Genomic DNA, 118,453 nt, shown 5'->3' on the forward strand with positions numbered 1-118,453 from the left:
GATTAAGGTTCAAATGGCAGCTGCAACCACTGGCCAACAACACAGCCACAGCCAAAGCCACAGCCACAGCCACAGCCACAAGGGATCTGAGCCGTGTCTGCAAATTATGCCAGAACTCACAGCCATGCCGGATCATTCCCCCACTGAGCAAGGCCAGGGATCGAACCCATATCCTTGTGCATACTAGTCAGATTCATTTCCACTGAGCCACACGGGAACTCGGTGGCAGCCTTTTTAAAAGAGAAATCTGTCCGCACTCTCTACTGCCTAAGACCTTCCCATTGCTTTAAAGAGAAAATCCAAAATACTTACATGGTGCTCAAGACCCTGCGTGACCCAGGGCCTGACTGCGATCCCTCCTGAGAACCACTCAAGACCTGTCTGGTCCAGGTGACGCCACCACCACCAGGACCGCCCAGAGCACAGAGCACAGCCCACCCCCCACCCACCCCCCCGCACCCCCGCATCCAGCCACCAGGAGGAGCCTTCCCAACCCGCACCCAGGCTTCATGACACTCACCTGGTCATGACGCTCAGGGTCTTGCTTTCCTGTTTTTTCCCCACCTTGGAACCGTCTCCTAAGACTACACCGAATTGTTGCCACAGAAGCAGTGGTGATGCCTGGCTTCATTCATCTCAGCCCCGCGAGTCCAGAGGAAGCCCAGTGTCTGCCATCCTGACCAAACGTGCTCATTGCTCAACAGACACCGACCAAAAGGACGCGCTGATGAAAGGCAGGAACAAGGCGTGCATTTGCAGAAGCACAGGAAAGGGAAGTTCTTGCCGCAGACCCCACAGCCCAAGTCAGAGGCAGAGGGAGAACCGGACAGCTCGGGGCAGCCCTGGGCCCTGCCACTGCCTCCGGCCCCCGGGTCTGGGACAACGGCGCCCTCTGGATGGGGATTTGGCAGGAGGTGGAGGCCGGAGGGCAGACCCTGGGAGGGGATGTGGGGAGGCTCAGAGGTGGCTTCAGAGGTGCTCAGAGACGGCCACGCCCTCGGCCGCATCCTCTAGGGAGAGCAGAGTCCAGCTGAGGAGGAACCCCCGCTGAGCAACTCGGAGCCTGGGCCTCGGTCACACACTCTGCATCTCTCTGTCCCGCTGCCTCTGAGGACTGGGCGAGTCACCTCAACGGCTGGGGACCATGGGAGGCGGCAGCACGACCCCGATCCTCATGGCCCTTCTCTGCCTCGGTGAGCCATGGGGAAGGAGGGATTGGGCTCCTCTCCCCCCAGGGCTGGGCCCCGAGAGACCCGGGGACACAGGAGCCTCAGTCGGGGAAGAACTTCTGGGGCGGGGGATGGGCTCAGCCCCAGATCTGACCCCAGCACCCAGGGGCCAGACCAGACCTGGAGCATCTGTGTGGAGAGGGGTGGGGCTCACGGGGACTCTCTTCCAGGGCTGTGCTGGCGCCCATGGGACCAGGTCCAGGCAGGTGAGTCCCCCCAACACCCCCTGCTTCCACCCAACCAGCCTCTGTCCTGGGGGAGGGGGGCACAACGGGTGGGGCTGATGGTGACCAGGCTGGGCGGGCCCAGGGGTGAATCCTGGGGAGACAGGCCGAGGGAGAAGGGCACCCTGACACTCCAGGTCTGATTCCTTTCCAGGGGTCCTTCCCAAACCCTCCATCCGGGCTGACCCAGGACCCATTGTCCCCAAGGGGAGCCCTGTGACCCTCTGGTGTCAGGGGTCCCCACAGGCTGAGGTCTACCGTCTGTATAAAGTGGGGGACTCTGGACTCTGGGAGGATGAAGCCACACAGGACTCCAGAAACACAGCCCGGTTCCACTTTGAATCCTTGAGCTCCCGCCATGCAGGGCGGTACCAGTGTATTTATCGCAGCAGGAAGGGCTGGTCACGGCAGAGTGACCCCCTGGCCCTCGTGGTGACAGGTAAGAAGGAGGACCCGGGTCCCTCCCACCCTGGGCTCCTCCTCACAGGCAGGGCGAGCAGACTGTGGGCTCAGGGGGAGTGGGGTGAAGGCCCCCCTTTAACACCGTCCTCCTGCTCCCTCAGGACTGTACAGAGCACCCTCCCTCTCAGCCCACCCGAACCCCGTGGTGGCGTCAGGAGGGAACGTGTCCCTCTCCTGTAGCTCACAGTTCTGGTCGGGCACACTATACCTGCTGAAGGAGGGAGGTGCTGAACCACCCCGACGCAGCACGTGGAGGAAATTTGGGAACTCGGGAAGGAGGGAGGCCCTCTTCCCTTTGGGCCCCGTGAACGCCTCCCACGGGGGCACCTACAGATGCTATGATTCTCCCAGCTCTGATCCCTACCTGTGGTCTCAGCCCAGTGACCCTCTGCATCTCCAGGTCACAGGTGAGGGCCCCCAGCCCCATCTATTTCCTGGACCCTTGACCTAAGCTCAGCGCCCAGTGGAGCCCTGCAGCTAAGTGGGCATCAGGGAGGGGACTGACACGGGCCTCCCAGGGGGAACTACAGGCAGGAAGCTTGAGGGGGACCAGAGAGAACTCTCCCTGCAGCCCCAGGGAGCAATGTGGGGGGCACGTCCCTCAGGGCCACCATCCCCACCTCCCCAGGTGTGTACAGGGAGCCCTCCCTCTCGGCCCAGCCGGGCTCCCTCGTGCTCCTCGGAGACAGACTGACCCTCCAGTGTCGCTCAGACGCCGGCTTTGGCAGATTCGCTCTGACCAAGGACGAGGGAAGCACACCTCCCCTCCGGCTTGACGGCCAGCACAGCCCCGACTTCCCCCTGGGTCGTGTGAGCCACACCCGAGGGGGCCGGTACAGGTGCTACGCTGCACACAACCTCTCCGATGCATGGTCAGCCCCCAGTGCCCCCCTGGACGTCCTGATCGCGGGTGAGGAGCCCGTCCTGCCCATGGTCTGACTCCGTGCCCAGGAGACAGACAGTGGTGATGGGGTCCCGAGAGAGGGGCCTGGAACAGAGGCTGAGAAGGGGCAGTGGTCTAAGGGAAAGGGGGTGGGAGTGTGGAGATAAGAGACCCACACAGAGGGCCTGAGAAGGGGTCCCAGACAGGGTCCCTAGAGAGAGGACAGTGTCCCTCAGCTCAGGGTCAAGGCTGTGTGGCAGGAGGCAGCTCTCTATACATCCCCCCTCCTCTCCTCCAGGAATGTACCGGAAACCCTCCCTCTCAGCCCATCCAGGGACCTCAGTGTCCTGGGGAGAGAACGTGACCCTGCAGTGTCTCTCTGAGATCGTGTTGGACACCTTCCACTTGTTCAAGGAGGGGTCGCTGGCTCCTGCCCAGAACCTGCGTCTGCAGGACATGGTTGCACCCCTTCAGGCCAACTTCACCTTGAGTCCTATGACCTCAGCCCACAATGAGACCTACAGGTGCTACACCTCACAGAGCACCTCCCCCTACGTGCTGTCAAACCCCAGTGACCCCCTGCAGCTCTTGATCTCAGGTAAGGAACCCCAGACCTGGTCCTCTGGGTCCTGGTCAGTTCAGGGTGCTGACCTCAGGACAGCTCTGGGCTGGGGTGGGCGTGAGGGGGTCACAGAAGGAGGGGGAGCAACTCTCAGAGGAATGGAAAACGCCGTAGCAATTCCCATTCCCCCACCATCCTCATCCTCATTCCTGGGGTCCAGCCATGCTGCTGGAATGTAGAAGAAGGCTAGAGAGGACGCAGGGCTGACCAAAAGGGGGAGACGGCAGAGCCACCCCTCTCGATCCCCTAGTCTGCTGTCCTTGTAGCCCCTCACTTGGGGAGATCAACACAAGGCGGGTGGTGCGCAGAGGCCTCCATTCCCAAGGGACCAAGATCACAGGCTCCGGCATGGCTGGTCTCTCAGGAGGGCTGGGATTTGGGCCGAGATACAGGGAGACCACAGGACTCCAGGGGCTCAAGGGTGGGTAGGTGATGGGATGGGGGTCACGGTGAGGGAGTTTAAGGGGCTCAGCCAGGTGGAAGCATCCCCCCTCATCTCCCCTGTCCTGACCCCCAGGAGGCTCCGAGGACGGGCTCATGGAGTCAGGCCTGCAGAGGGGTAAGTGTCTGTCTCTGAGGAGGTGGTTGTGGGAGTAGCTGAGACCAGTAGTAGCTCAGCCACCTGCTGAGCTAACAGCCTAAGGAAAGTCTCTTCTCACTGGCACCAACCTCTCTGACTGCAAAGCACAAGAAGGCTGCTCCAACACTGTGTGGGGGACAGGCCACGTCTGCGCCCTCCTCCATAAACTCAGCGGCACTCAGCCTCCCAAGGAGCAGCTGTGGGTTTGGGAAAGAACAGGGCTTGGAAGTCACACTGTCCTGCTATTTCCCAACCTTGGAGTCGTGGACAGGATGGGTTCCTCGAAGAGTCTGAGGTTACCCTCCACAGAGGAGGCCTCCCCTACCTCGCTCAACAGGAAAGCCCGCAGCACAGAGTCCGGCCCTGCTTAGAGCTAGGGAAGGCCAGAGCCCTCCCTTCTGCCCCTCCCAGATAGACACACTCCATTTCCACACAAACCCCATGGGAGGTGCCAGGTCTCTGCAGAGGAGATCTGGGCTGGGCTAGGAGAGGAGCAGGGATTGGGTCTGACGCACAGGTCTCTGCACTGGTTTCAGCCTGGAGGCCAAGGCACCAAAAAAAATAATTTAGAAAAATACGAGAGAAGTTCCCTTGTGATGCAGCAGGTTAACGATCCAGCACTGTCACTGTCGTGGCTGGGGTCGCTGCTATGGCACGGTTTCCCTCCCTAGCCCGGGAACTTCCACGTGCTGAGGGGACAGCAGGGAAAAAAAAAAAAATACATCCCTGGGTTCCAAATCCAGCTCTGCCATCCAGCCTGGGTGACCTGGGGCTGGTGACTTTCTCTCTGTGCCTTGGTTTCCTGGTCTGTAAAATGGGTATGTGGGTAGGGGAGATGAATGCACAGAGCCCAGCAGGAGTCTGGCACACAGTAGGTGCTCAATTAAATGGTTCATGATGTCACTGGTGCCCCAGGCCTCCCATGGTACCTGAGCCTTCTGATCGGGGTCTCGGTGGCCTTTGTCCTGCTGTTGCTCCTCCTCCTCTTCCTCCTCATCCGACAGCGACAGCGACAGCGGGGTCAGGACACACACAGGAAGTCAGGTGAGTAGGGAACAAGGGGACCCAGGCCCCTGGAGGCGGTGGGCTTAGGGCAGCAGCCAAAGGGAACCGAAGAGATGGGTGAGGTCAGCTTAGAAAACTTCATCCTCTCCCAGTAAAAAACCTAAGAAAGACATTAAATACAAGTGCAAATGTAAGTATTTTAGAGTATCGTCTTGGCTTTTCCAAACTTCTACAACTTTTGAAAACATATGCAAGTTTTGTATTTTATGGTTTCGATCTTTAATTCTATAGGATGGTCTTTTTAGTTCGCAGACCCCCACAGATCTTAATCTTTGGAAGGGTTCTAGGGCGGGTTGGAGACTGATTTCTAACTCCCCGCAGCAGCTGCACCATCAGTGGCCAAGGACCGAGGCCAGCAGAAGAGGTAAGACCTCTCCCAAAGACCCGCACCCCACCCGCCTGCAGCCCCCTCACTGCCCCCTAACACTCCGCCTCTGTCCTCCCCCCAGCTCCAGCCCAGCTGCTGACGTCCAGGAGGAGAAGTTGTGTAAGGGGAGGAGAGGCTGTCCCGGGGGGGAGAGACGGGGATTGGCTGGAGACGGTTCTGGGCTTCTGGGTGAGAGCGGGAATGTGGGATACAGTGTGGCGTCAGCCATATCACTCCCCTTCTCTGGGCCTCTGCTGGGTGAGGTCTCAGGAAATCTTGGCAAGAGATGGGACCCCCTCATTTTGTCCCCACTAGATGCTGTTGTGAAACACACATGGCTGAAGGACGGCAACCCGCGCGACAGTCAGGTGAGTTCCCGTGGTCCTGACCAGCGCTCCCACACCTCCTCGTTCAGGCACTAAATCCAGGGGACACTGCACCCTCGGGCTACTCAACAGTTGCAGCCTCTCCCCTCTGGAAGCTGTTCTCTACGCCGCTGCAACCCCACGACCAGACTCCTATGCTGGCCTCCTCCCACTTCGTCGTTGAATGTGAGCTGGCAGGTCTAGTCTGTGCCCCGCACCAAGAGGCTCAATCCAAGTCCTGGACCTGGAGAGAGGCCCAAGGGGGCAGCTCCTAAAACCCACCAAGGGTCCGACAGGACCCTCGTGCAGCCCTCAGCTGTCCATTCCGTTTGCGTGAACCGCAGCAACGTACCTCAACCCTGCTTGGGTGAGGATCAGCTCCTGTACACACCCCGGTGAATGCACCTAACGCTCTCGTGGGTGCCCCATTCCTACCTCCAGACCCCATCCCCCACCCCCCGCAGCCAACTCAGAGATTTCAACCTCACAGCCTTCCTCTCTGACTAGAGAAGGGAACCCCTCACCCCTCTAGCCGAGCCCTGATGACTAAGAACTTCGGGGAGAACATCCTTTCATCCCAGACCCCCAGGCCCCTCCCCTCCCCAAGCCCATGTCTCTCTCCCCCACAGCAGGAAGCAGAGTCAGAAGGCCCCCAGGATGTGACCTATGCCCAGCTGAACCACGTGACCCTCAGACAGGGGACAATGGCGCCCCCTCCCTCCCAGGCAGGGGAGCCCCCAGCAGAGCCTAGCGTGTATGCTACTCTCGCCATCCACCAGCCCACGAAGGACCCAGAACCCAGGGACTGAACCTCAGGGGCCCCAAGAAGCACAGGAGCTGCCTGCCCCACGAATGCTGAGCTAGCCAACTCCATCCAGGCAGCCTGGAGTCCTGACGTGGGCCACCCAGGAACCCCATGGACCTAACACAGCTGACCGCCAGGGCCCTCGGAACTGCCATCACCACCTTGGGGTGAGGTAAGGGAGGGCCCACCACGCAGCCTAAAGCCGCAAGGACTTGGATTCTGCTGCGGGCTTCCAAGCCACTTAAGCAAAGGATCCTGCCTAGGCTCCCTCCATGAGGCTGGCCACTGAACGGATGCTAGAGCCCCAAGTGTGCAAGCCACAGCAGCCACCCAGAGGTTGCTCAACTCCAAGGGCTTCTCATTTTCCCAGAGACCCAGCCCCTTCCTTACCAGCAGGGTGGCCTCACAAAGCAGAGAAAAGGGAAGCCTGCCTTCCCAGTGACACTTAATGTTCTCAAACTTCAAATGCAAGTGAGGGAGACAAGGTTCCCCTCCTGCCCCGTCTCTGCCCAGATTCCTCCCACCCCTCAAGCAAAACTTGCTGCATTTCTTTCTGGCTATTTCAAAGGACTTTCCCCACAACAGGGGTGCAGACATGTGTTAGGACATAGCAGCCCAGCCCTAAGACGACAAGGACCAGCATCTAACAGGTGGGCCCCACTATCTGAACAAAGCTAAACAGGCCCCTCTACGCCTCCTGCAACCTGGCAATCAGCTGGGGACCCAGCTGGCACCTCTATTACGGAAGATCCCATGTTCAGAGCAAGGAGACACCAACACACATCAGTTCCACAGAGTTGACCGTGTTTTATTATCTGACTGGAAAGCACTCCACCATCCCGGAGCCGTGGGCTTAATCCTCCTCCTCGTCATCGCCAGCGCCAGCCCCACCCTGGCCCTTCTTGGCGTTCTTCCTCTTGACGCGGCCTGGGCGGCCACCCCCATACGGGGAGCGGAGGGAGAAGTCGATGTGCTTCTGGGAGTCCAGGCGGACAATGAAGGACGGGATGTTCACCACCTGCTTGCGGACCCTGGGGAGGGGGAGCAGGTGAGGGGCGGGAAGAGGCCGCGCGCTCCACCCGGGCTCTGCAGGGGCAGGGCTGGTGCTACAGCTGCACTGCCTCTGAAGCGATAAACAGCAAGTCCTGCTCCCAAGGCAGGCCGGGTGTTCTGGAGAGCTCTGGGGCCGCCAGATCACAAAGTGCCTGCCTTCACGCTCACATTTTAACAAAGGGAGAGAAACTCAGATGAATCCCTAAGACCAGAGGGTGAGGGAGGTGAGGTGGCAGCACACAAACACAAGGTGTGCTTTTCAAATAAACACTCTGACCCATGCCAGACGCTGAGTTGTCTGTATCAGGTGTGGTTTCACTGTCCTGATACAAGCACCCCAGGAGAACAGCTTCTATGAAATCATTTCAGATAAGAGATGAAGTGTAGGAGCTCCCGTTGTGGCTCAGCAGTTAACAAACCCAACTAGTATCCACAAGGATGCAGGTTCGATCCCCGGCCTTGCGCAGGGGGTTAAGGATCCAGCATTGCTGTGGCTGTGAGCTCACCACGAGGGTGCAGACTGACCCCCAGCTGATTCAACCCCTAGCCCAGGAACTTCCACATGCTGTGAATGCGGCTCTAATAAGGGGGAAAAAAAGAACAACAAAATGAGGCTCTAGGCCCTGGGTCTCAGGACTGATCAAAGGCTGAGGCAGAAATCACTACGTGTGTATCCTGCCCACATACCACACAGCTCCTGGTGAAGGGTGCCATTTCACAGAAAAATGGTAGATTGGAGTACCCCGATGACACCTGCCCTCTGAAATGCCCTTTGCATCACACCAGCACCACCATGGGCACAGACCTTGAATTGTGTGAACTCACAATCAGCTGTGGTGAGCAGGGCCCAGAATGGCTTCACAAGGGCCCACCAGACAGCAGAACCCACCCAGGCCAGGCGAGGCCTAATGACTTCTCTCAACCAGTGACACCAAGAGCTGTTACCTGTCCAGCTACCTGTAGGCCTGGTATAAGCCTTCGCAAGGTGTACGGCTCCAGCCGCAGTGACCCTTGCGCTGGGCCATGGGGGTGAGGCTGCCCCCAGCTCCCCCATGAGCAGTGTGTAGGGGTCAATCTGCACCCTCAAGGTGAGCTCACAGCTTCATCACCTCCGAGGGCTGCACAGGAGACAGGGACAGCAGGCTCAGCGAGGGCAACCATCAGAGGGGCTGGGGCGGGGAGGCCTGGAGCCAGAGGTGGTACCTGATATGGCGCTGGCGGATTAGCACTCGGGCGTGGTGGATGGACTTGGCCAAGCCCAGCTTGAAGACCTGGGTCTGCAGGCGTCTCTCCAAGAAATCCTCGATCTTCAGGCCCAGGATGTAATCCAGCTTCATTTTGCCCTCGTCCAGCACCCCGATGCGGACGAGTCGCCGCAGCAGAGCATTCCCTGAAAAGGGGGGAAGGAAGCACTGACCCAGCCTTCTTTCTGGTTGACCTCAGACTCCTCAGGTTCAAACCCTCCACCATCATGGAGGTGGGACAAGGTAGGAAGGGCTAATTCTTTTTTTTTTTTTTTTGGCTTTTTAGCTATTTCTTGGGCCGCTCCCGCGGCATATGGAGGTTCCCAGGCTAGGGGTCGAATTGGAGCCGTAGCCACCGGCCTACGCCAAAGCCACAGCAACAGCAACGCAGGATCCGAGCCGCATCTGCAACCTACACCACAGCTCATGACAACGCCAGATCGTTAACCCACTGAGCAAGGGCAGGGACCGAACCCGCAACCTCATGGTTCCTAGTCGGATTCGTTAACCACTGCGCCACGACGGGAACTCCATGGAAGGGCTAATTCTGATACAAGGTTCAGTGAACTAATGCATGAGCCACTGTAACTGAGGAAATCCTCACTCCCCTAAGACGAGTTACCCTGACTACACCCATCTAACCCAGCAGGTGTCAGCGTCTACCTTTCCCCAACTCCAGGGTCAGGAGGTCTTGCCACCTGCCCATGGACATCCAAAGCCCAAGGCCCTTGGAAGTTCCGAGTGTCAGAGTGGGTTAAGGATGCAGCACTGCTGCAGGTGCGGCACAGGGTGCAAATGGGGTGGGGGGTTGACACCTGGCCAGGGAACTTCCATATGCCATGGTTGCATGCCAAATACCACAAACAAAAACCAAAGAAAAGAGGCAACCTGTCTCCCAGGCTCCCAAGCGATCACTGGGGTGCTCATCACCACAAGAATCACTGCTCCCACCGTGACACTGGGGTAAAAGCAGTGTCCCTCACCCCCAGGCAAAGCTTGAGCAAAGCTGGCTGATTTTGCTATGTATTCATACTATCTTTCCCAAACCCCACATCATAACATGCGCTGAATAAATGCTGAATGTAACAACAGACATAAGGATATTCTTCCATATCCAACTGCATAAAAATATCCCAGAAATAAATCTGACCAAAGAGGTGAGAAGCCTGAAAACTTGAATACACTGATCGAAGAAATTGAAGACACAAATAATGGAAAGATAGTCTGTGCTCATCAACTAGAACAATTAAATAGTGAAACAGGACCCCTCCTCAGAATAGACTTAAATATAAGACCTGAAACAAGCAATAAGCTCCTTGACTTAAGTCTAGGGGATAATTTTTTTGGTTTGACACTAAAGCAAAGGCAACAGAAGCAAAAACGAACAAGCAGGAGTACAACAACTAAAAAGCTTCGCAAAGCAAAGGAAATCAACAAAATGAAGAGATAACCTACAGAACACATGAATTTGCAAATCATGTACCTAATGAAGAGTTAACAACCTAAAATACACAGAACTCCTACAACAGCAAAAGAAAGAAACAAAACAAAAAAAACACCCACAAAAAGCAGGCTCAATTTAAAAATGGGAGCCTGAGTAGACATACAGGTGGCCCACGGGCACATGACAAGTTGCTCAACATCACTCATCAGGGAAAAGCAAATGAGAAACCCTAAAAGTTCTCATCACAAGAAAGTCTTGTTTGTAATTATGTATTGGCTACATGTTTAGTAGGATTTACTGTAGAAGTCCTTTCACAATAAATACCAGATGATTCTGTTGCACATGAAACTAATATACTTTTTCAGTCAGTTATAAATTATACCTCAATTTTTAAAAAGGCATGATATTCAAAAAGTAATACAAGGAGTTCCCGCTGTGGTGCAGAATCTGGTGCTATCTCCGTAGAGCCATGAGGGTTTGATCTCTGGTCTGAGAACTTCCATATGCCACTGGTGCAGCAAAAAAAAAAAAAAAAAAAAAGGAATATAGAACATCCAGTGGTAAACAAGTGAATTCAGGATCATCTAACAATCTGGACACTTAATGCCTTTTTGTTCTTACTACTTACTTTTTTTTTTTTTTTTTTTTTTTTTTTTTGCTTTTTAGGACCATACTCAAGGCATAAAGAAGTTCGCAGGCTGGAGCAGAATCAGCTGCAGCTGCTGGCCTATGACAAAGCAACACCAGATCTTTAACCCTCTGATCTAGGCCAGGCATGGAACCTGCGTCCTCATGGTTACCAGTCAGGCTCGGTACCACTGAGCCAGAACAGGAACTCCCTGTCTTTACCGTTTGAAAATGGAAACTTCACCATAATTCAAAATCTTTTAGACACGTTTCCCATGTACTATTAAACCACCAACATCCTTAAAAAAGAACCATGGGGGAGTTACCAATGTGGCACAGGGGGTTAAGAAGTGACTGCAGAGGCTCTGGTCTAGGTGTAGACAGACACTCCAAGCCTTCCTCAACCTCTGATGTCGATGAACACTCACATTTAACAGTGAGGAGTGTAAACACACTTCCTTCCTTGCACATTAGGAGAAAATTCCGACTAGCAACCCCAGATGCCCAAGGAAGCCCAGTTGGATTCCCAGCCCCTCCTTCTTCTCATGAGAAGTCAAGATTTCCTAGGCTCAGGCCAAAAGCATTATCAGGATGACACCTATAAGGTAGCCAATTTTAGCGATAACTAAAAATAAACACTTTAAGTAAATCTCATCTCAGTAAAAGCTGTTACAAAAAAGCAAACAAGATACAACAAAACTATTTACAGCCAGACTCCCATCTGTTAAGATCAGGAACTGTACTGTGTTATCTCTTGCACATCCAGAATACAACGTACAAAGTAGGGCATAATAACCCAATTTACTGATTACTTGTGCTGACAATGTAAGAGAAACTACTAAAATTTGAATTATCATGTCAACTGCTGCTTTTGAAAGCACTCCATTAACCCTGTCTCATGGTAGAAATTTAAGTCCTTCAGAATCTAAGACAGTTCAGGAGTTCCTGTCGTGGCTCAGTGGTTAACGAATCCGACTAGGAACCATGAGGCTGCTGGTTCGATCCCTGGCCTTGCTCAGTGGGTTAGGGATCCAGCGTTGCTATGAGCTGTGGTGTAGGCTGCAGATGCAGCTCAGATCTGGCGTTGCTGTAGCTGTGGTGTAGGTCGGCAGCTGTAGTTTCAATTAGACTCCTAGCATGGGAATCTCCATATGCCGAGGGAGCGGCCCAAGAAATGGCAAAAAAAAAAGTTTATTTTGTTCCATATACTTTACCAAAATTTACTTATTTTTACCTTCAAGTTACAATGTGATCTCTATGTTTCCCCTCCAAAAACATTACCTAAAATGTTTTGGGAGTTTTTTGTTTTTTACTTTTTAAGGCTGAACCTGAGACATAAGGATGTAAATTCTCAGCTAGGAGTTGAATCCGGGCTACATTCACGACTCTGCCAGCCGCAGCAAGGCAGGATCCAAGCCGCATCTGCGACCTACACCAGAGCTCACGTCAATGCCAGATCCTTAACCCACTGAGCAGGCCAGGGATCAAATTCACATCTTCTTGGATACTAGGGCGGTTGGTTTTCATTGAGCCACAACGGGAACTCCTGCAAATTCTTCCCTGTGACATCCACAGGTCCTCTCCTGTCCAGGCCTTGGCTACATGTCCTTGATCAGTGTTAAAGCAGGCACATGAGATTCTTCCTGCTAAAGCATCCAACATTTGAGATACTCCACTGTCTATTCCCACCAGCAGCGAACAAGATACATACGGAAGAGTACTGTTTCACTACAGCCAAGTGCCCACACTTGCTTGGCACTGTAGGTTCCAATTAAGAGAAAACTGAAATTCAATGCAAGGATAAACCAGTCACACCTAAGGGCCTGAATTTGGATCCAAGCCCATCTTCCTAGCCCAGGACTCCAACTAAAGGCTGGCTCAATTGCTCCATATAACACCTCCGGTCGTTGAGCTAGCCTACAAGGAAGAGCAGAGCTCTGCACCTCATCCTACCCCTGCGGGATCACATACACACCTTCAAAAAGACGCCGCGGGTCTTTCTCATCCAGCGTCAGGAGTTCCCGGGCAGCCTTGCGGATCTTGGCCAGAGTAAATTTGACCCTCCAGACCTCACGTTTGTTCCGGAGCCCATATTCGCCTGCAAAAAAACGGGCAAATGGGCTCAGTCCCACGGACTGGTGAAAACGTTAAGCCTGGTGGCTTACAGGATCACAAGACTGGTCCGTCTGGGGAAGGGGACACACCACAGGACTTGAAAATAATGAACGAGTGGGTAGCCTCCCCCACGTGTTAGCCTTCTCAGGCCCGAAAAGCAGAAACCTTGCCTTACGTACTAACCGATCAGCTTCAGCTCTTGGTCGAGGCGAGACTTCTCGAAGGGTCTCCGAGGGGTCACATAAGTCTTGCGACAAACCCAACTCCGAGCAACCGGCATGCTGGCGCTGCTCGCCCGTCTGCGCCTGTGCGGGAAAGAGTGGCTCGTGAGGCCTCCGCGCAGCGCCTGCGCAGTCCCACAACCACGCTAAGATCTCATGGCGGCCACGGAAGATCTCGTGAGACTCTCCCCTGAAGCTTTTACAAGCAGCATCATCGCCACTACTTTCCAACCACCCTCTTTTCATCTCCAACTTCTTTAGCGTACTCATTAAAACTCGAATGGCCCACGAAACCTTACAACCCACACCTGGACTAAAGAGCACCCCAGCACGCCTCACCCACAGACTCCCGGACGGAAAAAGAGGCGCACGCGCCCGCCGGCCACGGTCTTATAGCAACGTTGCCGTCTGCTGACGTCAGCGCGCACAGCGTAAGCCTGCACCAATCAGAAAAGGCGTTGGCGAGCGGAAAAAAGCAGTCGAAACGAAAGGTTGTGCCAGAGCGGCACACTGAACTGGGAGGACCTTGTCTCCGACGGGAGGTGGGAGTACCGTCCCTTGAGAAATGAAAGCTCCTCTCCGCCCCTGGGGGGGTGATTTAAATCCTGTCAGCTAGCCAACGAGTCGCCGTATAAAGTTGGAGACGTTACCGCCACCACCATTAAACTACAGCCGGCTCTAACTCTGTGAAAAGATCCACAGAGAGCTGCGCGAAGCAAAAGCTCCTGCCAAGAAACGCTCTCACATCCATGAATGATGAAAACAGTCTTGTCAGAGTTCCCATCGTGGCTCAGCGGGTTAAGAACCCGACTATGCTTCGTGAGGATGCGGGTTCCACCCCGGGCCTCGATCAGGGGGTTAAGAATCGCGCGTTGCCGCAAGCCCCCGGGTAGGTGGCAGATGCGGCTGGAGGACTCAGTCTGGCTGAGGGGTAGGCCGGCACCCGCTGTTCTGATGGGACCTTTAGCCTGGGAACTTACACACGCCGCTAGTGCGCCGGTAAAAAGAAAAAAAAAAAAAAAAAAAAAAATCACTTCGTATCTGAATACTGTCAACCCGAAGCATAGCCAGAAACCAGCCTGCCCTTTTGAACTCTGGCTACAAACCTGTCTGAGGATTGAAGGCAGAAATTGAGGATTCAGGGAGTTCCTGTTGTGGCTCAGGTGAAATGAACCCAACTAGTATCCATGAGGATGCGGGTTCAATCCCTGGCCTCGCTCAGTGAGTTAAGGATCCTGAGTTGTAGTGAGCTGTGGTGTAGGTCGCAGACGCGGCTTGAATCCTCCATTGCTGTGGCTGTGGCGTAGCCAGCAGCTGCAGCTCCGACTGGGCCCCTAGCTTGGGAACTTCCATATGCTGCAAGGTGCAACCCTTAAAAAAGAAGCAAAAGAAAAAGAAATTGAGGATTCAGAGAAGTCGCAGTTGCCTAGGGATACGCAGTTCTGATAGGCAAAGGATACACTCTTACATCCTGATAGGATTCCGCTTTTGCCCTCTTTGCTTTTTAGGGACAATGGGGGAAACGATCTTGGTAGAAATTGGGCCATACCTGGAATATTTAGCAGCTAGTGTCTCTGGCTACATGCCTCCCTCAGCATGGGCCTCATTAATTCATTTCTGTAACAGATACTGATTAAGCAGTGTAAGGAACTGTTTCACATGATGGCGCATAGCCACCAATAAAATAACCCTTATGAAGCTTTGAGTCTTAGGGGAACAGGGGAAAAAATACAGTAGGTCATTTCAGAGTGGTGCTGTGAAGAAAGTAAATGACTGATAATGACTGAGGGAAGATGGTACTTTATTTTTTGTTTGTTTTGTTTAGATGTTGTGACCATCATTTAATTTTTTTTTTTTTTGTCTTTTTTTTGGTCTTTTTCCAGGGCCGCACCCAGGCTAGGGGTCTAATCAGAGCTGTAGCTGCCGCCTACGACAGAGCCACAAAAACTCAGGATCCAAGCATCGCCTGCGACCTACACCACAGCTCACGACAACGCTGGATCCCTAACCCACTGAGTGAGGCCAGGGATCGAACCTGCAACCTCATGGTTCCCAGTTGGACTCATTTCCACGGTGCCATGTCGGGAACGCCTCGTGTCTCTTTTTCAAAGGCAGCAGTTTATATCCCGATGTTTCTTTTGGGTTTCCAGAACACAGAAAATGTTGTGAACGTTCTCACTATATATTCTGCTCCCTGTATGTGCCTTTCATCACCTGGAGGAACTTAGCCACCGTTTCTTGATCTCCGTTGTCAATTTCTTCCTCTCAGACAACCCCTAGGAATATTTCCTCTACTCCTTTCTCTCTGGAATAATTCCATTCACACCAACGACTTTAGCATTGTTAGATAATGTTTAATGAGCACTTTACAGGTGCTAGGCTTTGGGAGTTCCCTGCTGGCTTAGTGGGTTACGGATCCAGAGTCATCACTGCTGCAGCTTGGGTCACTAACGTGGCGCAGTTTCAATCCCTGGCCCAGGAACTTCCACATGCCATGGGTACAGCCAAAAAAAAAAGTGCTAGACTTTGGGCTACACACTCTATGTGTTTGTTTTCTATGTGACCCATTTCTATCACTAAAAATAGTAACATGTCATTCTGTATCAGGCACTATTCTAAGAAATTAACCGATGTTAATTTGCTTATCAATACTTATTTAAGGAGAACTCTCAGAGAAGTTCCCTCCATCAGAATAACACTATTACCAATATCCAATTAAGGAGTACTAAATATTATTCTCAATCCTACTTTTTTTTTTTTTTTCATCTTGTCCATGCCCATAGCACATGGAGGTTCCCAGGCCAGGGATCAGCCCTGTGATCTTTTTCTTTCTTTTTTCTTTTTAGGGCTGCACTTGCTGCATATGGAAGTTCCAGGATAGGGGTCGAACGGAAGCTGCAACTGCCGGCTGGTGCCACAGGCACAGCAACACAGGATCCGAGACTCATCTGTCCTGTAGACTCAGTGCTCAGTTATTACCTCCTCAGAGCAGCAGTGCCACTCAAGCCATTCCCTTATCATGTCACCCTGCTCTATCCAGATGCCTGGGTTGAAATTCAGCAATTGGAGGTCCCATGGTGGCTCAGCGGAAAGGAAGCTCTAAAAAAAGTAATTCTGTAAACAACTGAATAAACACCACTCAGACCAAGGAAAAGAACACCCGATATTCCCCGCCCTACTCCAAACTCCTTTCCTAAAACTCCCAACACTCGCTTTCCTCTTTTCTTCAGGCGCTATTTTCATTTATGCCTTTGTTTGCATCTGAAAGGTCTCGCTCACAGGGGAGTTCCCTGGTGGCCGAGTGGTTAGGACCTTGGCACTTTCACCAGTGTGCCTTGGGTTCAAGGCAACTGAGATCCCACATCAAGCCACTACATGCCACGGCCAAATATGATACCTTGTACGTCTTTTTCAAAAGGAAGGTTAGTGCAGTGGGCTAAGTTCTTCGGAGTTCTTCGGAGTCTCAAAGGCCAGGTTTTAAATCCCCACCCTGGAGTTCCTGTTGTGGCTCAGTGGGTTAAGAACCCGATTAGTATCCTTGGGGATGCAGGATCAATCCCTGGCCTCACTCAGTGGGTAAAGGATCCAGCATTGCTGTGAGCTGTGGTGTAGGTCACAGAGGCGGCTTGGATCTGGCATCGCTGGGGCTGTGGTGTAGGCCGGCAGCTACAGCTCCAATTCAACCTCGAGCCTAGGAATTTCTATACGCTGCAAGTGGGGCCCTAAAAAGAAATATAAATCAATCAATAAATCCCAGCCCTGCTTCCTACTCCATGTGTGATATGGGGCAAGACATCTCCCCTCCTCCAGGCCTTTTCCTTATCTGTACAAACAGATGCAAACATCCAGGACTGTCGTAAGGATTCAAACCACACAACCTCCATTTTTATCCAACAAGTTTATTGAGACCTCTTGGGACCTAAGCCCCATAGAAAACAGATGACTCAAGAAGGTCACATTTGGAAATCGCTAACAACAAAAACAACACAGCCGCTAAGTGCTTTGAAACAGGGAGGGACATCCAAAGGCTATAGTGTTGATACATCTGGACTCAAACGCTAACCACCAAGAGAGGCAGGAGGGTGGTCTAGCCTCCCATGTGGAGATGAGCCAGGCACCATCCAGAAAGGCTCTTGCCAGGGACACGGCCGCGTGCCCATAGGTCTCTGGAGTTCACTGCAGGCTGGACCACTGCAGGGATGTGTAGACTACCTTACCATCGGGCTGCGGAGAGCAAAGGAGCAGCGTCTTTCTGACGCTGGTGCCGAGGCGGCCGGCAGAAACGAGGTCCTGGAGGGGGATGGGGTCCCCGGGAGCCCAGCACTGAGCGATGTAGTGGGCGTGGAAACGGAGCGGGTCGCCTGGGTGAAGGAGAGAGGCAGGTAGCAGTTTCCAATGGCAGAGAGCTGGAAGGGACGGGGACATCCTTACATAGGAGCTGGGGATGGTTCCAGCCATCACTGCCTATATTTTAAAAGATACCCCTTCGAGTTCCTGCTGTAGCTCATCGGGTTAAGAACCCAACATAGGGTCCGTGAGGATGTCGGTTTGATCCCTGGCCTCACTCAGTGCGTTAAGGATCTGGCGTTGCTACAAGCTGCAGTGTAGGTCAAAAACGTGGTTCCCAGAGTTCCCGTCGTGGCGCAGTAGAAATGAACCCAACTAGAAACCATGAGGTTGTGGGTTCGATTTCTGGCCTTGCTCAGTGGGTTAAGGATCCGGCATTGCTGTGAGTTGGGGTGTAGGTCACAGACGTGGCTCGGATCTGGTGTTGCCGTGGCTGTGGTGTAGGCTGGCAGCTGTAGCTCTGATTCGACCCCTAGCCTGGGAATCTCCATATGCTGCAGGTGCGGCCCTAAAAAGAAAGAAAAGAAAAATAAAAGATACCCCTGGGGGTGGGAGCAAATCATCACATATGTATAGCATAATCTTACCTAAAAAAAAAAAAAAACAAACAAATAACTGAACATATCATTGTCATGATCTAAAATCCAGGACCACAAAGTCAGTCAAAGCCACGAGGAACTCATAAAGGGTATCACATAAATATCCAGTAAGAAGGAACTCTAACAGACTAAAAGAAGAAAACAAATTTTCTTTTTTGGCTGCACCCACAGCACATGGGAGTTCCCAGGCCAGGGATGAACCCACGCCACAGGAGCGACCCAAGCCACAGCAGTGACATTGCTGGATCCTTGACCTGCTGAAACCCTGGTGAACTCCCCAAAACAATTTACAACAGGATGGCATAATAAATAGATGGAATAAGGAAGTCCACGAAATTTTTCTGAAAAGGGCCAGAGAGTAAACACTTTCAATTTGGGGGGGCCATGTCACAAATACTCAACTCTCTCAGCGTAGCACAACAGCAGCCACAGACCACATGTAAACAAATGGACAAGGCTGTGTTCCAATAAAACTTTATTTAAAAAAACAGCCAGTGGGCTGGATCTGACCTGGGGCTGTAGTTGGCCCCAAGACTAGGTGAACCTGATCAAGGAGAATCAGGCCCTGAGTAGGGAACTCTCAGGAAGATTAAGTAACCTGTAATATAAACCTAAAAGAGTAAGGCTTCCAAGAGTTCCCGTCATGGTGCAGTGGTTAATGAGTCTGACTAGGAACCATGAGGTTGCAGGTTCGATCCCTGGCCTTGCTGTGGCTCTGGCGTAGCCCGGCAGCTACAGCGCCGATGGGACCCCTAGCCTGGGAACCTCCATATGCCACGGGAGCAGCCCTAGAAAAGGCAAAAAGACCGAAAAAAAAGGAGAAAGAGTAAGGCTTCCAGCAATTCTACTCCTGGGTATTTATCTGAAGAAAATGAAAACACTAATTTGAAAAGATAAATACACCCCTGTATTCACCAAAGCATTATTTACAATAGCCAAGATGTGGAAGCAACCTAAATGCCCATCAATAGATCAATAGATGAATGAAGATGTGGCACACACACACACAATATTGCTTGGCCATAAAAAAGAATAAAATCTTGAAGTTCCCATCGTGGCACTATGGCTGTGGTGTAGGCCAGTAGCTGTAGTTCCGATTGGACCCCTAGCCTGAGAACCTCCATATGCCACGTGTGCGGCCCTAAAAAGCAAAATAAATAAATAAAATATAATTAAAAAAATAGAAATTAAAAAAAATCATTGCAATTCTCACTAAAAAAAAAAAAAGACAAATCTTGTTATGAACCTCTAGTAGCATAATACAGAGTATTATCTTAAGTGAAATAAGTTAGAAAGACAAATACTGTATGATTTCATTTATGTGTGACATCTAAAAAACAAAACAGGGGCTCCCTGTGGATCAGTGGGTTAAAGATCTAACACTGTCACCTCTGTGGTGCAGGTTCAGTCCCTGGCCTGGGAACTTCCACAGGCTGCAGGTATGGCCCTACAAAGACAAAAAGACAAAAAAAAGAAAAAAGAAAAAAAAAGAAACTTAGCATCTTTTAACCTCAGGAAAATTTATAATTAGAGTTAGAAACATATATTTAAGAGACTCAGTCCCTGAATATTCATCTTCAGGGGACAGAGATTCTGTGTCTATCTGATACATTGAGTATTTCTTTCTTTTTTTTTTTTTTTTTTTTGTCCTTTTGCCTTTTCTAGGGCCGCTCCCACGGCATATGGAGGTTCCCAGGCTAGGGGTCCAATCGGAGCTGCAGCTACCAGCCTACGCCAGAGACACAGCAGCGCAGGATCCGAGCTGCGTCTGTAACTTACACCACAGCTCACGGCAACACCGGATCCTTAACCCACTGAGCAAGGCCAGGGATTGAACCCGCAACCTCATGGTTCCTAGTCGGATTCGTTAACCGACGGGAACTCCCATGAGACACTGAGTATTTCTTGTTTTGAAATGTTGACCGATTAGAACCAACAGGTCAGCCTTGTGTTTGTTTCTAATGTGCAACTGAGTGATTTAAATTTGCCTTAATCTGAAGATTTAGTAAGTCTATTAACAGTGTAAGAATATAAACTTTATTTTATTTTTTTATTTTTTGGCCACCCCGAGACATATGGAGTTCTCGGGCCAGGGACTCGGGCCAGGGATAAGATTCAAACCATAGTTGCCACCCAAGCTGCAGCTGTGGCAAGGCTGGATCCTTAACCTACTCTGTTGGGACCAGAATTGAACCTGCATCCCAGCTCTCCTAAGACGCTGCCGATACCTTGGCGCCACTGTGGGAACTCCAACAATATAAATTTTAAGATCACCTCACTTATAACTTATTGATTTAATATTAGCAAGATCCATAACCAGAAAACTGCAGAACTTAGAAAGGAAAATAGGAGTTCCTTTGAGGCACAGCAGGTTAAGGATCCGGCATTGTCACTGCAGCAGCTCGGACTGCTGGCCCAGGACCAGGAACTTCCACATGCCACAGGCTCAGCCAAAAAAAAAGGGGAAAATACATTAATTTGTTTTGTTTTGTTCTGTTTTTTTGGGCCACACCTATGGCATATGGAAGTTCCCAGCTAAGGGTTGAGTTGGAGCTGAAGCAAGATTCTTAACCCATTGAGTGAGACAAGGGATCAGACCTGAATCCTCACAGATACTAGTCAGGTTGGTTTCCACTGAACCACAAAGGCAACTCCTACATTAAATTTTTTTGTTTTTATTATTATTATTATTATTTTGTCTCTTTAGGGCTGCACCCATGGCATATGGAAGTTTCCAGGATAGGGGATGAACTGGAGTTACAGGTGCTGGCCTGCACCACAGCCACAGCAACACGAGATCCAAGCTGTGTCTACAAACCTCACCATAGCTCACGGCAACGCCAGATCCTTAACGCACTGAGCAGGGCCAGGGATTGAACTGGTATCCTCATGGATACTAACTGGATTCGTTTCTGCTGAGCCACAAGGGGAACTCCCCTACATTAAATTTTTAAATGCAACTTAGAATGTTTGAAATTACTTAACTCCTCTTGTACATGGGATCAAATATGAATGAATGGTTCCCTTACAATCTGCTAGGTTGGAAAAACTTCAGTTTTGTAAATTAAGGTGAAAGTTTAGAAAAGAACTAGATATTAGCATCTGTATGTTTAGGAAGTTGAATATTCCCTTTGAAAACCAAAATAATCATTTTTACATGCAAGAGTCAGAGACACACACAAAAGACAACCCAGTAGCAAAGTAATTAAACCATGGTTATCTATGGAGAATGCGGTGGGGTAGAATGTTGTCACCTCCTAAGTCAGTCAGTTAAATTTTAGTCTGAGCAGAGACCAAGGCTCTCAGCTCACCTGCAGAAAAATTAATGGATAGTCTCCAATGAATGGCTAAGATCTGATTATTTATCAGGCAGTTCCGTTTCTGTGCTCTTAGGGGGAACAAAAAGGGTGATTATTCTGTACTTTTTTCTTTTTTTCAGCCGTGCCTACAGCATTTGGAAGTTCCTGGGCCAGGGATGGAATCTGAGCCACAGCAGTGACAATGCTGGATCCTTAACCTGCTGTGCCACCGGGGAACTCCTGTACTTTTTTTTTTTTTAACCTTTTAGTTACACAATCAAGGCAGTCTTACTATTTAACCATTAACTGACTCATCAAAAGTCTCCTTTACCTATTCCTGATGCAAATTCCCTCCCAGAACTCTTAATTACTGTCACTGGGCTCCAGTAAAACCTCGCATGTGGTCTTCCATTTGCTTGATGGGAGTCTCTCAAGCTACTTAGTACTCCACTTTAAGTTTTTCTCATATTCTTTCACTAGAGCCTCAATATTTTTTCTTTCAAAAAAATTTTTTTTTTTTTTTTTTTTTTTTTTGTCTTTTTGCTATTTCTTTGGGCCGCTCCCGCGGCATATGGAGGTTCCCAGGCTAGGGGTCGAATCGGAGCTGTAGTCCCCGGCCTACGCCAGAGCCACAGCAACGCGGGATCCAAGCCGCGTCTGCAACCTACACCACAGCTCACGGCAACGCCGGATCCTTAACCCACTGAGCAAGGGCAGGGACCGAACCCGCAACCTCATGGTTCCTAGTCGGATTCGTTAACCACTGCGCCACGACGGGAACTCCCAAAAAATTTATTTATTTATTTATTTTTTCTTTTTTTGGCAGTCCTGCAGCATACGGACTTCCCAGGCTAGGGATCACATCTGAGGCACAGTTGCAATCTACACCACAGGTTCTTTAATCCACTGTGCTGGGCTGGGGATCAAACCTGCATTCTGGTGTTGCAGAGACACCTCCTATTCCATTGCACTTCATTGGGAACTCCTTTTTTTTTTTTTTTTTGAATCTCAAAAATTTTATTGAAGTAGGAGTTCCCTTCGTGGCACAGCAGAAATGAATCTGACTAGGAACCATGAGGTTGCAGGTTCGATCCCTGGCATCGCTCAGTGGGTTAAGGATCCAATGTTGCCACAAGCTGTGGTGTAGGTAGCAGACTTGGCTCAGATCCTGCGTTGCTGTGGCTCTGGTGTAGGCCGGCGGCTACAACTCCCATTAGACCCCTAGCCTGGGACCCTCCATGTGCCGTGGGTGCGGCCCTCAAAAAGACAAAAGAACAACGACAAAAAAAAATTTGATTGAAGTATAGTTGACTTACTAGAGCCACGGGGCTTTTTTTTTTTTTTTTTGTCTTTTTGCTATTTCTCGGGCCACTCCCGCGGCATATGGAGGTTCCCAGGCTAGGGGTCTAATTGGAGCCGTAGCCACCAGCCTACGCCACAGCCACAGCAACGTAGGATCTGAGCTGCGTCTGCAACCTACACCACAGCTCACGGCAACGCCGGATCGTTAACCCACTGAGCAAGGGCAGGGACCGAACCTGCAACCTCATGGTTCCTCATTGGATTCCTTAACCACTGCGCCACAACGGGAACTCCAAGCCATGGGGTTTTTTTGGCCACACCCTCAGCATGCAGAATGCGAGTGACACTGCTGGATCCTTAATCTGTTGCACCACAAAAGAACTCCAAGAGCCACATTTTTTTTTTTAAGAGCCACAATTTTTAAGGCTACTTAAATAGCGCGTATAACTGTTTGACAGTATAAAATATGGTTTACTTCTTACTACCCATGATTTCTCCAAGCCATTCTTTGTCCCCCCACCTTTGCTCATGTACTAAACCGCCCGCCGAATGAGCTTGGGTTCCCAAGTGTTTCCTGTCCTTCCCTAGTTTCAGACGCTGAGAAAATAAGACCAAATAAAGGGAAAATGCAGAACATAGTGGGATTCGTGAAGAACAGAGTAGCAACCAGAGGGCCCAACACAAACTCACCAGGATACACCAGGAAGTCTCCCCCAAACTTGCCAGCAGCACTGAGGAAGAAGCCCCGCTCCCACAGGTCTCTGTAGATGCTGTAGCGAAGCTCGTGGGCAGGACGGCCAGCATGGGGCCAGTCTTTGGACTGGACACGCCAGTCCAGGGGCCTAGCCTTGATGGGCCGAGGTCTAGCAGTGGCCAGCTGGACGAGCAGGGCAGACCTGGGCAAAGGGGTGACCTCATTTGAAGGCCCCGGCTGGGGAGAGGAAGAGCCTGGTGGGGGGGTGAATCCAAGAGAGTTCAGTGAATCCAAGAGCCCCTGGGAGACCCAGCCCCAGACTCTAACCCCAATTCCCTCCTCCCCCTGGTCCCTGGACGCCAACTCCCACCTTCACCTGCTTCCTCCTGTTCTCCAGCAGTCTGGCTAGCACTGGCCTCCTCATTCTCTTCAGCAGCTGGGTGCCCAGGGGCATCCTGGCCTCCACTGGTCCCTGATTCCTGTTCCAGCTTCTGCTTCTTCGCAGCCTGGCCCTCTGCAATCTTCTCTAGGAGCTCCTGACGACGAGTCTCACGGGCCTCAGCTGCCAGAGCACTTTGCTCCTGGAAGCCCTGCTCTTGCTGGCGCTTGAAGGATGCCAAAGCCTGAGAAGTAAACTTAGCTATAAACTCAGGGATCCAGGCAGGCTCTCCCTTTGGTAGCTAGGAATCCTGACTCCCTGGCCCCTGTCAACCTCAGGGCAGGAACCCGGGGAACCTGGTGTCATAGGCTCACGGTATTCCAGAATCCAGGACTCCCAGACCCCTCCCAGCTCAAGGACTCGTGGTCCGAGTCTCCAGCCGCTTCTTCCTCAGGTCCCAGGGAGTTCGCGCTCCCAGCCTGCCTCCTTACCAGGCTGTGTTGGCGGGGATCCGGGCGCGGGGCGCTGACCAGGGTCACTGCGCCGATCTCAGCCAGGAGCCGCGCCTCTTCAGGCATCAGCAGCAGCGGGAGGCCCAGGCGCGAGTTTTGGCGGGGCCCGCGGGGCAGGGCGCCCACCGTGCGGCCCCCTACTCCTAGGCGTTCGCGTAGCGCCTGCACGGCCTCGGCCCCCCACACCAGGGAGCGGCCATTCGCCACCTCCACCACCAGCATCCTCCTGCGGGAGGCCAGGGGCACAGTAGTCACGCCAAGAGCTGCAAGCTCTCGACACCCAGCGCTCCCACCTCCCGGGGAGGGGGTGGTGGGTCTGGACAAAGCCCCTCCCTCGAGTTTCAGGGGGTGGAGCCTCGCTCGGGCCGCGTTCGCCACCTGCGGAGCGGGCCCCGCCCCCTGGGCACCAGGCTCCACCCCGGGCGAGCCCGCCAGGCCCCGGGCGTGACCGAGCCGCCGGGTCCGAGGGACCCAGCGGTCAGCCCTCGGGTCTGGGCTAGTACTGCTGTCCCGGCCTCCGCGCCTCGACGGAAAACCTGCCCTAGCGCAGACCACGCCCTCTTCGAAAGGTTCATCTCGGCAGCGCCCTTCGGGTGTTCCCGTCAGGTGCCGGGACCTCGGAGGCCAAAGCCCCGCCCTCCTCCGGTGGCTCGGGACCTGGCCCCTCCTCTTTCCGAACCAACTCCCGAGGTTCGGCCTCGGGTTCTTCCCGCTGAGTCGCGCTCTCCAAATACGAAGCCCCGCCCCTGCCCGAGTGTTCGGCCGTCCTCGGCTCAGCCGAACCTGCAGCCCCGCCCCTCCGAACCCAAGGGGTACTGCGTTCGAGTGTCTTCGGCTCCCGTCAATCCCACAGCCTGAGGCCCGGCCCCCTCTGGCCGCCAGCGCTCCCCTAGTTTAGGGAGTTCCCGCCGCGCGATCGAACCCCACAGCCGGCGGCCCAGTCCCCTGAGCACATGCTGTTCGTTCTCCGCTCGGGCGGGCTCACCCCACTGGCGAGCGCTCCCTTCAGAATGTGGCCCCGTCCTCTGATAAAACCAGCTAGTCACCTCGTAAACACCAGCTCGCTGTCCCGGCGGTGCCACCCCCTACGTCGCGCGCCACGCGCTGCTTCCTCCACCCCCCATGTCGACCCCCTGCGTCGATTTCGTCACGCCGCCACCTCAGCGGAGCGGGAAGTCTGGGACCCGCCCCACAGGGCCGTAGCCCCGTCTTGCCCTAAAGCGGAGCCTCACCTCCGGCCAGCCCCTCGAAGCCCACCTCCCTCCACCGATTCTGTTCCGCGACTTAGAAATGGGAGGCTCCGTGCGCTGGCCCCGCCCCCTTTGCCCGAGGCCCCGCCCCCTTTAGACCGAGGGGCGCTGTTTGCTCCACCCCCTCAGAGTTCTTCTGAGCCCTGCCTCTTTCCTGTTGGCCAAGTCCGTGGCTCGGCCTCCCTCCTACACAGGAGACTTTGCCTATCAGCAACCCGATTGGGGTGGGACTGTCACTTGCACACGACTACCTCCGAAGGAAACCGACGCGGTGGCTCCGCCTACATCCGGCGAAGCTTTTGGCCCCGCCCACATCCGGACAGAGACTTTCGGCTTGTGGCCCCGCCTCCAAGCCGCCTCCCATCTCTGCTCCGAGGAACCTGAAGTGGAGGCCCCGCCTCATTCCGAGCGCTGAGCTCCAGGCTCCGCCCTCCTTCTCACGTCTGGTCGCGTCCCTAAGAGGCGGAAGCTTCTGGCCCCTCCCCTTTCCGAGCCCGAAACCCCGCCCTTTTGCGTGCCAGTGACTCTTGACCAAGAGTCCTGGTCCAGCAGCTGACTCCTGCTGCCTGCTCTTAGTCCAGGCTTCTTCTCTGCGCAGCCGGGAACCTACCCGGCGCTGCGCACCCGGCCCGACACGGCGCAGCCGAACCGGCCCCCAAAGAGGCGGGGGTAGCGGAGGCGTGCTGGGCGGGGTAGGCGTGGCTGGCCCCGCCGGGCCCGCGCGCTGGGACTGCTTGGCCGCCTCCTCCCCTGCTGGCGGCGTGGAGTCGCGGGCCCAGGTGAGCTGGGGTGTAGAGGCGCCCCGGAGACCGGGAGGGGTCTGGACAGTGCGTGGGTTCGCTGCGGATCGGTGGGTCGATGGGCTGCGGGGGCGGTGCCTGGAGCGCGGAGGAGCTCTGGAGTGGCGTAACCGCCTGTGGCTTTGCCTGGGCCCATCTGACACGCGCTTGGTGCACGCAGCCGGCGCGGGGTTGGGGCTAGGGAGCGGGGCGCGCTCTCGGGGCTTTAGATGAGAGAAGGAACCCAACCTCCGAAAGAGGTGGAGGCTGGAGGCCTGCCTCGAAGAAGGAAGGGCTGGAGGTCTGGAGAGCTGGGTTCTCACTGGGGGAGGGGGAATAAGAGAGGGACTCTGTTCCTGGATCCTCGAAGCTGGAGAGGAATGGAAGATTTGAATTTGTGGGTTCTCAAAGGAGAAGAGGACTGGGACCCCGGGTTCTCAAAAGAGAACTTCTGGGAGTGGCTTCCTTTATCCTGGGAGGAAGGACCTGGAGGTCGGGATTCCTGTGTTCTCAGGGAAGAGGAGCTGAGGATAGGACTCCGTGATCCTCTACAACTGGGAACCAGGGGAGCGGATTCCTGAATCCTCCAAGGGGGAGGGGCTGGGGGCCCAGACTCCGGGGTTCTCACTGTGAACCTCCGCCCCTCCCCCAGAACATGTCACCCGAAGAATGGACATATCTAGTGGTTCTTCTTATCTCCATCCCCATCGGCTTCCTCTTTAAGAAAGCTGGTGAGTCAGTTTCCCTCCCCAGTGGAAAATAAGGGGGGGGGGGCGACCTGAGTTGGGGGGGACCCCTGGAATGTTCCATGCTTATGCTGTGCCTTCTCCCTGCAGGACCCGGGCTGAAGAGATGGGGGGCAGCAGCTGTGGGCCTGGGGCTCACCTTGTTCACCTGTGGCCCCCACACTCTGCATTCTCTGATCACCATCCTGGGGACCTGGGCACTCATTCAGGCGCAGCCCTGGTGAGGATTTGGGGGTGGGCAGGAGAGGGAGAACCGAGGGGGGCCGAAGAAGCAACCTGTTTCCTCTTTGGGTCTTTCTCTGTTTTTGCTTCCATCTCTGAATGTCTCTTGTTCATCTCTAGATGCTCTGTGTCGTTTGTCAGGTCTGGTTTTCTTCCGCTCCTGCTTTTTTCTGGGTCTTGTCCCGGTGTGTGTGTCCCGGTCCTTTGCATCCATGTCATGGATTCAGGCGAGAGGACGATATTCATAGTGTGCTGGCCCTGCCACCCATCAGATTGGTGTCCTCTCTCCCTCTTCCCTCTCTCTGTTTCTCTCTCTCTCTCCTCCCGCCCCCTTTCCCTCTCTCCCTCTCTCTCCCTCCCTCCCAAAAAAAGGATGGACTGCTTGAAAGGGCTTCACCCTGAAGCCTCTCTTAACCCCCCCCCTCAATTCTCTTCTCCGTGGCTGCACATGTCTGTGTGGCTATTTCAGTCCTGCTCATTCCACCTCCCCACCCCCCACCCCACCTTTTCTGTCTCTGAAGGTGGGGTGGTGGGGGAGGATCTGTAGCTGAAATCTAAGGGAGGCAGAAGCAAGATGCCCTAGCACCCAGCACAGCACGCCTCCTGCCTTTATCCAGCTCCTGCCACGCCCTGGCCCTGGCCTGGACCTTCTCCTATCTGCTGTTCTTCCGTGCCCTCAGCCTGCTGGGCCTGCCCACTCCCACGCCTTTCACCAATGCCGTGCAGCTGCTGCTGACACTGAAGGTCAGACTCCCCTTCACCCCTCCCTGTGTGCCAGGCGAACCACCCCAACTTTTACCTCCTTCTCCCAGCCACTCCAACGGGAGGCAGAGGAAGCGGGCGGGTGGCTCCCACACACTGCAGGGGTGGGGACGTCACCCCTCCGCCCTTCCTTGGGCTAAAGAAGTCCCCAAAGTTAGGTCCCGGTGGGTGCCATTTGGCGTGCGCCGTGTGCCAGAGGCTGAGCTGAGGGCACCTTTGTAGCCAGCCACATTGCAAAGGAGAAAAACCAGCTTTGGGGACATGGCACGTTGCTCGGGGCACCACATCTGGCTCCACATGACCCAGGAAGATGAGTGAAAACAGAGTCCTGGGCCCCCACCCCAGAACACAAGTCATGCGTCCCTCCTTTGCACTATGTATCAGTGACCCGAACAGTCCCTCTGACAGGTGTCGAGGCAGGTCCCCTGAGCATCAGCCCCTGTCCCCAGCGGGAGGGGTGCTGAGAAACAGGCAGAAGTTGGGTATCCCAGAGACAAGGTGGTGGAAGAGCCTTTCGGGTGCGGAAGGGAGCAGGCTGAGTCCCATCAGCCGCGTGCCACCCACGTGGGCTGTTCACCCCACAGGGAGAGGAGCACAGGCGGCTCTGGCCAAACCACGCAGAGCCTTGCTGGCCAAGATGTGGCGTGGGGACTTCTTCCTGCAGGAGCCCAGGATCCTCCGCAGGAGGTGTTTGGGGTTTGTGGCCAGAAGAGGTGATGGGATCAGATTTACATGCTCAAAAAGACATGCTCCAGATGTTGAGAGAGTTAAAACAGAAACGGCAAGACGGATGTCACCGGGTCCTTTGTCCAAGTCCAGCTGCTGAACAGCGGCGGCTCCATGCAGGCCTGTGGGCAGGTCCCTCGGGCCCCCATGGGAAGCACAGCCTTTAGGGGAAATTGAGGACTTAGTATTTACCATGAGAAAGGCAGGATGAGGAGGAGTCCTGGGCCCGAGGGGACAAGAGGAGGGGCAGGTCGTGGAAGCCAGAAGGGCTTGAGCCACCCAGTTTGAGAGCCGCTAAAGGTGACCTCACAAAGAAATAAAAACCTGGGCCTCCCTCCTGCCTTCCTCCCTCTCTGCCTGGGGCTCTTTGTCGATGGAACCCAAGAGAAAACTAGAAGACACAGACCTGCAGGTGTCGGGCCGGCCTCGGGTGTGCACGGAGAAGGCTAGAGAGCCGATCTGGAGGACAGGCCGAGCTTACTCAGCCCTGGGCTGGAGGTAAAGCCAAAGGGACAGAGTCCAGAGAATCCAGGGATCAGATCTGGGGAGCAAGGAAGGTTTCCCATCCTAAGCGATTGATTGGATGGGGCCATCGGCTGAGGGGAGAGACCAGAAGAGCCCCCCCCTATGGGGCATAGCTAATACCGTCTTCCACTTTGCCTATGTTAAATTCGAGGTGCCCGGTAGACAACCAAGTGTGAATGACAAGAGGCAGCTTGGGAGTTCCCGTCGTAGCTCATTGGTTAACGAATCCGACTAGGAACCATGAGGTTGCCAGTTCGATCCCTGGCCTCGCTCAGTGGGTTAAGGGTCCGGCGTTGCTGTGAGCTGTGGTGTAGGTTGCAGACAGCTCGGATCCCAAGTTGCTGTGGCTGTGGTGTAGACCAGCGGCTACAGCTCCCATTACCCCTAACCTGGGAACCTCCACATGCTGCAGGGTGCAGCCCTGAAAAGACAGAACGACCAAAAAAAAAAAAAAAAAAACAAAAGAAAAGAAAGAAAGAGGCAGCTTGCTGAATGGGCTTGGGGCTTGGAGAAGTCCTGCCCAGGGGAGGTTATCTAAGGCTGTGGACTGCAGAAGATCCCAGAGGAAAAAGATGGGGGCCCAGGAGTGTGCCCGGCCAAGGCCACCAAGAAGCCCTTATGACTAGAGTCTCAGAGCTGCCCGTGGAGTAGCACCTCTGCGCCCAGATCCCCAGAACTGCAGCCCCGAGCTGCCCAGAGGGATGGTGAAAGGGAGGCAGGTGTGAGGAGGCCCGGCTCTGACCTGTCCCCACCCCACGCCCCTTCCCCGCAGCTGGTGAGCCTGGCCAGTGAAGTCCAGGACCTGCACATGGCCCAGAGGAAGGAAATGGCCTCGGGCTTCGTCAAGGGGCCCAGCCTGGGGCTGCTGCCGGAAGTCCCCTCACTGATGGAGACCCTCAGCTACAGCTACTGCTACGTGGGGATCATGACCGGTGAGTGTGCCCGCCCCCAGGCCCGCGTCTCCCCATCGCCCAGCCCCTGTCTCCTTTCTCTGCCCCGAGTCTGGTGCCTGCTCCCTTCCAGCATCTGAGGGTGAGCCCTCTTCCGCTGGCCCCGGGGCTCCTGCGGAGTAGAGACAGACCCTTCCCAGCTTAAATGATTCCTTGTCACTTACTGGGAGCAAACATGAGATAGAGAAGAAAGATCTAGGTAACCCGAACGTTTCTGCTGCCTGGGCAATCAATTTTTTTTTTTTTTTTTTTTTTTTTTGTCTTTTTGTCTTTTGTTGTTGTTGTTGCTATTTCTTGGGCCGCTCCCGCGGCATATGGAGGTTCCCAGGCTAGGGGTTGAATCGGAGCTGTAGCTGCCAGCCTACGCCAGAGCCACAGCAACGCAGGATCCGAGCCGCGTCTGCAACCTACACCACAGCTCACGGCAACGCTGGATCATTAACGCACTGAGCAAGGGCAGGGACCGAACCTGCAACCTCATGGTTCCTAGTCGGATTCATTAACCACTGCGCCACGACGGGAACTCCTGGGCAATCAATATTTACAGTTTACAATCCCCCCCCCCTTTTTTTGGCTCCCCCTCCCCTTTGTCCAAGGCCTGCGGAAGTTCCTGGGCCAGGGACTGCACCTGCACCACAGCAGTGACAGCGCCAGATCCTTAACCGCTAGGCTACCAGGGAACTCCACAATCGCATTTTAGTTTCAGAAAATATTTTTCGTTATTCTTGACCTCATATAAAGCTTTCTTTTTTGTCTTTTTTTTGGGGGGAGTGCACCCACAGAATATGGGGGTTTGCAGGCTAGGGGTTGAATTAGCACTGTAGCTGCTGGCCTATGCCACAGCCCCAGCAGCCTCGTCTGCAACCTACACCACAGCTCATGGCAATGCAGGATCCTTAACCCACTGAGCAAGGCCAGGGATCAAACCCGCATCCTCGTGGATCCTAGTCAGGTTCCGTAATCGCTGAGCCACGACAGTAACTCCAAGCATTTCTTTTTTATAACTTTATTGAGCTATGACTGATGTACTCACCCACTCATAACCACATCCAGTTTGTTAGGTTTTATATATTCATAGAGTTGTGCCATCGTCACCACCATGTAACCCACTGAGCGAGGCCAGGGATCAAACCCCCAACCTCATGGTTCCTAGTCGGATTTGTTAACCACTGAGCCATGACAGGAACTCCCAAGTAATAGACGTTCTATACCTACAGATTTTCCCATCTTAAATATTTGTAAATGGAATCACACAGTGTGAGGTCTTTTGTGACGTGTAACACCTGCCACATCTGTTAATCTCCTCTGCTCCCTTCCTACGCCAGGGCAGAAATTTGATCTAAAGTGCTCCAGCAGGGAGTTCCCATCATATCTGAGCAGAAACAAATCCCGCTAGTGTCCATGAAGATACAGGTTCGATCCTTGGCCCCGAGTTAAGGACCTGGCATTGCCGTGAGCTGTGGTGTAGGTTGTAGACACGGCTTGGATCCTGAGTTGCTGGGGCTGTGGTGTAGGCCAGCAGCTGTAGCTCTGATTCAACCCCAAGCCTGGGAACTTCCATATGCCATGGGGCAGCCCTAAAAAAGCAAAAAAAATAAAGTGCTGCAGCAGTCTCCTTTTTTCCACCCCTGGCGCTCTGCAGCCCCTCTCTGCTCCACAGCCAGAGGGGTCTTGTGAAAAGTCAAATGATAGTTCAGCACTTCCCTGGTGGAAGACCTACAGTGGTTTCCTAGCACTTAGAACAAAACCTCCCCTCCAAAAAAATTTTTTTTATAAAAACCAACATTTATTTGGGAGTTTCTGTTGTGGCTCAGCCGTAATGAACCCAATACCCATGAGGACCCAGGTTCGATCCCTGGCTTTGCTCAGTGGGTTAAGTATCCAGCATTGCCATGAGCTGTGGTGCAGGCCAGCAGCTGGCACTCCCATTGGTACCCAGCCTGGGAAATTACATATGCCACAAGGGCGGCCCTAAAAAGACCAAAAAAACACAAAAAACGTTGGAATTCCCTTGTGGCCTAGCAGCTAAAGACCGGCATTGTCACTGCTGTGGCCCAGGTTCCATCCTGGCTGGGGACTTCCACATGCTGCAGATGTGGCCAAAAACAAAGCACCCCCACTCCAAAAAACCCAAAACCCAGAGGCCTCCTCAGATCCCCCAAGGTCCAGCCCTGCCGCCCTCTCATTTGTTCTCACACCGCTCTCGTCCTCTCCAGAGGCACTGCTCCACCTCCTGGGACCCCTTTAGGCCAGGTCACCCCATCCCTCCAGGTCTGGTCTGTGTCTCCGTTTGTCTCAGAGTCTTAATAACCCTCATTCTCGGGCTCTGCATTCTTCTCCATAAGTGTCTGTCCCTCTTTCTTTTTTCTTTTTGACCGTGGCCTCCAGCAGCTTGATATGGAATCTCAGTTCCCAGAACGGGGATTGAACCTGGGCCACAGCAGCAGTGAAAGCACTGAGTCCTCACCACTAGGCTACCAGAGAACTCCCTCTCCTACTTTCTTTTTCTTTTTCCCCTTCTTTTCTTTTTCTTTTTTTTTTTTGTCTTTTTGTCTTTTCTAGGGCCGCTTCCCGCAGCATATGGAGGTTCCCAGGCTAGGGGTCGAATCGGAGCTGCACCTGCTGGCCTCCACCACAGCCACACAGAATCTGAGCCGCATGTGCAACCTACACCACTGCTCACGGCAATGCGGGATCCTTAACCCACAGGGCAAGACCAGGGATCGAACCTGCAACCTCATGGTTTCTAGTCGGATTCGCTTCTGCAGCGCCATGATGGGAACTCCTTCTCTTTCTTTCTTGATGAGTCCTTTGTCCTCCCCTTTCTCTGGTTCCCTGTCCCCATCTCTCTAGGTCTCCTGTCCCCACCTCTCTCTGCTTCTCCCTCTCTCGTCTCTTCCTTCTCTCTCCTGGGTCCCCTCAGCTCCCGAATCTGGCCCGTGGCCCCCTCGCTCCCCCGTCTGGTCCCCCATTTCCCGCCCCCCCGGCCCCCGGACTCGAGCTCTGACCCGCCGCCCTCCCTCCCGCCACAGGCCCGTTCTTCCGCTACCGCACGTACCTGGACTGGCTGGAGCAGCCCTTCCCGGGGGCCGTGCCCAGCCTGCGGCCCCTGCTGCGCCGAGCCTGGCCGGCGCCGCTCTTCGGCCTGCTCTTCCTGCTGTCCTCCCACATCTTCCCGCTGGAGGCCGTGCGCGAGGACGCCTTCTACGCCCGCCCGCTGCCCGCCCGCCTCTTCTACATGATCCCGGTCTTCTTCGCCTTCCGCATGCGCTTCTACGTGGCCTGGATTGCGGCCGAGTGCGGCTGCATTGCCGCTGGCTTCGGGGCCTACCCCGTGGCCGCCAAAGCCCGGGCCGGGGGCGGCCCCACCCTCCAATGCCCACCCCCTAGCAGGTCAGGCGGCGGGAGGGAGGTCTCCCAAGACCCGGCAGGCCCCATCACCGCCACGGGCTGGCCCTGCCCCTAGCAGGAAGGATAGGGGGAGCGGGGGAGGCGGGGGGGGGGGACAGGCCCCCCACCTGCTGTCAGCAGAGTGCCATCCTCCGCCACCACGCCTTCCCCCCTCCTAGGGAAACAGTAGTCCTGATACCTAGGGTTTGCCCCATCTTTCTAGTGCTTGTCACCCCTGGGGATGGCGAATCGCTCTCTGTTGCTAGAAGGAAGGCTTATAGCAACCACCTGCTGTCCCTCTGGCGCCATGGAAGTGTCACCCCAGTAACCCAGTTGTTCTGGTTCCTCGGGATTCCCTCCTTGGGCAGTGATGAGTAGCCCTTTGTTGCTAGGGAAACCGTTCCCTGGCAACAGGGCTGCCCTTTCCTGCCAGCAGGCTGCTCTTTGTTGCCACCCAACCAGGCCCGCCTGAAGGGCCCCTTCCTTGCTCGAAGCCAGCATGGCTCTTCCCATGAAATGTCATCGCATAACCACCCGCTCTCGTCCTCTGTTTCTAAGGAAATGGCATCCTTGACAGTGCTGTCCTTTAGCAGAGGGGACCCCGTTCCTAGCAACCATAGGCTGCCTTCCTGCTGTTGCCCAGAAAACGTCCTGGTAACTGTGCATTGCCGTGTTGCCGGTGAAGCTCCCTACCCCGACCCCACCCACCCCCAGCTCCTTTATCGCTCGCTAAAACACACACGCTAGTACCGTGGTCTCCCTTGTTGCTAAGGGTATATTACTCCTGTGTTGCTAGGGAAATGGCGCCCCTAGCAACCAGGAATGGACTCTCCCTCTGTTCCCAGCAACCATGGCCTACTCTCTGACTGGGGCTAGGAAAGCAGCCCTTTGATGTAAATTATGAACTACTTCTTGCTAGGGTTGGCCCATCCCCTAGTAGTCTCGAACTGCCATTCCATTGTGGGGGACGTGGCACCCCCCTGTAAATTTCTTGCCACTGCCATAGTAACTGTAGACAACTGGAGAGTCTCTAGAGGGAGTCCCCCAGAAGACGTCAAGCAGGAATTGAAGGCACTTCTAAACCTTCTGGCCCCTCCCGTCCGTTATCAGAAGCTGTCAATGGTTCAGATGAGCCAAGGATATCCCCCACTGCTGGGAGTGTTGGCACCAGTGACCCAGGAACCACTGTCTTGCTGAAGATGACACTCGGAGGGCAATTACAGGGACCAAGAGCCAGGAGAGGCCTTTTCGGAAGCTTTTCTAAACATCCTGGGCCTTGTTGCTAAGGAATGCCCTCTCCCTAGCAACAGAGATCATCCCGGTGTCAGGGTGGCCCAGAACGTTTCCCTAGCAACCACGGGCCACCTCACTGTTACGGATGCTACTTCCCTAACAACCGAAGCTTCCAGCAACTTAGAAAGGACTCCTTGGAGGCTTCTCTGAATTTGCTGAGCACGGTTGCTAAGGAACCGCCATTCTGTAGCATCCGAGACCGAGACTGTTGGCGGGTCAGATTGCTAAGGACTCATAGCTTAGCAACTGTAGCCCTTCCACACTTTTCCTGGCTGTTGCTGGCCCCCTTACCAACAGAAGGAGAACTCTGTTGTGGAGGAACTGTGCACCTTCCTACCCCAAATGCTCCCTCTGGGCTACCTTCCCCTATTGCCCTAGCAAATGCGGCAGCCAGGAAGGCTGGTGACCAGCCAGGATCCTCTCCTTAGCATCCGGGGCTGGGACAGTAGCCAGCGTTGGGAGGGGGTCTGGCTGAGCTGCATGTCTGTCCCCCACCCTCATCCTCCACTCCCCCAGTCCGGAGAAGGCGGCTTCCCTGGAGTACGACTATGAGACCGTCCGCAACATCGATTGCTACGGCACAGACTTCTGCGTGCGCGTGCGGGATGGCATGCGGTACTGGAATATGACGGTGCAGTGGTGGCTGGCACAGTACATCTACAAGAGCGCGCCTACCCGCTCCTACGTCCTCAGGTGAGCCCGCCCGTCTCAGAGGACACACGGAACTCCATCTCCCAGGTGCCCCTGGGGCTGCCTGTGGCCTCCGCACTCTCCCCCACGCCCCTGCCGAGGATCATGGGAGTTGTAGTTTCTTGATCCTGTTGACCTGGCTCTGATTTTCACTGCTCCAAGGTAAATTGTTCCTCTACTCTGGGCCTCCGTTTCTACCTCTGCAAAGTCAGCCTCATTCCAGAGAAGTAGTGTACTGAATCCTGTGGACTCAATAGCTAAACTTTTAAGAATCTTGACCCTGTTGATTGATAAGAAACCTTTTTTGGAGCGGAGTTCCTGGGCCAGGGATCTGCACTGGATTCTTTAACCCATTGTGCTTGCCAGAAATCAAACCTGCGTACTGGTGCTGCAGAGACACCACCAATCCCCTTGCGCCATAGCTTTCTTCTTGGTTGTTTGTTTCAAAAATTCCTGGAGTTCCCGTCATGGCTCAGCGTTAACGAATCCGCCAAAACCATGAGGTTTTGGGCTCGATCCCTGGCCTCACTCAGTGGGTTAAGAATCCGGTGTTGCCGTGAGCTGTGGTGTATGTCACAGACGCGGCTCGGATCCCGAGGTGCTGTGGCCCTGGTGTAGGCCGGCGGCTACAGCTCCGATTGGACCCCTAGCCTGGGAGCCTCCATATGCCTCGGGAGCGGCCCTAGAAAAGGCAAAAAAAGAAAAGAAAAAAGTCCTGCATATACATATATATTTTTAATCGGAGTATAGTTGATTTACAATGTTGTGTTAGTTTCAGGCAGTGCAAAGTGATTCAGAGAGGTTATAGAAAACATTGAGTATAGTTCCCTGTGCTGTACAGTAGGTCCCTGTTGATTTTATGAGGGCCGCACCCACAGCATATGTAGGTTCCCAGGCTAGGGGTCGAATTGGAGCTGTAGCCTACACCACACTCACAGCAACACCAGGTCTGAGCTGCGTCTGTGACCCACACCACAGCTCATGGCAACGCTAGATCCTTAACCCGCTGAGCGAGGCCAGGGATCAAAGCTGCATCCTCAGGGATGCCAGTCAGATTTGCTTCTGCTGAGCCACGACAGGAGCTCCAGTTATATGTTTTAAATTCAGTAGTGTATGTTAATCCTAAGCTCCTGATTTATCCTTCCCCCACCCCAGGTTCCTCCTCTTAAAGGGGACTGATGCTCTTACCTGTTTCATAGGTTGATGTGAGGAGTAAGTGAGATAAAGTGTGAAATGCACTTAATGTGAGGCCTGACTGTCTTTTATTAAGCTTTACTCATCTGAAATTTCTTTTTTTTTTTTTTTGGTCTTTTTAGGGCTGCACCCGAGGCACATGGAGGTTCCCAATCTAGGAGTCGAATCCGAGCCACAGCTGTCAGCCTACACCGCAGCCACAGCATCGCTGGATCCTTAACCCACTGAGCGAGGCCAGGGATCGAACCTGCGTCCTCACGGATACTAGTCAGATTCGTTTCCATTGAGCCACGAGGGAACCTCCCATCTGATATTTCTTGAATAGAGACTTTCTGCCACCTTTATCTTTACAACCTTAGGAAGTAAGAGCTCTTATCCTCCCCGTTTTAAAGATGCAGAGACCCAGGCTCAGAGAGGTGGGGCAACCTGCCCATGTCACTCAGCCTTCCCCACGCCACCAGATGAGGTCAGGAGACACCATGACATGGTTTCAGAATGAAGCAGTTATAATGGCATCTCTGGATCTAGATTTACCTGAGTGCGTGATCCAATTTATGATGTAAAAATCTGCTCTGGCCTTGTGTGGGGAATGGAATTGGGGGGGGGAGCAGGAGGTAAAGCCGGGGCCTGGCCCAGTGGGCTGTGGGGGTGGTCGTAGAGCAGGGAGCTGTGGCCTAGAGGAGGATGCATTTGAGAGGTGGAGTCAGGGTTCCGCCCCACTTGGATGCAGGGCCTGAGAGAGAGGAAGTGGAGCCTGCTGCCAAGGTGAGGGCTGTGAGCAGCGGAGGGCATGGAAGGGCCATTTCCTGAGAAGGGTTACACTGACCAGGAGGAAGTTGCAGAAGTGGGTACAATGAGGAAGTTAGACTTGGGGTTGGTCTCACTGACTTTGAGATGACTGTGAGATTTCCAGCTGAGGTTATTGGCGAGGCAGTTAGTTATGTGATTCTGGTGCCTCAGGGAAGGGCTGGGGTAAGAAGAGGACTCTGGGAGTTCCCTTCCTGGCTCAGTGGTTGAGGAACCCGATTAGGAACCCTGAGGATGTGGGTTTGATCCCTGGCCTCGCTCAGTGGGTTAAGGATCTGGTGTTGCCATGAGCTGTGGTGTAGGTCACAGATGTGGCTTCCATCCTGTGTTGCTGTGGCTGTGGTGTAAGCTGGCAGCTGTAGTTCCCATTGGACCCCTAGCCTGGGAACCTACATATGCCGCAGGTGCGGCCCTTAAACAAACAACCAAAAAAAAAAAGTGGATTCTTGGAGTTCCCGCTGTGGTGAAACAGGATTGGGGGCATCTCTGGAGCACTGGGACGCAGGTTCGATCCTGGTCTGGCACAGTGGGTTAAGGATCCAGTATTGCCTCAGCTGCAGCATAGGTAACAGCCACAGCTCAGATCTGATCCCTGTCTTGGGAACTCCATATGCCTCAGGGTGGCCAAAAAAAAAAAAAAAAAAGCAGACACTTAAGCATAAGCAGATACAGATGATACTTAAAGCTCTGAGGCTGAGCGTCAAATCAAATCAGAGTGCTCTCCTGTTTAGCCCAGGGATTTCCAGTGGGGGGGGGCAATTGGGCTACACCCCCAGCGGGCCTGTGACCATATCTGGAGACCCTTTTGTCATGATGGGGAGGCTGGGGAGGCGCTACTGGGTCTAGTGGGTGGGACCAACACCCTGCAATGCACAAGACAGCACACCCAGCAAGCTCTGCAAAGGATGATCCAGCCCCAGGTAGTGTCAGGATTGGGAAACCCTGGTGTAGACCAGGGACAAGGAGCAGGAGCCAGCCCAGCAGATAGCAGGACAGTCAGCCAAGTGTTTGTTCCCAGAAGGAAGCCAAGAGAACCAAGCGTTTCAAGGAGGAAGGAAGGAGAGGCTGCATCTACCTGTGCCAGGAGCTTTGGGGCGAGGAGAGCAGAAAGACCCATGGCTTGGGTGTGATGGGAGGGAGGGCTGATGCAAGACCCAGATTGGAATGGGTCACAGAGGGAGCAGAAGGTGGAGCATCGGAGTTCCCTGGTAGCCTAGTGGTTAAGGCTCTGGTGTGGTCACTGCTGTGATGCAAGGTTTGAGCTCTGGCGGAACTTCTGCGTGCTTATGGCTGAGGCCAAAAAAAAAAAGCAGGGGGAGCATAGACAATTCTTGCAGGATCGTTCATTGCATGGGGGGGGGTGAGGGAGGGCAGCAAAATGGGGAGAGAAGCGTAGGATGGAAGGAAGCAGGTCAGATGGGGGAAGGGCACCCAGCTCAGTTGTGCACACGTGGAGTTAGAGATGCAGGGGAGGCTCCGACGACAAGGGTCCTGCTGTAAGTTCTTTAAATTGTGCCCAACCCAGAGCGTTCCCTCCCCACCATAGGTAGAAAAGAAAGAAAATCGCCGTGATTCAATAAGCGTTAAACTAGATTTCAAGGTACCACTCAAATCACCCACAGCTGAGACTACAGAGATAGAAAGAAACTTCCCACTTGTATCATCCATCATAATTACAGGCCTTTACGGAGCGTGTTGTCAAGAGACACCAAAGTGTGGAGTTCCCACTGTGGCTCAGCAGGTTAGGAACCCAGCTAGTATCCATGAGGATGCAGGTTCGATCCCTGGCCTCCCTCGGTGGGTTAAGGATCCGGCATTGCCGTGAGCTGTGGAGTAGGTTGCAGGTGTGGCTTAGATCTGGCGTTGCTGCGGCTGTGGTATAGGCCAGCAGATTCGACTCTGATTCAACCCCTAGCCTGGGAACCTCCATATGCCGCGGCTGCGGCCCCGCAAAGACAGAGACACCAGAACTTGTCCTCAGGTTCAAGGCCAAGCCCAGCACTCTGCCTGCCTTCTTGTTCATCCCAAGCTCATCTGGTAATCGGGGTAGCCACCTGTGCTGGTTAAGTGTTTTTATCTGAAGGAAGTTGTATCTGATACAACAACTATCTCTAGCAGGAGCAGGTGTTTATGACTCAGAGCCGACTCCCAGGAAGAACCCCCATAGCCTCAGGGAGACGAGCCCTATCGTCCTGCACTTCCTAGACTTTTCAAAGAGATGGCTCCGAGGCCCAGGAAAAGCATCTCCTAGCTTGTAAAGCTTTCTCGAGGCCTGTTTCCCCTCTTCAGAGATTGACATCTGACAAAGGAGAGATGTTCAGATACTAGCTTTCTCAAGAAGAGAGAAGGAGGAGTTCCCATTGTGGCTTAGTGGTAAAGAACCTGACTAGCATCCATCAACCCGTGATGGATGTGGGTTCAATCCCTGGCCTCACTCCGTGGGTTAAGGATCTGGCATTGCCGTGAGCTATGACGTGGGCCAGAGGCTACAGCTCCAATTTGACCCCTAGCCTGGGGGCTTCCATGTGCCTTGAGTGCAGCCCTAAAGAGACCGAAAAAGAAAAAAAAGCGCGAGAGAGGAGGAGAAGCTCTCCCCTGTTAGCAGCAGGAAACATTCAACCTTTTTATGGACCTTCTGCCCAGCAGGACAGATGGTCGGCATTACTCTGCCTGTCATTAGGGGTTTTGTTGTGTTGTGTTGTGTTGTGTTTTTGGCTGAGCCTGTGGCGTGTGAACGTTCCCTGGCCAGGGATGGAATCCGCGCCACAGCTGTAACCAGAGCCAGGGCAGTAACAACACCGGATCCTTAGCCTTTGAGCCAGAGAGGATTATTCGTTAGGTCATTTTTGTACTTTAAGCACCCTGGGTGCCAGAGAGAAAATCAGATACCCCTGGGTGGGAACTCACGCCGCAGTCCTTGGCAAAACCTGCTGTGAGTTCTGTGTTCTCAGTGGAAATGGAGGTCAGAGTCTGAATTTGCTGGGTGTTCAAGGGATAGCACTTTGGAATGTCCATAAGGACAAGGGACCGTGGCTGCAGATTTCTGAGCCCTCGTGGATCAGGAATTTTACTCCTGGACCCCAAAGAGGGAGTGGCTGGGGATTTAATTCCTGGGTCCTGAGGGAAAAGAGTGTTGGGAGGGGGTTTCTGAGAAGAGATAGAGACCCCTGGGTCTCAGGGAGGAGGGGCTGGGGGCGGGACCCCTGGGTCTCAGGGAGGAGGGGCTGGGGGCGGGACCCCTGGGTCTCAGGGAGGAGGGGCTGGGGGCGGGACCCCTGGGTCTCAGGGAGGAGGGGCTGGGGGCGGGACCCCTGGGTCTCAGGGAGGAGGGGCTGGGGGCGGGACCCCTGGGTCTCAGGGAGGAGGGGCTGGGGGCGGGACCCCTGGGTCTCAGGGAGGAGGGCGGGGAGCCTGGTCTGGGTCCTGATTCCTTACCTGCGCCCCCCCCCCCCCAGGAGCGCCTGGACCATGCTACTGAGCGCCTACTGGCATGGCCTGCACCCTGGCTACTACCTGAGCTTCCTGACCATCCCGCTGTGCCTGGCAGCTGAGGGCTGCTTGGAGTCGGCCCTGCGGGGGCGGCTCAGTCCCGGGGGCCAGAAGGCCTGGGACTGGGTGCACTGGTTCCTGAAGATGCGGGCCTACGACTACATGTGCATGGGCTTCGTGCTGCTCTCGCTGGGCGACACCCTCCGGTACTGGGCCTCCATCTACTTCTGCATCCACATCCTGGCCCTGGGGGCCCTGGGGCTGGGCCTGGCTTTGGGAGGGGGCAGCCCCAGCCGGCGGAAGGCGGCCACCCCCACCCCCAGCCTCGCCTCGGGAAAGCTTCGGGAGGAGTAGCTGTCACAACGCGCCCTCTGCCAGTGGGTGCAGCCTCCAAGCTCCTGCCTGGAAATTCTGTGAACTCCACGGCCGCCTCCTTTCCTGGAAAGGGCCCTTCATTTGCATCAGGGTCTGGCGAGGAGTCCCGCTTCCCCGGCTCCGGACCCTGCCTGTGCTGTGCCAAAGCCAGGCTGGGGGCTCGCCTGCTTCCTCAGCCTCCGCCCTGAGGCCCCCAGGAGGTCCGTTTTCCCCGTAAAGTCAAGAAAACATCCAGACAAGAATCTCTCTTCGTTCCTGCCCAGCTCCGGGTATCCAGAGAGCAGCACTTGTCCCCAGCGTGTTCTCTTGGGCAAATCACTTTTCTTTGGCTCCACCGGGTGAGGGTAGGGCGTTCAGGACAGGTTCGGGCTTGGGGGTCGGGGCCTTTCTGGTGGCTCTGGCTCTGCTTTTGGCTCATTCAAGGAAACGAAAGAGAAAGTCAGGCTCAGACATGCTCCATCCGAGCCACCTCAGGGTCCCAGCGCCCCCGTCACCCTCTTGTCATCCTTTGGCCTTGGACAGGCGCAGAATGTGTAAATCTCTCCCAATAAAAGTGTGGCACAAAGATTGCACGTGAGCGTGTCTGTGGGTGATCACCAAGGGGTTGGGGGCGGAGGGGCTTGGACCACAGAGTCCAGATGTGATGCGCCAGAGCACAGCTCCCGGCGCCACACGGGCACCTGCGGACTTCAGCTCCCAGGAGACCTTTCGGAGCAACGGGAAGTGCCAGGTATTTCCTCCAGGCCACCTAGCGGCCAGGTACGCCCCTGCCTCAGGCCCTTCCCTCACCTGGGGCAGTCCCTGCCCACCTGGCCGCCAGACCCGGAAATACACTTGTGCCTGAGACCATGGAAGAGAGCTGGGCATGGGAACCGGAGGCCTGGGGCTCCTCTGGGGGGTGGCCAGCACCCCGGGAGGCCAGCACAGGTGGGGGAGCCGAAGGAAGGGCTGGTCCAACCCCTCCGGTTGGCAGGAGTCTAGGGAGAGGTGGAGAACGGAGCTCTGACTCCGCATCCCTGGGGCAGAAGGCAGAGGGGCTTTGGTTCCTGGGTCTCTGGGGGGAGAAGGGAACCAGAGGTGGGGACTTCTGGGTCCTGGGGAGGAGTATGGAGTCCCAGCGGCTTGGAGGCTTGGAGTCCCGGAGGAGGAGGGAGCTAAGGGCTGGGGGGTCTGGGGAGTGGGAGGGGCCAGGTCACAAACTGAGAGGGAGAAGGAAGCTGAGGACTCCCCTGCCCTGGGCTAGGAGGGGCCTGCGGGTCCACATCTGGGTGCTTTGCAGGGCTGGGTGGTGCGGGGTCTGGGTCTGGGGTGTTAAACTCCTGGATCTGAGGGACGATGGGCCTGGACTAGGTCTCTGGGAAGAAGAGCGACGGGCCTGGACCCTTGGGACTGAGAAGGAGGGGCTGGACCCCTGGGTCCGGGGGAGGAGGGGCTGGGGGCTGGACCCCTGGGTCTGAGGGCGGAGGGGCTGGGGGCTGGCCTCCTGGGCCCTCCCAACTGTCTGTCCCCCTGCCCCAGGCCCTTCGCTGTCCTCTGTGCTCAATGAGCTCCCCAGTGCTGCTACCCTTCGGTACCGAGGCCCTGGGGTCCTGCCCTGGGGGGCCCTGGAGGAGGAGGAGGAGGAGAGGAGCATCCAGGCCTTCACAGAATCTGCGCGGAAGGAACTGCAGGAGCCCCGCCCTTCCCGGGAGCTGCCCTGGCCCATGCAGGCCAGACGGGTACACAGGTGAGGCCCACCTGCCACCTCCCAGCCAGGTGAGGGCCAGCCTCCCACAAGTGCGGGTGGCTCTGTCTCCATCTCACTCTGTCCTTCGGCCTGTCCCTGCCTGGCTGGCTTTCCTTTTCCCCTGTCTGTGTTGGTGCTCCTCCGTCTCCAAGGATTCCGGTCTCCAGGACTGGTTTCTCCTCTCCCAGGTCCTAGGCTCTGGTCTCCTCTCCCTCCAAGCCTGTCTGCCTCTCCCTCCTTTTCTCTGGGTGTCTCAAGTCTGTTAGTGTTTTTGCTCTCTGCCTTTACCCCCTCTCTCTGTCCCTGCCTCCTTCCCTTCAAAGCCCAACACTCGTTTTTTTCTTTCCTTTCTCCCACTACAAAAAGGCGAAGATGCTGCATCTCCTGTTCAATGATTTCTGCACATTTTTCTATGGCAACAGCAGAGCCTTAAAAGCAAGTGGAAAGCCCTTCCAAGGGCCTGTGACTGTTCAGGGAGCCCTTGAAATGGATCCTCCTCGGAGTTCCTGGTGTGGCTCAGTGCGTTAAGAACCCAACTAGGGTCTGTAAGGAAGCAGGTTCAACCTCTGGCCTCTCTCAGTGGGTTAAGAATCCAGCATCACCACAAGCTGCGGTGTAGGATGCAGACGCGGCTCAGATCTGGCGTGGCTGTGGCGTAGGCGTAGGCGGGCAGCTGCAGCTCCGATTTGACCCTTGCCTGGGAACCTCCATATGCGGCAGGTGTGGCCCTAAAAAGACCAAAAAAAAAAAGGGGGGGGAAATTGACACTTGTTTCCTTCTATAATCTTTTTTTTGTTGTTTTTTTGTTTTTCTTGCCATTTCTAGGGCTGCTCCTGCAGCATATGGAGGTCCCCAGGCTAGGGGTCAAATCGGAGCTGTAGCCACCAGCCTACGCCAGAGCCACAGCAACGCAGGATCTGAGCCGCTTCTGCAACCCACACCCCAGCTCTCGGCAACTCCAGATCCTTCACCCACGGAGCAAGGCCAGGGATCGAACCCACAACCTCATGGTTCCCAGTCGGCTTCGTTAACCATTGAACCACGACGGGAATTCCTCCTTCTATAATCTTGACACTGACTCCAGTGTATAAGAAACTTTCCCCACACAAACAACTCTCTGATGTTACCTGGGTTACAGTGATTCAGCGCGATTCTGACACTGTCTACCTGCAGATATAACCTCACTGACATAACAAAGACACCGCTATCCGCTCACCCCTTAGGAAATACGAAGGTTTAGGAGCTGTGTGCCAGAAACAGGAAGAAGAGCAAATATACTCTTCTTTTTTTTCTTTTTCTCTTCCCTCCATCCTCCCCTGCTTTATTTAGGTATAGTTGACACACAGCATCCTGGCAGTTAAAGGTATTCAATGCATTGATTTGATAACACTTATCTATGGCAGAATGATGGCCGCAGGAGTGCCACCTGATATCTCCATCATATCACATAATCACGCTTGCTTTTTTTTTTTTTTTTTTTTTTTTTTTTTTTGTCTTTTTTTGCTATGTCTTGGGCCGCTCCCACAGCATATGGAGGTTCCCAGGCTAGGGGTCCAATCAGAGCTGTAGCCACCGGCCTATGCCAGAGCCACAGCAACACTGGATCCGAGCCGCGTCTGCAATCTACACCACAGCTCACGACAACACCAGATTGTTAACCCACTGAGCAAGGGCAGGGACCGAACCCACAACCTCATGGTTCCTAGTCGGATTCGTTAACCACTGCGCCACGACGGGAACTCCCCACGCTTTCTTTTTTGTGGTGAGAACATTTTTTTCATGTTTAAATGATTTTTACCCATTATAGTTGGTGTACAGTGTTCTGTCAATTTCTCCTGTACAACAAAGTGACCCAGTCACACAGGCATATACATTCTTTTTCTCACATTATCCTCCATCACGCTCCATCCTAAGTGCCCAGATACAGTTCCCAGTGCTACACAGCGGGATCTCATTGCCTATCCACTCCAAATGCAATAGTTTCTATCTACCAACCCCAGATTCCCAGTCCATCCCTCTCCCTCCCCCTCCTCCTTGGCAACCACAAGTCTGTTCTCCAAGTCCATGAGTTTCTTTTCTGTAGAAAGGTTCATTTGTGCCATATATTAAATTCCAGATATAAGTGATATCATATGTATTTGTCTTTCTCTTTCTGACTTACTTCACTTAGTACGAGAGTCTCTAGTTCTGTGTTGCTGCAAGTGGCATTATTTTGTTCTTTTTTATGGCTGAGTAGTATTCCACTCTGTATATATATGTGGTAAGAAAATTTAAGATCTACTCTTGCAACTTTCAAGTATACAGTACAGTATTATGAGCTATAATCACCACACTGTACATTGGAGCCCCAGAATTTATTCATAAATGGAGGTTTGTACCCTTTGACCAGCATCTCCATTTCCCACCCCACCCCCAGGTAACCACCATCCTACCCTCTTTTTCAGGTTTTGTGTTTTTTGTTTTGTTTTGTTTTGTTTTTTTTATGGCTGCACCAGCAGCACTTGGAAGTTCCCAGGCTAGGGGTCGAATCCGAGCTGTAGCTGCTGGCCTACTCCACAGCCAACAGCAACTCGGGATCCAAGCTGCCTCTGTGACCTACACCACAGCTCACGGTAATGCCAGATCCCCAACCCACGGAGCGAGGCCAGGGATTGAAACCGCATCCTCAAGAATACTAGTCAGGTTCTTAATCCACTGAGCCACAATGGGAACTCCCCTTTCTTTCTCTTTCTTTCTTGGCTGCACCTGTGGCATGTGGACGTTCTGGGGCCAGGGATAAAATGTGAGCCACAGCTGCATCCCTCATCAGGCCACCAGGAAACTCATGCATTTTTTTAGATTCCACATATAAGTGATATCAAAAATATGTTTATCGGAGTTCCTGCTGTGGTGCGGTAGGTTAGGGATCGGGCGCTACCTCCTTGGTGTGGGTTCGATCCCCAGCCCAGCACAGGTGGGATCCAGCGTTGCTGCAGCTGTAGTGTAAGTCACAGGTGAGGCTCAGATTCAGTTCCTGACCCCAGGAACTTCTGTATGCCCCAGGTGCAGCCAAAAACAAAAACAAACCCCACAAAAAACATATTATATACATATATCTTATAAGTCAAAATTTCACACCTACTTCTTTATTCTCTGCATCTTTATTTTTGCTTTCATTTTTTATGATGATATTTGCTGACAGCAAAGTGCATGAAACATCATGTGCCGACTTAAAAATTATTCCTCAAGTGAGGGTCCAGGTAAACTCCACTTAGGGGACCCCTCCGCCCCTCCCCGGCAGCCCCCTTCCTCCCCACAGTAACTCCTTCCCAGATTTTTACAGAGAATCACGTCCTTGCTTTTCCTCCTAGTTGGCCACCTGTTCATGCCTCCCTAAAGAGCAGAACTGGTGCTTGAGAGCAAGCATGTGTTTGCTCTGGGCTTTTGCATAAATAGAATCCTTTATTCTGTATTTTCTGCCTCTCTCTGCTTAGCCTTAGTTTTGTTTCTTTTTATTGCTTTGGAGTAGCCCGTGTCAGCAATACGGGCAACCGTTCTTCCTGGTTCAACTATTGAGTTGTTTCTATGTTTGGATGGTTTCCATTTGGGGCTGCTTCTTTTTTTTTTTTTTTTTTTTTGTCTTTCGTCTTTTAATGGCCCTACGCAGGGCATATGGAGGTTCCCAGGCTGGGGGTCGAATTGGAGCTGGAGCTGCCGGCCTTCACTACAGCCCACAGCAACACTGGATCCTTAACCCACTGAGCGAGGCCAGGGATCGAACCTTCGTCCTCATGGATACTTGTCAGATTCGTTTCCACTGAGCCACGAGGGGAACTCCTGGTTCCTTTCATTTCTGTTTCCTTCCCAGACAGAACCTTGCCAGGGACCAAGTGGCTCTTAACTCAGGGTCCAGGGTGGCCCACTGGGCTCTGCTGCTTCGGAGGTCCAAGGAGAAGGTGCGAGAAGGCCTGAAAACCTTGAAGCCCTGGGCGTGGACGCTGAAAAGGATTGGGGGTACGATGGGTTTGGGGCTGGCATCTTGGGGTGAGGCAGGGTCCCTGAGTCTGGAGGAGGGGGGCGGGGCCTGGACCCCTGGGTCTCAGGGAGGAGGGGCTGGGGCTGGACTCCGCCCCCCTCCCTTGCCCGGGGTCTGAGGGAGGAGGGGCCTGGGACCCGACTCAGAAGGGAGCCCGAGGCCTCTCTGCTGCCCCCTTCAGGCCAATTCGGCGCGGGCACCGAGTCCTACTTCTCCCTGCTGCGCTTCCTGCTGCTTCTCAACGTGCTGGCCTCCGTGCTTAAGGCCTGCATGATTCTGCTGCCCACCTGGCTGGAAGGGACCCCGCCTGGTCCCCCTGCCGCTAACGCCTCCTCGCCCTGCGGCTCCTACAACCCCCGCCCCCACGGCCTGGTCACCTTTCCCACCCAGCTCTTCAACTTGCTCTCCGGAGAGGTGCGTGCCTGGATCCCCGGGAGACACCCCTCTGGGCTCCGAAGCCCTCCGTGACCCCTGACCCTGACCGCCCAGCTCCCCGAACCCCAGCCACCTCCACCCGGCCCCACAGTGACCCCCTGCCTGGCCTTTCTCTCCCCAGGGTTTTCTAGAATGGTCTCCACTCTTCTATGGGTTCTACCCACCCCGCCCACACCTGGCCATCACCTACCTGTGCTCCGTCTTTGCCATTGGCCTCCTCTACCTGCTGCTCATCCTGCACCGGTCAGTGACACCCTCACACCCGAACTCCCTGGACATAGCGGGCAGTAGCAGCGGTAGAAGCCCCCTCCCCAAGAATCCTAAGTCTTGCTCTGTGTCCCTTTCTCTCTGTTTGAGTTGAAGTCGAATTTGAAAATACTTTACGGGGTGTTCAGGTCATGGCTCAGTGGAAACAAATCTGACTCGTATCCATGAGGACGCAGGTTCGATCCCTGGCCTCGTTCAGTGGGTTAAGGATCTGGTGTTGCCGTGAGCTGTACTGTAGGTGGCAGATGTGGCTCAGATCCTGCATTGCTGTGGCTGTGGTGTAGACCAGCAGCTGTAGCTCCGAGTCAACCCCTAGCCTGGGAACTTCCACGTGCCACGGGTATGGCCCTAAAAAACAAACAAACCAAGCAACCAAAAAAAAAACCAAAAAACAAAAAACAAATGCCTCCTGAGTGTTCAAGGCCAGGGATAAAGATGGGAAGTTTCTCCTCCCTGTGGCTCAGAGTCTAGCCAGAAAGGTAAGCTATTAAACAAACAAGACAATTAATTACATTGTTTCTGGAAGGCACTGGCCGTTTAAGAAACAAATGGGTGACTCATTCATTCGTGCAACGCATATTTATTGAGCAGATACTGTGTACCGCCCGCCGGGCATTGTTCTAGCCAGTTGGCAAAATAGAACAAACCAGAACCCAATAGAATCTGGTCCAGGTGGAGCCGATGTTTTAACAGAGGAGACAGGTGGCAAGCAGTAAGCTGTAATGAGAGGATTGCCTGGCATGTAACAGGGTGATCGGGACTCTGGGTATAAGCAGAACAGGTAGGGGGATTGACAGTGATACTGGGCCAGGCTGTTGGGAGTTTTTGGTTTTTTGTGTTTTTTTTGGCCACACCCATGACATTCGGGAGTCCCCGGGCCAGGAGTGGAATCTGCTGCGCCAGAGCAGCCACCCAAGCCACTGCAGTCACAATGCTGGATCCTCAACCTGCTGTGCCACAGAATTTTTTTTTTAAGCACCTTTTCATATATGTTGGCTATCTTTATTTCTTCTTTGGAAAACTGTTCATTTCCTTGACTTATGGCGGTTCCCAGGCTAGGGATTGAATCAGAGCTTTGCTGGCCTACACCACAGCCACAGCAATGCCAGATCCTTAACCCACTGAGCGAGGCCTGGGATCGAACCTGTGTCTTCATGGACACTAGTTAGATTCGTTTCCACTGAGCCATGATGGGAACTCCCCTCTGCCCATTTTTTAACTGGGTTGTTGGGAGGTATTTTGGGCTGTTGAGTTCTGTGAGTTCTTTGTATATTTTGGATATTAACCTTTTACGAGGTATGTGATTTACAAGTATTGTCTCTCATTCTGTAGGTCGACGCTTCCTTTTTATTTTTGTATTTTTTGGATTGTTTCTTTTGCTGTGTAGAAGCTTTTTAGTTGGATGTAGTCCTGTCGTCCCATCTATTAATTTTGGCTTCAGTTATTTGTGTGCTTTGGCGTCACATCCAAAAAAGCGTTGCCAAGACCCACGTCAAAGAACTTTTCCTTTGTTGTCTTCTAGGAGTTTTTCAAGTTCAGGTCTTATCCTTAAGCACTGAATCCATTTAGAGTTAATTTTTGTGAGTGGTGTATAGATTGGAGTTGAATTCATTCTTCTGCCTGTGGATATCCAGTTTTCCCAACGCCATTTATTTTTTAGTTTATTTATTTATTTTTTTTGTCTTTTTGCCTTTTCTAGGGCCACTTCCCGTGGTATATGGAGGTTCCCAGGCTAGGGGTCGAATCGGAGCTGTAGCCACTGGCCTCCACTACAGCTCACAGCAACGCCGGATCCTCAACCCACTGAGCAAGGCCAGGGATCGAACCCGCAACCTCATGGTTCCTAATCAGCTTCGTTAACCACTGTGCCACGACAGGAACTCCCCAACGCCATTTATTGAGGAGACTCTTTGCCCCCACTGAGTATGTGAGCATCCCTGTCAACTATTAGTTGACTCTATATAATTTCTCCTTTTAAAAATAAGACACCCATTCAGAAAAATGCACAAACCAAAGGGTTGGTCTTGGTACATTTCCCATTCACACCAAGAAATAGAACACGGTGGCAGTTCTCTGGTGGCTCAGCGGGTTAAGGATCCAGTGTTGTCACTGCGGTGGCTCTGGTGACCGCTGGGGCACAGGTTCAATCTCTGGCTCAGGAACTTATAAATATGGTGGGCATGGCAGAAAGAAAGAAAGAGAAAGAAAGGAAGGAAGAGGAAGAAGAAGGAAAAGAAAAACAGAGTTCCAATTGTGGCGCAGTGGAAATGAATCTGACTAGGATCCATGAGGATGGGGGTTCCACCCCTGACCTCGCTCAGTGGGTTAAAGATACTGCATTGCTGTAAACTGCAGCATAAATTGCAGGGGCATCTTGGATCCGATGTTGCTGTGGCCGTGGTGTAGACCCAGGCTGTAGCTATGATTAGACCCCTTGCTCAGGAACTTCCATATGCCACAGGTGTGGCCATAAAAACAAAAACAAAAAAAACAGAGCATGGGAGTTCCCGTTGTGGCTCAGCAGAAACATATCTGATTAGCATCCATGAGGACACAGGTTCGATCCCTGGCCTTGCTCAGTGGGTTAAGGATCCGGCGTTGCCATGAGCTGTAGTGTAGGTGGCAGACGTGGCTCAGATCTGGCGTTGCCGTGGCTGTGGTATGAGCCAGCGGGAAAAGCTCCAATCCAACCCCTAGCCTGGGAACTTCTATATGCCGCAGGTGTGGTCCAAAAAAAAAAAAAGCAAACAAACAAAAAAAGAGAATGCCTCCCTTTGGGGGTCCCTCTACCTTTGTACATCTTATAGTAAAGTAGGGGAGATAAAATGGGAGACAGAATTTTAGATAGAATCAGACTGTAGCGCTGATTTGACCCCTGGCCTGGGGACCCCTGTATATTGTGGATACAGCCCTGAAAAGCAAAAAAAAAAAAAAAAAAAAAAGGCAATAATAAAATTAAAGGCCATCAACTATACTTCAATTAAGTCTTTAAAAATGAAAACAAAAATTGAAAGGCAGAAAAGAAAAAAAATTAGGAGTTCTCTGGTGACTTAGTGGGTTAAAGATCCAGCACTGTCACTGCTGTGGTATAGGTCTGATCCCTGGACTGAGAACTTCTGCATGCCACAGATGTGGCTATAAAAAAAAAAAAAAAATTAAAAAAAATTAAAGGCCAGGTAGGAAAGATTTTCATCTCTGCAGGCCATGTGGTCTCTGCCTCAACTAGAGTCCACTGTTGGAGGGCAGAAGCAGCTGTGGACTGCAGGAAAACAAGTGAGCCAGGCTGTGTCCCAATGAAACTTCACAAACACAGGATTTGGTCCCTGAGCCATAGCTTTCTGCCTCCTGTGATAGAGAATAATGGGTGGGGCCCCTCCTTAGATGGAATGGTCAGAAAAAAGACTCGTTATGGAGGTGACCTGTAGAGGAAGACTGGAAAAGTGGGAAGGAGTCAGCCAGGTGAGCAGCCAAGACGTGAGCATTGCAGACAGAGGGGCTGCAAGTGCAAAGGCCCTGTGGTGGAAAGAGCTGTGGCGTGTTCTGGGAAATCCAAGGCCAGGAGGAGGAGGAGGAGAAGTACGTGGGGGCACATCAGATGGCCCTGGCCGGCTATGCTGCGAGGTAGCCTAGGATTTAAGAACGAGCAGGGGCTGCGGAATTGGTTTTCAGTGGGAATGCCTGATGGGCATAAAAGGCTCTACTGCCTTGGGAGCCGAGAACGGCCAAGAGGGCACAGGTGGAAGCAGAGAGAGCAGCAGGGAATCCTCTGGATCCACTCAGGAGGTGATGGAGGCTGGCGCCAGGGCGACCAAGGTGGATGTGGAGTCTCTGCTCAGTTTTCTGTTTCTTTCCTTTTGTCTGGTTTTCTGTCCCCTCCCTGGGTCTTTGTCCCCCTCTCCTTTCATCCTTCTGAGTCTTTGTCCTCTTTTCTCTGAATCTCCGCCCACACTTTGGGGGACTCCCTCTCCCCAGGGTCTCTGTTCCCCCCTCTTAGGGTTCTTTCTCTCCCTTTTTTGTGTCTGACCTCCTCTGGCTCCATTTCTGAATCTCTTTCTTGGTCTTTGGCTCCAAAGACTGTATGTGTCTCCCCCAGGTCTCATCTCTCCAAAGGCCCAAGGTCTTAGGGTTCGTTTTCCCTGTTTGCCTCGTGGTGGGGGGGGGTCCCTCTGCTCGCGGCTGTCCTGCCACACCCCGTCTCCTCTGTCTCCCCTCCCTTAGCTCGGTGTCTGGCCTGAAGCAGACGTTGTTGGCTGAGTCAGGGGTCCTGACCAGCTACAGCCACCGGGTGTTCTCTGCCTGGGACTTTGGCCTCAGCGGGGAGGTCCACGTGCGGCTGCGCCAGCGCAACATCCTCTTTGAGTTGCAGGTGCGCTGAGGGATGGGCGCCCGCGAAGAGATGGGACCCGAGGGGGCGGGGTTGAGAGAATGGGCGGGGCCTAGATCGGACCGGGCCTCGGATGGATGCTGAGAGGAGCTTCCTTCTCACGGAAGCGGGCTTTCCGGAGGGGGTGGGGGGAAGGGCTGGAAGGCCACTCTAGGGATGCCTGAGGGTCAAAGGGTACAGGAGAAAGCCGGCATCGGGAAAGAGGAGGGGCCTAAAGTTCCGGGGTTCAAAGTTAAGAGAAGGGTGTGGCCAGAAAGGGGATAAAGTAGAACTGAAACTCCTAGTGCCAGGGATGAGTGCTGGGCGGGGCCCAAGGAGGAGCTCTACCGAGTGTTGGGCGGGGCCTGGTTGCTGGGCGGGGCCTGGAGGGGCGACTGTAGATCCAATTGTCAGCTGGAGGACCCTAGACTTGCTGGGATAAGGATGAGAGACGTTCTTTTTTTTTTTTTGTCTTTTTGCCATTTCCTGGGCCGCTCCCGCGGCATATGGAGGTTCCCAGACTAGGGGTCTAATCGGAGCTGTAGCCGCCGGCCTATGCCAGAGCCACAGCAACGCGGGATCCGAGCCGCATCTGCAACCTACACCACAGTTCATGGCAACGCTGGATCCTTAACCCAGGGAGCAAGGCCAGGGATCGAACCCGAAACCTCATGGTTGCTAGTCGGATTCGTTACCCACTGAGCCACGACGGGAACGCTGAGAGACGTTCTTAAAGGGGCAGTGCTGCATCGGTCCCCTCTGAGTCGCGGCCCTGGACCACTGGACCCCAGGCGGACGTCTCTTCTGGCCTTAGGTGGAGCTGGAGGAAGCAGTGGTGCGGTACCAGGCTGCGGTGCGAACCTTGGGCCAGCAAGCCAGGGTGTGGTTGGTGCGGGTGCTGATCAACCTGGCGGTGTTGGCGCTCCTGGGAGCAGCCTTCTACGGAGTCTACTGGGCCACAAAGGCCACTGTGAACCTGCAGGTGTGGAGGGCCCTGGGGGAGGAAGGGTCCCGGAACCTACATTTCCCAGGGTAGGGGAGACGGAGACCTATGAATCCTGAACCTGAGAGGAGGAGGGTTTGGGGCGAGAGGTTGGGGGGGGGTTACGTTTGGACCTTGGACTTGAGGGTGCGGAAGGATAAAGAGGCTGGGCGAGGGTGTTAAGCCTCCAGGAGCCCAGAGCCTCTTCTCTTGGCCCACCATCCCTCCCAGGATATGCCTCCTGTCCAGAAGATGCCACTGCTAAAGCTTGGGGTCAATTACCTTCCATCCATTTTCATCTCCGTGGTCAACTTCATACTACCAGTGTTGTTCAAGCTCATTGCCCCGCTGGAAGGCTACACCAGGAGCCGCCAGATCGTTTTTATCCTGCTCAGGTTCCAGACTCCTGGGGCGGGCTGGGGATGGTGGTGGGGCTGGTCGAGGAGCATTGGTTCCAGTAGATAAGACACTGAAATCTGTAGTTCGGTCGTGGCTCAGCGGTTAACAAACCCGACCAATATCCATGAGGACTCGGGTTCGATCCCTGGCCTTGCTCAGTGGGTTAAGGATCCAGCATTGCCGAGAGCTGTGGTGTAGGTCACAGAGGCGGCTTGGATCCCGCGTTGCCCTGGCTCTGGCATATGCTGGCAGCAACAGCTCTGGTTGGACCCCTAGCCTGGGAACCTCCATCTGCCGCAGGTGCAGCCCTAAAAAGACAACCAAAGAAGAACCCACGAAAATCCTCAGGTTATAGGATCCAGTGGGATCTGGATTCAAATCCCGACTTTTCCGGTCCATTTCTCCATCTGTGAAATGGGGAAAATTGTGAGCACGTTCCGCACAAGAGGGTCCGGGCTTGTGTGCACTCAGTCAGTGAGGATTCCCTCTCTCTCCCTTCCCTTGCCAGGACTGTGTTTCTCCGCCTGGCCTCCCTGCTGGTCCTGCTCGGCACTCTCTGGAATCAGATCTCTTGCGGGGAGGCTGAGTGCAAAGCCTGTGGCTATAATTACAAAGAACTTCCGGTGAGGCGGTCGGGGTCGGGGTGGGGGACTCCTGGGTCGTTGAAGGAAAGGAGGGGCCTGGTGGTTCCAGACTTCTGGCTTGGGAGGAAAGAGGAGCTTGGGATGCTAGAATACTCTCCCCATCGGGACAGGAATGTTTAAAAAAACCGAAAGATTTCCAGAGAAAGTATTGATGGAGCCTTACATGCTTGCGATTCGGAGATTCCGACGTTTGGGTCTGCAAGTGTCTGGGTCCTGAAGTCTTTCTGACCCGTTTTTCCTTCCTCAGTGCTGGGAGACTCGGCTGGGGCAGGAGATGTACAAATTGCTGCTGTTTGATCTGCTGTCGGGTCTGGCCGTCATGCTGCTCATCCAGTTCCCTCGGAAGTGAGAGTCCCCTGCCGTGGCCCGGGCACCTTGCGGGTCACCCCGCCCCTTCCTAGCCCCGCCCCCGCCAGCCCGCCGTCTGCAGACCCCGCCCCCTTCCCGAGTTTGGTGGTCCCTTCCTTCTGGCTCCGCCTCTACTACCCAGATCGCCTCTACCCCTCAAGCCCCGCCCTCTAGACACACCCCCTCCGGAACCTTGAAAGCTGCCCCCTTCTCAGAATCCATCACTTCCAACTGGTGGGCGGGAAGGTGGAGAGGTGAGGAAACCGGTGGCCCGCCTCAGATTCAGCCCCCCCCCCCCCCCCGCTCCGACCCTCAGGCTGCTCTGTGGCCTCTGTCCGGGGGCGCTGGGTCGTTTCGCGCGGACCCAGGAGTTCCAGGTGCCTGACGAAGTGCTGGGACTCATCTACGCACAGACGGTGGTCTGGGTTGGGAGTTTTTTCTGCCCCTTACTGCCTTTGCTCAACACGGCCAAGTTCCTGCTGCTTTTCTATTTGAAGAAGGTGAGGGGTGGGCAGCACCCTTGGGTCTGATGCGGGAGGTAATGGAGCTGGGGCTCCTGGGTCCTGGCGAAGGAGGGAACTGAGGGATGCGACGCCTGGGTCCTAGCGTGAGGGAACACTAGATCCTGAGAGGACGGATCTGGATGAGGCTCCCGGATGTGGGAGGAGGAGGAGGAGGAGGCCAGGGCACTCCAACTTTCAGGTCTGAGGGAAGAGGGGACCCGGACTACTGTGTCCGATGGTGTTAAAAGAACTGGGACTCCAGGATCCTGACTGAGAAGAGGGGGCCAGGGTTCCCGGTGGAGGAGAGTCTGGGGCTCAGACGCCTGTGTCTCACATTCTCTCCTTCCTGCGCCAGCTCACCCTCTTCTCCACCTGCTCCCCGGCCTCCCGCACATTTCGGGCCTCTACTGTGAATTTCTTTTTCCCCCTGGTGCTTCTCCTGGGTCTGGCCATCTCCGCCGTTCCTGTGCTATATGGCATCTTCGTGTAAGTGTGAGAGGCACCTGCCTCTCTTTCCCTCCCTCTTCCCACTTCCCTCCAAGGTTCTGACTTGTGGCCATCCTGGAGCTCTGCCTGTCTGTCTCTGACTTCAGGATCCCACCTTCTAAGCTGTGTGGTCCATTCCGGGGGCAGTTGTCCATCTGGTCCGAGATCCCTAAGTCTATCGGAAGCCTCCCCGAGACTGCCCAGAATTTTCTCTTCTTCCTGGGGACCCAGGCATTTGCTGTGCCCCTTCTGCTGTTATCCAGGTGAGGGCCCCAGACTCCTGCATCCGGGTTTGAACGTGTGATCTGGGGTCCTACTTCCGAGAACGGAGGGGGCTGGGGGCCCAAACTTCTGGGTCTGCGGGAAGAAGGGAACTGGGATACTAGACTTCTTGAGTCTGAAGGAGGTCCGGGCCCCTGGTTTCTAAAAGAGTCTTACGTCGAAGATACACTAAGCGTGTTTGGGGAGTGGCTTTCATTCCGTCTCCTCTAGCATCCTGATGGCATATACTGTGGCCCTGGCTAACTCATATGGACGCCTCATCTCTGAGCTCAAACGCCAGATAGAGACGGTGAGTCAGGCCGGGTCCTTGGCAAGGGGTCCCGGGGAATCTAGAGATCTGTCTCACCTCCACCTCTCTTTACCCTTTACCCCAGGAGGCACAGAATAAAGTCTTCCTGGCACAGCGCGCTGTGGCACTGAGCTCGGCCAACGGAGCTCTTTGACCTTCCCAGCCTGGTTCAGGGTGACGACGTCTCGCTTTCAGACAGAGACCCACCCCCAGATCCTTTGAAGGTCTCGGCCGCGTCGTTTGGAAAATGAAAGAACTGGAGAACATCCCATGCCTTTCCAGCCCTGGGGGTCGCTGCCTCTCCAGTGAACCCCTTTCTTGTATCAATAAACACAACGGAGGCTGCTGAACGCTTTTTGAAACTTGTGTCCGGAAGCCGGGGGCAAGACTTCAGCGAGACAGAAGCCAATCAAATGCGTTGGCCGGGGAGGGTTGGTGTGGAGGGCATTTCCTCGAGAACACCTGGTGGGCGTGTCAGCCAATCAGCGGCTGCGTTCGGCAGCGTCAGGGCGGGGACACTTGTGATGGACTCGGGATCTTCAGGAGAGGCCGTCGCTGGGCGACCGCACGCGCGATGCTCCGCGATGGGAGGTGGGGGTCTCAGCCAATCAGCCTTTGCTACGGACCCGGGGGGGCGTGCCAAGTAGTCTAGGACCAATCCGTGACCGAGGCAGAAACAACAGGGAGGGGCCATCCTCCTGCCAATCGGAAGTGCTAGGAGGCGGGCCTGCCAGTTCGCGGACAGCTACGGCGCCATGAATATCCTACCCAAGAAGAGCTGGCACGTCCGGAACAAGGACAATGTGGCCCGCGTGCGGCGTGACGAGGCCCAAGCCCGGGAGGAAGAGAAAGAGCGTGAGCGGAGGGTGCTTCTCGCTCAGCAAGAGGTAAGCACCGAGCCCGGCCGGGGCTCCGGGGCTGAGCGCGCAGGCTCCTCGGGAGGGACCGGAAGCGGTGCGGCGCGCAGGCGCAGGGCACACCGTGGGGAATTTGGGGCTGGGTGCTTTGGAAGTATCTTCTCCTAGTGCTTTGATTAGCTCTCCTTGAACTCTCGCCGCTCTTGCTCTTCCCCCGCTCCTGTACTTCTCGAGGCCATAGTAGGAGCTCATGAAAAAACGAAGCCCTGAGTAGTTCAAGGAAACCCGGGCTACTTTTCAGTTTGCCTGCGCAAAGTCCCCATTTAGTGAGCGCCTGCTGCAGAACGCTTGACTTGCAAAATATCTCAAGCACCGTTCATTCTTAGAGGAGGCGCTATCATTTCTATTTTGCAGAGGGGTGAGATGCCTTCAGAGAGGAGGCCACAGCGAAATGACAGTGGAACAAGGCAATTCAGTTTTATCGGGCGAGCCCTTTGCCTGCACTGCCGGCCACACAGAAACACCAGAGGCAGTCTTTGTAACTCCTCACCTGTTTGATTTACACCTCACTTCCAGTCCTTTAGCTAATTTGGTGGTCAGCACTGGCTGGGGGATAGTTAGGGCTTTTAAAATTCTCATTTATCACTAGAAATTGCAAACCAACCGGGGATAGTGACTCGAAGCCCAACCTGGAATTCAGATCACCTGTTCTAATACATGTTTTGGTTGCCTTCATAGCGGTTTTTCTGTTTGTTTTTTTTTGGCAGTGCCCACCGCATGTGGGAGTTCCCAGGCCAGGGACTGAACCTGAGCCTTAGCAGCGACTTGAGCTGCTGCAGTGACAAGGCGGGGTCCTTAACCCGCTGCGTCACAAGGGAACTCCATTAATAGCTGTTTTTATTGTGTCACTGGAAATTCGGAATCCCTCTGGTTTTCTGTTTGAAAGGTAGCTTGCAAACCCAGATATTGCCTTATTTCTCCACCTTTTCTCGAAGCTGGGGCAGGTGCCTTTCCTGGCTCCGAGTGCCTCTGCTCCCTTCCTTACAGCCCCCGTCTGTGGTTGGCACTAGATTCACTGTTCCTTGAATCACATCTAGGTTCTGAATATTCTGCCTGTAACTTTCTTTTCCCCCAGGCCCGCACGGAATTCCTGCGGAAGAAAGCTAGGCATCAGAACTCACTGCCTGCGCTTGAAGCAGCAGAAGCAGGAGCCCCAAGGTCTGGCCCTGTGGATCTGTTTCGGGAGCTGCTAGAGGAAGGGAAAGGCTTGAGCAGAGGCAATAAAGAGTACGAAGAAGAGAAGCGACAAGAGAAAGTAAGTTGGTCCTGCCCTCTCCATCAGTCATGGATGGAGCTGGGGCTGGGGGAGCACCTTGCTTTCAGGTGTGACTGAGGGGTATTTAGGGACACAGAAGGAATCATATAGCTAATTTAGAGAACTCTTAAGAGTAATGAGGAAGTCCCTTTGTGGCTCATCAGTTAACGAACCCGACCAGGATCCATGAGGATGTGGGTTCCATCCTTGGCCTCGCTCAGTGGGTTAAGGGTCCGTTGTTGCTGTGAGCTGTAGTCTGGGTCGCAGACGCGGCTTGGATCCCCCATTGCTGCGGCTGTGGCGTAGGCAATGTGGGAAGACCCCTAGCCTGGGAACTTCCATATGCTAAGGGTGCGGCCTTAAAATAAAAAAGAAGAGTACTGAAACATAGCAGTCAAGAGAAGTTGGTTACTGTCGGGGTGCTAAGTACAAACCTGTCAGGTCTCTAACCTGGTGTCCAGATGTATAGATATCTGGGGAGTGTTAAGGAGCTTTGATTTTATTTTTTTTTAAATTTTTAAAATTATAGTTGATTTACAATGTTCTGTCAATTTCTGCTTTTCAGTAAAGTGACCCAGTTAAACATATATACATGTGTGTGTACATATATATATACATTCTTTTTCTCACATTATCCTCCGTCATGTTCCAGCACAAGTGACTAGACATAGTTCCCTGTGCTGTGCGGCAGGATCTCATTCTCTCTCCACTCCCACTCCCTTGGCAACAAGTCTCTTCTCCAAGTCCATGAGTTTGTTTCTTTTCTGTAGAAAGGTTCATTTGTGCCACGTATTAGATTCCAGATATAAGTGATAATGTATGGCATTTGTTTTTCTCTTTCTGATTTACTTCACTTAGTATGAGAGTCTCTTGTTCCATCCATGTTGCTGCAAATAGCATTATTTTGTTCTTTTTTATGGCTGAGTAGTATTCCATTGTGCATATGTGCTACGTCTTCTTCATCCATTGTCTGTGGATGGACATTTAGATTGTTTCCACGTCTTGGCTGTTGTGAATAGTGGTGCAGTGAACATACAGGTGCGTGTGTCTTTTTCAGTGAAAGTTTGTCTGAATATATGCCCAAGAGTGGGATTGCTGGGTCATACCGTACTACTATATCTGGTTTTCTGAGGTACCTCCCTACTGCTTTCCACAGTGGTTGGACTGATTTACGTGTAGGAGGGTACCCCTTTCTCCACACCCTCTCCAGCATTTGTTTGTAGATTTCCTAATTATGGCCATTCTGAACAGTGTGAGGTGGCACCTCAGAGTAGTTTTGATTTGCGTTTTCCTAATAATTAGTGATGCTGAGCATTGTTTCATGTGCCTGTTGGCCATCTGTGTGTCTCCTTTAGAGAAGTTTCTATTCAGGTCTTCTGCCCATTTTTCAGATGGGTTGGGTTTTTTGCTCTAGAGTTGTATGAATTGTTCGAATTATTTTAGAGATTAAGCCCTTGTCAGTTGCATTGTTTGAAACTGCTTTCTCCCATTCTGTAGGTTGTCTTTTTTTTTTTTTTTTTTATGGTTTCCTTTGCTGTGCAAAAGCCTTTAAGTTTGATTAGGTCCCATTGGTTTTTGTCTTTATTGCTTTTGAAGGTGGACCTAAGAAAACATTTGTAGGTTGATGTCAGAGACTGTCTTGCCTGTGTTCTCTCCTAGGAGTTTGATGGTGACTTTTGTTTAAGTCCTTAAGCCATTTTGAATTTTTGTGCCTGGTGTGAGGGTGTTTCTGTTTCATTGATTTACATGCAGCCGTCCAGTTTTCCCAGCAGCACTTGCTGAAGACACTGTCTTCTTCCCATTTTATAGTCTTGCCTCCTGTCAAAGATTAACTGGCCACAGGTGTCTGGGTAAGGAGATTTAAAAGTGTAAACCACATCCTCCGTCGTCAGCCCTCAGGGATCTCCCATCGGACTCTGAGCTTGCTGCCCCTGCCACCCGCCTCTGCCTTGCTTGCTTTTCCCAGATTTTTCTTCAGTTAGGTCCCCAAAGTTGCCGCCCTAACCTAAAGCAGCTCCACCCTGTGCCCCCGTTTCCTGGGCTTCTTGGTGATGAAGCTGTCACGGTGCTCGAGGGCAGGAGCCGCACATATACTGGCCAGTTGTGTCCCCAGCACCTCGACAGGCCCTGCTGCCTGATTGTCTGGTTCTGCCTTCTCAGGAGCCTTGGGTGTGTTCTCTCCAGGGCTCTCCAAGAGGAGATACACTGGGCATTCTCATTTCCGTATTTCCTGTCCCCCTCAGGAGAGGCAAGAGAAAGCTCTGGGCATCTTGACATACCTGGGCCAGAGTGCAGCAGAAGCCCAGACCCAGCCCCCTTGGTACCAGCTCCCCCCAGGGCAGGGGACCCCATCGCCTGGTGCCGGACGAGATGAGAAGATCAAGAACCGCCTGGACCCTCTGCGGGAGATGCAGAAGCACTTGGGGAAGAAGAGAAAGCAGAGTCGTGACGACAGCAGTCACAGCGGAAAGGAGAAGGAGCCTCCTGTGAAACAATGGCCCACAGAGTAAGGAGCTTGGGCCCTGAGGCTTGGCCATGGCCACATGGCTGGGACAGGAGGGTGCTGCAATCCTCAGTCTCGGGCTGGGGCTAGTGAGGTGTTCTCAACATGTGGTCCAGGGCTACTGGGAGTCTTGACACCCCTTCAGGGTCTGCAAAATCAAGCCCATTTTTCACGTTTTCACTCTTGTTCTTGGGATTTCTAAAGGCTACGTGACACGACAAGATGCCACTGCTCTCTGATGGCTAGTGGAATAGATGTTTGTGTTAACTTTTTAGTTTTGGGTTCCCTTGTGGCTCAGTGGGTTGAGGACCCAGTGTTGTCCCTGCAGTGGCTTGGGTCACTGCTGTGGTTCGGGTTTGAGCCCTGACCCAGGACGTCTATGCGTGCGGCCGAAACTGGACATTCCTGTTTCCATGTCGTGTTACATGATCGTAACAGAGTTGAGACCGGGGTTTGAGAACCATGGCGCTAGAGTAAAAGCAGGTTTGTGTCTTTCAGCTGCCAGACCCCTAGGTAGATCAGGTACAGGGACCTCTGCTCTACGGAGGAAGAGGTGGAGGGCGGGTGCTCGGGGTCGCAGAGCTTGGTAGGGTGGAGGAGTCGCCTGGAGGGCGGCCAGGGCAGCTCCCTGCTCCTAGCACCCGCTTCCTCTCTCTGCCTCGTGACCTGACACTGGGATAGCTGCAGGAGCTCCCAAGTGGCAGTTCCCTCGCAGAGGCAGCTGGGGGAGGGTGGGGCCTTCCAGGACCTCCGGCTTCCTGAACCAACTCTCCTCTCCTCCCAGACCCCCATCCCTGGACCGGCTTCGAGCTGAACGTCTCCGGCGTGAAGCAGCTGAGAGGGCGCGGGCAGAGGCCCTGCTGGCCCGGGTCAGAGGCACAGCAGCCCAGGAGCATCGGCCGGAAGAAGAGGTGGATGAGCGGCAGAGGCGGTACAACTCCCAGTTCAACCCCCAGCTGGCCCGGCGCCCCCGCAGGCAGGAACTCCCCCCTGCTCACTGACTGAGGGGGTAGAGGAGAGGCCGCTGCTGCCAGCCGTCATATAAAACTATTTATTCATAAATATTTTCCAAAATGAAAATAGGTTTACCAAAAAATGTCCCTCACTGGGGAGGGGAGGAGGGGGCAGCCCTCGCCCCCGGGCCCCCAGGGTGGGGCTGAGAGGTAGAGAACACCTCCCGGCCCCCTCCCTGCTTCCTGGGGGAGGGGGCTGCCCCGGGGCCTGGGGCCTCCCCCCCAGTCTTCCAGGGCAGGGCCCTCACCTGGGCAGGGGGATCAGCATGCGGGGGGAGGGGGTGGAGGAAGGGGCCGGTGTCACTGGAGGTCCCGGTCCTCCAGGTAGCGGTACTCAAAGGTGAAGCCTTCCTTCTTCCGCTGGCCCCACTTCTCGTAGTCAAAGTAGATGTAGGTGCCCTGGCCGGGGGAGAAGGCGGTCAGTGAGTGGCCCAGGAGGCGCTCGGGGATCTGGGTTGGACCGACACAGGGGACAGGTCTCAGGGCCGTGGACGTGCCAGGCAGCAGGCCGCCTGCCCGCACGCACACGCCATCTCACTCCACCCTCTCAGGGCTCTTGGCAGGTAGGAAACGTTATCACGCCTGCTTCAGAGGAAACGGAGGAAGGCACAGCGGTCAGGGGTCAGAGCCGGGCCTCGGCCCTGGGCACCTGTGCACCTCGAGATGGCTGTGGCTTTGGAGGCCTGACAGGCGCTGCGTGTGTGCTGTGTGTCCTGGGGTTTGGTCTTCACAGAAGCCTCAGACCACTGCCCCGGCCTTGAGGACCAACAGGCCTGGCTGGAGCCTACATCCAGGCACGCGGCCAGGACCAAGGTTTTACTGGGGACAGTGGTGGTGCGGGAGCTTCTGAAGGACTGATGCCTAGAGACACGCTGAGAGGATTACTTTGGACCAAACGAGGAGGGGGCAGGAGGGCTGTGGTTAGTGGGGGAGAAGACACGGTGGGAAGGGGCTGGTTCTGAGTGGGTGGTGGAAACACTTCCAAGAACCTGAAAGCGCCGTGAGGAGGGGACCGAGTCCCCTGAGGACAGGGGCCTTGGCCAGTGCTCAGCAGCGGGGAGAGGTGTGGAGGGAACGCCACTGTGGACCACCACCAGGCAGGCCCAGGTGAAATAAAGTACCAAACGCCCACGACACTACATAGCAGGCACCGTGAAGTACTTACATGTTAGCAACTCATTTAATCACAACCGTGTAAAGGTAGGTCCTATTACCCCGTTTTTACAGATAAGGAAATGGAGACAGGTGTTCAAGTGAGTGGTTCCCAAACACCAGCTAGAGCTGGGTTCAAGCCCAAGGAGTCTGGCTCCAGGGTTTTGCAGGAAGGAGGGGAGGTTCCCATCAATTACGAGAACATTTTAGAGAGCTTCCTCCTCCGGGAGTGCCCAGCCCCTGCTCTGCTGGGGGCCAGGGCTGGGACCGGCCGGTGAAGGTCCCCGTGCAGGGCACTCCCCCGTCTCGGGTGGGAGACACCAGCCCCCCGCACCGTGCCGGGGGCCAGGCAGAGGTGTGGGCTGTGTGCAGCGGGGGGCAGGCTCCTCTGAGGGGACATAGAGGCGAGGCCCTCTGGGCTGCCCAGGAGGCGGCCGGGCGGGGAAGAAAGAGAGCAGTGTCCCAGGCAGCGCACACGGCCTGAGGGCCAGCGCTGGTAGAAGGAGGTGGCAGCGGAGGGAGGCGGGGCTGCTAGCCTGCGTGTGGAGCGGGGAGCAGAGTGGACGGGGCACAGGCAGGGGCCCTCACCTGCTCAAACTCGTCAGTGATGGTCTTGGGCTCCTCGTGCCTCTGGAACCACATCATGTACTTGGTGTGGAATCGCCATGACTGCTTCTTCAGGGCCTTGGCTGCCAGGTACTGCGCCTTCGTGCCCTGGGGAAGGAAGGGGGACCCGGGGATCAGGGGGGGGTCTCCAAACTGGAAGGGGCCAGGGGGACAGGGCAGGGCAACAGGGCTGACCCCAGGCCCCGCCACAGACCGAGGTTGGGCTGGACAATCCGAGTGGAGATGGGCTGGGGCACAAGACATACCAATGCTGGTCAGGAGAAGGAAAATGAGACAGGAGGTGGAAATTGCTTCCAGAGAAGCTTTGAGAAGAAAGAGAAACTAATCGTGATGAGTTGAGAGGAAGCGGTTTAGAAACTTTCCCAAAGTGGGCTGAGGGTGGGGGTCAGTCGTAACTCGCAGGGGTCACGCAGAGGTTGGACTATTCCCTAGGGGTCTCCAGGGAGGCCTGAGAACGTGCCCGTGAGCAGCGGCCCTGCACAGCCGAGACTGAGAGGGCAGGCACCGTGGGCTGTGCCAGCAGGCAAGCAGGAGCGGTGCTGAGCTCCCCGGCTGCTCGGCCCAGCCCTCGGCCTCAGCAGGCCTGACAGCTCAGTGCTGAGGGGGGCAGGGGCAGGGTGGGGTCGGAGGGGCCCAGGACTGGGGAATGGGGAAGGGGTGCGGTCCCGGCGGCCGCAGTGGGGCACCCACCTCACCCCTCCAGCCCGAGGGGGGACGGCGGCGGTGGCGGCGAAGCCGGGGGGCCTGAGGCTGCCCCGGGGGCCCTGCTGTACCTCCAGATAGTAGAAGATGAAGAAGAGCGTCTCGGTCGACAGGCGCTGGTAGAACTCCACAGTGTCCGAGTGTGGGGGTGGCATCTGGTGGTGGTAGGGGGGTGTTGGGCAGGGGTTCCGGGGGAGGTACTGCCTGTGGGGGAACAGGAAGCTCAGCGCCACTGCCTGGCGGCCCCTGCTGTCACACAGGCAGGCAGGACCCGGCCTCCTTGCATCCCCTCGCGGGTCCAAGGGAGCATCTTGGCCCCGAGTCACCAGGCATTCAAAGCCTCGGTCCCCGCCGCCTGTGCAGAGCCCCAGAGCAGTGCCCAGAAGCTTCACCTAGTCTCTAGGACGGGGATGAGACCTCCAACTGCAGCCTCCTCCCTCAGACTCGGGTCCCAGCCCCCAGCCCCCTCTGCGGCCCCTCACCGGATACGCTCAGAGTCTGAGGGGTGGGGCATGTGGTGCCAGGCAGCCTCTTCCATGGCCTGCTGGTAGAGCTGCTCCTTGGTGAGGGGCACAGGCCCCAGTGGACACACGCCCAGCGACAGCGGTATGTTCACCTCAGAGAGCTGCAGGGGAGGCTGGGCTGAGGCTGGGGGAGCTGACGTGCTGCTCAGGATGATGTCTGCAGAGGGCAGAAGGCAGAGGTGGGGCTGGCAAATGTCAGGCTGGTCTGTGCAGCCCGCCTTACTGGCCCACCCACCGCCCAGACACTCACCTCGCTCCGTCAGGTGCAGTGTGGGCACAGGGTCCTCGATGCCGGAGCTGATGGCTGCCCGCTCGGCCATGGACTTCAGGGAGCTCAGAGGCTCAGGAGCCTGGGGAGGGAAGAGGTGTCTGGCCTAAGGTCAGGGCAGAGGACTGACACTGGGTCCTCACCGGCCCTGGCCCTCGCCTGCTCTAGCGGAGCAGAGGCCCCTAGTGCGAGAGGACGTCCACAGCAGCGCCCTAGCAGTGAGGAGGCAACCGGGCCCCAGCGGAGGGGCGCCGGGCCCGCGGCATGACCCGGAAGACATGCTGCACTCGGGAACGCGCCGAGGAGGGCCCCGCGGCAGCCCTGCTTCTCCGTGCCCACACGCCAGGGCCCCGCCGCCAGCTGCTCGATGCAGGCCACTAGGACGTGGCCCCGCGGCCTTGGCTGATGGGGGCCGCCAGCCGTGGCCTTACCTCCTCTCCACCCCGCGCCCTCGTCCTTCAGGCAGCGGCTTCTCTGTCCTGCCGCTAAAGCGCCCTCGGAGGGCCCTCCACGGCCAGGCCTCCTCTCCCCTGTCCTGTCCTCAGAGGTGCCTTGTCAAACTCAGCTGTTCATTTCTCTACTCCAAACCTTCCCATGGCTGCCCAGCACGACTCGCCCCAGTCCGTGGAGCAGTGGCGTCAGGGACTGCCCCCTTTCTCCGGAGAAGCGCGCCCGCGCCCGCGTCCCCTGCGGCCTGTCTACCTCTCTGGCTGAGGGCGCCCCTGGGGCTGGTGCGGTTCTGAGTGCCCTGTGAGGATGACGGTCAAGAGCCCACCACGTGGGGGGAGGGACCCATGCCCATGCCCTGCATGTTCCAGATGAAGGAAGGCTCACGAGGCAGCTGTGCAGGCTGGGACCCTGCCAGGGGCCCTCTCACCCCTCCTGGGGCACTGAGTGTAAGACACACTGGCCCGCAGGGCTGCTGCCCTCTGAGACGGGCCTCGCAGCCAGCCCGCAGCCTGGGCCCTCCTCTCTGCCTCTACGTAGAGCGCGGCCGTTGACCCTCCCAGGCTCCTGTGCAAGACAGCAGCTCCTGTCACCCTTCCCGCCGCTGAGACCCCACCTGACCTGGCTCAGGTCCCGGCTTAGATACCTGCCCAGTCCACCCGGCACCCTAGCTGGGTGGCCTCCCCCGGTGAAGTCAGGTGCACCTCTGTGCACTCCCTGCCCTCCCTGTCCAGGCCCGGCTCTGCTCCCTGCGTGGAGGGTGGCAAGTGGGTACCTTAACCCGGCACAAAGGGGATCAGAGTAGAGGTCGAGTGTCTCCTTGACTTAAGCAGTTTTTTGGAAGGATGCAGGCAGTGAGCTGGACAGTGGGTTGGGTCAAGAAACGCCCTCGAGGAGAAATGGGGACAGAGGCCGTGCTGGACGGAGGGGGCTGAGAGTGGACACCGGGAGAGTGAGCAGGCAAGTACGGTCAGAAGCAAGGAGAGAACTGGGGGGACAGAGACGGGGGCCTGGGGAGGGGGTGGCGAGGAGCCCAGAAATGGGGTGAGGGTGCAGGTATGCCTAGAGGAGAGACGCCAAAGCAACAGAGAGCGAGGGCTGGAGGGGGAGATGGCAGGGAGAGACCGGAGGGAGGGGACTGCAAAGGGGTTCAGTGAAGGCACAGGGCCAGGACACGGAGACACGAGGGGCATGCCCGGACGCCAGGGGCCCACCTTGATCTCCGGGGCGGCGCTGAACTGCGGAGGTCCATTGAGCAGGGTGCTGGCTGCCTTGGCCTCGCTGAAGCTGGGCGTCGGGGAGCTGGGGGGGTTCACAGGTAGTGGCACCAGGAGGCTGGGACCCCCGGAGTTGTTCCCTGAGCCTGGGGCCACGCCCCCAGCGCCTGTTGGAGCTGCTGCACTGGGCTCCTTCCTGGGGAGGGGTACACAGGGGTGGCTACTCAGGAGGGGGCCCCAGGGGCAGGATGGACGATGGGCAGGTCTGGGTGGTCGGGCAGGGAGAAGGCACAGGAGTGGGGCGGCTGAGGGACACAGCCCGGAGAGAAGCCCTCTGGGCGAAGGCGGACCTGCTCTTTGAGACACCCCCATGAGGGTGGGGTGAGCCTTCTCCAGGTGCCCCTGAGACCACACGGCTGAATGGCCCTGGGAAACAGCAGGCCTCTGGAGGGGCCCGCAGAGGAGGGTGTGGAGGGGCAGTGCCCATGTCCTGCACAGGAGGTTAGGCTCTCTCGGGGTTCTGCTCCTGGAAACAGGATGGTCTGACCTGGGACCTGGAGAGGTGACTGGGGAAGGACGACTGGGACCCTTCATTTTGCAAAGTGGACACTGAGCCTTCAGAAGGCGGCAGGAAGGCCTGGGGCGGGATGCAGGAAGGGGAGGTGGAAGGGCAGAGAGGACTGCAGGAAAGGGCAGGCTAGAGAGCATTCCAGCAGGTCCCTGATGGGTGGGGGTGAGGGACAATCCCACTTAGACAAGGAGTGTTTTAGGGCAAAGCAGAGGGCAGCTGCGTCCAGAACCTCAACTGGAAAGAAGTGGGGTCACATCACCTAAGCAGGCGGGCAAGTCCCAACTGGCAAGGGAGGGCCTATATCTGCAAGATGTGGTGACACTGCGCGAGGCCCCATGTCCCCAACCCCGCTGAAGTCGGGTACTCACGAGGTGCTGGGAGGTGGGTTGTGGGGGCCAGAGGGGGGGCCCAGAGCCTGGCTACTGGTGGTGTTGCCCCCACTGCTGCTGAGAGCCACCTCTGCTGGACTGTCTGCCACCACTGAGCTGTAACCTGGGGGGAGGAGGAAGGAGTCAAAGGAGCTTTCACCCACTATGGGGACCCCTCCCCCGCCCCGCTGCCCGCACCCCACCCCACCCCCGCCCCGACTTACTGGTGGCACCATTCTGCTTGCCAGCACCTCCACCTCCACTGCTGTTATTACTACTGCCGCCGCCTCCGCCACCTCCACTGCCACCTCCACCTCCCCCACCAGGCTGGACGCTGGGGGGTCGTGGCTGGGCGGTGCTGGGCCCACTAGGGGCTGGCGGGGCCACAGCCTGGGCATAGGGGGCAGGGGTGCCCGAGTTGTGGCTGGGAGCTGGGCTGGCCTTGGGGCCCAGGGCACTTGCGGGTGCTGCTGGGGCAGGGGCCCCATTGTTGCCAGGGGTGGTGCTCAGGGCAGAGGCGGTAGGCGGGGGGCCGGAGGGGTAGCTTGGCGGCACGGCTGGGGACTGAGGGTGCTGGTTGCTGTGGACAGGCTTGGAGCCGTTTTTGGCTGGAGACTGCAAGTGGAGGAGAGAAGAGTGTGAGAAGCCAGTGGGTCAGCAGGTTTAGCCGGCCTCCTGTACACCCCTCCCAAGAACGAGGCTCCACCCTCAGCGCTGGCCTGGCTGCCTGAGGCTCCCCCGCCCCCTCAGGCTTACAACACAGGCCTTTCTAGCCTGCAGCCAGCTTTCCACGCCCTGCCTGGACATCTCCCCACGACGTCCCACAGGGACCTGAGACCCAGCGTGGGGCTAAGAGAAACCCATCTGCCTGAAGGCAGAACAGTGGGAAAAGTGAAAAGGCCCTCGGAGTGTGATCAGCTGGGCGGAACAAAGAGCCCAGAAGAAGGCAGAACGGCTGAAAACCAGACAGCAATTCTGCACGTCACTTAAAGGGTCATCGAAGCAACTCGGGGGGCTGGTGATGAGCAACACCCCACAAAGCAGTGCCCATGACACCCCTGTGGCTGAACTGCTGACAGACAGTCCCTCTCAGCCAGACCACATGCTGCCGTGCCCCCGCCTCCTGGACGCATCCTGATGCCCTGCAGGCACCTTGCTCACTATGCACCAAGCGGGACCTGTGACCGATTCCTTCCTGGCACCACGCAGCCCGGTCCCACACCAACCTCGTCAACACCTGCCTCAGGGTCCCCTTGGGGACCAGTCCTCCTATGAGCCCAGAGCAGGGTTTCAGGCCCACGTGCCTCCTGCCTCAGGACAGCGTTCCTGTGCAGCAGGTGTGCTCCCGTCCCGGGAGAGAGCAGAATTCATGGGGTTCACTAGGCGAAAAGAAACTCTGGGGGGCCCTTCCCTTCTCAAGATCGCACACCATCAGCGCAGCCAAGGCCCAGCACGCCCTCCCAAGCCTGAGACCCGTCCCTTCTCAGAGCTGGTCCATCAGCCACGGGTCCCACAGCACCACAGGTGAGGTCCTGTGCTCACGCCAGGCCCACCTCCCCACACTTCCAAGCTCCAGCGCCACTTGCCCGAGTCACGCTGCCTCTTCCTCCACTGCACAGTGCAGGCGTCCCTCCCGGAGCACCTCCTGACCACAGTACCAGCCACTCGCCTGTCTGTGCCCATCCACACCCAGGGCAGCACTGCCTTCTGACCCACCGCGCCCCCTCACAGCCCAGCCTTGGGGAGCCAGCAAAGGAGTGAGCGCTGTGCCCATCAGTGTCTGACGCTCACTGGACCCACCTGGCTGACTTCACTATCCGTCGAGCGTCCCCTCTTCTTGTCATCTTCAGAGTTTTCCTGAGGTTCAAGAGGTGCAGTCAGAAACCCGGGTGACTCCAGGGCCCTGACGAGACACGGATCTCTGGGCCTCCCAGACCCGAACTCGGCTGACCAAACTCCTGGCCCCAGCGCTGCGCAAGTGCCTCCGACCTTCCTCTCACTGGGAACCCACCTGAGCCCTGCTCTCTAGGGTGCTGTCTTTCAGGGCCCAGCACCACCCGCCAGCCTCTGGAGGATGCAGGAAGCTGCTCTCCTTAGGGAATCCGACCCGTGATCCCTTCCCAGGCTGTCCGAGCACCAGCCTCCCTGCTCCACGCCCAGACCCACGAATGCCCTAAACCAGCCGGATCTTCAGCCCGTGGGGCCCAGACCCGATGCCTGGATCCCTCCCTCCAGAGCGTCTCCGAGAGTCCTCAGCCCCGGCCCTCCGTGCCCTCCCCGGGCTTGCAGACCCACCCAGGCCTCACCGTGGTGCAGTTGGCCGGGCTGGGTGGGATGGGCGAGCTGGAGGTGGTGGAGGTGGGCGTGCTGCTTGACTGGTTGAAGATCTCATCCTCCATGTGACTGTGGCTGGGTGGGGAGGTGGCGACCAGCGCCTGTGCTGTGGGGGCGGGAGGGGGTGTGAGCCAGCTGGACCCCCCTCAGCACCGGCCCTCGGCACCCCCAGGCCAGCCCCGGGCCTCACGAATGTCCTCGAGGTCCAGGTCGTCGTAGAGGAACTCGTTCTCCTCGAAGTCGGGATCCTGGGACGAGTCGACGTAGTACTCCACGTCGTCCTTGATCTTGCGGATGGCGTCCACCAGGATGGAGTCGTTGTCCAGCATGCGCAGGATGGTCTCCAGCATGCGCACATGGTAGCGGTGCTTCTCGATGTGCCGCTTCAGGCCCTCGATCCGGTCCTGCTTCTGCTGGCGAGCCCAGGGCCAGGCTCAGGGGCAGCAGGGCCTGCCCAGCCCCTCCTGCCCCCACAGAACCCGTCCTCAGTCCCTGACCCTGGGGAGACGCAGAGGCTCCTCTCCAGCCCTGCCCAGCGCCTGCTCCCCACTCCCCCCGCCCCCGCCCCAGCCATCCCTGGAAACCTCTCAAAGAGCCAGGGCTCCCCGTGCCTCCCCTGCAACACGGCCCTACTGGCCCCCACCTGACCACCCCCACCTCTCGACGGGAGCCCCCACCTCTCTGCTGAGCCCACCGCCCAACTCCTAGCATCATCTGGATCACAGACCCCCCCGCCCCCGTCTGCCTCTGACAGTGCTAACGGCAACTCGCCCGCGGGGGGCGCCTGCGGACAGTCTGGATCGTCTGTCACCACCACGACCTTCCACACCCGCTCGAGCACCCTGAGGAGGAGCCCAGATTCAGAGGCCCGGCTCCCCGGCTCCTGCCCAAGACCCCAGTGCCCTTTAGGATTTGACATCTCAGACCCAGCTGCAAAGCCCTCTCTGCCAGGACTTATCTTCCAAGCCCACGGTTCCCAGACCCCTCAGTTTCGGACGCCCACCTCTGGCACACTGCCCACCCCCAGCCTCCCCAGGACCCAGCTCTGCCCCTGGCACTACCCCGGTCAACTCAGACCCTACGATCCCAGGTTTCTGCAGTCGGGGCCCCTGGCTTTGTCTCAGACCACTCTTCTCTTCAGACCACATACCCCATTTCTCTATGTCCCGTCGTGTCCACACCCGCTGTCTCCCCTTGGGCCTGGCCCTGGGGGTGCCGTGAGAGCCCAGCTGCGGCCCCTAACCTCCCTGCCCCAGTGGGTGTTGCTCGGGTCTCTCTTCCTCTACAACGCAAGCAGAGCTCAGCACCTTCCCCCAAACTGCTCTTCTGGAGGCCCTGCCACTCACCCAGACACCCGGGCTGGACACTGAGACTGCTTCACCTGCGCCCTGTGCCATCCTCAGTCAGGTGCTAAGCCCTCCCGATCCTGCCCCTTGACCCCCGATCCCAGCTGCCGGCCTCTCCCGCTCGCCAGCCCATCTCTGTCCTCTGGGCACAGGGTCCCCCCACTCACATCCTTGTCGCCCTTCTTCTTGCGTGTCTGCACCGACAGCGACTCCACCTCACTTTCAAACTGGTCCACCTGCATGTTCAGGGTGTCGATGGTATTCTGGGGGAGGAAGGGGAAAGGCAGGCAGTCAGCCAGGGTCCTCTCATGCACCTAGGGGTCAGGGCCCCCAGGTCACCTCCTCCTCTACCCCAACTCACTGTGAGCCACTGGCCAACCTCCTCCTTCTCCTTCTGGGCAGGGTCCACCTTCTGTGCCAGGCCCAGGCCCTCCTTGCTATAGGCTTTGGTCTTGGTCTCTCGCTCCACAACTTTGAACCGTTCCATTTGCTGTGGGGAGCGAGGGTGGCAGGGGGCTCCCGTAGGTGGGAGAGCAGCTGACTCAGGGCCAGCAGACACTCAGACCAGAGCCTCTGGGAGCCACACGCTCAGGCGCCCAGCCCTTCGGCTCCCCTCCCTAGGTGCAGAGCCCTTACCCTCTCGGGGACCTCTGGGGACCCGGGAATCCAGCCACGCCCCAGCTCTCAGGACCAGGCTCTGGGCTCCTACCGTCTCAATGAGCTTGCGGTTGTCTATCAGCTGCCTCTTGTCCTTGATCTCGTTGGACGCCACCCATGTCTTGATCTGGTCCCTCAGCCGCTGGAGGTGCGAACAAGTCAGATGGCCTCACGACCCCAATGCCAAGTCCCGCCCCCGCCCTGGGACCCAGCAGTCCACCCTCTCCCTTCCTTCTGCCCCCCAGGACACGGGCGCCCAGGCCCCAGCCCTCACTTGAAGCTTCTTAATCTCCTTCTTTAGGTCAGCCTCATACTTCTCTTTCTGGTTTGCGTTGGCTGCATTGTGGAGCTGAGGGATGAGAGAATCCAGGCCTGAGTGGGGTTCTGGGTGCCCCACTGCCCACTCCAGCAGGAAGCCCGCCTCTCTCCGCAGTCCGGGGACACTGGCGACGACCCCCTCCCCCGGCCCATCTCCGAGCTGCTTCTCTGAGGTCCTGGGCATCTGGACGTGCAGGCCGTCTCTGGGGCTGCCATTCCAGACGTCCTGAACCGTCCTTTCCGCTCCTCCCTGGAGACCCACTCAGATGCCGAGGGCCCCAGCCCTGTACCTTCTGCCAAATATCTTCAAACTGCTCCACGCCCTCGGACACCTTCTTGAGGCAGCGATCAATCTCACCTGGCCAGGGAGGAAGCAAGGCGGTCAGCGTCCTGCCAAGGCAGCAGGCACCCAGAGGGTTCTGAGGAGACTGGGCACATGGCCGGGCGGCGGCAGGTGGTCAAGCCAGTACCTTGGAGTTTGCGCTTGTCCGCCATCTTCCCAGCCCTACGGACGCGCTCTCTTCATACTCCCTTGGAGACGGACGCTGCCGGGAGAGGTCAGGGAGGAAGACACAGTTACACCCGGGGGGGTCCAAACCCAGGCACGTGAATGAGGTCAGAACAGCCAGGCACAGGGGATGGAGAAGGGAAGATGTGTTTGCTATCTGATGACGGAGACGGGGTCCAGTTCTGCGGCTGCTGCCCCGACGGGCCAGCCCGGGGTCCGGCTCACGGCAGGACCCTGGAAGTTTACGCAAAGGAGGAAGTTGATACACTTTCTGTGTGCCTCTGACCCAGGAAGTGGAAAGTTCCTAGAGCAGGAGGCACTACCTCCCCAGATGACCCTCACAAGGATTTTTCAGAGCAGAAAAAAGTCCTCCCGCTCACAGCCGACTGCTAAGAACGAAGGCATTAAACCCAGAGACCACACTTCCTAGAGAGGAGTCAGGCACCCAGTCTAACATAGGAAAGGGTCACTCCTCAGCCAAGTCAGGAGACAGAGACCATTCTGCACCCCATGAAGAAGAGCCTGATGCTGCGTGTATGAGCTGTAAGGGACAGAGGGCATGTGCGATGGGAGGAGATGGAAGCTAAACCCACCCGTGCAGATAGGGCTCGGTCCCAAGTGGAAGAGGGCCTTGACCTCTAAGAAGTTTATTCCAGAGACGAGTCCTTAAACCAAAGGAGGCTGATACCAATCCTAACCCAAAGAGGCTGCTACCAAAAAGGGCTAGAGATTTGAAGGCAGAAGGCATCCCCAAGAGAGGGCCGGAAAGGAGAACCTTACAAAGATGAGAGGGTCAAAGCAGACCTCAGCTGCGAGGGAGCCATCTGCGCGCACAAAGAATGACGTGCCAGATGCACTGGATAAGCACCCGATGCTTCGAGAGGGCATCTTCATCCTAAAGGAAGTCACACGTGACCCAGAGGGGACCGAGATCAAAGGTCACCAGGAGCTCTCACCCAGGGCAAGCTGCACTTCAGGGCCCAACACCAAGACCAGGAGAGCCTTGGGGAGGGAGGGTTAGGCCTGCACCACAGGAGGCTGCTCCTCAGAGAGGTGGCCTCTGCTGGAAAGCTCCCCAAGATCTGGGCAGTGTCCACTCTAGGGCCTGGGGCAGGGTGCCCCACCCAGAGCAGCCCCAACTGCCCAGGCAGAAAGAGCTCTCCACGGAGGACTAAGACCCTCAACCCAGTGGGAAGTCCTACCGAGAGGACCCCCACCCACGGGGAAGAGAACATCTTAAGAACAGTCCTGTCCTGTCCCGCATCTGTGCCACTGAATGCCTGAAAGCTCACAACGTGGCTAGTGCAGAAGAACGGAATTTAAACCGTTGATGTTAACTAGTTAAAATTTAAATCGCACATGGCTAGTAGCTACAGGTGAGACAGAGTATCAGAGAACATGCCTTGGAAACAGAGGCTCACAGTGACAACAGGGCTGGCCCCTCAGCCTCCTGGCAGCATCCTCCACAGGGACCCACTTTGCATGGTGCAGACCTATGACTTGGGGGGGCACGAAGCTCCTCCATAAAGGGCCAAGCAGCAGTGGCAGCATCTTTAGCCCAGGACTTGCTGAAATGCCAAGGTGGGACCCAACCCCAAGCGGGGGAAATTCCAGCTCCAGGAAGGAGCAGCAGCCAGAAAAAGGATCCGAGAGACAAGTGTGCTGAGGGGACTCAAAGCGAGATGGGACAAGTGCCCTTGATACAGGCTCTCACACGAGGGCCGGTCCCCAACACTGAGCTGTGCAGCGACGTCTCAGGTCCAACATCCTAACGTAGAAAAGCCCAAGGGTGAGAGGCGGGTACAGAAGCGTTAGACAGGAGGCCAATGCTGGGGCACGGGCAGGGGCTCCAGCCCAGGTGGAGAGGATGCCCAGTTTACACTCCACGCCTTAGGAAGGGGGAGCTCATTCCAAGTCCCCATACTGAGCAGGCAGAACACCCGCCCCAGGAGAGGAGCTGATATCCCCCAGAGTGGGCAAAAGAAAGTCGTGAAGGAGTTGGACGCAGGGGAACAAGAGCCCTACCTGGTCCAGGAAGTGACGTTTCAGACAGAAGCTCAAAGTGGGAGAAGACACTACCTACGCAGGGAAGCCTGCTCCTCCAGAGAAGGGCGCGTATCCTGGGCCAGGGTACTCCTAGCCCTAGACAGCCTGGCGACCCCAGTAGTTAGGAGACTCAGCCGCAGAGGCAACACCCTCTCCCGAAAGGAAAACCCCACAGCAAGAGGAGCGGAGAGAGAAAGGAAGCTGGAGCCTGAGTCTTGACCTGGAGGTGTCCTCACAGAAGAGCCCCAAGCATAAAGGGCTGGGAGCCCGCGGCTCCAGGGGGGTCCGAGATGCTCCAGGGAAGGTAACCACGGCAGGCCGGCTCCCGCGGAGACAGGCACGCGTCTCAGGGGGAGGAGCTGGTGCTCTCACTGCATAGGGTCTCTAATAGCACCACGGAATCTGGGAACCTTGGTCCAGGAGACTTAACTGCACGACTGTCCAAGACGAAGACACATGCCCTCTACTCAGGAGGCTCTACTAGGGGGCGGGCAGGGTGGGCAGCGCGCCAGGGCCGCAGGAGCCAACCACCAGAGAGTGAGGGGCCGAAACTAACAAAGAGCCCCCCACTTCACCTCGGGGTAGATGATACTGCCACACGGAGGGAGGCCTGATGAGGAGGAGCAGAAAGCTTAGTCCTGGCGGTCCCTAATCCGGGGCTGTCACCTGCCTGGACGGGGCCCTGGAGCGGGGCGAGGGCTCTGGCCTATCCGGAAGGGATGGCGGAAGGCCATCCCGAACCTGGGAGGCAGCTGTCGCTTCACACAGAGCATCTGAGACTCTGGAAAGTGAAGGCTGTTATCTCCCCACAGCAAGGCCCAATACAATGGTGGGGGGCTGGGAACCCCCCCTTGGGAAGGTTACACCGGAATTCGCCCCCAGCAAGAAACCTGTGCCTCAGGAAAGAGGGCAGAAGCCTGGTCGCGCACAGTAGGGCCTCCCAAGCAGGAGGCTGAAGCATGAGCCCTTGGGCACTAACACCTGAGAGGGTCCTTAGCTCCTCCGTGGGGGGCACACAGAAAGGCGTGGACACCTCAAGGCCAAGAGTGACCAATGCCCATACCAACGAAGGCAGGAACCTTACCCCTGGAGGAGGTGACACCGAGAAAGGTTCCTTACCCTGGAAACAAGGCATGACTCCAGTCCCCAAAACGCCACACCTCACAGCGTGGGCACCTCAGATCAAACGAGCCTGACCCTCTTAGGGGGTTCCAGCAGGGCGGGTGCGGAGAGGCGTGAGCCCCGGTTCTACAACCACTCCCACCACAAGGGTTCTTCAGTGCTGGGAAGCTCACACATCCACAGGGAGGAGCCCAAGACCAACACCGAGGGGGTGGGATCCTTGCCCCCTGGAAAGATGACGCTCCCACGCTGGGGCTGAAGCTTCAGCCTGAGGGATGTGACAGCCTACACGGTGAGGCAGTGGCAGAGAGTGTCAAAACACCGGTACCAAAAGGGCAGGAGCATCCGTCTTGGGGGAGGTGACAGCCCCTGAGCTGAGAGGCAGGGACGCTCGGCTGCCCCCAGCAGATTAACAACGAGGAGAAAGCGGGAACTTGGGACATGCCACCAAGAGAGGACCAGGTGCCTGAGACCCAGGGGACATCGACAACCGCACCACAGGGACCTCGAGGTGGAAGTGACATCGAGAGGAAACCCACAGCCAAAGCGGGCAGAGTCTGGATCCAGGACAGCTCACAAGCAGCCAGCCAGAGGCGGATACCCAGACCCAGGGAGTCAGGCGGAGGCCGGAAGAAGCAGGTAACGCCGAGGGCAGTCCCGACTCCCAGAGCCGAGAGCCTGGGCTGTGGGACTTGTCAGCACAGAGACGGAAACTTGGGCTGGGGCTCCGACGCGTGGAGCTGGCATCTTCACTCCAAGGGAGTTCGTCCCCCAGCGCATCCCCAAAGAGAGGAGAGGCCGCCACGGCGGGAGGGGAGCCTGGCCCCGGGAAGGGCGAGCCCCTGCCCTCGCAGGGGTCCTCGCAGCCCCCACACCACACGAAGGGGCAGCCTCGCCCGGAGGCGCCCCTGTCCTTCCAGCGAGGCGCCAATACCGACGCGGAGAGGGGCGGCACCTCGCACCCTCACACCCCACGGGGGCCCGACACGGACGCCGCGCGGGGCCGGGGTCGCGGGACGACCCCCGGGCGCCGCCGAGGGGCGTGGAGGAGGGAGCGGCGGCGGGGGCCGCGCACCGCCGGGCGGCGGCGAGCGCCGGGGCCGCACGGGGCGGGAACGGGGGCGGCCATGTCGCGACAGGCGGCGGGGTCGCAGGGGCGGGAGGCGGCGGGGGAGGCGGCCGACGGCGCCGGGGGAGGAGGGGAAGGGGTCCGGCCCAGTCGAGCCTGACGCTCTCACCACAGGAGCTGGCGCCGCCGCTGAGGAGCCTATCGCGACAGGCGGGGAGGCGAGCGCCCGCCGCCTTTTTCTCGCGCCCCGGGCCCGGGCGCTATCGCGATAGCGGAGCGGAGCGGAAGTGGGGTGGGGGGAAGTGGGCCCGGGGTTGTTCTGACGACGGGGTCGGGGCTCAAGGGAGGCCGCGGCGTCTGCCGATGGCTCCGCGGAAGCTGACCGGGCCCGGTCCAAGATGGCGGCGGCGGAGGAGGCCTCCCCTCCTCTCTTCTCGTCTCTGGCGCCGACCCGCCCCCGAGCCCTGAATATAGGCCTATCATTGCTCCGGTCGCACGTCGCTCTTGTCCCCCGGGCGCGCTTTATTGGTTCTTGGCGGAGATGCGGCCGGCCCCCTCTCGCCGATTGGGTGATCGCTCCAAGGCGCGGCGTTCGATTGGCCTCCTGCGCAGGCTGCTAGGATTGGCTCAGGTTTTCTTCCCCGCTCCTCCTCCTCCTCCCGCCTCAGGGCACAACACGCCAGCGCGAGGACTCGTGCGTCAATCCGGAGGCCTGTGTCGTGCTGATTGGGTACACCCGCCCCCCTCTCCTAAGCCAATTGGTCGGGGGGAGGAGCTAGGCTGATTGAGGGCGGGAAGTCGTCCGTCAAGTTTGGAGCTGTTTTCAATTGGCCGTGGGGGAATATTCTGCCCAGAAACCATTGGCTGGTCCGGGAAGTGGGTGGGGAAAGCGGAGGAAGGCATGGAGAGTGGGCGTTAAAGGCCGCGTACCTAATGGGAGACGGACAGGTGCTTTCAAAGCCGGGGCCAAGCTGAAGTCTTCTGCCAATCGAGACAGCCTCTGGGCCGAGAGGGAGGAGCCGGGCAAGAGGATCCACCCCCTCCCCCTTCGACGGCCCTGTTATCTTTCACCGCAACGTGTCCAATAGTGTGGCGAGTGGGCGGCACCCGCTCCTAAGGCGTGTGAAACCAGGCATAGCAGGCAGGCTTGGGACCCGGGTGCATCCTTCCGCCTCGCTTGTGTCCTGGCGGGCCAGGCCTGTCCCTGTCAGCCGCAGTGTCTTCTCCAGGTGCCTGTATTTGGCATGCCTCTGAGATTCAGAAGAAGGAAGAAAAAGAAGGAAGGAAGCCAAAGACAATGTCCCAAGTCACCGGCACCACGCATAGCTGAACTGGTTGGGAAGCGCTGTGGAGGCATAGTTTTTGTTCTTCCCCTGAGTGGTGACGTGACCGTGGAACAGTAACTCCTCTGCACCTCCGTTTGCTTGGCGCTGTGAGGGCGCTGCAGAAGGTACAGATGAGATTCCCCGTGCCCCTTCACGGTTGTCTCCTAACACCGGTCAGACCTCACCTCGGTGGTTTTCTCTCCCTGGCCTCCCTTGCTGATGGCTCACGAGCACTGTTCATGAAAATCTACTTTTGCAAGTATACCGTCATTTTCGTGGTTATTTGAGACGCCCCCTCCGGATTTTTGAATGCCCAGCGCTTGGCAACCGTTTGCATTGAATGAACACACGGATGAACACGGGGAATGACTTGCGGTTGAGGCTTGCAAAGTACTGGTGCTTTACTATCCGGGAGGCGTTTGCCCTGGGTCACACAGTCAAGACGGCAAGTCAGACATGCTCATCTCCTTTAGGTGGAGGAAAGTGAGGTAAATCCCAGGGAGATGCATGGGCGGTCCTGCATCAGAGTCGCCCACTGCAGGCAGACCATTCTTGTAAAAATGCACTGTTCTTGGGCCCACACAGACCTGGGGAATAAAGCCCAGGGATCTGCATTTTCACAAACTTCCTGGGTGATTATTAGTGATGCAGCAAAGTCCTGTTATTCAAAGTGTGGTCTCTGGATGGAGCAGTGCTTTTTAGATGTCTCAGGAGTCGCTGGGAGATTTGTCAAGTGCAGATTCTGCGGTTCTAACAGATTCCCAGGTGACGCTGATACCCACAGTTCACATTTTTTAAGTAGCAAGGGCCCAGGGCAGTTGTTCACGAACTTAGCTGCACACGAGAATCACCTGAGGGCTTAAAAAAAATCCAGATACCCAGGCCTTGCCCTAGACTGATTACATCAGAGTTTCTCGGGAAGGGAACCAGACATGAGTGATTAAAGACCCCGGAGTTGATTCCAACACGCAGCTCATCTGGTAGGGAATTTTCTAGTGGTTTTCAAAGTAGGGTCCCTGCATCCAGCAACATCACCACCACCTGGGAAGTGGTTAGAAATGCACCGCTTTGAGTCCCGCCATAGACCAACTTGGTCAGACACTCTGGGCTCTGAAACCCAGTTCGAGAGTCCTTCCAGGCAATTCTGAAGCATGTTAACCTTTGAAAAACTCCAAGGGTATGCAGAACGGTAGGGCCAGGTGACTCAGATTCCTTCTGGAGACTCCCACCTCCATGTCCCTGGCCTCCTGTTAGATTCCTTCTGGCCAGGGGAGAAGGGGACTCTGAAGAGCTGTGCACAGACTGCCCTTCCCTGGCACACGCATAGGCAGAGATCGGCAAAGGTGGTCACTTTTTTTTTTTTTTTTTTTTTTTTGTCTTTTAGGGCCGTACCTGTAGCATATGGAGGTTCTCAGGCTAGGGGTCGAATCGGAGCTGTAGCTGCTGGCCTACACCACAGCCACGCCACAGCAACGCCAGATCTGAGCCGCATCTGCGACCTACACCACAGCTCACGGCAACACCGGATCCTTAGCCCACTGAGTGAGGCCAGGGATCGAACCTGCATCCTCATGCATGCTAGGCAGGTTCAGTAAGCACTGAGCCACGACGGGAACTCCCAAAGGTGGGTCACTTCTAAGCAAGGCTGATTTAAAAGTTCAGGGATAAACCTGGGGAATGAGCTGTGTGACCTGGGGTAATTTGGCCATTAGAAAGAACCTCCTAGGAGTTCCCGTTATGGCTCAGTGGTAATGAACCCGACTGTATCCATGAAGATTTGGGTTTGATCCCTGGTCCCCATTCAGTGGGTTGCTGCGGCTGTGGTGTAGGCCGGCAACTGCAGCTCCGTTTTGACCCTTAGCCTGGGGACTTCTATATGCTGTGGGTGCAGCCCTGGAAACCTCCCCCCTCCCCCCCAAAAAAAAGAAAGAATGCATGAAACTCCCAGGTATGCAGACTCTTTCAGGTGAGGGAAGGGAGAAATTGAGAGAGGGCCACTGCAGTCCAGAGACAAAGCCCTGGGCTGAGGGAGGGACTGGGGTCCAAAGATACACAGAATCCCAGGTGATGACAGGGGAGTCCCAGAGAGGTCTCAGGACCCAGTGTGCCAGAAAGAGACCCACAGAGAAGCCCAAGAGGCCTCACTCCCCACAGGGCTGGTTCTGCCCTGTGCGCCCACCTCCTGGGCAACTAAAAGAAGTCCTGGGAGTTCCCTGGTGGCGCAACGGGTGAAGGATCTGGTGTTCTCACTGCTGTGGCTCATGGCACAGGTTCGATCCCAGGCCCAGGAACTTCCACGTGCCATAGATGCAACCAAAAAAAAAAAGAGAAAGAGAAGTGCCAACCTCCAAGGTAAGAGCCCACTGGGAAACCCAGATTCCAGCACAGGTAGACAGGCGCCCCCAGCAGCACTCTGCTTTTAGGGCAGAGAGCCTGTCTGCCCCACCCCAGCCCCGGCCTGGCACACTAGGGTGGGAGAGGGAGTCCTTGGCAAACACTAGACAGAAATAACAGCAGTGCCCCATCACAGGGCCTTGACGGTGCGCCCAGTGCTAAGTGCTGTCCCATGCAGCATACACAAGTCCCCAGTGCTTGCGGGTGCGTCCGGTGGTGTTAGTCTGGAAGCCTGGAAGGCAGAGGCCAGCCGCCCAAGATGCCACGACCACCCAGGGGGCCTGCGTTGAAAGCTGGGGCTCTCAGCAGCCACACTGCTCTGGTGCCAGAACCACCGAGGTTCTCTAACGGGGCCTGGACGTGGAGAGGGCGGTTCTCTTCCTGGGATCGCGTGACCTGGACTCCACGGGGCCTGAGCTTTGTCCCCCAAACCTTGCAGCTCTGACACCTCAGTGGCCCAGGTGTTTGACAAACGATCACTAGCCAAGGACAGGTCCTGATGATGTGCTTTTAATCGCACTTTCCCCCCAGAGTATCTCCTTTCCCAGTTAAAAAGGACGCGTGACGAAGCCTGGCTCTGGTGTCTGAGGGAGGCGGCATTCTCCGTGCTTGGGGGCTGGGCCTCCTGACATCCCAGCACCGGCGACGGCCTGGCGGCTCTCCCTGCCGCCACCTCCCAGCCCCATCCTGACCCCTTCAGAAAGGGGGGGGCCTCTGTGTCCCTTCAGCGGGCAACCACCCAGGGCGCCGCCCCTCAGGTGGACATGATGCCGCTTTTCTCGCCCTTGACCTTGAGGAACTCGGCCATGCTGGAGAAATACTTCTGGTTGGCCTCAGCCACCTTCTTCTCCGCTGCCTGTGGGTTCACGATCTCCAGGCCCTGGACAGTGAGGGAGACGGGCTGGGGTGGGGAGATGGCCTGGCCCCTGACGATGTCCCCCCAACCCCTTCTCACTGGTCCTTGGGCTCTGGGCGAACGTGAGGACAGTCCCCACGTCCCCAGGTCGAGAGACTGACTCTGTGGGTGCAGTGAGGGGCGGGGGGGGGCCCTGGGCATCTGAATTTCTAACAAGTTCCCCAGGTGATTTTAAAAACACCACCGTTTGAGAAAAGCCGGTCCTGTTCAGTTCCTGAATGAGGAAACAGTCCCAAGAGTAAATGGCCTGCCTGCACTCCCAGCACGGATCACACCAACCCTCCGAGGATTTTGCCACCGGCTCGGGACCCCACACGTGGCAGGCTTGGCTCTGAATGATCCTCCTAGAGGCCTTCCCTGGGGGTCCCCTCTCCCTCCTTTTTCTCCCCAGAACATCTCCGCTTCCAACAGACTATGCATCTTATTTATCTGTCCCCTGCTGCCCCATAAGCCCCACAAGGGCAAGACTCCCTGTCTCCTGTGGCTCCACCCGAACGCCTGCAGTAGGGCTCGGAATTTAGCAGGCACTCTCTCAGCAGTGAATGAGCTGTCACTCCTCACGCTCATGCTCCGTGGGACACATGGGCCCTGCCTGCTGGGCGAGTAAACTCAGGTGTGGACAGGTGAGGGACGTGCACTGGCGGCTGGGCTGGGATCCGAGCCTTCTCACGTGGGGCGCCAAGGTGGCCCCAACCACCCAGTCCCCTGCAGGTGAGGACCCAGGCCTGAGGGAGGGGCTGAGCCTGCTCGAGGTCAGAGACTAACTGGGCCCTGGTGACCTCGCTGCGTGTCGGCAAGGGAGCTGCACCCTTTGGAGGCTTCCGTGGTGCCCTGGGCCCCAGCACACACTCATTTTGTAGGCAAGGAAGCTGAGGCCCAGGAGGGGAAGGGAGTGGAGCCGATACCTGGAGCGGGGTGAAGGCCACGCTGGAGGCGGTCCCCGAGGAGCGGTCTCGGATGGTGGACTTTCCGCCATACACCACGCTCTGCTTCTGCAGGGTCCGCTGTGGGAGGGCAGGGAAAGCAGGGCCGGCTGGGGTCAGGGCCTGAGCACCGGCGGCTGCCCCACCCTGACCCCTCGGGGCCCCGCCGTACCTGCAGTGTCTTGGAGATCCTGGCTTTGGTGGCCTCGTTCACCTGCGTCTGCCGCACCCGCCCACTGCCTGACTTGCCCAGGTGGCCGAGGCTGAAGCCCAGGTCCTCCTGATAGGCGTCCTCCTCGATCTGGGGGTGGGGGCATCCTGGGGTCAGCCAGCTCCTCAGCCAGCTAGATGCCCGGCATTCACCCCAGCAGTTGCTCCCCTGGGCACCTCCTCAGGTACCCGGGAGAGGGGCCGTGTGTGTGTGTGTGTGTGTGTGTCTGTGTGTGTGATGTCTATCAAGAACCAAAATAGGCCTCACTGACCAAATAGCATCTTAGCTGGTTCTTGCAGCATCAGTAGCGTGACGCGTGGGTGACAGAGCCTGGCAGGGAAGCCCTACGGACGGCAGGGCAGGGGAAGGAGGAAGGGGAGGGATGAGCCTGGGAGGTGGATGCGAAGCCCCAGGGTGAGGGGCTGGTGCTGAGAGAGAAGCAGATCTGTGTGAAGCCGGGTGGATGGGGTGGGACGAGACTGGAGGCCAGGGGACCAGGGCAGAGACTGAGGGGTGGCCCCAGATCTGAGAGGAAGGGATGCGGAGGAGGAAGGAGGGAGGGGGACCAGGGCAGAGACTGGGGGTGGCCCCGATCTGAGGGGAAGGGATGCGGGGGGAGGGGGGCCCTGAGGGCCTCGCGGGCCAACCTCCCCGAAGCTCATGCGGTTGGCCTGCTTGCGGATCTCGGTCAGCCCCAGCCGCTCCTTCATCTTGCGGTACCTGTGGAAGGGCAGGGGGTCAGCTGGGAGGGGGCGAGCCCATCCCCTCACCCTGGCCTGCCGGCCCCTGGGCCCCACCTTCGGCCGCCTCGCTTCTTGCGCTGCCCGTCCAGGGGCGCAGGCAGCGGCTTCACCTGCTTCACGGGCGGCGGCTCCTGCCACTTGTCGAACTTGCGCTCGATCTCATCCTTGAGCTCGTAGCCCACCTGGGGAGGATGAGGCGGGGGTCCTGCAGCTATTCCGGGGCGCCCTCCCTCCTCCAGGGGCCACCCCCACCTGGAGCCAGCCCTGGAGGCCCTGGCCCCTGGGGCTGCATCTTGCGCTCAGACCTCTCCTCTCAGCGCTGTGCCCACAGGCAACTGCCCAGGCAGAGCTGCTGCGCCCCCTCCCCAGCCTCCAGCCAGCTCTGCTCAGGTCCGGAGGCGGCGATGCCCTGGCCTCCGTCCACCTCTGAGCATCCCACCGGGCTCTTCCTGCAGGAGGGACCCCAAGTCGGCCCCCTCTCGGCGCCTTTGCCAAAGCCAGGCTCTCGCGAGAGCGCGCTGTCCAGCCAGCCTCCGCTCCCCGGGGCCCACCGTGCTCCAGCCCCAGAGCCTGGGCCTGACCGTTCCCTCCGCTTGAGACACCCTTCCCCCAGGCTCCACGGGACTCCCGGCTGATGGCACTCAGGTCTAGGCTAAACCCTCACCTCCTTGGAGAAGCCCTCCCTGACATGTGGTTAGTCAGTCCAACCTCCCCAGCCTCTGCTCAGCACCACTGGACACACAGCAGATCGGCCTGCGTCTCCTTGCCCCGCCTCCAACGGGAATGGAAACGTCGCGGGGCAGGGCTTCTGTCTGCGGGTGCACTGCTGGACCCCGGCATCCAGACCGGGGGTCAGAGAGAGCGAGACCAGATCCCTCAACGCTGTGCCAGGCCGGGAGCCTGGGAGACGAAGGTGCACAAGACAGAAACACCTACCCTCGCAGAACAAGTGTGCCAAGGAGGCGAGGTTGCTGGAATGGGTACTGAAGGGTGACAGTGCTGGTGGAGGGCACGGACCCCCATGTCGTAGGCCAAGCAAGCCTCCCCCACCCCCAAAGGTGTCTGTGAGCCACTCTCTGGTCCTTATGAACCGTCACCTCGCCCGGGCCAGGGATCAAACCCCAGCCACAGCAGCCACCCCAGGATCCTTAACCCACTGCACCACAAGGGAACTCTTATTTGATTTTATGAGCGGCCATGTGATTAAGTTAAGGATCCTGAAATGGGGAGGTGCCCTAGATGGTCCGATCCTGGGGGATCCCAGGGGCCCAGTGTAATCCCTGGGACCTCAAAGGAGTCGGAGGCGTGAAGACAGATGCAGAGTCAGGCAGAGGCGGGAAGGTGCCGCACTGGCTTCGGAGAGGGAGGCAAGTGCCACGAGCCGAGGGGCGCAGGTGGCCTGTGGAAGCTGGAAAAGGCGGCGGAGCGACCCTCCGAGGACACAATTCTGCCGACACCGTGACCTCGGCCCAGTGAACCACCACGGGCTCCGGACCCAGGGAACTTTAAGTCAGTAGCCCTGCAACGCTTTAGGCCACTAGGCTGAGCAGTGACGGGAAACTGGTACAGCAGGGGCAGGGGAAGTGGACCTGGGGGTGGGGGGGCACAAACACTCCCACCTCCACCGTCAGGACAGCGCAGACGGGGTGGGGGTGGGGGTCCTCTGATCACAGCTCCCCCCACCCCCACCAGACCGCAGACATGCAGACAGATGCCGGCTGCCCCTCACCTTCCCCTCCGTACTCTCGTGGAAACTGTCCACGCGCGCTGCCAGCGTGCACTTGGCGGCCACCAGCCGGGCCGCTTTCCGCCGGAGATCCTGGAGCAACGACAGAGAGGCAGAGTCAGCGTGAAGATACAATCAGATCACAGCCGTTTCCAGAACTCCTGCCGCCATGGGCTCCGTTTCCCACACCAGCTTTTGTCTTCACTGCTGTCGTTACTGGAATAACGTGTAACAATAGCAAAATGTTGCGGTCGGTGTCTCCTCTCACCCACCTTCCCATCTCCCCAGACAACAGAGATGCATTAACACAGAGGCAAGACGATGAAATACTGAGAAAACATGTTACAATTAAAATAAATAAATGAATAAAATCAAATAAGAGTTGCCTTGTGGTGCAGTGGGTTCAGGACCCAGTGTAGCCGCTGTGGTGCAGTGGGTTAAGAATCCTGGGGCAGCTGCTGTGGCATGGGTTTGATCCCTGGCCCAGGAACTTCAGCATGCTGCAGGAGCAGCCAAAATGTATTTTAAAATATTTTTAAAAAATCCATCAGTGTACCTGAAAGGCAGGGGCTGGAGCTCTGAGAAATACCAAGATGATACATGAGCCCCCAAGTCCCAGTTAGCAACGATAGGAGAACTGAACCCAGTTAGCCAGCGCAGCGGAGAACTGAACCCTGCCCGAAGAGGCCTGGCCTTGGCCCTGGCTCCTGGGCGTCCTGGTGGGGGCCCTGGCTAAGCTAGCGTGCAGCCCTGTGTTTCAGGGTGGGGTCTCTCACCAGGCAACCCCATCTCTGCCTGAGCCAGGTAGAGACGGAGGCCTGAGGCCCCGCTGGGCGTCCTGGTGGCGACTGTGTCCTGTCTCATGTGGTGCCTGTTTGGTGCTTCCAGACCCTGCCCTCACGCTTCTCCCTGGCTGGTGTTCGTCTGGGTTCCCACGACGTGATGAACCTGGATCAGCTCGAGGTGAGCTCTGCAAGCCCTTCTGGGGGTCACTGAACCTGACCATGGCCTTGGGAACCCCGATCTCACGCTTCCATCACTTTTGATGTGTGAGGCCTGCCCTCAGAGTGTTTCTCGTATGACTGAGTCCACGTCGCGGCCCCTGAAGCAGGTTCACTCCCCCAGCTTCCAGACAGGGAGGCCAAGGCTCAGCACTCAGGCCTCTGGCCCAGCTGCGAAGTGGCGCGGCCAGCATCCCAAACTGGCGCATCAGCTGTGGCATCCTTAACCCATGTGGGGCATCCTCTAGGGTTCCATGCACCGGGGTCACAGGGGAGCCGCGGGCCCTGGGGAGCTGCCCTGTGGGGCATGGCAGGTGCGGTGGGGCTGGGGGCTCACCGGGGGCAGGGACTGCACGATGTCGCTGTGGTAGATGTAGCCGGTGTGTGGCAGCACCGAGGTGGACGAGAAGCCGGACAGCGTCTTGCGCTGGGCGCCGAGCAGCATGATGTTGCAGGCGGGCATCTTGGAGAGGTTGGTCAGGCCGCCGGCCACACCTGCGCAGGAGGGCGGGAGTCAGAAGGCAGGCGGGGGCGGGGGGGTGTGTGTGCACGTGCGGGGGTCACTGTGTTGGAGCCTAGGCGGCCCCGCCAGGGAGGGCCAGGTGTCCCACTCCAGGGGGCATTCAGAGGTGGCTTAGAGAAGTGAAGCAACTGGCCCAACAGGAACCTGACCCCAGAGCCTGCAAAGCTGCGGGGGGCCTCCCCCCCCCCGCTCTGTGCTTGAGAGCGGTTTTCACCACACCGGGAGCACGTGCCCACACGGCCCAGTGTGGCACGGCATCTAGGTCCCCTGGAGCGTCTGCAGGCGTGGGGGATGGGAAGAGGAGCGGTGGGTAACACGTTCTCCCTCTGATGGGGACCACTGTGGGCGGGGCCCTGTGCTGGGGGTTTCTGAGGATGTGGCCCACTGTCTCATCCAACACGTGAATCCTCGAAACAAGCCTCCAACGCCTGTGCGGGAGCAGAACAGCGCCCCACGGTCACTGACATCGCAAGCCCCAGAAGTTGTGCCTGAATACAGCCAAGGGGACTCGGCAGGGCCCTGAGAAGGGGAGACTGTCCTGCAGGACCTGGGCGGCTCAGTGTCACCGCAGGGTCCTCGACGGCAGGAGAGAAGGGCGGAGTCAGAAGGGATGGCCAGGATGGAGGAGCCCCCCCCCCCCCAAGGAGGGCAGGCGCCTCTGGACGCTGGAAACGGCAGGGAACGCGGCTTCCTCCCTCCCCGCCCCCCACCCCAGGACCAGCCCTCCTTCCCCACCCCTTCATTTTAGCCCGGTGAGGCCCCTGGTGGACGTGTGACCTCCACAACGGTCGGGTGGTAAACTGCACTGTTTAAGCCTCTTGGTCTGTGGTCGTCTGTTACAGCAGCAACAGGAAGCTGGCACACCCTCCAGTCACCACTGGGGACACTGAGGCACGTGACAGCATTTACCCAAAGATTGAGGTCAGTGTGGGGAAGCAGGATCCACACCCGAATTTGTCCTGCCCCGAAATCACTACCTCTTCTTCTTTTTTCGGCTGTGTCCGCAGCATCAGAAACTCCCAGGTCAGGGATGGAACCCGAGCCACAGCAGTGACAAAGCCAGATCCCTAACCCGTGAGGCCACCAGGGAACTCCAACCACTGCTTCTCTCTACGCTGCAATTCTGCATGCATTTGTCCCCCTTGTGTGGGCTGAACCGAGTCCCCTACTGAAGTCCCAACCCTCCCCTCCCCACATCTCAGAACGTGACTATGTTTGGAGAGAGGGCCCTTGAAGAGGATGCAGGGGAAATGATGTCACAGGACGGGCCCTGATCCAATAGGGTTAATGCCCTTACGGGAGGAGACTAGGACAGAGCTGCCCATGGAGGGCAGACCACACGAGGACGCAGCAAGGAGGTGGCATCTGCGGGAGGAGGCAGTGCTGCTGACACCTGAGCTGGCTCCCAGCCCCCAGAAGGTGGGAGCAACCTGGGTACAGGGGCTTGACCCCCTGGCTGCGGGGCCAGGAGCCCGAGCAGGTGCTGAGACTGCGGAGCCCCCAAGGAGAAAGGGAACCCGCTCGTTAGTCCCAATACACTGCGGGGACCAGCGCCACCATCTGCTTCTACACCGAGGCTCAGAGCTGCCTTGACTACTGCTGGCAGCCCCGGGGGTCCAAGGCACAGCTGGGAGCCGCCCGGACGCCCTGGCCTTTCCAGCGGCCGCACTGACTCCCTCCTCAGCAGCCCGTTTGGCCCCAGCTCTGCCGGGCAGTCAGGGGCCACCTGGCTCAGAGCCGCCCTCCTCTCTCTGCGGGGGGGCCCCGGGCCAGAGCCCAGTTTAGAGAAAGGGGCGTGGCTTCCCGCAAGGTCACAAGCCGGGGGACCGCCCCTGCCCAGGGCTGGCTCTCACCCATGATCTTGGCGGCGGTGGAGGCGCCGATGATGATGGAGAGGTTGGGCGCGATGAAGGACATCCGAGACTCCACGTACTCGTAGATGCGGTGCTTGGAGGCGTTGAGCTCCAGCGCCATGTCGCAGGCCTCCTCCAGCCGCTCCAGCTCCTCGTCCGACAGCTGCTGCCTGCAGTGGCGGGATGGGGGTGTGGCTGAGACCCCCACACACACACCTCCTGGGAGGTCCCGTCTGCCTGGTGTGGGAGCCCCAGCCTCCCAGGGGTGTGCAGCTTCTGGACAAGTCCCGCTGGCCCCGAGGGCTGGAGGCAAGGGCTGCCGGGAATCAGTTCTCAGGGGCACCAGCCTCGCGGCCTGGGCGGTGGCCTGGTCCTGCCCATGCGGGTCCACCTGGGGGGGCCCCCTGGCCAAGGCCACGCTAGAGGCAGAGCCTCTGCGGGGCTCCCTCTTCCTGAAACGCCCTCCCCCGAGCTCGCCTCATCCTGCAGGTCTCGGCCTTGCTGACCAGCCAGGCCCACCCTCCCAGGGCCTCCCTCAGAGCACGGCCACCAGCTGCCATCACCCTGCCTGTTCAGGGCCTCTCCATTTCCCGTGGACTTCCTGCGCTAGAGCCGCCCTGGGGGAGGGCCCCGCCCAGCTCTGGTGCTGGGTGAGCAGGGGCGAATGGAAGAGCATCCCTGCCATCTCACAGAGGGGACCCAGGGCCAGAGGGAGAAGGGGACAGGCCCGAGGCCACATGGCCAGTCAGGGAGCCCAGCCCTGGCCCCCCAAAGCCAAGCGGGATCCCTTCCCTCCCTCGGCTGCCCCACCTGTGCTGTGAGGTGCACAGGGCGCGGCTGTAGAGCTCAGGAGGGCTGCCACACTCAAGGTCACCCACTGGAGCGGTCAGCTATGGGCCCACTTGTCCCCTCTCCCCCAGGAGAGCATGGTCCCTGCCTGAGGCCAAGTCCTCCAGGAAGCCACCCCAACCCAGTCGGGGAAGGTGCCCTTCCTCAGCACTCTCTGCACCCCTTCCCCTCCGCGCCCTTTGCCCTTGACCTGTGCACACAGCTGCTTCCTCCCAGACTGGAGCTCTGCTTTGCTAAGTCCTCTGACCCCAGTGCTCAAAACAGTGCCTGGTGATGTGTCAGCATCTGCTCTGCGAACAAGACAACCCGAGGGGTCTCCACCCCATGGGGCTCTGCGCTGAGGCACAGACGCCAGCAGGGTGGGGGAGACCCGGCTTTCGTCCTGCTCAGGGGACGGCAGAGCACAGACGGGCACTTCTACTCTGGGATCTGCCCTCTGCCGCACGGCCCTACGGGCGCGGGGGCAGGCTGGCTTCTCACTGGGACGCCCCAGCCCCAGCCCCAGCCCAGCGCGGGGCCTGGCTCGCAGGAGATGCTCTGTAAACACACGTGGATCTGCAGTGAACGGTCCTCCTGAGATGGACACTGGGGCCACTGGGGCCCCGAGACCATCGCTGCTGCCAGCCGGGCCTGCTGTGTACGCACCCCTGGGTGGTGGAGGCGGTGACGCTGACCACCATGATGGTGGCGTTGGTCAGGATCTGCTGCAGGTTCTCGTTGTTCTTGCACTTGTCCAGGCTGTTGCCCAGCTCCTGGGGGCGAGAGGCAGGAGAGGGGAGGCCCGGGGCTCAGGGAGCTCTGGAACCTCTCAGGCCCCTGCTCTCGCCCGGCCTCTTCCAGGTCTGCATGCGGGGCGCTCCCCCCCGCCTCCCCCCAGCTCCACGGCTTCACTGCCCACAGCTCAGCAGCGTGTGCCCTGGGCTGGCCGACCCGGAAATGGCCCCGCTGCCCGCATCCACTAAGACTGCAGGTCTGACCACGCCACTTCCCGCAGGCAGATCCCTGCCACCGCTCTTCTCCGCTCCCGGACTCGGGGCAGCCTCTGCTGGGGTCCCCGCCTCCACCTGCCTGAGCTTCCCCTGGTGGCTCTCCCTTAAGACCAGGGCCTCAGAGGCCAGAGGGGACCCGACCCCTTCAACCTCACCCCCTCACTCCCACTCGTTCCCCGAACGCTCAGGGGCCACTGGCATCTCGGGGTCTCTGTCCCCCATTCCCATCCTGCCTCCAGCTGAAAGCTGAGCGAGGGGAGCCTTTCCCCTAGACCCGGGGGCCCAAGAGCAGGGTCCTGCCTCCCCTTCACACTGGTGGCTTCAAGCCGCCCCCCCTCACCTTGACGGTGCGGATGTAATCCAGCGCATTGGGGACCAGAGACTCCAGCTCGGGGAATCGCTTTGAGTACTTGTCCCGGATGAACTTATGGATGATGTCTGAGGGGGAGAGGGAGGGGAGGGGCCCGTGAGGGGCGCGCAGGCTCCGCGGGTTCTCCCAGCATCCACCTCTCCTTCCTTCTTCAGTAAAGGACCCCCAGCTGCGGCTGGGCTCAGGGACACCCAGCACACAGGGCCCATTTCCTGCTGTCCCTCCTAATGGATGCAGCCATGGGACTTAGTGCTGGTCCACAAGATGTGAGCTCATGCCACATGTGCAACTTCCAGCCACTCCCGCAAAGAGAGCGAGCCCTCCCTTCCTGCTCTGCTGGCGGGGATGGGAGGCGACAGCAGGAGGCGGACAGTCACCTGGTGCCAGGAAATAGGCAGCAGATCAACCAGACAGAGAGAGCCTGGCCTCCACCCAGCCTTCACATGAGAGGAAGATGCGCGTCCCTCCCGCGTGACCAGTGTTACAGCAGCTGAACCTGGGTTCGAGGTCATGGGAGCAGGGCCCTGGGATCCCACGTACCCCTCCCTTGGGGACAGGAAGGGGCCATGGGGGACACGGCGTGGGGCTGGCTCTGCTTGCCCTTCCCGGCACTCACTCAGCTCGTTCTCGATTTCCACTGTCAGGTTGTTGGCGTCCACGATGACCGGGTACTCGGGGGCCGCCTCCACCGGTCCCATCACTGTGAGGACGGGAAAGAGCCCAGGACAGCTAAGTGTCTGAGCCCCCACCTCCCTGCCGGGTCCCACAGCCGGGAGATTGGGGGTGGGGCTGGAGGGCAGCAGGAGGAGCGGGTGAGGGCAGAAACAAGGGGACAGGTTTGTGTGGCTGTGAACCTCTCATCTCTCCCCCCAGGCCAGTCTAGACGGGACCCTATCTCGCCCTAGAACAAAACCCCGGGAGCTCCCACACCCCTGAGGCGAACGGCCAAGCTCCCCAGCCAGAGGTGCAAGGCCTCCCGAGACTGGAAGCTCTGAGAGGACAAGCGCTGTGCTGTTGCCCCCGGCCGCACCCCGCGCCCGGCCACACTGGAGCTGCTCCACGGGCACCTGCCACCTCACTCCGGTCTGGGCTCTGCACCCTACCCGCCGCCTCCTCTCCTCACACCCTGGACTCTTCCAGCCCAGCCATTAAGGACAGACTACAGTGCCTGGACCACTCAGGGCTGCTTCCCTCTCCTCCAGGCCTTTGCACATGTTGTCCCTCCTGCCTGGTACAGCCCCTCCTCGCATCTGTCTGTAGAACACTACCCAAGCCTTAACAATTCCAACGATGGTGCTGGTGGGCTTATCGGGGCAGGAGGGGCGGCAGTTGACACAAGACTTACAGAGACTTGCAATGTGGGTGACAAGGCTCTAAGCATCTTCTAGGCATTGACTGAGCCACAGCCACCCAGGGAGGGTGGTGCTAAATTAGAGGAGACACAGCAGGACAGAGCCAGCAGATGGCAGAGCTCGGGTCTGACCCCAGAGTCCACGTTCTTGACCCTGGCGCTCAAAGGCCTCTGTGCCCTGAGACTCAGAAGGCACCCGAGGAGGGTCAGATGTCCCTGTGCTCCCACCACACCCAGAAGTCACGAGCCACCCGGTTTCGAGATGCTTCATGTCGCTGAGTGTGGGATCGGATCTGACCGAATCCAGGAAATGATGCTCCACGGCTCTCTGGACGGAGAAGCCCCCCGCCAGGCACTCCAACCCCGCAGCGTCTGGTGCTTCTTCGGCCTCTCAACCACCAGGGATGCCCGAGGTTTTGCACGAGCAGCTCTTTCCCTGGGCTCCCGTCCCTGTTTTTGGCCTGACCTGCGTACTCATGCTTCAAAGCCCAGTTCGGACACCAGGTCCTCCCTGACTGAGGCGGCTCCCAAGTGTCCTGAGTGCCCCTCATCCCAGCAGGCACCTTGTGCCGGTAGCTGTCAGCTCCTGTGCATTTGGAGGGCTGAGCCCACCCAGGCCCCAAGCTAAAGGAGGGAGGCAACGAGTGCAAATCGCCCTGAGACTCTGCTCTGACCCAGTGCGCCCGCGCCCAAAACCTCCCTTGGTTTCCACTGGAGCCCCGGCTTGACGGGAAACAGGACTGTCCTCAGAGCTGAACCCGCAGGAGTCGACCCCGTCTGCCCCGAGCGGAAGCGAGGAGAGATTTTACATGATGCTCTAATAGTTTTTAGGGCTACTTTTCTGCATTTTCGTGGGCACTTTCTATTTACCAGAAGATACCAGCTGTCCATCCACAGCAGTGCTGTCCCCCCCTCTCAGGTAAACTTAAAGAAAAAAGTATGTTGACAGAGTTCCCATCATAAGCGCAGTGGAAACGAATCTGACTAGGAACCATGAGGTTGTGGGTTCGATCTCTGGTCTTTCTCAGTGGGTGAAGGATCCAGCATTGCCGTGAGCTGTGGTGTAGGTCGCAGATGCGGCTCAGATCCTGCATCGCTGTGGCTCTGGTGTAGGCTGGTGACTGTAGCTCCGATTGGACCCCTAGCCTGGGAACCTCCATATGCCACGGGTGGGGCCCTAAAAAAAAAAAAAAAGAAAAAAGAAAAAAGTATGCTGACTTAAAAAAATTTAAAAAATAGGAGTTCCCGTCGTGGCGCAGTGGTTAACGAATCCGACTAGGAACCATGAGGTTGCGGGTTCGATCCCTGCCCTTGCTTAGTGGGTTAACGATCCGGCGTTGCCGTGAGCTGTGGTGTAGGTTGCAGACGCGGCTCAGATCCTGCGTTGCTGTGGCTCTGGCAAAGGCCAGTGGCTACAGCTCCGATTGGACCCCTAGCCTGGGAACCTCCATACGCCGTGGGAGCGGCCCAAAGAAAATAGCAAAAAGACAAAAAAAAAAAAAAAAAAAAAAAAAAAATTAAAAAATAACAAAGTAAATAATGAGAGATGTAGTAAAACCTTGTAACTGAGCCTATGAGTCCATAAAGTCTGGGAAGCCTTGAGCTAAATCCTATTGCAATTCGTCAGCGCTCAGCACAGAGCAGGTACTGAAGAAGCGTCACCTGCCTTTATAATGCGACGCACTCCTGGGAGGGAAGGGGTCCGTCTGGAAGAGGGCTCTGGCAGCGGGTGAGAGAGAGCCAACGAGCAGCAAAAGGGCTGAGGGGCCTGGCTGGAGAAGAGTGTGTGTGGGGGGGTGCTGGAGAAGAGCGGGGAGGGCTGTCGGGGGGGTTACCTTCCGCGGCATCGGCCTGCTTGCTGATGTACTCCTCGATCTTCAGCATGATCTCAGCAAACTGCTCAGGGAGGAGGAAGGTCAGAAGCCAGGACTTGCCGGGAAGCAGCTACTGGCCGTGTCACCCCGCCCTCCCGGGAGCTCCTCTCACCATCTTGCTGTCCCACAGCTTGGCGATGCTCTTGACCGAGTCCCCGGAGAGATCCAGCTGTGTCTCCTCCTGCACATCCTCGATTGCCGGCTCCTCCTCCTCCTCCCCATAGCTTCCCCCTTCCTCCTCCTCTGCCGCCTCCTCAAGGTCAGCCAGGAGCTCGTCCGCCAGCGACATGCCAAGGCCTGTGGGCTGGGAGAGCACGGTTCCCCCTCATCACGGAGAGGGCCTCCCCCGCCAGAAGGCCCAGGTCCTTGACGGGCCCCGCTGGCCGGCAAGCTCCGCAAGAACGGGGACATTCACTTGCTTTGTTCTCCAGCTCCTAACTGCGCCTGGCATACAGCAGGTGCCCAGGAAATACCTCCCAGACCCAGAGGGTCTCCGGTCTCAACTTCCTCTGCCCACCCTCCTCACCCTCACTTCACGAGCAGGACACTGCACAGCCTCACTCTGCCACCTCACTAGGACGAGAAATACTCCCTCCGCTTGGCGGGTGCGCCTCTCCACACATCCTCTTCTCTCCGGCTGTAGCAGGTGCCCCTCCCCACCATGTGTGGGCCCCAAACGGGTGACAGATGTCCTAAACCGGTGGGGCCCACCATGCCTAGAGCCCCCAAGCCGATCACCTTGGGCCCCGGGCAGCTCTTCATTGACCCCAGGTGCTGCGCGATCCGTCGTGTTTTCTGCGAGCCCCACGCAGTGGAAAAGGTTGGGAAGCACTGCTCAACGAGGCACAGTCCCCACCACAATCTGGCCTCCCAGGGCTTCTTTTGTTCCTTTTAATAAGAAACCTTTCCCTTTTTCTGGATTTTTCCTCTTTCCAAAAGACAAACAGGCAGCAAACACCCATGTCCAGAGAGGCGAAGTGGGTGACCTAAGTGAGTGAGGTCTGCTGGGGGCTGGGCCCCAGGGAGGACAGAAGCCTGGAGAACCAGGGATTATGCCCAGTGTAAAGGCTGAAGACACGCCCAGGGAGTGGCAACGTGGGCTCCAGGCTGCCAGCTTTTCTGATTTCTTTCAAGAAAAGTAAGAAGTTCTGAATTTTCATCCCTCCCAGTTTGAACAGTTTCTTCCTTTTCTTTTTTGGCTGCCCCATGGCATATGGAGATCCTGGGCCAGGCATTAGAGCTGAGCCACAGCTCTGACCTAAGCCACAGCTGTAGCAACACTAGGTCCTTTAACCCACTGTGCCAGGCCAGGGATTGAACCTGCATCCTGAGCTGCAGAGATGCTTCCGATCCCCACAACACCACAGTGGCAACTCCTGAAAAGTTTCATTTTCATTATTTATTTACTTACTTACTTGGCCGTGCCCACAGCATGGCAAAGTTCCAGGGCCAGGGATCCAACCAGAGCCATAGCAGTGACAACACCTATTAACCTATTGAGCTACCAGGGAACTCCTCTTAAAAACAAAAAAACAAATAGGAATTCTCATCGTGGCTCAGTGGTTAATAAACCCGACTAGTATCCATGAGGATGCAGGTTCGATTCCTGGCCTCTACCAGTGGGTTAAGGATCCAGCGGTGCTGTGAGCTGTGGTGTAGGTCGCAGACCTGGCTCATATCCCATGTGGGTGTGGTTGTGGTACAGGCTGACAGCTGTAGCTACTATTCAACCCCTAGCCCGGAAACCTCCACATGCCTCGGGTGCAGCACTAAAGAGCAAAAAACCCCCAAAACAAAAACAAATCACCGCAGTACAAGCCCAAACAAAATGATTACAGGAAAGATTTGGCCGCTGAGCTGCTGGTTTAGGACCCCTGGCTGTTCAGTTGCCTCTGAGATGTCTTCCCTCATAATCTCCCATCTCCCCAAGATGGAATGCCCCCTTAATACTCACTTCTAGTTATAGGACACAGCTTTTCCTGGTAAACGCACCTATGTTATTTCACATACAACTTTCTCTAAAACTCTCCTCACTTTCAATTAAGGAACTCTTCCCTTACAGAATATAATCCACTCTCCGAATAGAAGACTCAAGTATCTCTCTCTCTCTATATATATATTTTTTGGTCTTTTTTTAGGGCCGCACGTGTGGCATATGGAGGTTCCCAGGCTGAGGGTGGAATCGGAGCTACAGCTGCCAGCCTACACCACAGCCGAAGCAACGCCAGATCCAAACTGCATCTACGACCTACACTACAGCTCCTGGCAATGCCGGATCCTTAACCCACTGAGTGAGGCCAGGGAGCGAACCTGCATCCTCATGAATGCTAGTCAGATTCCTTTCCACTGAGCCACGATGGGAACTCCACAAGTATCTCTTCTTATCCTCTGTTTCCTCACTAAACTAAGCAAAACTAGGGACCGTATCTGTCTGTTCATCTCTGTATCTCCACCAACTAGCAGAATATCTACCATATACTAGGTATTCAGGAAATAATCGGCAGGGAGTTCCCTCTGGTTGCAGTAGGTTAAGTAACCAGCGTTGCCACAACTGCGTGGCTCAGATTGATCCTTGGCCTCGAACTTCCTTATGTCACCGGTACAGCCAAAAGAAAGAAAGAAAGAAAGAAAAGAAAGGAGGGAAGGAGAAAGGAAGAAAGATTCAGTAAATAAGTGAATGAGCAATTTTATGTAATCCTTTAACCCACCTCAATATGGTCTCCTCTCTCTGAGTCTCTGAATATATAACTTTTTCATCCCTAAAGTAGGGACACAGATGCTATTTCCTGCAGCGTGGATCTTCTCCGACACCAAGACTAGAGCCTAACCCGCTGTTGTTATACATCTTATGAACTCTTTGTTGGCTTCAACACTTAAGAGGCTCTAAATGTCTAACATTTTGTTTAATATCCATCTTCCCCATCAAGCGAAAATTTCAATGAAACTAGGCACTAAGTCCGTACTCTTCATTGCGCGCTACTCCCACTGCCCAGCGCAGCACCTGGCACGTAGCAGGTACCACATCCTCGCTGGATTCCAGCCAACCTCTCCAGCCGCAGCCCCCACCACTAGTCCTTCTCACATTTTTTCTTTCACCAACTTCTTCCCCTCACTTTAACCGGCTCAACACCTTCCTCATCCTTCGGTTCTCATTCTACATTCTGCACCCCACTCCAGAGTGCCTAGGTTGCTTGGTGAAACACATCCCATGCGCCCTGTGTGGACCCTAAGGCGCTTCACACGTTGGTGATTTTTTAAGTAATGACTTGTTTAATCCTGTCTCCCCAGGCACCATGGAAAGCGCTAAGGGCGCTGAGAAATTTTTTTTGGCCCCAAAGCCGTAACACTGTAGGAGCATATGAAGCCTCTGGGTAGTCGGTCGACACTTTCACACTTCCTCCTCTAGACCCAGGAATCCGACCTCCCGCCCTCCTCTCGTCCCCATCACACTCACCTCTTTCCCCCTCGCAGAACCGTTCCTAGGAAATAGGCGTTCCAACAGCGGTCGACGCTCACTGATGACGTCTTACCCTTGCGCCGTCGTCGAGGCAAAGCTGCGCTCTGATTGGCCCACGCCCCGCGTCGTTCCCGGCCGCGTTTGGAACAACAACTTTATTAACACTTCCCGCTAGGCAGAGAATGGGTGAGCAGGCGGTAGAGGGGGCTTGTTTGGCTCGTGGCCCTCTGTGAACTGAGTCTGATCAGCGGAGAATCGCCGTAGTCTGACCACAGGGTGTCAAGACAAGAATAAAGGCGACGGCAACTCAGGCGACTGGTGGAGACGTTCGACGAGAAAGCAAGGCCTTTATGCCGGGAGTCGGCGTGGGGTTGGACGGTTTGGGGAGCGGAGCCGGAGATCGGAAACTACAGCTCCCAGTAGGCGTAGCGGCGAAGTCCCGGATGTGGTGGCCGTGAAGCCTGATGGGACCGGTAGTTTTGCCAACGATTTAACCTAGCGGTTTGAGATTGGACCTCCTGAGGCCTGAGGCGCTCGGAGCCGGAGAGAGATGGAGCTGGAGCAGAGAGAGGGGTGAGTGGCTTTGGGGGAAACTACGAATCCCAAAAAACCTTGCGGCTGCGTAATGGCAGTCTTCTGCGTTGAGGACTGACGGGGATTGCAGTTCCTGCAGCACTTTAGCTTAGAACTCTTTTAGGGACTGGGGTCCGTATTCCAGCCTCCTGGGTTGGGGGTGGAGGGTGGGGAAGCTACGGGTTTAGACTCCTGATAGGAGAGACGACGAGGTTGGGGGCCGGGACTCCTGGATTTGAGTGAGGGATGGGGGGCTGGAAGCCCCGGTGATACTCGAGGAGGAAGAGTCTGGAGGTCTAGATTCCTGGATCCTGGGAAGGGTGTGCTGGGGGCCAGGGCCTGAGGAAGGAGAATCTAGCAGCCTGGACGCCTAGATCCGGGGAAGAAATGGTTGGGGCTCAAACTCTTGTGGATCCTGGGAAGAGGGGGCTGGGGGCTCCGGACTTCTGCGTCTGAGGGAGGAGGGGGCTGGCGGCTTGGCACCTGGTCTGAGGGAGGAGGGACTAGGTGCGGAGGTTCAGGGATCCTGAGTCCCCTGACCCTACAGGACCATGGCAGCCGTGGGCTTTGAAGAGTTCTCGGCGCCGCCAGGCTCAGAGTTGGCGCTGCCTCCGCTGTTCGGTGGTCACATCCTGGAGAGCGAGCTTGAAACAGAAGTGGAGTTTGTGTCTGGGGGTCTGGGCGGCTCCGGGCTCCGGGAGCGAGATGAAGAGGAAGAGGCAGCGCGGGGCCGCCGGCGCCGCCAGCGGGAACTAAATCGCAGGAAGTATCAGGCACTAGGTCGGCGCTGCCGGGAGATCGAGCAGGTAGGTGAGTGTGGATTCCCCCGTTTTGAGGTCCCCTGGCCTTAATTACCAGTCCCTCCGGGCCGCTGCCTGTCTAGATGCCCAGCCTTTCTTGCGTAACTGAATGAATCTTCCATCCATTTATTTATTCACTGAACAGCTAATATGTGTCAGGCACCGGTGCAAAGCACCCTGGAGAGCTGTCTCCTCTAGAGCTTTATCTGACAACCCCGATCAGCTCACTAATGTTTCTTTCACACGTACCTTTCACGGTCCCCACTAATCAGACCTCCATACATCTCTCATGCCGGAGTTCCTATCATGGCTCAGTGGATTAAGACTAGTATCCATGAGGATGCAAGTTTGATCCCCGGCCTTGCTCTGTCGGTTAAGGATCCAGTGTTGCCCCAAATTGCAGCATAGGTCCAAGATGTGGTTCCGATCTAGTGGCGTTGTGGCTGTGGAATAGCCCTGCAGCTCCCAATTGACCCCTAGCCCTTGACCTTACATGTGCCACAGGTGCGGTCTTAAACAAACAACATCCCCCACCTCCAAACTTCCCATACCCCTGGCACCCGTCACTCCTGATGTCCTATTGGTTCTGCCTCTTAGAGCTCTCTCAGATCCTTCTTCCCCCCATCCCCACAGCCTCTGCCACATTCACGTTCTTCCCGCTGAATCACTCGGTTAATCTCCTTGTAGAGAACAGGGATGGAGCCATAGGCAGAGCCCAGGTCCTGAAACGCCATGAACAGCAGAGCAAGAAGTTAGGCATTTTTTTGTTTTTGAGAGTGATGGGCAGCCATCAAAAGGTTTCATACAGAGGAGGGACAGGGTCCGGTCTGGATATTTAAAAAGACTCCAAGGAGTTCCTGTCGTGGCTCAGCAGAAATGAATCTGACTCCTATCCATGAGGATGCAGGTTCAATCCCTGGCCTCGCTCAATGGGTTAAGGGATCCAGTGTTGCTGTGAGCTGTGGTGTAGGTCGCAGACACAGCTCGGATCTGGTGTGGCTGTAGCTGTGGCATAGGCCAGTGGCTACAGCTCCTATTCGACCCCTGGCCTGGGAACCTCCATGTGCCGCAGGCGTGGCCCTAAAAAAACCAAAAAAAGAAAAAAAGAAAAAAAAGAAAGAATCTCTGAGTTTGCTAGGACTGCTGTTCCAAGAACCACAAACTGGCGTGCGGGCAGAGATAGGAAATAGATAATGTAAACGCACACACTACACATAAGCAAATACTCTGCATCTTTTACCAGGGAGTTTTGGCCTCCACTCCATCCCTCAAGCTCACCCCATCCTCTCTCTCTTCTCTTCTCTCCCAGCGTTTTCAAGATTGCTCACTGTTCCACTGTTAGCAGTAATAGTTCATCCCTGGCACTGTTTTTTGGTGCAAGGGTGGTACTGTCAGAACAACCACTCTCACCCCTGTGAGCCCTAGGCAAGGACACCTTGGAACTCTTTCAGCCCCACCCACTCCACTCCCCTAAGCAGCAGGTGTCCTGAGTCCCCTTTTACAGACAGATCCTGGGGTCCAATGAAGCTCAGCCATTTGCTCAAATGGAGCTGGATTTGAGCCTCCGCTCTTACCCCTACCTCCACCCCCCAGGAATAGGTTATCATTCACCTTTTACCAGTGCAGAAACCCAAGGCTCAGAGAGGTTCGGTAGCTTGCCCAATGTCACATAGCTTAGACGTGGCAGGCTGGGATTCGAACCCAGCTCCGCCTGACCCATGGGTAGAATACCCTTTCATGTCTTGGCCGCACCTCTCCCGTGGCCCTAACTAAAGCAGCCACCTCCTGCCCTCATCTCCAGCATATCTACCTGATTGGGGTCCTTCTTCGAGTCCTTTGTCACTATGTGAAGCCATTTGTTTAACAGTATTTAAGGAGCACCCACTCTGCCAGGCTCCAGAGGACTGGGGTTTGTGCCCCTGTCCCCCGTGCCTGGAGCAGGGCCTGGCAGGGTGGGTGCTGGTGGGGGAGACAGACAGTAAGGACACTGAGTAGAGATGCAATAAAAAGTCATGGGAAAAGTGGAGCTGAGAAGAGTGGGCACGGGAAGTGGGGCGGGTGAGTGGCAGGTCTGAGCGGCCCCCGCCCCGCAGCAGGGAGCCCATGAGCGCGGACTTGAGGACGTGAGCTGCGAGGGCCCCAGGAAGAGCATGTGGGAAGCCTCCCAGGCCAGGCGGGTGGCAGGGGTTCCAGGTGTGAGCCTGGAGCCAGTGTGAGCGGCGTGGAGGAGGGAGAGGGGCAAGAGAGGCGGGGAGGGGGGCGCAGCGGGGAGGAGCACCCTGGAGGCCCGGTGGTGGTCCTCGGCCAGTCTCCCAGGGACCCATCCGTTGACTCGGGCTTTCTCCCACCTCCCCTCAGGTGAACGAGCGGGTCCTGAACAGGCTCCATCAGGTACAGAGGATAACTCGGCGACTCCAGCAGGAGCGGAGGTAACCCCTTGCACACCGGCAGGGAACCCGCGGCTCCGGCCTCTGCTCACCAACCCTTGTTTCCCCCGCGTTCCGGGTTGGGCCGGGAGGGGCGGGGCTGAGGTGCCAGGCGTGGAATTGGGCCTTGCAACCAAGTGGAGCCCAGGGCCTGCGGGGAGTGGGTGTGCCCCCTCTGAAAGGAGGGTAGCAGAGTGCCACAAACGCTGTTCTGCTGTGCGACGCTGAGCAAGCCACATCCCCTCTCTGAGCCCCAGTTCCCTGTCACCTAAGGGTAACGCCCAAATCACGCGGCTGCCGAGGGTTAAGAGGGATGCGCTCAGCCCAGGCCACCCGCCTCGGGCACCCTGATCCGGAGGCGTGAGCTGTGGGGCCGGCCGCCACCTGCTGTGTCCGACTGAGGCTGCATGGTGCCCAGCGCCCCGTGCGTGCTCAGCCCTCCACTTACCTGACCCCGTGGAGACATCCTCCTCTCGGAAGCCCATTCCTGGCGTCCGGGTCCCTTAGCCGCCTGGATGTCCCCTCCTCCTGGCCGTTCAGTCTGGCAGCTTTGCCGGCTAACCCTCCTCTCCCAGAACCCTTTCCTGGCAGCGGCCAGGGCTCGGCTTCTGGGCCCTTCTCTCGTCCCCACCTGTGCTGCCCAGGACTGGCTGCAGCGGGCCTTCATTTTATGTTGAAATGGAAATCTAATGCTCATTGAAATACCTTTTAATTCGTTAAGATGACGTTGAAAACTGAGTCCCTCCATGGTTCTGGCCACACAAGCGCTCAAACAGCCAGAGGCCACGTCAGTTAAGATCAAGGGAAGTGAACAACTCACCCTCCCGTCACATGAGCCTCATTTCACGGCTCGGCAGCCACTTGTTTCCAATTTTGGTCTCCATTCCCTAAAATCAAGCGAAATTTAAATATTCTGTTCCTCAGATGTAGACCCGTAAGTGTCGAAAGCGGGGACCCTGACAGCTATTTGTAGCCTCTTGCTCACAACAGCCACGCGGTGGAAGCCCCCTCTTGTCCATCTGTGGCTGAGACACGCCCTGATTCCACTCATCTGAGGCCCTTAAGCAGATTCAGAGAGGCAGAAAGGAGAAGGGTGGTTGCTGGGAGCAGGAGCCTGGGAGCTGTGGTTTAATGGGAACAGAGTGTTATTTCAGAAAATGGAACAGTGTTCTGGAGATGCAGGGTGGCAGCCGCAGGACAGTGTGAAGGCACCTCCCGCCACTGCACCGCACGTTTTAAAATGAGTAAATCAGTACACTTTATGTTATGTGTATCTTACCACGATATGTTAAAAATAATTTTTTGAAAGTAGAAAAAAAAATTGATAAAACCTAAGGCCACATCATTCCTCTGCTCCAAACCCTGCAGAGGTCCCACCTGTGGCACTAACAGCCAGCGAGGCCCTCATCAGAAGGCCCGTCACTCCCACCTCTTTGCTCTGCCCAGAACACCCCCCCCACCCCCGGCCCCCTGCCTCAGGGCCTTTGCACTGGCTGTTCCTTTTGCCAGAACTGTTCTTCTGCCATCCTGGCCTCCCCTAGTCCCAGTCCCTCCAGCTGTCTGCTTTCTGACCTCTCCTAGTTCGTCATTTACCAGTCGCCTGTCTCCCTTGCAAAATCCTAAGGGGGTAAGCACAGGATCTCTGTATTTTTCCCAGATGGGTCCCTAGTGCCTAGCTCACTGCCTGGCACAGGGCAGGTGACTGACATGTATTTGTAGAATGAGCGACTGCACGCGTCAAAGGCTCCACCCAGGGGCTGGCTCTCTGGGGGGCCAGTGATTCAGAACAAAGAAACAAAAAAAAACACCATCAAAAAGCTTTTAGAAGCAGGGATGGGGAGAGAAGAGAAGGCAGCATCACCAGGAAGAGTTCTGGACCCGCCTCCTACTCCTGAAGGAAAAGAATAACTTACATTTGAGTGTGTACCAAGCCGACATCCCCCTGAGCTCCCTAGCGGTGTTGTCGAGCCGCAGGGGGGCTGTTGGCACCCCAACCCGGTTGTCAGCCCTGGGTCACAGAGTGGGGAACAGAGGCACAGAGGGCGCCCTGTCCTGCTCAGAGGCCCATGGGCTGCTTGAGTGCTTGGCACCAGCATTTCTCAGCTCTTCTGGGTCCCGGGCGACCTTGGCCTCACAGTCACAGCTGGGCTGTCTGGGTAACGCTGTTGCCCTGGGGCTCCTCGTGCAGGTTCCTCATGAGAGTGCTGGACTCCTACGGTGACGACTACCGCGCCAGCCAGTTCACCATCGTGCTGGAGGTGAGGCCAGGCTGGTGGGCGGGCCAGGAGAACCCAGAGCCCGGGACACAGCCCTCACCTGCCCACCTGCCTCCTCCCCCAGGACGAGGGCAGCCAGGGCACGGACGCCCCCACCCCGGGCAATGCCGAGAACGAGCCCCCAGAGAAAGAGGGGCTGTCCCCGCCTAGAAGGACACCTGCTCCTCCAGAACCCGGCAGCCCGGCCCCCTGCGAGGGACCCAGTGGACGGAAGAGGCGGCGAGTGCCCCGGGACGGACGCCGAGTGGGAGCTGCGCTGACCCCAGAACTGGCCCCGGTGCAGGTAGGAGAGGCATGGAGCGTCCAGGGCTTCCCTGCAGGGCTGGGGACGGAGAAAGAGCTGGACAATGCTGGGAAGGGCTCGGGTGCCGGGGGAGGATCTGGAGGCGGTTCTGGGGAAGGGTGGGCACAGAGGAGGGAGAGAAGGCGGTGAGGAGGAGGCCCTGTGGACCTGGGGACACTGGGACTTGGTGTGGGGAGCACAGAGGAAGCTGTCCTGGGAGAGCAGGAAGGGCCAGGCGGGGCCCTCACACCTCGCTCTGCTCTCCCCAGATTAAGGTGGAGGAAGACTTTGGCTTTGAAGCAGACGAGGCCCTAGACTCAAGCTGGGTTTCTCGGGGGCCAGACAAACTGCTGCCCTACCCCACCCTGGCCAGCCCGCCCTTTGACTGACCCTGCCCCCCAATAAAATGACCCCCTACACTTGCCATGGCCACTGTCTGCTGCTTCCACCGCTAACCACACACACACACACCTTGGGCTGGTTTTCATATTTTTATTGGGGGCCGCTGGGGAGGCGGCCTCTCTCCCCGCCAGCGGAGGTGCTCACAGGTTCTTCAGCCACTCCAGGCTGGGGCCCTGGGGGTCCTGGGGGTGGCTGGGCACGTCGGGCATGTTCCCATCATCTCGGAGGGGCACTGTGGGACAGGAGGGTGGACCAATGAGACCAGCCGGTCACCGGGGGCCACAGGGAAGGGCTGGCCCCGAGGGCTTATGTTCAGAGAGCAACGTGAGACCCCAGGGGAGAGAGAATCAGAATCGGGGAAGCATGGAGAGACTGGGAGACGTGGGAAGGCAGAGAGATGGATACAGAAAGGAAACTCAGAGACAGAGCCGACGGAGATGAGGCAGCAGGACAGAGATCTGCGAGGTGGAGAAGAGACCCCAGGAGACAAAGCTCCAGAGAGCAACAGACGGGAACTCAGACACAGACAGGAAGTGACTTGTATGGCTGGTGGATCACAGCTCTTACAGACAGAGTCCAGGCTGCGCTGCAGCGTCTCAGACCCCTGCAGAGGAGAGACCCGCCTGGTGCTAATCCCCCCAGCACCAGGAGGCCCAGGACAGGGCGCTGGCTCCCACTCACCTGGGTAGTTGTAGGGTGTGGCCCGGTTGATCCTGATGGCGTAGTTGGTGTAGGGGCTGAGGGAGGGCAGAATTATAGCTGTGGAGAGACATGGGGCAGGAGGGTGAGGCCCAGGGGAGGGGGCAGCGGCAGGGACAGAGGCTGAGCCTGGGCACTTGGGGGTCAAGGTCATAGGGGGAGGGGAGCGAGGCAGTCCAGCACCTCCAGGAGGTCCCCTGGCTCCCTGGGATCCCCACCTATCAGCAGAAGGGTTTATAAACACAGCAGGGTCCCCAGAGAAACACGGGACCGAGAGGGCCCAGGAGAGAAGGGGGTGGTTCCGGAGTGGAATGAATGCCTCTGCGCGTAGGGGTCGTCATGGAGCACACTGGTGGGTGTCTTGGGAATGTTCCAGAGGAATCACGAACTGTTACAAACTGAGGGGGTGGGGCAGGGTGCAGAAAGGAATGTTCCAGGCCAATGCTGTCCAACAGAAGCTTAAAGAGCCACATGTGTAATCAAGACTACATTTTCTGACAGCCATGTTAAAAGTTAAAACGTACAAGTTAATCTAGAAAAACACATTTAACCTATTATATCCAAAACATTTCAACATATCAACATAAAAAAAAATCGATATTTCACACACATTTTTTTTCTTTTTCAGCTGCCCCAGTGACATGTGTTAGTTCCCAGGCTAGGGATCGAAACTGAGCCAGAGCTCCGACCTACACCACATCTGCAGCAATGCTGGATCCTTAACCCTCGCCAGGCTGGGGATCGGATCAAACTGGCGCCTCCAGAGACAAGATGGATCATTAATCCACTGTGCCACAGCAGGAACTCCTATATACTTTTTGTTATATTAAGACTTTGAAATCTGATGTGTACTTAACACGAGCATAACATGGGGAGCAGTGGGTTAAGAATCTGACTCCAACAGCTCAGGTCGCTGTGGCAGCACGGGTTTGATCCCCAGCCCAGCAGAGTGGGTTAAAGGATCTGGCTGCCACAGCTGCAGTTAAGATTCAATCCCTGGCCCAGGAACTTAATAGTAAGTAAATAAATAAATGTACCATCTCAGGAGTTCCCATCATGACTCAGTGGAAATGAATCCGACTAGGAACCATGAGGACACAGGTTCGATCCCTGGCCCGGCTCAGTAGGTTAAGGATCCAGCACTGCCATGAGCTGTAGTGTAGGTCGCAGATACAGCTAGGATCTGGTTGTTGTGGCTGTGGTGGAGGCCGGCGGCTGCAGCTCTGATTCAACCCCTAGCCTGGGAACCTCCATATGCCTTGGGTGCAGCCCTGAGAAAAAAAAAAAAAAGACAAAAAATAAAGTAAATGTACCATCTCAGTCCACACTAGCCCCATTTCCAGTGCTCAGGGGGCCGGGACAACTGGGTTCTAGAATTCCACCCAGTGTGTGGCCTGCCAACCAGCAGTACTGATAAGACCTGGGAACTTGTCAGAAATGCAGCACCCCGGGCCTCACCCCAGACCTCTGAATCAGGTCTGGGCTGTATTCTAACAAGAACCCCACTTCCTCCGCTGCCACCTTAAAGTAAGAGTAGCCCTGTTCTAGCACTGAGGTTCTCAATGGGGGAGGCACATTAGAATCAGGGGACTTCCACCAAACACAAGATTCTCAAGCCCCACCTCACCCCACTCAACTCAGAATCTGGTAGAGGGTGAGGGCGAAAGAGGAGAGTAAGAACAATACTTTTCATTTGTTATTATTTTTCTTAGCACTCAAGAGTTTATCATGCACGGCCAGGGTTGAGAACCTCTTCTCTGAAGGGATAACGGATCTCTTGGGTGGGCGTGTACGGGGTGGGGAGCGACGGGGTGGTGGAGGAGCCATAACAGTAGGGGTGGGGGTAGCCCAGGGAAGTCGCGGGGGTACTGGCACGCAAGTGGGGACACAGAACTTTGAAGGTGGGGGTCGGGCCTCGGGAGTACAGGACGGAACGCTGGTGAGGGGGTGATGGGACCTCCAAGGGAGTGGAGGAGGTGAAGCCGGGACGCAGGTTGGGGGTGCTGCATGTTCGTGCCTGGGGCACTCACTCACCGAGGCCCCCGATGGCGAAGGACGCCACCAGCACCGGCTCCTTGGCCCAGGCATTCTTTAGGAAGGAGGCGATTCCTGGAAGGATGGGTGAGGAGGGTCACCCCTGCAGAGGATGCCCCCGGTGACCTCTACCCCTCTCGCGCCACCCCCGACCTGGAGGAGCCCTTTCGTGACCTCTACACCCCCCTCTTGCCCGGACCCCACCTCCTCTACTGGGGCTCCGCCGTGCCCTAGCCCCTGCACTACGCCGGGTTCCCAGAAGCATCCCTGCGCGCCAGCGGCGCCAGCACTTACTCCCGGCCATCTTGGTCTCGGCGGCGGCGTGGACGCGGGGCGCTCTGGGAGTTGTGGTCCTCGCGCACTGCCGCTGCCGTCCGAGTCCGCGCGTGCGCAGTGCTGCAGACCAGCCCTCCAAGAAAGTGGCGAGGGCGCAGAGCACTCTGGGAACTGGGGTCCTTGCCCTCGAGCCGCGTGCTGAGTCCGCGCGTGCGCACTGCGTTGAAGGAGGCGGCGACGCAGGTTTACGTGCAGATCTGCCTTGGCACACCTGCCCCTGCTTTTATTTTTCTCTCAGTCTAGAAGGTCGTTCCGGAGGAGTAATTTGTAGTCCTCCTGCTGCGGCCCAGCTAAGGCGGAATGCATCAGTCTTCATTTTATGGTTTATTTCTAAAAGCCCATTTTCCCTATGGAGAACGAGGCTGGGAGAGGATGAATGACCGACCTGTCATTAAAGGTCGCAGTTCAAAATCGTTCGTTCCTCTCATCCCAGAAAGATTAGCGGCCTTCTGGAGATTCTCACAGTGATCTCCGTTATAGCTCACATCATTTTGTTTTGTTTTAACTCAGTGGTCGGGATCCATCAGATTGCGAACTGCTTGAGTGCAATTAATAATGAGGTCTGATTCCCATCTGTGCCCTGCCGGGCCACTGTGCAGCACAGGATCTGGCACATAATAGGTGCTAACTTTTTCCCCCCTTTTAAGAGGCGAACCTGCAGCATACGGAACTTCCCGGGCTAGGGGCAGAATCAGGGCTACAGCAGCAGGCCTTCACCACAGCCACAGCAACACAGGATCTGAGCTGCATCTGTGACCTAGGACACAGCTTGCCGCAAGGCTGGATGCTTAACCCACTGACCGAGGCCAGGGATAGAACCTACATCCTCAAAGACACCATGTCGGGATCCTAACTCACTTAGCCACAACAGGAAGCCCTAATTTTTTTAAAGTTGAATGAACACAACAGTTATCACTTCCCCCTCCCAACTTTTTCTACTGCATCATGGGGTTGTGACACAGTCACCCAGGGGCCCCCACTTCTCTCCTCCCTTCAGTAAACCAGGCTCAGCCTTTCTGACATTGCGTCACTTCCCAGAAGGAGAGAGGGCACAGCTGAGCCCTGGCTCCTGTTCCTGCTCCAGCTGAGATCTGCCCACCATGGCCTTGGTGCTGCTCCTTCAACTGCTGACTGTCTGTAAGACACCCACCCCCTTCTCCCTGGGTCCCTGTCGGGGCTGGGAACCCCGACACTGGCAGTGGGGAGGGAGTGTAATCGAGACTTCGGGTCTCCTTGAGGGCAGAGCAGGGTGACTCTGCACCATCCAAGGGCTTGGAGCTCTCGGACAGAATAACAGGACTGCGGCCCAGACCCCTGAGTCCTAAGGCAAGAGGACACAGGGGCCCGGAATTCCTGGGTTCCAGGAAAAGGAAGAATATGGGGGCAGGATTTCCTAGATCATGAAGCAAGAGAGGGCTAGGGACCGAACTCCAGGACAGGGAGTGAAAGGGTCTGGATTTTAATGCAGGAGGGAGATGGAAACCAGGGCACTGGGGGCCCTGGGAAAGGAGGAAACTGGGGGCCCAGGCTCCTGCACCCCAGGGGGAAGGAACTGTGGGATGAGATTATGGTCTCCGGGAAAAGGTGAAGCCAAGGGCCTGAACTCTGGGGTGTAGACACAAGAGGGGCTTGGGTCCAGACTTTTGGCTTTTTTTTTGGTCTTTTTGTCTTTTCTAGGGCCTCGCCTGCGGCATATGGAGGTTCCCAGGTGAGGCTAGGGGTCTAATCAGAGCTGTTGCTGCCAGCCTATGCCAGAGCCACAGCAACGCCAGTTCCGAGCCGCGTCTGCAACCTACACCACAGCTCACGGCAATGCCGGATCCTTAACCCACTGAGCAAGGCTAGGGATCGAACCCGCAACCTCATGGCTCCTAGTCGGAATTCGTTTCCACTGCGCTAAACAGGAACTCCCAGACTTTTAGCTTCTTAAATAGGTGGGGATTCAACATCTCGATTTACGGCTACTGGAAGAGGAGGAGGTACAAGCAAGACTCTTGCTTCCCGGAGGACAGAGGGCTGGGGACTTGGATTCCTGGGTGCCCAGCAAGGAGGAAATGGGAGCAGCCAAAGCTTTGACGAGCCCAAGCCTTGTCTCCTTTTATAGGGCCGGCGTGTCGCGCGGACATCACTCCAACTGGTGAGTAACCATCCCCCTCCCCCTCCCCTTCTTCTGCGTGTTGCTGACACCCCACGTCCACCGACTCAAGATTGTATTTTGGTGCCCAGGATTTCCTCATGTCCCTCCTCCCTCCTTTCTTTCTTTCTTTCCCTCCTTCCTTCCTCATCCTTTTTAGTGACCAGTGTAGTTAAGGCGTGAAGGTCATGGACCCCATCTTCACCTTCATATCCACTCATGACCTTGAACGAACCATTGCAAGCTAAGACTGAGTTTCCTGCTCTGTAAAATGGGCTGTGCTGAGCACTTAATAAAATCCCTTGTGTAAAACCCTTGGCTCAGAGCGTGGCAAAGCACAGGGCTCAAGAAATAGGATCTCTGGAGTTCCCGTCGTGGCTCAGTGGTTAACGAATCCGACTAGGAACCATGAGGTTGTGGGTTCAATCCCTGGCCTTGCTCAGTGGATTAAGGATCCAGCGTTGCCATGAGCTGTGGTGTAGGTCGCAGACGCGGCTCAGATCCTGCCTTGCTGTGGCTCTGGTATAGGCCGGTGGCTACAGCTCCAATTAGACCCCTAGCCTGGGAACCTCCATATGCCATGGGAGCGGCTCAAGAAATGGCAGAAAGGAGTTCCCGTCGTGGCTCAGTGGTTAACGAATCCGACTAGGAACCATGAGGTTGCGGGTTCGGTCCCTGCCCTTGCTCAGTGGGTTAACGATCCGGCGTTGCCGTGAGCTGTGCTGTAGGTTGCAGACGCGGCTCGGATCCCGCGTTGCTGTGGCTCTGGTGTAGGCCGGTGGCTACAGCTCCGATTAGACCCCTAGCCTGGGAACCTCCATATGCCGCGGGAGCGGCCCAAGAAATAGCAACAACAACAAAAGACAAAAGACAAAAAAAAAAAAAAGAAATGGCAGAAAGAAAGAAAAGAAAAAGAAATAGGATCTCTGGAGTTCCCATCGCGGCTCAGTGGAAACGACTCTGACTAGGATCCATGAGGACGCAGCTGGAATCCCTGGCCTCGCTCAGTGGCTTAAAGACCCAGGGTTGCCGTGAGCTGTGGTGTAGGTTGGAGACGTGGCTTGGATCCAGTGTTGCTGTGGCTGTGGTGTAGGCTTGCAGCTACAGCTTGGATTCGACCCCTAGCCTGGGAACCTCCATATGTCATGAGTACAGCCCTAAAAAGACCAAAAAAAGAAAAAAGAAATAGGATCTCTGGCAATACCAATTATTTCCCTGTTTGGAAAGTAGGATCCTTTACCTTGAGGTAGCTCTGGGTTTTTCTCCAGGGTTTCTGATGGGCGAGACCTCTCTCTCTCTCTCTTTTTATTTTAAAGGGTGCACATGCAGCATATGGAGGTTCCCAGGCCAGGGGTCTAATCGGAGCTGTAGGTGCCAGCCTACACCACAGCCACGGCAACGCAGGATCTGGGATCTGAGCCACGTCTGCAACTTACATCACAGTTCATGGCAATGCTGGATCCTTAACCCACTGAGCAAGGCCAGGGATCGAACCTGCAACCTCATGAATACTAGTCGGGGTTCATTTCCACTGAACTCCCTGACGGGTGAGCCCTCTTCTTCCTCTCAATTTCCCCCATGATGGCTCCCACTTCAAATCCGAATCACCTGGAGTGCCATTAACACCGAAGCTATCAATTTATTGAAATTATTATTTTTTAAATGCTCAAGCTAACATAACTTCATGGTTTTAGAAATGAGTTATTATCTAAGGACATATAACAACCTCCCTCTTCCCCTTCCTCAGCTTTCTTAAATAATTTCTGTATCCTTACAAAAATTTTCCATGCATTCAAAGACCTATGTGCATTTGTGTATGTTGTCTTTTTTCCCCAAAGCAAAATTGCTCCTTCGTGACTCACACTGTTCTGCATCTTACTTTACAATCTCTCTTGGAGATATTCCCATGTCCTTAGAGCTACTTCTACCCGCGGCAAATGCAAGTTCCTGGGCCGGGGATTGAACTCGCGCCAGAGCAGTGACAAGGCCAGATCCGTAACCCACTGAGCTACCAAAGAACCCCAGGGATTTTTCTTTTTTGTATTTTTAGGGCCCCACTTGTGGCATATGGAGGTTCCCAGGTTAGGGGTCTAATCGGAGCTGTAGCTGCCGGCCTACACCACAGCCACAGCAACACAGGATCCGAGCCGAGTCTGCGACCTTCACCACAGCTCACGGCAACACCAGATCCTTAACCCACTGAGTGAGGCCAAGGATTGAACCCATATCCTCATGGATGCTAGTCAGATTCATTTCTGATAAGCCACACGGGAACTCCCAAAAACTCCAGTTTGCTTTTTTTTAATTCAACAATTTTTTTCCCCTCAAATAGCAAGTTTTGGCACCTACTGAAATATGTTGAATATGTTACAAATATTCTGGAAGGCAATTTGAAATCACAGGTTTCCGGGGACTAGTCTCTCTTCTTTTTTAAATGATTTTTAATTTTTCCATCATAGCTGGTTTACAGTGTTCTGTCAGTTTGTTACTGCACAGCAAGGTGACCCAGTCACATGTACATATATATACTTTCTTACCAATCTCTTAAAATGATGTTTAAAAACCATGACGTAGGAGTTCCCGCTGTGGCACAGTGGGTTAAGAACCTGACTGCAACAACTCACGTTGCTGTAGAAACTCGGGCTCAATCCACAGCCTACTGCGGTGGGTTTAAGGACTGGCTGCAGCTGTTGTGTAGGTTGCAGCTGTGGCTCAGATTCAATCCCTGGCCTGGGAACTTCCATAGGCCTCTGGTGAGTGCCATAAATAAATTAAAAACTGTGGGAGTTCCCGTCGTGGTTCACTGGTTAACGAATCGGACTAGGAACCAGGAGGTTGTGGGTTTGATCCCTGGCCTCACTCAGTGGGTTAAGGCAGGTGGCTACAGCTCCGATTAGACCCCTAGCCCAAGAACCTCCATATGCTATGGGAGCAGCCCTAAAAAGACCAAAAAAAAAAAAAAAAAAAAAAAAAAATAAAAACTGTGCAGTAAAGGGCAGGCATCAATGCCCTGTCCTCTGATGGGCAGCTAGTTTGGACAAACCTGGGTTGGGGTCCAGCATCTCCCCTTTTTTACAGGCAGGAAACTAAGGCTGGGGAAGGGGCACAGATTTGCAAGGAGATTTTCCTCCTACCCCCGCTGACCCCCCATCTCCTGGGCTCCCAGGAAGCCTGAGGACCCAGGCAGCCCCATTTCTTCAGTCCCACCAGCCTCATACCCCAAGCCGTGGCTGGAGGCTCAGCCGGCAGCAATTGTGACCCCCGGAATCAACATCACCTTGAGGTGCTGGGCCCCCCAGCCTGCCTGGAGGTTTGCACTCTTCAAATATGGAGACGCGGCTCCTGTGATTTACCGGGACGTGGCTTCGGAGCTGGCGGAGTTCTTCCTGGAGGAGGTGACCCCAGCCCAGGGGGGCAGTTACCGCTGCTGCTACCGAAGACTAAGCTGGGGGCCAGGGGTCTGGTCCCACCCCAGTGATACCCTGGAACTGCTGGTGACAGGTGAGGTCTGGGGAGGGGGGCGTGGTATGTGGAGAAAAGACAGAGGTGGGATGAAGGAAGGGGGGAGAGAGAGAGACAAGCTTACACAATGACGTAAAAAAAAGAGCTACAAGGAGTTCCCGTCGTGGCGCAGTGGAAACGAATCCGACTAGGAACCATGAGGTTGCAGGTTCGATCCCTGGCCTCGCTCAGTGGGTTGAGGATCCAGCGTTGCCGTGAGCTGTGGTGTAGGTCGCAGAGGAGGCTCAGATCTGGTGTTGGTGTGGCTCTGGTGTAGGTGGGCGGCTACAGCTCCGATTTGACCCCTAGCCTGGGAACGTCCATATGCCACAGGTGTGGCCCTAAAAGAAGAAAAAAAAGCTATAAGGAGAGAGGGAGAGAGAAAACACCAAAGAAACAGGGGGGATTCCCAACCGAGGGCAATTGTGACCCGCAGCCCCTAAATCTGTCAATAGCCGGAGACATGGTGGGTTGTCACGACCTGGGAAGGGTGGGTTCCTGGCATATCATGGGCAAAGGCCAGAAATGCTACAAAAGGTCCTGCAACACACAGGCCACTCCAGCCTCCCCCCCGCCCCGCGCCCCACCCCGCCCTGAATTATTCAGATTCACCCAAAATGTCACTAGCACTGAAACTGGGAAACCTTGGAAGAGACGAAGCCTGAGACCCAGCGGGTGTGAAACACGGAATTTTAGTGAAGCATGAGCACCGTGGGGAAAAGCGACAAAAGGGCGGGTAGCGATGGGGAGAGAGACACGCCGCCTTGGGGACGCAGGCGCCGGGAGAGACAGGGACAAGGGGGCTCCAGGGCACAGAGCGGGACACGGACACACAGAAAGTGGAGACAGCGGCGGGACTCTGGTCTGGACGGGAGGAGGGAGAAGGGCAGAGTGTGATGGGGTTGAAAGCGTGACGGGGGAGGAGAGGGGGGAGGAAGAGGGAAGAGAGAGGGAGGAGGGGGGAGGAGAGGGAGGGAGGAGGTAAGAGGAAGGGGGGAGAGGGAAGAGGGAGGGGGAGAGGGAGGGGGAAGAGGGAGAGGGGAGGGGGAAGGGGAGAGGGAGGGGGGAGTGGGGAGAGAGGGGAGGGAAAGAGAGGGGAGAGGGAGGGAGGAGAGAGGGGGAGAGGGAGGGGGAGGGGAAGAGGGAGGGAGGAGGGGGGAGAGGGGGGAAAAGGAAGGGGGGAGAGGGAAGAGGGAGGGGGGGAAAGGGAGGGAAGGAGAGAGGAGAGGGAGGGAAGGAGAGGGGAGAGGGAGGGGAGAGGGGAAGAGGGAGGGGGGAGGGGGAGGGCGGAAAGAGGAAGGAGGCGGGAAGGAGGGGCGAGGACGACTGGGAGGAAGAGGGAGAGAGAGAAGGTGGGCAGCACCACACCCGCGGCCCCCGACCTCCTTCCTTGCAGACGAGCTGCCGCGCCCGTCGCTGGTGGCGCTGCCCGGGCCGGTGGTGGCGCCCTGGGCCAACGTGAGCCTGCGCTGCGCCGGCCGCGTGGGGGGCATGAGCTTCGCGCTGTACCGCGTCGGCGTGGCGGCCCCGCTGCAGTACCGCCGCTCGGCGCAGCCCTGGGCCGACTTCCCGCTTCCCGGCGCCCGCGCACCCGGCACCTACAGCTGCTACTACCACACGCCCTCCGCCCCCTACGTGCTGTCCCAGCGCAGCGAGCCGCTGGTCATCAGCGCGGACGGTGAGGGGACCCGTCCCCCAGGCCCTCCTCCCCCGGACCCAGGGGTCCAGCCCCCAGCCCCCAGCCCCTCCTCCCTCGGACCCAGGGGTCCAGGCTCCAGCCCCTTCCCCCTCGGACCCAGGGGTCCGGCCCCCAGGCCCTCCTCCCTCAGCCCCTTAAGTCCCAGACTCCTGCTCCCACGGACCCAAATTAAGTCTAAGACTGACGTGTCGCGACCCCATCCTGGAGGTTAGAGACCCAGAGGGTGGGCAGAGACTGCAGGTTTGTCCGCTGACCGCCTCTCCCTTGCCGCCCCGCAGGCTCAGGCTCCTCGGACTACACCCAGGGCAACGTCGTCCGCCTGGGGCTGGCCGGTCTGGTTCTCGCCTTCCTGGGCACACTGGTGGTTTTCGACTGGCGCAGCCGGAGTCGCGCCCCTGGCAGCATGTGGGCCTGAGTTCAGGGGACAGAGAAGACTTCCCGGAGGGGGTGGAGAAGAAGCCCGGATGCCTTGGGTTGGGCGGACCCTTCCAGGAGCCCCACAGCCCTCCCGGCTGAACCTAGCTTCCCCGGTAATGACAACCTTGGCACCACGCCCTCCATTTTCCTATGGGTCACTTCCCAGGACTCTGATTGATGGGTGGAAGGCGCGATCAGTGGCTAAGCCTTCCTAGCTAAGGGACACCTGAGTTCGAATCCCAGTGCTGCTGCTCCCTCACTGGGGGATATTAGGAAAGCGGCCCTTCCCAGCCTTGGTTGCTCTGGCTGTAAAATGGGGCCACTGGAATTGCCCACTTCCTAGGATCGTTGTAGGATTAAGTGGACAGTGCACATGAAGGGTTTCAGTCAGTAACTGGCTCGTAGTTAATGCGCAATAAATGTTAGCTACCATCTAACAGCTATTTCCACCAGACTCACGGGACCCACATGAAGTTCTAGGTTTTTCCACATTGTTCATGTTCCAGCTCATTCTTTAAACGACTCACTGTCATTCCCTTCATGACAGCGCTCTTGGTCACCAGGCAAACCTCTTTCAAAGTCCTCCTCAGGAGTTCCCGCTGTGGTGCAGTAGAGTAAAGATCTGGTGGTGTTTCTGTGGTGGCTTAGGTTTGATGCTGCAGTGGGTTAAGAATCAGACTGCAGGAGTTCCCGTTGTGGCTCAGTGGTTAACGAATCTGACTAGGAACCATGAGGTTGCGGGTTCGATCCCTGGCCTTGCTCTGTGGGTTAAGGATCTGGCGTTGCCGGGAGCTGTGGTGTAGGTTGCAGACGTGGCTCGGATCCCGAGTTGCTGTGGCTCTGGCATAGGCCGGTGGCTATAGCTCTGATTGGACCCCTAGCCTGGGAACCTCCACATGCCGCAGGAGTGGCCCAAGAAATGGCAAAAAGACAAAAAACAAAAAACAGAATCAGACTGCAGTGGCCCCCGTGGCACGAGGTTGATCCCCAGGCCAGTGCAGTGAGTTCAGGATCTGAAGTTGCCACAGCTGTTCCATAGGTTGCAACTGTGGCTCAGATTCTATCCCTGGCCCAGAAACTTCATAAGCCGTGGGTGCAGCCAAAAGAGAAAAAACAAACAAACAATATCCTTCTACCCTCCCCAAAATCACACCAAACAATTTCTGCTCCAATTACAGCTTTGTTTACCCACGTCTGCTTTCCTTGAGCGGTATTCTCATCTGTTGCCAAGGCAACAGCCAATGAAGGGTGCACAGTAGGGCTCTGACCTGGACCCTGAAATCTTCCTTCCTGAAGACCTGGCTACTTTCACAGTTGCTCCTGAATTTACTTATTTTTTATTTTTCTGGCTGCACCCACAGCATAAAGAAGTTCTCACAGCTTCAGCAACACTGGATCCCTTAACCCACTGCACGGGGCTGGATCAAACCCACGCCTCGGGAGCCATGGGGGCTGCTGCAGTCTGATTCGTAACCCACTGTGCCACAGGTGGAACTCCTCTCTTTTTATTATTTTTTTAAATTTCTCAATGAATTTATTACATTTATAGTTGTACAATGATCATCACAATCCAATTTTATAGGATCGGAACTCCTCTCTTGCATGTATTAATTTAACATCTCTTTTTATCTGGCTAATCTCATGCCTATAAACACAGTTTCCTTCTCTAAGCAATTCTCACCACTCACTCGTGTGTTCTTGATTTTATGCCTAATGTTGGTGGAACACACATCCTCTTCTGCTGTTATTAAAATTCCCAACATGGAGTTGCCATTGTGGCTCAGTGGTTAACAAATCCGACTAGGAACCATGAGGTTGTGGGTTCGATCCCTGGCCTTGCTCTGTGGGTTAAGGATCCGGTGTTGCTGTGAGCTGTGGTGTAGGTCGCAGATGAAGCTAGGATCCCACGTTTCTGTGACTGTGGTGTAGGCTGGCAGCTACAGCTCCAATTAGACCCCTAGCCTGGGAACCTCCATATGCCGTGGGAGCGGCCCTAGAAAAGGCAAAAAGACACACACAAAAATCCCAACTTCTCACTCCCCTCTTCCCACTTTACAGAGAAGAAGATGACTTCCACTTTTTGGGGCACTTCGAGCCCCCCACTCATTAGGCAGGTAGCCTTGAGCAACCTACACATCCTTCCGCATTTTCCCATCAAAGAGAAACTAAAAGTATCTACCATCCTGGGATTCCTTCGTGGTGCAGCAGGTGTAAAGATCCAGCTTTGTTACTGCAGGTTGCTGCTGGGGTGCACGTTCAATCCGTGGCCCAGGAACCTCCATATGGGGCAGGCATGGCAAAAACAAAAAACAAACAAACAAAAAACCCAAACCAAAAAACCCTACCATGTCACAGAATTAAAGCGACAAACTTGTCTTTAAAACATGGAGAAAGATGGAAAAACTTTAGATCAGGTGTTTTAACTCCCCCATCCCCACCCCCTTTTGGGAGAGAACACAAATTATGAAGCAAAGTTTCTCTCTTGGCCCTGTAAACACATCACTTTTTACACCTGTAAGTGAAAATTCAAGTTCCATGAAGCAATATTTACTTGTTACAAGGATGCACTGACATATTCTTTTTTTTTTTCTTTCTTTTTTTTGGCTGCATCTGCCTCATATGGAAGTTTCTGGGCCAGGGATCGAACCTGAGTTGCAGCTGTGATCTAACACCCAGGATCTCCAAATGTCTCCCATGTGAGGCACTAGCATATAAATGACCCAAAGACAGTCTCTGGACATTGCCCCGTTCTTGGGTACTTCACAGCAGGCTGAGACCTGTTAGCTCAAAAGCCCACTGATGCCAAATTTTTACACACCCAGTTATTTAAAACACAACCCCAGCAAGCGGGTTTTTAACTAGTTAGAGTCCGCCTGCTTTGCATACCCCACAAAATTGCACCCCATCTCTGTTAGCCATAGATAAACCCTGTTCTCCCAAAGTGTGGGTTGGACCCAGAAGCCTCCTCTCCAACAGCACCCCCACCTGATTCCCTGGTCCACCTCCCCTTCTGCGTAGCAGCCCCCCAA

The 118,453-nt window shown here is 56.4% G+C and overlaps 11 protein-coding genes and 1 long non-coding RNA gene across 49 annotated transcripts; 7 read left to right on the plus strand and 5 right to left on the minus strand.

Moving 5' to 3' along the window:
• On the plus strand, positions 537-7,306 carry LOC100622710 (leukocyte immunoglobulin-like receptor subfamily B member 3). Of its 5 annotated transcripts, XM_013998761.2 has the most exons (13): positions 540-914; positions 1,015-1,193; positions 1,400-1,435; positions 1,608-1,892; positions 2,017-2,322; positions 2,544-2,825; positions 3,097-3,396; positions 3,938-3,979; positions 4,916-5,044; positions 5,387-5,429; positions 5,515-5,552; positions 5,748-5,800; positions 6,427-7,306. In XM_013998761.2, exons 2-13 carry the CDS (start codon positions 1,145-1,147, stop codon positions 6,604-6,606), a joined length of 1,743 nt encoding a protein of 580 aa, XP_013854215.2. In that variant the 5' UTR covers positions 540-914; positions 1,015-1,144; the 3' UTR covers positions 6,607-7,306. The 5 variants fall into 5 exon arrangements, with proteins under 5 accessions (XP_013854218.2, XP_005664880.3, XP_013854215.2 ...); XM_013998763.2 differs by having other exon boundaries at positions 540-1,193; positions 6,430-7,306; XM_013998762.2 differs by having other exon boundaries at positions 540-1,193; positions 5,390-5,429.
• RPS9 (ribosomal protein S9) lies at positions 7,390-13,740 on the minus strand. Of its 2 annotated transcripts, none has more exons than XM_021094879.1 (5): positions 13,646-13,740; positions 13,269-13,390; positions 12,946-13,068; positions 8,859-9,045; positions 7,390-7,633 (listed from the first exon to the last, which is right to left on the minus strand). In XM_021094879.1, the coding sequence occupies exons 2-5, from the start codon at positions 13,363-13,365 to the stop codon at positions 7,456-7,458; spliced, it is 585 nt and encodes a 194-aa protein (XP_020950538.1). In that variant the 5' UTR covers positions 13,366-13,390; positions 13,646-13,740; the 3' UTR covers positions 7,390-7,455. The 2 variants fall into 2 exon arrangements, with proteins under 2 accessions (XP_020950538.1, XP_020950537.1); XM_021094878.1 differs by having other exon boundaries at positions 13,615-13,706.
• Positions 13,817-16,455, plus strand: LOC100521666. The gene is made up of 2 exons (XR_115980.5): positions 13,817-14,195; positions 15,190-16,455. It is a non-coding gene; the product is annotated as an uncharacterized LOC100521666 (long non-coding RNA).
• Positions 17,186-25,947, minus strand: TSEN34 (tRNA splicing endonuclease subunit 34). 16 transcript variants are annotated; one of them, XM_021094875.1, is made up of 5 exons: positions 25,671-25,947; positions 24,418-24,664; positions 23,924-24,170; positions 23,544-23,801; positions 17,186-17,667 (listed from the first exon to the last, which is right to left on the minus strand). In XM_021094875.1, the coding sequence occupies exons 2-5, from the start codon at positions 24,658-24,660 to the stop codon at positions 17,480-17,482; spliced, it is 936 nt and encodes a 311-aa protein (XP_020950534.1). In that variant the 5' UTR covers positions 24,661-24,664; positions 25,671-25,947; the 3' UTR covers positions 17,186-17,479. The 16 variants fall into 16 exon arrangements, with proteins under 16 accessions (XP_020950534.1, XP_020950527.1, XP_020950522.1 ...); XM_021094868.1 differs by having other exon boundaries at positions 17,188-17,712; positions 25,671-25,778; XM_021094863.1 differs by having other exon boundaries at positions 17,188-17,712; positions 23,918-24,170; positions 25,671-25,778.
• Positions 25,916-42,206, plus strand: MBOAT7 (membrane bound O-acyltransferase domain containing 7). Of its 2 annotated transcripts, XM_003127417.5 has the most exons (8): positions 25,916-26,467; positions 27,120-27,198; positions 27,304-27,433; positions 28,053-28,179; positions 30,221-30,380; positions 33,431-33,791; positions 35,598-35,774; positions 41,228-42,206. In XM_003127417.5, exons 2-8 carry the CDS (start codon positions 27,123-27,125, stop codon positions 41,613-41,615), a joined length of 1,419 nt encoding a protein of 472 aa, XP_003127465.1. In that variant the 5' UTR covers positions 25,916-26,467; positions 27,120-27,122; the 3' UTR covers positions 41,616-42,206. The 2 variants fall into 2 exon arrangements, with proteins under 2 accessions (XP_003127465.1, XP_013854212.1); XM_013998758.2 differs by lacking the exon at positions 28,053-28,179 and having other exon boundaries at positions 26,129-26,467.
• Positions 42,415-56,725, plus strand: TMC4 (transmembrane channel like 4). Of its 2 annotated transcripts, none has more exons than XR_002344773.1 (15): positions 42,415-42,563; positions 43,155-43,362; positions 47,210-47,355; positions 47,559-47,791; positions 47,934-48,055; positions 52,298-52,445; positions 53,257-53,424; positions 53,656-53,819; positions 54,332-54,446; positions 54,715-54,812; positions 55,132-55,315; positions 55,674-55,804; positions 55,912-56,067; positions 56,235-56,375; positions 56,461-56,530. XR_002344773.1 is itself a non-coding variant. In XM_003127416.5 (15 exons), exons 1-15 carry the CDS (start codon positions 42,485-42,487, stop codon positions 56,527-56,529), a joined length of 2,100 nt encoding a protein of 699 aa, XP_003127464.3. In that variant the 5' UTR covers positions 42,415-42,484; the 3' UTR covers positions 56,530-56,725. The 2 variants fall into 2 exon arrangements, 1 of the variants encoding a protein (XP_003127464.3); XM_003127416.5 differs by having other exon boundaries at positions 56,297-56,375; positions 56,461-56,725.
• LENG1 (leukocyte receptor cluster member 1) lies at positions 57,045-63,200 on the plus strand. Its single transcript, XM_003127415.5, has 4 exons — positions 57,045-57,262; positions 58,368-58,547; positions 60,791-61,053; positions 61,835-63,200. Exons 1-4 carry the CDS (start codon positions 57,131-57,133, stop codon positions 62,049-62,051), a joined length of 792 nt encoding a protein of 263 aa, XP_003127463.2. The 5' UTR covers positions 57,045-57,130; the 3' UTR covers positions 62,052-63,200.
• On the minus strand, positions 62,088-79,600 carry CNOT3 (CCR4-NOT transcription complex subunit 3). Of its 12 annotated transcripts, none has more exons than XR_002344772.1 (18): positions 77,509-79,600; positions 73,065-73,139; positions 72,885-72,952; positions 72,551-72,625; positions 72,329-72,418; positions 71,981-72,109; positions 71,787-71,882; positions 70,464-70,683; positions 70,246-70,379; positions 69,740-69,796; positions 68,164-68,554; positions 67,940-68,063; positions 66,998-67,196; positions 65,319-65,418; positions 65,027-65,225; positions 64,533-64,748; positions 63,804-63,929; positions 62,088-62,462 (listed from the first exon to the last, which is right to left on the minus strand). XR_002344772.1 is itself a non-coding variant. In XM_013998753.2 (18 exons), the coding sequence occupies exons 2-18, from the start codon at positions 73,087-73,089 to the stop codon at positions 62,364-62,366; spliced, it is 2,265 nt and encodes a 754-aa protein (XP_013854207.1). In that variant the 5' UTR covers positions 73,090-73,139; positions 77,509-79,600; the 3' UTR covers positions 62,088-62,363. The 12 variants fall into 12 exon arrangements, 8 of the variants coding, with proteins under 8 accessions (XP_013854207.1, XP_013854206.1, XP_005664879.1 ...); XR_001309181.2 differs by having other exon boundaries at positions 70,464-70,686; XM_013998753.2 differs by having other exon boundaries at positions 64,616-64,748.
• On the minus strand, positions 81,547-97,967 carry PRPF31 (pre-mRNA processing factor 31). 2 transcript variants are annotated; one of them, XM_003127413.5, is made up of 14 exons: positions 97,842-97,967; positions 94,500-94,691; positions 94,349-94,409; positions 91,779-91,862; positions 91,133-91,230; positions 90,449-90,555; positions 88,955-89,124; positions 86,916-87,073; positions 85,581-85,670; positions 83,906-84,033; positions 83,756-83,828; positions 83,070-83,198; positions 82,880-82,978; positions 81,547-81,938 (listed from the first exon to the last, which is right to left on the minus strand). In XM_003127413.5, exons 2-14 carry the CDS (start codon positions 94,674-94,676, stop codon positions 81,813-81,815), a joined length of 1,500 nt encoding a protein of 499 aa, XP_003127461.2. In that variant the 5' UTR covers positions 94,677-94,691; positions 97,842-97,967; the 3' UTR covers positions 81,547-81,812. The 2 variants fall into 2 exon arrangements, with proteins under 2 accessions (XP_003127461.2, XP_020950543.1); XM_021094884.1 differs by having other exon boundaries at positions 97,096-97,849.
• Positions 97,956-104,626, plus strand: TFPT (TCF3 fusion partner). Of its 3 annotated transcripts, none has more exons than XM_021094886.1 (6): positions 97,956-98,417; positions 98,965-99,223; positions 101,576-101,646; positions 103,832-103,901; positions 103,984-104,202; positions 104,472-104,626. In XM_021094886.1, exons 1-6 carry the CDS (start codon positions 98,395-98,397, stop codon positions 104,589-104,591), a joined length of 762 nt encoding a protein of 253 aa, XP_020950545.1. In that variant the 5' UTR covers positions 97,956-98,394; the 3' UTR covers positions 104,592-104,626. The 3 variants fall into 3 exon arrangements, with proteins under 3 accessions (XP_020950545.1, XP_020950548.1, XP_020950546.1); XM_021094889.1 differs by lacking the exon at positions 97,956-98,417 and adding an exon at positions 98,444-98,549 and having other exon boundaries at positions 104,472-104,624; XM_021094887.1 differs by lacking the exon at positions 97,956-98,417 and adding an exon at positions 98,445-98,807.
• NDUFA3 (NADH:ubiquinone oxidoreductase subunit A3) lies at positions 104,681-107,778 on the minus strand. 2 transcript variants are annotated; one of them, XM_003127410.5, is made up of 4 exons: positions 107,632-107,778; positions 107,338-107,412; positions 105,286-105,363; positions 104,681-104,836 (listed from the first exon to the last, which is right to left on the minus strand). In XM_003127410.5, the coding sequence occupies exons 1-4, from the start codon at positions 107,639-107,641 to the stop codon at positions 104,745-104,747; spliced, it is 255 nt and encodes an 84-aa protein (XP_003127458.1). In that variant the 5' UTR covers positions 107,642-107,778; the 3' UTR covers positions 104,681-104,744. The 2 variants fall into 2 exon arrangements, with proteins under 2 accessions (XP_003127458.1, XP_005664878.2); XM_005664821.3 differs by having other exon boundaries at positions 107,542-107,656.
• On the plus strand, positions 107,894-115,858 carry OSCAR (osteoclast associated, immunoglobulin-like receptor). Its single transcript, XM_021094885.1, has 5 exons — positions 107,894-108,810; positions 109,778-109,810; positions 113,009-113,308; positions 114,705-114,986; positions 115,286-115,858. The coding sequence occupies exons 1-5, from the start codon at positions 108,774-108,776 to the stop codon at positions 115,420-115,422; spliced, it is 789 nt and encodes a 262-aa protein (XP_020950544.1). The 5' UTR covers positions 107,894-108,773; the 3' UTR covers positions 115,423-115,858.

This window comes from Sus scrofa, chromosome 6 (assembly GCF_000003025.6).
Source record: "Sus scrofa isolate TJ Tabasco breed Duroc chromosome 6, Sscrofa11.1, whole genome shotgun sequence".
Taxonomy (NCBI): Eukaryota; Metazoa; Chordata; class Mammalia; order Artiodactyla; family Suidae; genus Sus; species Sus scrofa.

Coding starts and splice junctions, on each gene's coding strand:
- LOC100622710 (XM_013998761.2), top strand. CDS start 1,145: ATGGGAGGCGGCAGCACGACCCCGATCCTCATGGCCCTTCTCTGCCTC. Junction 1,436..1,607: donor ATGGGACCAGGTCCAGGCAG/GTGAGTCCCCCC, acceptor ATTCCTTTCCAG/GGGTCCTTCCCAAACCCTCC. Junction 2,323..2,543: donor TCTGCATCTCCAGGTCACAG/GTGAGGGCCCCC, acceptor CCACCTCCCCAG/GTGTGTACAGGGAGCCCTCC.
- RPS9 (XM_021094879.1), bottom strand. CDS start 13,365: ATGCCGGTTGCTCGGAGTTGGGTTTGTCGCAAGACTTATGTGACCCCT. Junction 13,069..13,268: donor CCAAGAGCTGAAGCTGATCG/GTTAGTACGTAA, acceptor GTTTTTTTGCAG/GCGAATATGGGCTCCGGAAC. Junction 9,046..12,945: donor CCCGCGGCGTCTTTTTGAAG/GTGTGTATGTGA, acceptor CCCCCTTTTCAG/GGAATGCTCTGCTGCGGCGA.
- TSEN34 (XM_021094861.1), bottom strand. CDS start 25,013: ATGAACCTTTCGAAGAGGGCGTGGTCTGCGCTAGG. Junction 24,665..24,978: donor AGGGCGTGGTCTGCGCTAGG/GCAGGTTTTCCG, acceptor GGCCTCCCGCAG/GAGGATGCTGGTGGTGGAGG. Junction 17,713..23,543: donor AGACTTCCTGGTGTATCCTG/GTGAGTTTGTGT, acceptor CGTCCCTTCCAG/CTCTCTGCCATTGGAAACTG.
- MBOAT7 (XM_003127417.5), top strand. CDS start 27,123: ATGTCACCCGAAGAATGGACATATCTAGTGGTTCTTCTTATCTCCATC. Junction 30,381..33,430: donor CTACGTGGGGATCATGACCG/GTGAGTGTGCCC, acceptor CTCCCGCCACAG/GCCCGTTCTTCCGCTACCGC. Junction 35,775..41,227: donor ACCCGCTCCTACGTCCTCAG/GTGAGCCCGCCC, acceptor CCCCCCCCCCAG/GAGCGCCTGGACCATGCTAC.
- TMC4 (XM_003127416.5), top strand. CDS start 42,485: ATGGAAGAGAGCTGGGCATGGGAACCGGAGGCCTGGGGCTCCTCTGGG. Junction 55,316..55,673: donor TGCTTTTCTATTTGAAGAAG/GTGAGGGGTGGG, acceptor TTCCTGCGCCAG/CTCACCCTCTTCTCCACCTG. Junction 56,068..56,296: donor CCCCTTCTGCTGTTATCCAG/GTGAGGGCCCCA, acceptor CGTCTCCTCTAG/CATCCTGATGGCATATACTG.
- LENG1 (XM_003127415.5), top strand. CDS start 57,131: ATGAATATCCTACCCAAGAAGAGCTGGCACGTCCGGAACAAGGACAAT. Junction 57,263..58,367: donor TGCTTCTCGCTCAGCAAGAG/GTAAGCACCGAG, acceptor CTTTTCCCCCAG/GCCCGCACGGAATTCCTGCG. Junction 58,548..60,790: donor AAGAGAAGCGACAAGAGAAA/GTAAGTTGGTCC, acceptor TGTCCCCCTCAG/GAGAGGCAAGAGAAAGCTCT.
- CNOT3 (XM_013998750.2), bottom strand. CDS start 73,089: ATGGCGGACAAGCGCAAACTCCAAG. Junction 69,797..70,245: donor GCCCGGCCAACTGCACCACG/GTGAGGCCTGGG, acceptor CTTGAACCTCAG/GAAAACTCTGAAGATGACAA. Junction 68,064..68,163: donor CAAGCAGAATGGTGCCACCA/GTAAGTCGGGGC, acceptor TCCTCCCCCCAG/GTTACAGCTCAGTGGTGGCA.
- PRPF31 (XM_003127413.5), bottom strand. CDS start 94,676: ATGTCGCTGGCGGACGAGCTCCTGGCTGACCTTGAGGAGGCGGCAGAG. Junction 91,231..91,778: donor GGAAATCGAGAACGAGCTGA/GTGAGTGCCGGG, acceptor TCTCCCCCTCAG/ACATCATCCATAAGTTCATC. Junction 90,556..91,132: donor ATTACATCCGCACCGTCAAG/GTGAGGGGGGGC, acceptor TCTCGCCCCCAG/GAGCTGGGCAACAGCCTGGA.
- TFPT (XM_021094886.1), top strand. CDS start 98,395: ATGGAGCTGGAGCAGAGAGAGGG. Junction 101,647..103,831: donor CGACTCCAGCAGGAGCGGAG/GTAACCCCTTGC, acceptor CTCCTCGTGCAG/GTTCCTCATGAGAGTGCTGG. Junction 103,902..103,983: donor AGTTCACCATCGTGCTGGAG/GTGAGGCCAGGC, acceptor CTCCTCCCCCAG/GACGAGGGCAGCCAGGGCAC.
- NDUFA3 (XM_005664821.3), bottom strand. CDS start 107,641: ATGGCCGGGAGTAAGTGCTGGCGCCGCTGGCGCGCAGGGATGCTTCTG. Junction 107,413..107,541: donor GCGGAGCCCCAGTAGAGGAG/GTGGGGTCCGGG, acceptor CCATCCTTCCAG/GAATCGCCTCCTTCCTAAAG. Junction 105,364..107,337: donor CTTCGCCATCGGGGGCCTCG/GTGAGTGAGTGC, acceptor GTCTCTCCACAG/CTATAATTCTGCCCTCCCTC.
- OSCAR (XM_021094885.1), top strand. CDS start 108,774: ATGGCCTTGGTGCTGCTCCTTCAACTGCTGACTGTCT. Junction 108,811..109,777: donor CCTTCAACTGCTGACTGTCT/GTAAGACACCCA, acceptor CTCCTTTTATAG/GGCCGGCGTGTCGCGCGGAC. Junction 114,987..115,285: donor GCTGGTCATCAGCGCGGACG/GTGAGGGGACCC, acceptor GCCGCCCCGCAG/GCTCAGGCTCCTCGGACTAC.